This window comes from Amphibalanus amphitrite, unplaced genomic scaffold, assembly GCF_019059575.1.
Source record: "Amphibalanus amphitrite isolate SeventyFive unplaced genomic scaffold, NRLGWU_Aamphi_draft 000301F_arrow, whole genome shotgun sequence".
Taxonomy (NCBI): domain Eukaryota; kingdom Metazoa; phylum Arthropoda; class Thecostraca; order Balanomorpha; family Balanidae; genus Amphibalanus; species Amphibalanus amphitrite.
In genome coordinates, this window is record NW_024881796.1 from 257,623 (window position 1) to 371,107 (window position 113,485).

The window sequence follows — 113,485 nt, forward strand, 5'->3', positions numbered from 1 at the left end:
TGACCTTACAGCTGCCCAACAGCAAAACAGACCTCAAGGTAGTGAAGGTTGATCGTATATGAGGTCATGTATGGTTTATGGGGCCATTCCGACCCGTTTTAGTGGTAAAAACAGGGAGCTGATTTTTTCCCCGTTGACTTATAATGGGGAGGTCGAGAAATTGACCTGACCTTAGGTCACCGATATCAAAATTCCGAGATATCCATATTGTAGCTACTAATGACCTAATAACATCCTGCGACTTTCAAAGGCCTCCGACTTCTACTGTAGCTCTGGCACGGTGACAAAGTTGCAAAAAAGTGACTTGAGGTTGGGTCATTCAAAGTGACCTGGTGACCTGACCTTAAACGTTAGGAGGTTTAAACTTGCACAACATGTGTAAAATTGATGAGAGAATGGTCGTACCAAATTTCGCGGCGCTACGCGCTGCGGTTTTCCCGCTATTCGCGAAAAACCTCAGGGGGGATATTCGCCCCCCGCCCCCCGTCGCGGTCGGTGCGCGTGATAATGCGTGTAACTTGGCCATTTTTTTTTAAGATAACTTATAGAGTAGGTAATAAGCATGTATTCTATCACATATATTCCGTTTTTTCGGAAAGTCAAGAAGTTTTTGAAAAAAACATAAATATAAATTTTGAATTTTATTAGGTATAGGTGGGTATATAATTTTCAAAATTTTAAAACCCGAGATGGCAGTTTGATAGCGCAGTCTATTCTTAGTCCTCTGATGCAAAGAAATTGGATCTAGCTTAAAAACTGAGCTCTTGTGAGCGATTGCCGTGGTTCAATGTTTTGCGTCGAAATCGGCCGAACATGACGTCACTCTGACGTCATTTCCGGCCGACCTATGGTAGCTACGAAGTTCATATTTTGACACAAGGTGTCAAATTGATGCAGGCGAAGGTACTGAAAGTTTAGCGTCGATACGTCAAGCGGTTTGGAAGTTATTGCAGAAAAACGGGAGGGGGCTATGAATAGCCCCCCCCCCCCAGTGGGGCGCGGGTTAAGAGCATGACTTCAAGCCAAGAAAATGTCGACTCTGACTTCGGAGTCGAAGTTAGTACAAACGACTTCGGTGACTCCAACTCCGACTCTAGCCAGAGCTGTCAAGTAAAGCTGACGAGCTGTCAAGCTCCAGCTCCGACCCCGCAGTCCTGCAGTTGCACTACACAAAATTTCAAACTTCTAGGAAATAAGTTATACGGTTAAAGGACCACAATTTTTTAGAGGCAGAGTTACTTGACTTGGTGACCAGACCTAAGGTGTTCTGACATCAAACTTGTTACACGGGCTGCAAAATCAAGGTCTTTTGGATCTGTTTTGCCATTTGGTTATGGAAAATTTTGCCGCGCTTCGCGCCGCCGATTACATATACTCGAGTCAAAAAGTACGGTAACAATACCTAATATCGGGTTTTTAGTCGGCCGATCCGTCCCCCCCCCCCTGCACAGTAGGCCGGCCGGCCGCCAGGAGCGCTAGAAATGCCGAAAAATGAAACGTGCTCAGGGTGCAAAAAATTAATACCCACAGACTCGAAATTGATCATAGGATACGATGCCGTGCCGTGAATAAGTATGAGACCGATGTCACGGCCAATATTCAGCTCCGAACACAGTCTAACTGACGGTTAGGGAATGAAGCGGCTATCTGAACGATTTCGACTAGATTTTGAATTGCTCTTTTCTCATGAATGAACATCTTATTGGTGAAAATAAACGACTGCACATGATGCACACGGTTATTGTGATCATGTTCATAACCAATTTCATTGGGCTCACTCATCTGATTGCACTCTAAATAGTGAGTTTGCAACATGTTGCAGACATCTACATAAGCTTATATTCAATTAGACTTATATAAAAACGTTATTTTTGGCACCTAATTCTGACGGCATAATAAGATTGGGCAAGTGTTGTACTTTCGAACCGTTGTCGATTTTTTCTGCTTTTCGCTGCTAGTTTAGGAGCTATACTGGCATTTGCTGGGGTATTTTTATACCATCTGGTTGGGAGAGGGGTAGTGAACGTCCTTAGCCTATAACTTGCGAACAAATGGTCGCAGCGAGATGCGCATGGCAGCGATCGAAAGGTCTCAACAAGATGTGTTCGATTAGCATTTAAAACTTGTTTTAACCCGGCATTTGCTGGGGTATTTTCATAACACCACTTGCTGGGGGGGGGGGGGCGTCAGACGTCCCCAGCCCATAACTCGAGAACGGTTAGTCGCAGCGGGACAGGCGAGGCGGCAAACGAAAGCTCTAAACAAGACGCATCTGATGAATACTTAAATTTGGTTCTCAGGTCAAACTTGAGGTCAAGATCAGGTCAAAGGTAAAAAATAGGGGTTTTCATTTTGGGCCCCAGAGACCGAACTACCGACAGCAGCGAGCTCAAAATTTCTTGGCATGTGCCCAAAAGATGTAAGAAAAGTCTCATTGTGTCTAAAGCGAATTGGAGCACAGGTCAAGGTCAAGGTCAGGTCACCAAAGGTCACACAAAGTCGAATTTTCAAAATAACATTTAAATACCGTGTGACACATGTTTTTGGGGTAGTTTTGGACGTAGAACACGATGGTGGCAAGAATTTGGAGATTTGACCCCCGCAAAATGGTGAAAAAGTGAAAAAAGGGGTTAAAAATTCGAAATTTTCAAAATTCAAAATTTTGAATTCAAAACATGCTATCTGATGCAGTTTTATCTCAGGATTCCAAAAATGTCTTTTGTTTTGCTCTACGACCCCTATAAGTACCAAAAATTTGAGTTTGAAAAATGAAATTGGATATTTTGTTACTTTTTGCGCCCTCTATAGCAACCAAATATTGAGCTACGGACTTGAAATTTTGCATGCTGATTCTTCTTTTGATGCCCGAGGACAACTTGTCTCATTTTTTTGAAAAATTCAAATTTTTGAAAAAATCAAATTTTTCTCAAAATTTGGTTTGACATTTTGGACCCCTAAAACTCAATATTTTGAAAATCCGAGATAACCATCTTGTAGAAAATTCAATTAAATTCTATCGTTTGAGCCCTGAAAATTGCAAATTGCTTCATTTATATATCCTACAATAGGCAGGGGAGGGTCGATGCGAAGCCTTATATTCGCGATGGTGCAAAAACGGGGATGCGCATCGCGCTGAACTTTACAATAGCTTCTACAGGGGCATATTGTGATCGTATTCATAACCGAATTCATTGGGATCACTCACTTGATCCTATATATAGTAAGCTTGCAGCATGTTTCAAAAATATCAGAGGACATATTAAGGATACATTGAATTATATTTTTTTCAAACATGTGATTTCGTGCACCTAATTCTGACGGCATAATAAGATTGCGCTGGTGTTGTAGTTTCCAACCGTAGTCGATTTCTTCTGCTTTTCCCTGCTAGTTTAAGAAATATAGCCTTCAATATGAGGGGTTCTATATCCTACAACAGGCAGGGGAGGGTCGATGCGAAACATTATTTTCGCGACAGTGCAAAAACGGGGTTGCCCAGCGCGCTGAACTTTACAATAGCTTCTACAGGGGCATGTTGTGATCGTATTCATAAACGAATTCATTGGGATCACTCACTTGATCCTATAAAAAGTGAGCTTGCAGCATTTTTCAAAAATATTAGAGAAAATACTAAGGATACATTGAGTTACATTTCTTTCAAACATGTGATTTCGGGCACCTAATTATGACGGCATAGTAAGATTGGGCTAGTGTTGTACTTTCCAACCGTAGTCGATTTTTTCTGCTTTTCCCTGCTAGTTTAAGAAATATAGCCTTCAATATGAGGGTTTCTATATCCTACAACAGGCAGGGGAGGGTCGATGCGAAACCTTATTTTCGCGACAGTGCAAAAACGGGGATGCCCAGCGCTCTGAACTTTACAATACCTTCTACAGGGGCATATTGTGATCGTATTCATAACCGAATTCATTGGGATCACTCACTTGATCCTATATATAGTAAGCTTGCAGCAGGTTTCAAAAATATTAGAGGAAATATTAAAGATGTATTAAATTATACGTTTATAAAAATGTAACTTCGGGCACCTAATTTTGACGGTATAAAAAGATTGGGCTAGTGTTACACTTTCCAACCGTAGTCGATTTTGTATGCTTTTCCCTGCTAGTTTAAGAAATATATCCTTCAATATGAGGGGTTCTATATCCTACAACAGGCAGGGGAGGGTCGATGCGAAGCCTCGACCCTCCGATGCGAAGCCTCGACCCTCAGATAGAGAGAGAGAGAGAGAGAGAGAGAGAGAGAGAGAGAGAGAGAGAGAGAGAGAGAGAGAGAGAGAGAGAGAAAGAGAGAGAGAGAAAGAGAGAGAGAGAGAGAGAGAGAGAGAGAGAGAGAGAGAGAGAGAGAGAGAGAGAGAGAGAGAGAGAGAGAGACAGGGAGACAGGGAGACAGGGAGACAGGGAGACAGAGAGACAGAGAGACAGAGAGACAGAGAGACAGAGAGACAGAGAGACAGAGAGACAGAGAGAGAGAGAGAGAGAGAGAGAGAGAGAGAGAGAGAGAGAGAGAGAGAGAGAGAGAGAGAGAGAGAGAGAGAGAGAGAGAGAGAGAGAGAAGATTGTATCCTTGACCAATTCATGTGTCGGTCATTAATGGAGAAACTGTGAGTGCCGGGAAGTGTGTTAAAATCTTACCAGGAATGACGCCTTTTGAACTCCTCAGTAAACTAAGTGCAGTGTATGCAAATTGCAACATGCATGCATGCATGGTATTAGAAGTCTTGAATTTACATCTTATTGGTGTGGTATCTCGCTAAACGTTGTAAATGAAATGTTTTCACAGTCAGTTGAACGATAACTCGAGCGCAAATAATTTCCAGCGCTCCTGGCGGCCGCCCGGCCCACTGTGCCCTGTCGAAAATCCGTAGCGACGCCCCTGATCACGATCATTTTTGCCTTCAAATTTAGCAACCCTCGGTAACTTCAGACTCAGTGGTTTGTGACACACGAATGGCTATGCTTCAGCAATGGTAAAACAATTTTGTTCGCCCTTGCCAACGCAGGGGCGGCGGATTCGGGGGGGGGCAGGGGGGGCAGCTGCCCCCCTGGCAAACTCGTGGGGGGGGGCAAAAGTATCTTTTTGCCCCCCCCATAATTTGTGACAAAGCTTAGACAAAAAACCATATACCTGATTATGCTGTTCGATCATCTGAAGATGTAACCAGATGCCCATATACTTTATCATACGTTGCCTTTCTTAAATGGCAAGCGTTCGCGTTCAATTGAAGTTTTCCTCTCTTCAACCTAGTTTTAGAGGCATTATAAGCGTCAACGTGACACAGCGGCAACCCAGGCCTTCAGTGATCGCTTACAGGGGCGACGGATACGGGGTGGCAGAGGAGGCATCGTCCCCTAAGAAACTTTTGGAGGAGGGGCAAACGTATATTCTTGCCCCTCCATAATTTGTGCCCTAAACATGAGGAAAATTTCCATAACCTGATATTGCAGCTATGCGCTCCTACAGTTTGTCCAACGGTGCCTTTTGAATATGTGTAAATGCTAACCATTTCCGCTTTATATCATTTTTTTTTTTGTCTTTTCAGATTCGATTTAGAGATATTTTAAGTGTGCAAGAGACGCAACTCATACCTTCAGTGGCTGTTTGCCGCTATTTTGTACCTACATAAATGCCAAATCGCAAGCGAGCGGAGACGGAAGGGCTAGCCATTCGCTTGCGGGTAGTTAGGACTAATGAGCGCTCATAATAAGCCACTCCCCGGATTTTTTTTCGAGCGCAACAGTTTCCAGCGCATAAAATGGTAAACGCCGAGGTCGTACACATTTACCACATTGACCAATGCACGGTATGGTATGACACCCAAAGGCCAGTCATCAGAGATCTGCTTTGGGCATTCGGAGGCTGGTGTGGGGCCAGTGTAAACACTGGATGTTCACAGTTCAGTATCCGCTTTATTTCAATTTCACTATTAAAAAAGTAAAAATTAATGTTGGAAACTTTTGAGGGTTAGGGCACTGCTCATCAGTGGGCCCCATCTGTCTAAAAGCTGGCTATAGAATAAAGAGCATCAAACACGAACAGTAGCGGCGGAACACCTTCAATTAAGGGGGGGGCACTGCCGACTTTTGGTCCCATTCTTTCCATGCAACACTCATAGCGCTAACGTTAAAATGCCAAAATCAAAGGGGGCACGGTGCCCCGGTGCCCTGCCCGTCCCGCCGCCTAGGAGCACGAAAGCAAAATCTAAGGCATTTGGGAAAAAATGAGTATGCCCTGCAGCGTCTGATAACTACCACCTTCCAGTGGGTCAAGCCAACGGGGCCCAAGTCTATAATGGCACTTAACGATAGCACTAACCTTGTCTCACTTTTCGTTGAAGTCTGTTCCGAATGGTTTCGGCCACAGACTGGCTGCACTGAGGTCGCTTGGTATGTGCAACTGTAATTAAAGCCACCTGAGACGCCCTGACACCAGGCTGCTGAAGCTGGGTTGGAAATGCTTCGTCTTTGCAGATATCACTGGCCGCTGATTCTCGAGTGCCTGAACCGGTAGATGTCGTGGCAAAATTTGATGTAATAATTTGAACCTTACCGCAGTCAGCGCACCCTAAAGCCCTAATAAAGAAACGCCCCACCCAGAGCTGGATTCTCGTTCCAGGCTACCGTTCCTTCCAAGGCCATCGGCCATCTATAGAGTTCCTATAGAGTTCCTTCACTCCAGCCCGCCGCCGCGCTCCCTCATCTGTCTCAGAAATATAGAGGAAGGTTAAACGGAAATCGAACGTAAAATGAACAGAGGAAATGGTAACGAGTTACCTCATTGAAGAATAGCGCTCGCCTACTTCAAAAGGGTTGGCGCCGTTCTTCAGCATCTGATATGCGATCGGGTTATGGCACAATTTTTCCCATGGGAGCTTTTTTCTAATAGGTACAGCAATACGAAAAACGTTACATCGTCCACTGGCGGATCCAGGGAGCGGGCATTTAAAGCAAATATTTACTCCCCCTCCCCCTGGCCCCTGCATCGCCCGAAATAGACAAAACGTACCTTATGTTTCCTAATAATAACACTTTTATCAGGATTTTTTTTTTTTTTGCTTCTTACTGTTCAGCAGTAAAAAGCAAAAAAAGGAGCATGCAAAAGGCTCCTCCCCAATAAGGAATCGAAATCCGAGGAGTTTTTGGATTTGGGACACTTTTTTTTTGGGGGGGGTATGTCCACTACAATGTCGAAAACGCCTTTCTGGATCCGCCTATGACATCATCTCGACTGGGACCTTGCCCCCCCACGCCGAAATCGAATCCGCCGCCACTGTGCCAACGACGTGGCTTTTCAGATATCCTACGGGAAGTAGACGTATAGGTGAGCTACAATTTAAGTACGTTTAATTTTGATCCTTGCGATGCATCTATTTCAACGATGTGGATATTTTTGCAAATGAAATGAAACCATCAAAATGAGCAGTCTTAACTTACATATAATCCCCCTTACTCTAATGGGACATCTGTTCCAGGATGGATCCCAGCCCGAAGTGACCTGCTCCGCGGCGCGTGACAGTACCATAGCACGTGGCCTCCATCTGCCGATTCGCTTCATGAGTTGACCTCTCAACCGACCATTCTCCGGCGCCAATATTCTTTTATACAAGTCATGTGAGTGTCCTGCGTTGTATTCCGATGACATATGCACCCGATGGTCCCGCAACGCATAAATAACGGTTAAATCAACAGAGTAATGCCGTCATATGAAACGAACAGTGGTATCGCCACAAAACGTAGGTACTCGAATATCCCTGCGTGGTACAATTCAACCGTAATACTTGTACACACTGTTCGCACGATTGAAATAAATTATAATGCCGGATATTTGATTGATGCAAGTCGGGCCGTATCCCTACGCACCCTTTGGTACGAACAAAATGCACTCTCCTCCGCTGTGCCCGTTGCCGATTTGAAAGAAATGCCTGTGCTACGAACACGACATATCAGGCGAGTGGGCCTCTGAGCGTCCGTGCTCCCACATTCATCGACACGCACATCCTAGCACCTGCTCAAGGTTACTACAATATACATACGGAGATGCAATATTTTCCTACAAATACCCATACCATCACCGTGCCACGCGACTGGATAACCAAATGCACCAACAATGTACCGCCGCTGTCAACGCACGCACATGCCGCAAAAATACTGCAAATATTTAAAAATGACCTGCGTTGCGCGATAAAACGGTATAGAAATATTGCACCTCTCACTACAAAGACAAGATGCCGTGAACCAGATTCGTGTTCAGGGCATATCGTCGCAAATTACAGATCAGAGCAACCACGGAAGTCACACACGAGAAATGAGCAAATAGCCTCACGGCATTAACGGATACTCCCCGGTGCGTCGCGATCGATTATATCCGATATTGGTGCCCATCACCACCACTGATTGCCGACAAAACACCGTCAGGCCTCGGCGCAATCGGGCAAGGAAGGTAACTAATGGTGCTGTCACTTTCTCACAAAGCAAGGTCGCCATAGTGTCGCTGTTACAGCCAATGGCTTCCATTGTACAAATATATGTATATGTAATATGTATGCAAGACTGCCTTATGAAAACCGGTCCACTGACACTGTACCACAGTTTAACTTATATAGCTGAAATTATTCATTATAATTACGCAACACTGATGGGATTGGTTGACACGTTTCTGGAGTAATAGGATGCTGGGCTTGTAGCGTAGCGTATGCGGCTTCATTTGTCGAAATGTCACAGCAAATTAACACGTTTACACAAGCGATGTGCCGCTCTTTTCTGAAATTGACATAAAGGCCGGTGCCGCCAACTGCCAAGGTCTGTTTGCCGCTGACTTGGCAGTCATTCGTCTCATTCACCGTGGTAAAAACTCTCAATCTGACTGGATTCCTGAGTCAGCAGTGGACAGAGCCCTGTTTTTCACGAAGCACTGCGTAGCAGACCCGACCTCGTCCGACGCCGAGTAAATGGTCACATCACCGCCCTGATATGCAGGCACGAGATAGCCCGGGCGGAGGCCGGTCCCTCCCGCCTCCGCCGCCGCGGGGCGGACCGGCGGGTCGGTAGATCGGTCCCCGCTCCGGCTCCGACGCCGCCCGAACCCCCATCTCACCCGCCCGGTCACTCCTGGCGCGTCTTCATGAGCTCCAGCAGGCAGCCCACCGCCCCGAAGTACCCCTCGTGTTCCAGGAAGAGCGCCTTCATCTGGCCCGACGACCAGAAGTTCATGGCGAACGAGAGCAGCTTCATGGATATCTCGTTGACACGCAGGAAATTACCCATGAAGATGACCCTCTCGATCTGCTCGTTGACCGCGCACAGACGCGCGATGGAGCCGATGTTGTTGGTGATTGTGGCCAGCGTGGCGCGTGCCAGGTCACAACGGTTGACCGCCTTCCGGCGCTGCAGCACGTGCATGTGCCCGAAGCTGGAGGCGACCGTGTCGCCGCTGAGACCGAACCGGCCGTAGTCGCCGCCGTAGATGTCTCGCACGAGTTTGTCGACGCGGGTGTGGTCGCCACGCGCCGCCAGCTCGATGGCCTCCTCGAACGTGGAGCAGCCGGTGAGCAGGCAGCAGAGGCCGAGGAAGGTGCCGCCGCCCAGACTGGTGCCCGAGACGCGCTTGTACTCGTCCGGTCCGTACACGGCCAGGATGCTCACCCCGGAGCCGATGTTCACCACAAGGTACGGGTACGGCTGGCTGAAGTCGAACGGCACCTTCCTGCAGAGCCGGTCGTCACAAGGCTCCTCCCAGTAGTAGAGCTCGTGGCTGTTGTTGTTCTCGATGTAGTGCAGGCCGTTCAACAGGGAGTCAAGCTCATCAAACTTATGCAGCTGCATGTTGACTTCGCGCTGGAACTCTTCCTCAAACTTGTAGGCGCCTCCACCGGTCGCACAGATGGTGGAAGCGAGCGTGGCCATGCCCTTCGACTTGGCCAGCTCGAGGAAGTTGCCCATCTCGCAGGTGGGGAAGCGGATGTAGTGCAGCGTGCCCTGACGGCCGCAGATCTGCACATTGTTCATCTGCAGGTGCGAGTCGCGGTGGCCGGTCGAGCCGTAGGCCGAGTTGCTGGTCAGATAGCGGCGGATGTTTTTCAGCGTCTCCACTTCCTCGGCCTCCTCGTCTGGTGACGTGTCGGTCGGCTCAAAGTAGACGATCTTGGTGAGCGTGCCGCCGATGTCCATGCCGAACCAGGGCATCGACGGCAGGTGCTCGGTCGGCCAGTGCGGGTGCTTGCCGTTTCCGTTGAGCACACCGTTCACGCGCGGCTCGACGGCCCCGTTCTCACCACCACCAGCGGCGCCCACAGTCGCGCAGAGCGTGGCCGCCGGCTCGCCGGCCGCGCCGCAGATGAGCTGATCGCCATCGACACCATGCAGCGTCCGATCGCCATCGGCGCCCACAGCCAGCCGCTCACCGTCCCCACTGTGCAAAATCTCACCGACCGTGTCGTGCATGGTGTCCGCAGCGCAGCCGTTCTCCCGTCGTACCGCCGCCGTCTCAGTCGTGCGACTACAGTCCTCGGCAGAGCTGGAGCGACTGGCCGGACGGTCGGCGCTGTGACGCAGCCGCTTTCTGGGGCTGGCCGGCTCCGAGGAGCCCAGCCGCCGCGGAAGCATGGCGCCCGCCGCACCGCCTGCGCCGGAGCACCACCTGTCGGAGGACGCGCGCATCTGTCGTAACACAGGCCGGAGATCACAGCGCCGATTAGTGCTCGCTGTCAGCACAGGTGAACAGATTGCGCCGCTTCGTCGGCGGTCAAACTTTAAAAAAGAGCACAGGTTTGGCGAATGGATGTGGATGTGGGCTGTAATTGTCGCTCCGAAGAACGGATCGTCATCGTTTGAACATGAGGATGCTGGATGAAAAACGCTGTAACAATCAGAGAAAAGCTAGGCAAACTATTTCAGTATCTACGTTATCGTTGAAATTCGCTAACCTTAGTTACTCTAGATGCTACTTTCTTATTTCATCTATGTTTGACCGCAACGCAGCTCGACTATTCGACAAGTCACATACAGAACCTAAAAGGGCCTCTGGAGTCTCTCTTCCATAGACCATAACCCGGCAGTTGCTGGGGTATTTCGCCACCCACCGTTTGCTGGGGGGGGGGGGGGGCGTTAAACGCCCCCAGCCGATAACTCGAGAACCAATAGGCGCAGCGAAACGCACGCGGCGGCAAACGAAAGAGCGCGACGAGACGCTTCAGATGAGTACTTTAAAGTTGAACTTTGAGGTCACAGGTCGGGTCAAGGTCAGGTCAAACACCTGAAATCGGGCTTTCAGTAGCATGGACTTCAGGACTTCGCAATGGGCACCTCTCGTCATAAACTCTGTCAAAACGGTGCACAATACATCATATAAGGCCTACAAGAGTGTCAGCTCCATGTAGGGGTCAGTCAATCATAGGTCAGGGTCAAGGTCAGGTCAACCGGGTAGGCACATATCCCCGAAAATCAAAACTGATATTCGCAGCCTGTGACACATGTTTTATAGGTAATTTGGGGCGTAGAACACGATGGTGACATTCATTTTATCATATGTGTACGTGTTTGGCTCAAAAAGTTCAATTTAAGAAATGCATGAATCATGGTCGTGAAGTAGTCACGAAAAATTGCCAAGATTCAGTTCAAGATTATGGAAAATGCGGAACGATAATCAATAATCGAAGATAGCTATTTGATTGATCATGGTATTGGCAGTCTAATGGCGTTTACGGCATGTCTGTATGTCTATTCTGTGATTTTATATGATTTTTTGAACATATGCCGTTTTTGGTCGAAAACTCAGAAATCATGACGTCACTAAAATCTCGATATCTCAAAAATTTTCCAACTGATTTTTTTGAAACTTTGTCACGATAAACTTCAATCAATTCCCTACAGGTACCCAAAATTTGGCGCGCCTGCGGCGCGCCGTTTTTATGCTATGGCCCGGCGAAAAAAGTGGGGGCGTTTAACGCCCCCCCCCCCCAGCAACTCGCGGGATAACAAACGTATTTATCAACAAGCACTTCGAACGCACAGTTCATCCGTTTCGGGAGAAAGAATCTGCATCTATGTCAGAAAACCAAAGATTCATCCCGATACCTACCAAACACAAATTGCCATGCCATCCCCTCAGGTCCCAAGAAAACGCCAGAGCCCAGATAGCGCTTATGGTTGGCCCTAAGTCCAAACTTCCTACCGAAGTCGGCAGCATCGTTCGGTGACAGATCCTTGCTCATTTGGTGCCAGACTGCCCAACAGGTAGACAACCCAGCATGACAGCAACATGATCGCGCATTTCGGGTACCCGGTAATGCCTCCGCGCTGATTTGCCGTGTAAGCGTTACTTCCGTGCTAATTTGCCGTGTCACCGTTACGTTACCTTTGTGCTAATTTGTCGCTAGAAACCGCGGCATCGTTTGGCCACATTTTCGAGCTTATAACGGAATTATGCTTACTCAAGGGAAGAAACTGAACTGTTAACACTTACCTTTAGGGCCGGTCCTGTCTAAAATGCATTGTGTCATAATCACGTAATGTGCTTAAATGGATCGTCCTTTAGTGTTTTAAATTCCTACATTCACTATCGTATAATCCATCGCCAAAACAACACAAAATGTGAAGCTAAGACGGCCGCGCTAAATTGGGTCAAAACAGCTAGACATCACATCGCCGAGATTTGGCATGAGATGGCGGTTCTAGACCAGGCATTTGGCACGATTCACGCGATGCCATAACTATCTGGCAGACGGACAGCCAGACTGTCTGACAGGTAGGCAAACCCGCATGGCCCCGTTTGGCAGCGAGGTGACGGATGACGCACACCAAGATACCTATAAGACGCACACGTCAGCCAGTGGTCACGGTCCGGTCCGGTTGGCGCACATGCCCCGCCCCGGTCCAATTTCTGGACTGGACTGCGCCGTAGACCGATGGCTGGAACGGTCGGATCACGGATGATAACATAGCAATTTGAACCTCTACATCTATGCGAAGATATAATACCTAGTAATCGTAGCTATTTATACAAGGACAAGGTCCGAAATAAGGTGGATATTTAGGTCAAGGGCGTTAAATATCTCGGGAAACCCGTACAAAATCCCAAAGATACGCGACAGTTTTTTAACATTATGAAAAAAAAAATGTCATGACCAAACCTTTATATCTTGCCTCGATATGGTTACATATGGAAGCGATACACCTCAACCAATATGACGCGTTAGTTACACAATTCACAATTCCCAGGCGTCTTCACGGGTATAAACCATATTTAAAAAGAATAAAACATCCAGGCAGTTGATAAGGAGCAAAACGAAAAAGCAACAAAAAGCAAATAAAAATGAAAAACTCTATCTCAATAACCATATCACAAACCTCAATAAGAATAACTGCAGGGGCCAGGGCATTTGACGTTCAAACCCGCCTGCATAACACTTGGGGTTGACCGGATCGGGCAAAATGTGTATAAAAGCAAAGGCCACTGTTCAAAGGTTCTTATATACAAGACTTACCGGTCTAGAACCTTCCAATTTCCATGACTCGCATCGACTCATCTGTAGCAGGCTTGCGGGCTGAGGAAGTAGAGCATAAAGTTCTTCTGCCAGTTTTGTCTCTTTAGCGCAATTATTGTATTTGTGTCCAGCTGAGAAAAAAAGTATTACTCTTACGTTACGTTTAAATCATTTTATATCAGTAACAAAGCATAACTTGTAAATTTTAAACAAATGTCTACATTTTTCTGCCGAAAGTACGTAGAACAAACATTTCTTGAAAAGAAAAAAGGAGGAATAACAAAAAATAAATAGGCTGTGACGTCATTTTCTCCAACAAAATAGTTTAGTCAAAACAAACATTTCTTCAAAGCCTGACCCATGCAAGTTTATTTCATTTTGATTGGGGTGTATGGTGTTAGGTGTATTTTCATTTCAATACAAGCTTTATACATATTATACAATTTCCCTTATATAAAGGTGCATTTTAATGTGCATGCATACATTATCTCTATTACATACTGCTGATCTTTGATAATGTTAAATTGAAATGGATTAAACTAGGGTTACCCGCGTGCTCCGCAACGCGAAGAAGGGTTATTTTTGACCCGTGGGTATTGGGTTGGTCTGTGTCGATTTGGTTGGTGTCCATTTCGTTCGATTGCTTTTTGACGGCCAAACATTTTGTAGTGAAACAAAAAGATCCATCGCATTGAGGTGCCTGTGTCGTATTATCATGCGTTCTACTTAAGAATGATTCGAAAACTGGCGTGAAGTCTTTTGAGGGCCATCGATGAATTTCGCTAAAAATGGCGATGTAATGGTTTGGAACATTTACATTTTTAAGAATACTGTTGCCCGTCATGCAAAAATGTAGAGTGAATATTGGACAGAATTGAATGCTCTTTCCAACGGTGCCAATTTTTAATTGCCAGAGATATCAGATCATGGAGCAAAACCCGTGTGATATATAAAGTGGCACAAAATTGACAAACACCATTTTCTCCCGTGACTTGTACCACCTTGATTTGGATCAATCAGCTTTTCACAATTTTTCCATGAGAGGCGGTACATTTCTCTTGCCAATAGGCGTTGTTTCAACTCGCTCCGTCTGACGGTCACCTGAAAATAATATAAATTCCGAAATCCGTCCAAAATGTCAATTTTCCAAATAAAAGTGCCCTCCCCACGTGCACGTGGCGCGTGCCATCCCCTGCACCGCACACCATTCGATAGCCCGTTCAATTATCTACACGATGCTGTTTTCCCCGTGCCGATCGGGCCCACGGTTACCGAGATATTGCACGGGGATCGGACCCGTGTCAGGCAAATTTGGCCATTTTCGACTGATTTTGCAAGCCGATTTATACATGTAAAGTCTATGACGCGAATTTGCACTTTTTGGGCACGTGCCACGCGCTCCCTATCGACCCGATCGAGGTCAGATCCCTCAAAGGCACGTCGCGCATCCTTGATCTATGATTTGTGCAAATTTCACCGGGCTAGGTGCAACGGTCTGGCCTGTAGTCCACACAAAGCACCACCAAGTCGGGACCTCGGTAACGGACAGACGCACCCTCCTCAAATAGTAATATAGATGCAATTCAGTTTTATGTAAATCTTGTTGATCGTTTTCAGATAATGTTTAAATGTTCAATTTGATTTCATGCTTAAGTTGCTGTGTAATGTAAAATAGTACTGTTGACTTAATATTACAGCTGCTTATGAATCCTTTTCAGTGCTTTCACACACTTTGAAATGGCTGCTCCTTACATACAAATTGGACTATGTGGCCGAAGCATAGTGAAGCTCTGCAATGCAAGCTCAACAGTTTTTGTGGGTAAGTGCTCTGTTGTACTAGTTGAATTTGTTTATTAAAGATTTTTGCTGAGCAGTCAGTATGTTCTGGCAATCATAATGCTGATTGACTTGGTCTAATGATTTAAATTTGTACTGAATTTGCATCGGCTTGAAGTAAACCTTCCTATAATTATTTTGGTCATGCTTGCAGCCCCCAGCTCAGATTTGTGAGATTTAATTTGTAACAGAGATGATACATGCAGAAGGAAGCCCAGCCCAAGACAATATGGCCGTGGCAGTTTCAGATGGAGGAAGTCATTAAAAAGTAACATTCATCTTGTTTAGTTCAAGTCAAAGGTCAGTTCTCCAAAGATTATCAATACAAAGTTTCACCTATTAAAGTAATTTTGACCGATTGGTATAAAACTCAACAGCCAATAGTGCTACAGTGTGACAGAAAAGTGTGTTGGAACTTGGGTAGCTCTCTAAATTCTTCCCCTATGATGTTCTCGACTCAACCTTTGTAATCACCAAAAATTGTAGCAAGTGGCATAATCCATGGGTATTCAACTTACTGTACTGATTTCATCAATACTTTGGCTTCAAATTTGTGCTACTGTTAATTGACCTTTATCAGCCAGATCTATATAATATAAAGTCATAGGTACTAAATATTTGGATGACTTGTAAGGGTGACTTGGGTTGGGATGGATTACATTACTTAAGGTTAGTAGGTAAGGTCAGATAAGGTCAGGTCAGATTAGGTGAGCTTGAGTATAAATTGAAACAATTGGTTTTATCGTAATAGCAAAGTAGTCTTGGGTTGTCTGCTAGCATTTTAGAAGAGCTGCAATTGGCTTGCATGGATATAGACTAAGGGCATCATCTTATGCATAAGCACTCTTGAAAATATTTCATGATAATCATTCTTTGTCCACTGCTTATTTATTAGCAGTCCGTCGATTTTGTATCTTGCCATATGTGGAAGCCAAATGCCAGCACATCTTGGCATGTCACTGATGACAGGCATAGACCATGCTTGTTCCACCAATGAGAAGCTGAGAAAATAAAATTGGGAGTGAACAGCGCTCGGAAAATTATTCACAGCACGGCAATTCACCGGTGATCACCGGGGGACAGGTGGCTGATTTCCATCGGTATTTTCTGCATATATCGCTTCTTTTTGTGGTGCTTGAGATTCTTTAATCAGTATACAGCGTTTTTGCCGTTATTTGGTCGTATCAGGCGTAGTTTTCAGCCGTTTTGAGTCCCATAAGGAGCCGTAATAACGGGCTGTCTAAAAAGCAGACAAGATTAGCAGACAAGCCCTTGTCAAATGCATTACAATCCTGCTCGCATCAATCGAATGCGGGAGGTGCGTACGATTGATGCGAGCGGTGTTTGAATAGGCTCTCGCTTGCGATTTCCTGACTGTGGAAAGAGTCTGTTTCAGCCTTAAGTGATCCAAACCCCTGAAAACCTTAGCACACGAGCCCACGCTCCGATACTACTAGGCTGATTTCGTCGAAACCTGAAGAAATCGACGCGCCGTGTTCTGAAACGTTGCCGTTTTGAGCATTTTTCAATTGGTCCAAACCGGTCCAAACCCCCTGAAAACTGTTGCAGATGAGTCCATGCTGCGAAACTACGGAACCGATTTCGATGAAACGTTCATCATTCGACGTGCTGTGTTCTGAAACGGTGCCGTTTTCACCTCCCCCCGCAGCAGGGCGCATTGCGTCTGGATCTCCAGCTCTACTTTTACAAATGTTTGTTATAATTGTTTGTGGGAATGCATTAATTTGGGTTTTAAGGGCTCATTTCTATTTTCAGCGAGGAGAACATTCCTTCCGAAGCATGTGAGGCCCACGCTTAGTGCTATTGCTGCAAGAAAGAAGAAGCAGAAGCCGGCTCCTCCAGAGCCGAGGTCTTCTTATATTGAATGGTAGGTAACTGCGCTCTGTCGCCTAGTGGCGTCCATTGCACCGTTACCTATGTCTCGCGCCGCGACTCTGTTTTTTTTTTGGGGGGGGGGTCAAATTATGCGATGCCTTTTCTTTTCACACTTAAGTGTGCTCGTCAATTCTTAGTCTGCCATTTTTGCGATTGATGACGAACGATGACAATGGACAATGGACATTAGCAACTGTCAGGATTTTAGAAGTTCATGACTAGACATGGAAAATGTCATTGCGACTGGCAGATGTAGTGAAAAACCGAAGAAATTACTAGGTAGGAAGTGATGTTGTGTTAGAGCTCGCAGAACACACTACATTAATGTATAAAAAAACGGGGGACGGTTGTTTCAGCTTTCTTTCGACAATGCGTTGTTTTATGTAAGTATCATTATCGATCAATTTACAAAATTTTGTCCCTTTGACGTTTGATAGTCATCGTTTTAGACGCCGTTAAAACCTTCACCGTTTCATGTTTTATGAGGGAGGTTCGTCCGATCGACCTCCGCTGCCCATCTCCCGTACGGTGCTGTGACAGCGTCCCTGACGGCCGTTTCAGGAACTACCCGGCCGAGCTGTTTGCCTTCTCGGCGCGTCTGGGAGAGTCGGTGGACGAACCGCTGCTGCGGCGGGCGCTGACGGAGCGGTCCCACATGCTGCAGAGCCAGGCCGAGCGGCAGCGTCTCGGCCTGGCCGAGAACGAGGTGGGCGGGTGGGTCGCCGTGCCGGCAGCCCCATGGGACTTTTTCAACAAGCACCCGCGTGTCAGTGACGTGATATTCCGGATGTTCAAGGCATAAGACTTTGTTTATCAATAGTGTATGAGATGAATATTGAATGGTTTCCGTTTATGGTATACTGAGGTATAACTTCCAGTTTTCGCTAGTTTCAGGATAGGTAATGCACCGGTAATAATGTTTCAACTGACCTCGCCCGGCGGCTTCTCAGGCGGATTCGGCCTGTAACACTGAGCTGGCCGAGCGCGGCTCGGACATAATGACGTCTTACATCAGCGGCTGGCTGCGCTCCGCCCTGCCCCTACTCCCGGAGGAGGGCGTGCAGTCCGTGACGTCATATCTGACGTCACAACAGGAACTGAACCAACTGGCTTCGGGCATCGGCCTCAAAGACATCATCCTCTCTGAGGTAAATCTGTGATGATTCAGGATGTTCATTCTCCAATGACACTGTCGTTTTTTATAACTCCTTTTCTATCTTCTAGCAGCGGCCCTCCTACTCCCGTTTGCCAACCATGTTCTGACACTGCACTGAGAGTGCCCACTGCCCTCCCTCCCTCCCACCACTGACGCCTCCCACTCCTTCCATCAGGAGTACCCTCCCTCCGAGGAGACGATGGCCCGGTGCCTGCGCGCATTCGTGGCCGCTCTGGCCGAGTCCTCGGGCGAGGAGCGTGCGCAGCTGTTTGTCCGGGACTTTGTGCTGGCCCGGCTGGCCACGGTCGATCTCACTGCCGTCTGGCAGATCGAGGTGGGTTTCTTGGTGATGGAGGGGATGGTATAAAATCGAACAGTCACAGGAATCCAGTCGTTTGAGCTGTACAACATTCTGCTGTGATCGTTCATGATTTATTCCGTATTGTTTCGCCTTTTAAGTTGTTGCGACTTGCGATTCTTGTCTCTATTCTGTCTGACGTAATTCTACTCAATCTGTCATAAGGGAGTCGCTTTCAGTGATTGTTGTCCACTGTGCTGTCTGTTTTATCACTAGAATCTGCTTAGGGTGCTGTCCGACGTTCTATTTGGTCTGTCTGACGTGATGTCTGTGCTCTCTGTGCTGTCTGACGTGCTTTCTGTTCTGCGCACAGGCCGCTGTCTGTGCTGTCTGCCGTGCTGTCTGTTCTGCGCACATGAGCCGTTGTCTGCGCTGTCTGATGTGCTGGATCCGCTGTCTGTTCTGTCTGACGTGCTGTTTGTTCTGTTTGACGTACTGTCTGTTCTGTCTGATATGCTGTCTGCACTGCGCACAGGATCCGCTGTCTGTGCTGTCTGACGTACTATCTGTTCTATTTGACATGCTGTCTGTTCTGCGCACAGTCTGGTATTGCCTGACATCTGTCTGTGCTGTCTGACATGCTTTCTGTTCTGTCTGACGTACCGTCTGTTCTGTCTGACATGCTGTCTGTGCCGTCTGACGTGCTGTATTTGCTGTCTGTGCAGTCTGAGTTGTCTGACGTGCTGTCTGTTCTGTCTGCAGGAGCCGCTTTCTGTGCTGTCTGACGTGCTCCGGCGCTGCGGCCGGGAGCCGCCGGAACCGCGGCTCCTGCGCTCCGCCGGACCCGGCTCCCTGCTGGCCGCATATGTTGTCGGCGTCTACTCGGACCGCAAACTGATGGGCTATGGTGGGTGATTGGGGGATGAATTGGTGGGATATTTAACTTCTGAAAGGTGGTGAGTTGCATTGGGTGGTGACTTACGTGCAATTTTCTGGTGTAACCTAGTTTCTATTTCAGTCGCATTCGACACTATTTTGACGGTGTCGCTTATCTCTTCATTGACTTCTATAGTCATCGTTCCCCCTCCCCCTCCCTCCCCCGCTTTCCCGCCAGCCCCGGGAGACTCGGTCTCGGAGGCCACCGACCTGGCGGCGCGCGCCGCGCTCAACCAGCTGATGGGCGTCTCAGAGCGGAGCGCTCCGCTCGACATCCGCGCCGAGCGTACGCTGCGGCACGCGCCGGCGGCCGCCCTGGACGAGTGGAGGCCGCTCTGAGGCGGCGCGTGGAGCCGCTCTCTCTTTGCGCCTCGCAGGGAGTGTGGGTGTGGGTGTGATGTTGTGTGGAGGCAGTGCCAGAGAATGTTGGGTGATCGAGGGTAGGTAAAAAGTTTGGTATGATGCGAGTGAGTGATCGCCGTTGGTAGGATGGCTGTTACCTGGCGAGACAAGGGACATTGAGAGTATGGTCGAAGGTTGTAGTTGTTCTGGAAGTAAGAACGCGAGGCGAATGCAAGCTGTACGATGGGACTACAACCGCCTTTTTTTTGCCGATAGTTATCTTGTCAGATAATAATACCGGAACACCACAATACGGCATTATGCATCATCTTGACTTATGCAGTTTAAATGAAACACGAAATCATGGCATATTTGATATTATACACTCACAATTTGAAAATTGACGTGACGCGTCTACTGATTGGCTGACTGCCTGGGAGATTCGTGCACATCGCAGTCTGTTGAGCCGCTATTATTTATGGGTGATATGTTAACAGACGGCTAAGCCTTTTCATCCTCACATTTAAAGCTTGCAAATAATAGGGCGGATGACAAGCATCTGGTTTGGAAACAGAAGACCATGCTTTCGGGGTTAATTTCTATACACACTTGTGGATCATTGCAAGGTCAATAATTCTCCCCTTGATTAAAGGGACCCTCCCACCTTCAAAAAAGTTAATGAATTGGCACGAAAGTGATGTCGCTCGGTTCAGAAAGAGCGAAAACGAATATCTACCAAATTTCATCGAAAAATATTCACCGGTTTTCAAGATATTCGACTTTTACTTTTGTTTACTTTTTTGGATCTGCGCTGTTCCTAGCGACTTTATTTGAAAGTGCGGCATTTGTTGCGCGCAAAGCAGCATATACCACCGCGTGCTACCAAACGTTTTAGTAAAAGATTTAAAAATCGTTAGATCTCCGCTGACGTCACAAATTCTAAGGGGGCATACCAATGCACTAGCCCCTTAGAATCCGAAAACTGCAAGTTTGAAATTCCATATCTCCGAATTAAAGCATTTGTCGATGTTGTGAGTGCCCAAACCGGTATTTGCAGGCCATGGCCACCAATTTGGCTATCTCAACTCAAAACTAATGTTAAGGTGGGAGTGTCCCTTTAAGATGAAGAAGCTTGATATCGGAAATACATAATACCGGCAATTACTGATGACGAAAGTAAGCAGCGCGAGATTTCAGGTCCGGTGAATCGTAATCCGGTTTTGGCAGTGAAGAGCGGATGACATCGTGCGACGTACGTACGTGCGCTTTTTGGTGTGCCAACGAGTCGCCTATTGTTCGAGGTTTCGAGGTGTAGGCATTTGGGTTAGTTGAGTGGATGCCCGATATAGTTTGGAACATCGCCGTTAGACGCTCGTAAGTCGCTGTAAGTCGTAATTCCTTTTCTGTAAGGAGGGTCGGTTTATAGTTCAGGGCTTTCGGTGGTCAAAAACTTGTGATCCCTTGGGTTACTGAAATCCAGAATCATTACCCAGCTAACAGGAAACGTTACTACAACGTTGTCACAACGTCGTGTTTCGGTAAGTTGCGAAATTACGTTTTAATTACGTTGTAGCAACGTTCTGAACGTTGTGAAGCCATGGTTTGGTCCGAAAGTCGTGGTAAAACGTCGTGAAAACGTTTTATTGGTACGTTGCAGCAACCGCGCACTTGCAGCATTATATTTTGATAATGCATGGTGACATATATGGCCATATAATGCATTTCCTTTGACTTTCAATGCGCATATTCAGTTTTCATCGTTAAATTTGACATATTTTAACACTTGGACTGTTCACGTTGTCAGCTGGTGATCGCCAACACGTTAAAACGGTTTTTCACAACCTTGACATTATAGGTACTGAATAATTAGCAGTGTTTTTACAAGTAAATTCTGATACCTTTCTCTCTCTATCTCTCTCTCTAATATATATATATATATATATATATATATATATATATATATATATATATATATATATATAACATGTGTAAATTGCAAAGCATCATTGGCATGTTTTGCAACATCACAGGCGGAGCTAGAGGCTTGCAACTATCCCTATGTAAACGCGGCTGTTATCCGCGGCTGCCAGCAAGCCACGCGGGCCGCCACTCAGGCGAACGGTGGCTCGCGCCCTGACCTCGCCTGAGGGGCCGTGACGTCAGTGTCACCGGCCGGCGTTCAGAGCCAGCCGGCCGAGCCGCAGTCTACGCGGCGCGAGCGAGCAGTGAGGGCCGGCGGCGGGCGCGGCTGAGATAGCTGGAAGATGAAAGATAGCGCCAGTTGTCTGCGTTTGATGCGATTGTTGCTTTGACTGGTAAGTCAAAGTACCATTTACGAGTAGCATTTGCAAGATTGTGCCTTGTAATATCGTGCGGTCTAGGCTATAGTTCATTGTAGCTCTAGCCTCTAAGGTGTTGACATGTTTGATCTAGCCTGTCGCACTGTTACGGAAAGTGGTGCAGGTATTTTTGTAATTTTTTCATTAATTGAATGTCTGATTTTCCCTCATGTCTTCCCGCAGACGTCCTGCAACTCGTCAGCGCGCCTTGTGGCAGGCCTACTGTCGGCAATGCGGTAGCGAAGTGGCTGTCCGGAAGCTGCGACCGGAACGGGGGGTGCGCAGACCGTCTAGTCAGGCACTGCCAGCTGCCTAGGGACATCGAGGCCGCAAATGAGCCGGTGCCTAACGGTCCGCCGAGTGATCCTCCCAGCGAGGGTTAGTGAAGAAGTGAACTTCCACCAGTTCTGGCGTGCTAGCGGCTAGCGCCAGAGCCGGTAGAACCCAATTCCGTCCCACGCCCCCATGGGGGCGCCCCTGGGCCCCATGCCCCATCACTGATGCCGCCGCCGTCGTTTTTTTTTTGTAAATTGACCTGTATGATGTATTGAAATATACACTTCTTACATGCCTTTTTTACAAGTCTAGAAAACGGGAAGAGAGCGTCGGAAACACATTCTGAGTATGTTGCGAACACGTTGAGAGGGCGTTGCGAAAATGTTTAGGACGTTTACTCAGGGTCGCAGGGACGGCAATACGAAGTAGCGACAACGTGGTGCGCACGTGATAAAAACGTCGCAGAGACGTTGCCAAAGCGTTCTATACTCCTTGTAGTCACGCTGCGGAAACGTGGTGACAACGTTCCAGAAACACTATTGGTACGTTACAGAAAACATTTCATAACGTTGGCGGGACGTTGTAAGAACAGTTTTGGGACGTCACGGCCACGTTACAGAAACGTTGTGATGACATTCAAATGCATGGTCGGATGACGTTGTCACGCCGTTGCCTGGAGTCTACAAAATTACGTTGTCACAACGATAAATCGGGACGTTGTGGTAACCATTTGACAACGTTTAAACGACGTTGTAACAACGGCAAATTGTTAGCTGGGTAGGAGCAAAATCGGTGTTAGGTCCAATGATTTTTCCTCGCATAAAAAGGACGGTCAACGATATTTATCAGATTAAGTTTGCGATGATATGCAAACTGATGCATATGATAAAAGTGTGAGAAATATTTGAAATTTGAGGAAACAATGTGCGAAGCGTTTGCCCCGCAGAGCTCAATGCCAGGAGCGGATCCATAAATTTTTGGTAAGTGTTGCTTCTGCTAGGGCACATCGAAATGGGGGCGACCTAGCAACCCGGGGGTGGGTGGGGGGCAGGCTTATATAATAGCATTCGAAGGGGCTCCACAACGCACCAAGCACCAGGTGAGGACCAGTGGTGTTTGTTTTGTTATGTTTGTTTCCTTGACATTGCAATGGGGAATGGTGAGGAAGGAGCATAGGAATACTTGGTAATCCAGCGACGTGGAATTGAGCCATAAGTGTTTCTTTTTCGTGTCCCTTGACCCTTGTTTCCATTCATATTTCATTCATTCCATTCACCTATGCGTGTTTCCATCCGGACTCCGGTCTCGTATGGTGGAAATCAGCTACTCTAACCCAGAATATGTAGAACGATCGCCTTGGAACACACCAGTTACTTGTTTATTCATTTGACGTTTTGTAAAATATAGAAAAACTGAGTTTTTAAATTTGAAAAAGAAATTCAAATTAAGTTATATAACATATAGAACTTGTCAGACCCTCGAAAAATATAGTAATTCTTGATAACACAAAGAATGAGGAAGCTTGTACGGAGATGCGGCGTTGCCAAAGCTACGATCTAAGGAAGCGTTTGATGGACTAATGAAATTATGAACAATGAGTGGAGCTGACTTGGTACATTTAAAATGTTATATTTTACATATTTTATTCTTTATATAGTTAAAAACTTTGGCCATTTGTTTCTTTTGTGTGCTGATGTTGAATGCCTTCAAAATGCAAGGGCCGTGCAGTTCATAGCCGACAATTCCTTTAAAATTGGACACTAATTTGTAAAAGGGAGTTTTTGTAGCTTTCATGCAATATCCAGTGTTTGGAGTGTGTTGGGTAAGAAAAATAATATTTATATACAAGGGAGCTACGGAATTGTAGAAGTGACATTTCCGGATACCCTAGACGGTGCTGCCATCTTGGAGGGAGCGGCGTCGGGCGGCCATGTCTGTTGCCGTCGGGACGCCTCGGCGTCGGCGGTGAGTACAATGTTGGAGGTGTAAATCACGCAGTGTGTTGTATTTTGTCATAACAAATGTCTGAAGGTGCTGTTTTGTGCGTGGACTCGGCCAACAGCGCGTTACTGCTTGAAGTCCAATGGTTTCCGTAATGGCGGATGTGAATTATTGGCGCCGGTTGAACAGCTGGCAAGTTTTGTGGATGAGTCACCGTTTGGGTGTGGTAGATCACTAGGTGTTTGCTAGAATGCCAAGTAATGCATGCCTTTGTTTGATGTCCTAATAATCAGTCATTATTGTGGCATTGGTTTTGTGGAATTCATTTTCTATTAATTAATAATTTTGATTTTATTTACATTTATTTGTGAGTTACATCCTTACTTTTTTAATTTTCATTGAAATTGGATTTAATATCATCTATTCCATCTCAGTTCATTATTTTTTTTATGCATTATTTTGATTTTACATATTTTTACAGATTGTTTTCTATTATTTCTTTTAAGATATGGTAATTAGGGCAATATGCAGGAGTAGTTTGAAGCTCTGGACTGTATTGGATTTATGCTTCTGATGAGTTAGGGCGCTGTATCAGTTGGGCAAACTAGACTTTTGGAATCAAAATATGGAGGCATCAATAATTTGATTCTGGTGGGAGGAGCCATGACCAAATATGGGCATGGAATCAATTTTTTGATTCATTTGGGTACACTTTTGACTTCAAATGTATCGTTACGGCTGAAAAAAGGCCCATGACGGTGAGATTTTTCTTTAAAAAGGTAGAAAAATGTGGTAGGTTTCCAAAAAGTGTTACCTCAAAACTAAGAAATTGTCCCTTTGGCCTTGTGAATGGGAAAAAGACAGAGCCACTGTCCATCACGTAAAAGCTGTTTTGTGGAAATCACACTGTATGTTATTTTTTTATCATGAATCGCATACTAAAGAATCAGTATTTGTGTAAAATGGCAAAATGAAATTTTCAAACCCCTAATTATCATTGTCGTAGTGCTTTTATATTTATTATATGGTTTTACCTGTTGCTTCAGTTTTTGTATTCTTGACATTTAAAAATTGTGAATTGTTATCAAATGTAAAGAAGGTTAAGTACAACAATGCTATAGGTATCTGTTGCGGTGCTGAAGATACCACTAAATGAGAATAATTGCAAGATAAATGATGTATTGCTGCAAGTCATTGTTGCCTATCTCTTAACATTACCTGTGAATCAAAATAATGATTAGCCAGCTGATGGGGAATCAATATTATGATTATCTGTTAAAGTGAATCAATTCCTTGATTGCCTTTCACTACCTATAGAATTCAAATTGTTTTGATAGGAGCAATATTATTTTGCTTAGGAGATAGTTCCAGCATTTCTGTTCAAGATCAGGCATGCTCCTTCTTGAAACACTCTCTTATTTTTATGTGATTGGTATGTTAGAAATGGTCTGCATTTATGCCCAAATATGGTCATAAGGAATCAATCTTTTGATGCCTCCATATTTTGATTCCAAAGGTCTAGTTCGCCCAACTGGTATTAAATGTTGAAATAGCAGTCAAAGGCTAATTAAAAAATCAATTTGATCTAATAATAATATTGTTAAATCACTGACTGACTGATTGATACTGGACCATTTGAAAATTGAAAGGTATTTAAGGTGCTTTGAAGTTGAAGCTCATTCCATTCTTTGGCCAAATTTACACAAAATTGTTAGATTTCTGTCATGTTTTTATCAATTCTTATCTATGAATAGTATTCTGAACACTGCTTTATCATTCAGAATGACATTGGTGTTGATCATCAGTTTGGGCACTTACCTTATGGTGAATAGGACTTGACCAAACCTGACCATACATCTCCATTAATGTATGTTTTTAAATGGCTACCTGTGTAACCACCAGCTTTGTTCTCAGGTACATTGTCTCAGTGATGACTGGGTGAAGCTGCCATGAATGATCCACCTGATATACTCTCAAGGCGGGGGCTGCCCCCAACCTCAGCAGCCACTTCGTCAGGAGGACAACACTTTGTAATTAGCAGTCCAATGCAGCAAGGTACACTCTCACAAGTAAGTCTTTTGGGGTCTATTGAGTGTTATGGGATATTTGGGAACAATGTTGTTTGGCAATGGTATGCAAGATGGAATGGTTTCATAATCCATTCACATTGATTGCATACTGCATTCTGGCTAAAATGTTCTGTGTGTAACAGAATGCAGGTTAACCAGAATTTTATCCTTTACCATGAACTTTCAGCACAAGAGTATCCAAATTGCCTGCCAAGCAGACTGGCTTTTTTTTTGCCTAGTCTGATTGTTTTCTGCCTGAGTAGATCATAGTTAAGTTTGTTTGGTGTCATGATTACAGGGTGTCTCAAAAAATAATGTCACACCTTTCCAGCATCCATTGCATGAAAATAACAAACATGAGGGCTGCACTTTTCTTACATATGTATTATGTATCCCCACTTTTCACTGGTACAAAAAAGAATATGGTCCAGCACGCCAGACATCAACTTGTCCAGCTTCTGTTGACTGATCTTGGACCAGGCAGGCCGAGTGTTGCTGGTCAGCGTGCCGTCGGATGTTCCCCTGCCATTTTGTTCACCTCTTACCGGACGATCGCCCAGAGATTTTCTATCGGCGACGGGTTGGGGCTATTCCCCGGCATTTTGTCCTCCCAGGATGCTGGGAAGTACAATCGACATTGATCCTGCGTCGTTCTAGCTCAATAAGCCGGGGCGCCGTCCTGTTGAAAGATGGCTCTGGACATGTTCAATAGAAGTTTTCGGCTGGAGACGTGGTTTGGTGGGCTTCAGGTTTAGAGACAACCTCAGGTATCGATAAATTGTTGACTTGGATATTGGGTGACCGTTGGCAGTCAACCTTCTGGCCAGTTTTCTTGTGGATTGGTCCGACTTAACCCGCGCCCCACTGGGGTCTGTGTATAACACGCCCTACTGGGGGGGGGGGGGGGGGGGCTTTTCATAGCCCCCCCTCCTAACTCCGAAACTACTGGGCCGATCGTCAAAATTCGAACGGCGTCTGATAGCCCCGGAAAAACTGTCGAGCGAAACCTAATATCATTGACCTCGAGGTCACCGATGACGTCACAGGTCAGGTCAAAGTAAAAATTATTAGCACTTTGGCTTGTTCACATTTTGGGCTCTGGCCGCCGTCTTACAAGTCAGATCAGGCTCATTTTTGGTTTCCACACTCGTGAACAGATGCTCTAGATACCTTGAGGGTACCAAACTTGTACTTTGATTTTCAGGTCAGGGTCAGGTCATCACAGGTCACGAAAATATTGTATCATGCGTCGGTCACGTGACACATGTTTTATGGTCCATTTAGGCCATAGATTTCGAATTTGATGTCGTCTGTGTCATTCAAGGTCATTTTGAGTCGAAATTAGCTTAGGTCAGGTCACTTTCAGGTCAAAAAAGGTCAAATTTTGAAGTTGAAATTTTTCAACAAAAAAGGTGTCTATTGGATGCAGTTTGAGCTCAGGAACACGATGGTGCCATTTATATTGGTGTACGATGCCAAATACGTACTGAAAAATTGATTTGAAAAATTAATAATTGTGAATTTTTTGCAATAATGCGTATAACTTGGCCATTTTTGAAGATATTTAGCTAAAACTTGCTAGAGTTAGTCATAATCATGCGTTCTGTCATATATATTCCGGTTTTTTCGAAAAGTCAAAAACTTTTTGAAAAAAATATAAAAATATAAATTTTGAATATTATTATATAAAATTTTCGCAATTTTCAAAATTTTGAAAATCCGAGATAGCAGTTTGATAGCGCGGTCAATTCTAAGTCCTTTCATGCAAAGAAATTGGATCTAGCTTAAAAACTGAGCTCTTGGGAGCGATTGCCGTGGTTCAATGTTTTGCGTCGAAATCGGACGAACATGACGTCACTCTGACGTCATTTCCGGCCGACCTATGGTAGCTACGAAGTTCAAATTTTGACACAAAGTGTCAAATTGATGCAGCCGAAGGTACTGAAAGTTTGGCGTTGATTCGTCAAGCGGTTTGGAAGTTATTGCAGAAAAACGGGAGGGGGGGCTATAAATAGCCCCCCCCCCAGTGGGGCGCGGGTTAAGCACCGCGCTTCGCGATGACGATTTGCGCTACCCGGCTGACGAATTTCTTCCTGTCGCGACCCAGCTTGCTCTCAAGCGTCTATCCGCCTCCGTCGCGTGGCAACCAGCGCCGAATCATGCGGCAGCTCATGCCCATTGCCTCTGCGACCTGGCCGTGGGTCATCCCGCCGGCAACCATGCCTACTGCACTGCTGCGGGTCGATTTGCTCTGCTGCTTTGCCGTCCTGGGCCCTGTTTCACCGGTGATAGCAGCACGCTGCTATCACACGTGTCAAATTGGGTTTCCATGGAGACATCGACAAACCATGGCGTTGTCAAACTGTGTGATGTCATCAAATATTGCTGCTAACATCTTCACGGCCGTGCGAACAAATCAAACGCATTCAACGACACTGCAACTCTGTTCCAAACTTAGTTGAAAAAGCTCACGGATTACACGAAACGTCACTACTGTGGCGTCACCACATTACGTCAGCTCGCACAATTTGATAGTAGCGTGCTGCTATCACCGGTGAAACAGGGCCCTGGACACCTGGTACGCGCGCGCCGGGCACTGCCCGGGAAAAGACCTCCTTTCACCCCCTGCTCGGTCAGGATCACATAAATTCGAAGGTCACGTGACTAGAATGTAACCAATATGGTCAGGGAAGCGGTACCGGCGAAATGATATTGACATTGCGCCGTAGGAGGCAAAAAAAAAAAAAAAAAACGGCCCCGCTGGGGTCCTGGATTTGTATGCCTTGCTGGGGGGAGGATGATTGAACACCCCCTCCTAACGCTGCTCCTGGACCACATAGCGATACGCAGTAAGCGGCGTTCATAAGAGCGTCTAAAATAATGAAGAAATAGTTTGTTACTTTTTAGATCTGACCAGGTGACCAGAGGTCACCAAAGGTAAAGTTACACCATTTTCCAGGACAAACTTTGATAACTTTCAACAAACCGGGACATAGTTCAGGAAGCAGTGGCGCAGCCAGGATTTTGTTTCGGGGGGGGGGGGGTCATCGCCTCCAAAGCGGGCCCCCTAGTGTGCGGGCCCCCACCCATTTTTCAGAATCTCTCCATATTTCATACACATTCTGCTGAGCGGGCCCCCTTTACCTGCACGATAACCCTGAGCGAGTTTGAATAAGAAAATGTGGATAGAACAATAGCTCGGCAATCACCCGGTGTTCAATCTTTACGCAAATTGACCACGACAGAAATATGTTACTATGACGTAAGAATTCGTATCTTTCGAGGCCGAAATGTGCCCCTTCCGCAATATGCATAGCATACCTATATGCAATCGGAACTGTTGCCTGCTTCTGTCGGACAAGATACTAGTTCCATGTGCCTGTCTTAAGTCACCTATTGGTTGCTGTAGTAGATTGTGCCCTTATTCTTCTTCATTACGTGAATTCGCTCACAAGAAGTTTTAACCCTCGCCGGCACAGGGGGGATGGGGTTGATGCAACCCCCTAAAGTTTTTTTCGCGAATTACTCGCGTAAAAAGCGGCTGATCGCAACATAACTTCTAGTACCCTCGCGTTGATCAATTTTACACCTATCCTAGAATTTTCATGACCCTGGCCCAAATGAACTTTGACCTTCTTTCCGAGACCATGTTTGGCCAGAATCGCGGTTCGGCGTATGCCGGCTCGCATTAGCGGCGCGTTTGCAGTCCTTTCGTGGTTTCAAGCGTTCAAACATGTGATTTGATGTTGCTCCCATGCATAAGGGTGGATGTCTATGTCACCTGAAGGTCAGATCAGGTCATTGACCTATGAGGACCCCAGTACACTTTTCAAGCTATGCATGTTTCTAGGCTAGTTTTTGTTAGCTGAATTCGAATTTAGCAGCCATTTGAACATTCAAGAGGTAGTTTTGGTGCCTTCGTAACATGTTACGAAGCTGTCAGAGGCGGTTGACACGTATGCACTACGAATACCCGTCACGATCCCTACTGGTTGACCTGACCTTACCTGACCTGACCCGACCTCGCCTAAATGTATAAAGACATCATCTGTGATCAAAGCTAACATAATTTGTTCATGACTTACTTAATTACACGGGTTTTGCTGCATAACCTGGTACGTTTGACTATTGAAAATGGCATAGTTGAAAAGAGCATACAATTTTGTCCAAGATCCAATCATCGCTTTTGCATGACGAGCAACAATATTCTTAAAAATATAAATGTTTCAAACCTCTACATAGTAATTCATCGATGGCCTTCATTTTTCAATAGGTAACTTTACGACTACGTCCTTAATAAATTACGTCCTTAACCTATGTTATAAAATACACTTGGCATGTTCTATAGAAGAACGCATGGTTATCAGACACGAGCACCTCGATGCGATGGATATTTTTCCCAAACCAAAATACTTAGCCGTCAAAAGGCAATCGACCGAAACGGATACATAACCCACGGAGTACGGACACAATAGCAGCCAAACGCCCACCGATCGAAAATACCCCTTATTCGCGTTGCGGAGCAAGCGGGTCACCCTAGCGGGCCCCATTTACCCGAGGGCCCGGGCCCTATCCACACGGGGGCCCGGACCACGTCCACCCGAGGCTCCGGGGCCCGTCCACCCGGGGCTCCGGGGTCCGTTCACCAGGGGGCCCGAGCCCGATCCACCCGGGGTCCGGGCCCAGTCCACCCAGGGCTCGGGGTCCGTTCTGCCGGGGCCCGGACCCCATCCACCCGGGGGCTCGGGCGTGGGCCCGTTCTCCTGGGGGCCCGGGCCCGTTCTCCCGGGGGCCCGGGCCCGTTCTCTCGGGGGCCCGGGCCCGTTCTCCCGGGGGCCGGGCCCGTTCTCCCGGGGGCCGGGCCCGTTCTCCCGGGGGCCGGGCCCGTTCTCCCGGGGGCCCGGGCCCATCCACCGGGGGTCCCGAGCCCCATCCACCTGGGGGCCCGGACCCGTTCTCCCGGGGGTCCGGGCCCCGTCCACCCGGGGCTCGGGGCCCGTTCTCCCGGGGACCCGGACCCATCCACCGGGGGGCCCGGACACCATCCATCGGGGGCCCGGGTCCCATCCACCCAGGGGGCCCGGGCCCGTTCTCCCGGGGGCCCGTGGTGTCCCAGTAGGTATTTCTCGAAGTGGGCTCGTCCGATTAGATTAGGACATCCTCTCTCTCTCTCTCTCTCTCTCTCTCTCTCTCTCTCTCTCTCTCTCTCTCTCTCTCTCTCTCTCTCTCTCTCTCTCTCTCTCTCTCTCTCTCTCTCTCTCTCTCTCTCTCTCTCTCTCTCTCTCTCTCTCTCTCTCTCTCTCTCTCTCTCTCTCTCTCTCTCTCTCTCTCTCTCTCTCTCTCTCTCTCTCTCTCTCTCTCTCTCTCTCTCTCTCTCTCTCTCTCTCTCTCTCTCTCTCTCTCTCTCTCTCTCTCTCTCTCTCTCTCTCTCTCTCTCTCTCTCTCTCTCTCTCTCTCTCTCTCTCTCTCTCTCTCTCTCTCTCTCTCTCTCTCTCTCTCTCTCTCTCTCTCTCTCTCGAGCGGGCCCCTGACAGAAATTTCGGGGGGGTCAGCTGACCCTCTGACCCCCCCTGGCTGCGCCACTGTCAGGAAGGGATAGAGCTACAGCGCCGCGGAAAAGCGCATTCGATAGCTCTTTTAACGTTCTTTCTTAGTAATTTTTCATATTTGCCCCAAGTTCAACGGTTCAGTCTGCAGGCAAAAACCACTGAAATAGACGTTTGTTCGCGTGAGCAGAGTTTACATCAGGCCAAGGTCATAACCTGACCGGAAATTGTCGTGTTGCATAGCAGTTGATCTGTATCGTCGAGCCGAACACTGGAACACAGATGAGGCGTTTTCATCACGTTAGCATGCCTCTGTCAAAAGTTATTAATGAAAAACTGTTTGATACTATTTATAACCTGAAATGACCTCAGGGACATAACAATGGGTCCGTGGGTGCCATTTTTCCAGTTAAATGTGTCTTATTTGGTGTTTGAAAGTGCTTAGAATGATGTCCAAAAGAGGTGCCTTTTAATTTGCTTCCGTTGACTTCAAATGGAGAGGTCGCAAGATTGACCTGACCTTAGGTCACCGATATCAAAATCCGAGATAGACATTTTGTACATACTGTCGCTCTTTTCAATTGCTGAAGGCGCTCGGCGCCGATAACTCATCCACCGACACTGGGGTACGCGCAGTGGAAAATCTGTTTTTCATCCCGTGTTAGAACTGCGACACCGAATCACACGTTGACCTGAGGCCAACTTTTAAAGTTTACTTTTCTAGGTCAGAATATGAATTCAAATATTTTCTTTGCGATGTAGCAGTACAAGTTCTTGAGCCAATTTTGTCATGAAAGTCACATAAGGGGAAAATTAGATTTATGGTCATTTCTAATTTTTACAACTTGTGGTCTTTTGACTAACTTTGCGTTAAAATGCCCGCAGTGTGTTTCCTCGGGTTTCTGACGAAAGAAACCGTTCCCCTCCGCCTCCATGTGTTATGATAGGACCACTGCCCTGAGCGGGTAAGTTGTCCTGCCTCTAAAAAGAGATGATCGTTATCAACACAACTGGATTGCCAAGGGCAATGTTGTGCTTTTGCTGGACTCTTAATTTGCTTAAATGTTGAATATCTGGGTAGATATGACTATCTAATGACCTCTCCATGGCCCACCAAACTCTGAGTTTGACTGCTGTTGGCAGTTATTGTGAAATCACCTGGCCTTGGACGACGACGGTGAAAGTCGAGATGTCTGGGGTGTCGCACTGTTTCCATAATCCCCCCCCCCCCCTCCTTCCTGGTCAAGAGGCTTTTTACTAAGCTGTAAGTCCTTTCCAGTCAAGTGATGAAAAAATTGAAATATTCTCTTTGCCACTACTTCTCTCTTAACCCGCGCCCTGCTGGGGGGGGGGGGGGGTGTTTGAACACCCCCCTTGTGGTTTTTCGCGAATATCTCAAAAACGGCGGCGCGGAGCGCCGCCGTTTTTGGTACACCTTATCATACATCAATTCTACACATGTGAAAATTTCAGACCAAGGTCATTCAAGGTCAGGTCACCAGGTCACTTGGACCTCACCTCATAAAAAGTTTCAATGTCTGTCATAGCTACACCGAGTGACCGATCGCTTTGAAACTTTCAGCGATTGATAAGGGTAACAGTATCTATAAAATGTATATCTCGGAATTTTGATATCGGTGACCTAAGGTCAGGTCAATTTTGCGACCTCCCCATTATAAGTCAATGGGAGAAAATTGAAATGCGCCTCTTTTGGACGAAAGACATTATAAACACTTCCAAACACTGAATTACAAGTAGTTTAGACACACTGAACATGAAAATGGTGTCCGTGACCCTTGTTTATGCCCTGAGGTCATCTTAGGTCACGAATGGTATCTAACAGTTTTTCGCAAATAACTTTTGATAGAGGCATGCTAGAGCGATGAAAACGCCTTAGATGTGTTCAGCTCGACGATACGGATCGACTGATATGCAACATGACCCTTTCCGGTCAGGTCATGACCTTGACCTGAGGTCAAATTTTCAAGTTGACCTTTCAAGGTCAAGTTATAGTTCATTCGATGCGTCTTGACGAGAGGAACACGATGACGGTAAAAGTAAGCTCGTACAAGGCTTGGGTCAAAAGTTATTGCCGAAAAACGGTTTCCGAAAAATCGGCTATTTTTGCAGTTTTTGCCCCCTGCAGGCAAAACCGTTGACGTTAGGTCAAATCTGAGAGAATTACTCAGAAAGGGCGTTAATAGGGCTATCGAATGCGCTTTTCCGCGGCGCTGTAGCTCTATTGGTTCCCGAGTTATGCGTTGGCTTCTTGGAAATTTTCGACATTCGACCTGGAAATCGGCGAAATTTTGCCTTCAATGACCTCTGGTGACCTGGCCGTTGACCTGACCAAAAAATTGACCGAAGTGATTTCGTCATTATTTTTGACGCTCTTTCGAACGCCGCCTTCCGCGTATCGCTACGTGGCCCAGGAGCCGAGTTACAAGGGGGGGTGTTCAAACACCCCCCCCCCCCCCCAGCAGGGCGTGGAAATCCAGGACCCCCAGCCGGGCGCGGGTTAATGTGCTCGGGAAGCATGAAGGACGTGAACACTAAACATGGTGGTGCTGTAGCGTTCAGTTAGCTTATTGTCAACTTTTGACATAAAGTTAACCTGACAGTGGTACAGTTAGCACTGCCGATGCTTGTGAACATCGAACATCATTGGAGGATTGTTTGAGGCTAGAGGATAGAGGCAGAAACTTAATGTACAAGACATAGCGAAAATGCGTCGTTCATCGCAATAAAACACCGTCTATTGGCTCGAACAGTGAACGGAGGATAAAAAATCGAAGGTCTCTGACCTCACGCCACCTGGTGTTAGGCATCGCCCGCAGCCGCGCTCCACCGCTGGAGACTGCAACGCCTGACACCTTCGATATGGACAAATTCTGACAAATTCTGATGCTCTGCGCGACGTGAAGATGCCATAATGAGGCTAAAATTTTATTGGTAACATTTTCTCACCAATATTCATAATATGCGGGGTTCTGCGTTATAATCTGAAAACATTTTTTTTTACTCACCCTTCTCACTATAACTGCACGTCTTTTAGCTTGTGAAAATGTCAGACAGTCTCTCAAGGTTGGGTCACCAGGTCACGTCAGCGTCCACCTCAGAAAAAGTTTTGATGCTTGGCGTATCTACACCGAGTGACTGATTGCTTTGAACTTTCAACAGTTGATATGGGCAACAGTATGTATAAAATGTATATCTCATTTTTGATATCAGTGACACAAGGTCAGGTCAATTTTGCACTCTGCATTTTAAGTAAATGGGAAAAATTGAAAGGCGCTTCTGTGAGACGAAGATCATTTTAAACACTCTTAACACCGAGTTACAAGTAAACATAACACAGTGAACTGGAAAATAGCACCCATCACATGATCCCTCCTTATGTCCTTGAGGTCATCTCGGGCCACGAAAGGTATCCAACAATTTTTCGCTAATAACTTTTGATAGAGGCATGCTAGAACAATGAAACACCCTAGGGCGATACGGGTCGACTGATATGTAACATAGCCTTTTCCGGTCATGTCATGAGTCTATGACCCTGACCTGAGGTAAAATTGTCAGGTCGAACTGTTAAGGTAAAAGTACAGTTTATTCGACGCGTCTCGACGAGAGGAAAACGATGCCGTTGCCGGTAAAAGCACAAAACTTTATTATAATTTTGCAATATTTGCAAAATTCTTAATTCTTGTGCAAAATTCTTGTACAAGTTTTGAGTCAAAAGTTATTGTGGAAAAATGGTTTCCAAAAACCGCCTATTTTGGCAGTTTTTGCCCCATGCAGGCTAAGCTGTTGGTCTTAGCTCAAATCTAAGAGAGTAGCCCAGAAAGAGCGATGAAAGGGCTAAGAATCGCGCTTTTCTGCGGTGTTGTACTTCTTACTTTCTGAGTTATGCGCCGGTCAGTCGAAAATTGTGGAAATAGACGACATTTGAGCTTCGATGATATCTAGTGACCTAACCTGTGACCTGACCTCAAAAATGGTGAGAGCAATTTCGTCAATATTTTTTACGCTCTTTCGGACGCCGCCTACCGCGCGTCACTACCCAGCCAAGGAGCCGAGTTGGAATAGGGCGTTCAAACATCCCCCAGCAGGGGATGGCAAAATTCTAATAAATGTTGTCGTTGCTCATGTGTCTAGTTCGCGATGTCCTGTCGCCATGCGGCGCCAGCGCCACTGACCCGTGTCGGTGTTGTTCCGCAGTCGTCTGCCGGCGGTGTGCTACACCGCGGCGCGCCGACCGCCGGCGGCTCCGGCCGGCTGGTGGCGCGCTCGCCGGCGAGTCTGGCGCGGCCGGCAGCCGTCACCGGCGTGCCCGCCACGCTCTACGGCACGCCCAGCAAGCTGGCGGCGCGCACCAGCCCACAGCAGCCGCGCAAAAAGATCAAACTGGAGGAGCGGCTCTCCAGCACGGACGAGGTGACGCTGAAGCGGCAGAACGTGCTGGACTACAAGCTGGACCGGGCGGCCAAGCTCCGCGAGCAGTACGACGATCTGACGGCGGAGCTGTACTACCTGGAGGACGGTGGCAGCCTGATGGACTTCCCCGGCTGGCTGAAGCGGCCGCCGCTGCAGTTCCTCAACTACAAGAAGCGCATGCTGCTCGACTCTGAGGACGAGGAGGACGCTGCCGAGGTGAAGGTGCCGGCCAGCGGCGGCACGCCCGTGGCCGTGTCCAGCACCCTGCCCAGCTCCATCTCCAAACTGGCCCACATCAAAGGTAAACGGTCCGACCCGGACCGGGCCTCGCTCCCTCACCTGCATGCATGGCTGCTTACCGTCACTGCATTGGTTACGGTACTCGTTCGGTGTGGCTGACATCAGGCTGCTGTACATAGCGGTGACATACCGTGTGATCGACGATAATTATTTATGGTCATTCAAGGACTAAACATTGCCTTAGCAGTTTGAAGTGTTTTGACTATTGGGTGTACACGTTTTCCCTTAAAATATGTCAGTTTTTCCCCACCCTTATGGCTGAATACTGAACATTTAGGTTATGTGCTGCTTTTGCTTTATCTTTCATAGGAAAGCAGCTTGGTGGAAGGCATGGGATGGTGTTTGGAAATCACCAGTCTCCTGTCTCTAAAGACAAGACCAATACCAATGCTTTAGCTGCAGGTATGCCCTACATAATCCCTGCAGTAGTGTGCATGCTTGAATGCAAATACAGCCTCAAATGCTTTGCTTTTAGGTAAGTTTGGCAAACTATTTTTCCACATTTCGCACATATTTTGCCAGCTTGTTTTCGTTCGCTACAGCTTGAATGAATGCATGCTACGCTCAATGGTGTTTTGAAGTGCAGTATTTAGTGTTTTGTTTTTGTTTTAGATGGTTAAACTTCAATTGGTGTTATTTTGAATTAGCAAGATCCCAATGAACAAGCCATGGTATCGTAATGTTATTGCTGTGGTTCAATAACTGGGGTAAATGAACGGCCTTTGTAAAAACCCATCTTTCCCGTCATCGTTGGGGACTGGTGGATCCTGACACTGGCCATATGCCGTGCCGTGTCCGGGCGGGAGCGCCGCTCAGTGCGTGCCCGCGCACCTCTAGTGACCCGCTAGTGACGTGGCCGCCCGGTCGTGTGTGTGCGTGTGCGCGTGCTACGCAGGCGGCGCGGCGACACCGGTGGCGCCCCGCGGCCCCGGCCGGCCGGCTGGCTCCGGACTGGGCTCGTCGCACGATGCCGCCGGCACTGAGCACATGGTGGAGAAGGCCAAACAGGTGCGGTCACAGCCGGCGCGCGCGCGGATGACACCACTTTCGGCGCTCTCTGCCGCGCCACGGCGGCAGGCGGCGGTTCAGTATTCCGATGGGTCGAGTTAGTAATGCGGGCCTTTTTGCTTTCGGTGCAACGAGTTGACTTGATTGATAGTCTATAATTGCTTGTTAGCGTTGCAAGTTGATGGGTTTGGCCGATTTCATTAACTGTATTTGGTCACTCATATTCTCATCTTTTCACCGATGACTTTGTTTCAATCGTATGATGTGGATGCGCCTGTTGTCTGCAGGAGGCGCAAGTGATGCAGCGCATCAGCGACCTGAGGAAGCAGGGCCTGTGGTCCGAGAAGCGACTGCCCAAGGTGGCCGAGCCGAAACGCATCAAGGCACACTGGGACTACTTGCTCGAGGAGATGCAGTGGCTGGCGGCTGACTTCGCGCAGGAGCGCAAGTGGAAGAAGGCGGCTGCCAGAAAGTGCGCGCGGATGGTACAAAAGTACCACCAAGACAAGGCGGCGGCGGCGGAGAAGGCCGTCAAGGACCAGGAGCGCGACCTGCGGCGCGTGGCCGCGTTCGTGGCGCGTGAGATCAGGACGTTCTGGGCGAACGCGGAGAAACTGGTCGAGTTCAAGATAACGGCTCGTCTGGACGAGAAGCGGAAGAAGGCGCTCGACCAGCACCTGAACTTCATCGTGGACCAGACGGAGAAGTACAGCGAGAAGCTGCAGGAGGCGCTGCAGCAGAACAGCAGCCAGCCGAGCCGGGCGTCCTCGTCGTGCGGCCAGCCCAGCTCGCGGCTCCACTCCGATGGTGAGTGCCGGGGTGGCTCCGGGTCACAGCGAGCAGCCTGTTGCGCTAAGATATGTCGCTAAGCCTCGTACATCATTCTGTTATATTCATGGTCTGTTTCATTACTGCAACTGGATGTTTCCATGAGCTTAGGTCAGACTTCAGATTTTGTCCCAAAGAACAAGCCATGGCATCGGTCAATCTGTGCTGTGGTTACACAACTTGGGTAAATGAACGGCCTTTGTAAAAACCCACCTTTTCCCGCTGTTAGTCGGGACTGGTGGATCCTGACACTGGCAACAAAACATAGTTTTTGTCCTTCAAATGGTGATGTGAATTCGCATGATAGCCTTCATCAAGTGACGACCATCTTAAATATGTCACCGCAAACTTCTCCGTGTCTCCGTGCCTTCTCTCTGTCGAATACGCCTTGTGCATCCCTTTGGGTTTGAGGTCGGCATGGAGTTTGTACCCTGAAGCGTTAATCTGACTGCTCATTTGTCATTCAGGCGAGTTTGAGCCGGACTCCGGGTCTGAGGACGACGAGGAGACGATCGCGCGAGCCGAGCGAGACGTGCAGCAGCACGACACGACGGCCGAGGTCAGCGCGCTGCAGAAGGAGTCCGAGATGTCGCTGGACGACGTGCTGGACCAGCTGCCGCCCGGCTACCTGGAGAACCGACATCGAGACGTCCCGGACGCCGACAAGGTGGGATATTAGTGGGACGAGTGTCCTCACTTCCCAATGAACAAGCCATGGTGGCGTCCCCTGGTCGCCGTGGTCACAATGTTGGGAACAGAAAAGACCATTGGTTAAAACCCACTTTGCTGACTATTGGCTCAGTCTAGTGGATCCTGACTCTGGTGACAGCAGCTTCTGGAAGACTTGATTCTGGAAGGCTTGATTGCATTATATTTCTCTCGGGTACATTGGCTGAGACCGTTCGAGTTTGATGTCTGTTTTCGTAATGTAAAGTATCGGGTTTTCTGGTTAGTAGCTAGATAAGGCCGAATGCAATTAATCGGCCTACCGCGCGGCCGACCGGTCTTCAAGAACGAGAAGGAAGGTTTTATTTTCATAGACCATTTAAATGTGTTATCCAGACGTTGTTCCTCATTACAAGGTTTAAGTGTCATCTGACTGTCCGCCGGCTCGTTTCAGGACGCGTCTGCGGCGGGCTCCGATGACGACTTTGAGGCGGCCTCTGACGCGGACAGTGACGACGAGGAGACGATCGCCGAGCAGGAGGGCGCCGAGAAGCAGCAGGATCACGCCATGGAGATCAGCCAGCTGGAGGTCAGTCATAGACGCCAGCATTGTCCCGCTCTCTCACCGAGCGGCACGTGATCGAATCTGCGGCGGCTGTACCGTGACGCTGCAGAGTTGCAAACCGTGCCAGATTATATCGCCCCCTCACCAGCTGGCTCCTGTGACTTATATCGGGCGGCCTTCTAGAAGATCGGGCACATTGATGGTATCATTTTTACACCACTTAAAATCAGGCATAAAATGTCTTCAAGCCATCGCCGATTCTTATTTTTATTGCTTGTGTATCATAATCATGTCTTTTGACGCTAACTAGCGCACGCTTTTTATCCCTCAGGACGAAGGTCAAATGCCGCTGGACGAGCTTATGAAGAAGTACGGCGGTGGCGGCGCTGACGGCCCGGGCCCGTCCTCCGCCGCTGCTGCCGACTCTCGGCCCGAGTCCGAGGACGAGGAGGGCACCGCGGACGAGGACGATGACGAGCCGGAGGACGAGGACGGCGATGGTGAGGACGAGGAGGAGGAGGAGGAAGGTGACGGGGACGAGGAGACGGAGATGGAGATCGGCCTCAAGTCGCTGCTCGACGTCAATGCCAGCGACGACGGAGACGCCACCAAGGTACGGTGGAAGAGGTCGACCTCACCCGCCTCGGAACTATTGAGGTGCCCTAAAACCGCCACAGCGCTCCCAGCTGTGACGGTATCTACACCTCATAGAAAAACGGCTTGTCTCGTTTCCCGGCAACCAGCTCCTAGGTTTACGGGCAGAAAGGCTTGCTACATTTAGCTCATGTTTTACCGTTAACGCGCTTATATTTAGTAAAGCGGCTCGGCGACGGTAAAACCTGCTTGTGTGCGTCAATGCTGGTCACTTCGTAGAATGAGTCTATGTGTTTCGCTATTTCCTGAGAAGTGGTCTCGACATCTAAAATGGTCGCTGGCAATGTAAGCGGCAGGACTGTCGCCGGTTGGTATACTTCTGTACGTACCGTAATTGTGACCGTCTGTAATTCTGTTCGCAGGCGGGTCTGTCGGGCCCGGCGGAGATCACGGACGTGGCGGCTCTGGCCGAGACGTTCCAGCCCAAGGGCTACACGCTCTCGTCGACCACCGTGAAGACTCCGGTGCCTTTCCTCCTCAAACACTCGCTGCGAGAGTACCAGCACGTCGGCCTCGAGTGGCTGGTCACCATGTACGACAAGAAGCTGAACGGCATCCTGGCCGACGAGATGGGTCTCGGCAAGACGATCCAGACGATCGCGCTGCTGGCGCACCTGGCGTGCCAGCAGGGCATCTGGGGCCCGCACCTGATCGTCGTGCCCACCTCGGTCATGCTCAACTGGGAGATCGAGCTGAAGAAGTGGTGTCCCGCCTTCAAGGTGCTCACCTACTACGGCTCGCAGAAGGAGCGGCGCCAGAAGCGCACCGGCTGGACCAAGCAGAACTCGTTCCACGTCTGCATTACCTCGTACAAGCTGGTGCTGCAGGACCACGCCTCGTTCAGGAGGAAAAAGTGGAAGTACCTGATCCTCGACGAGGCGCAAAACATCAAGAACTTCAAGTCCCAGAGGTGGCAGCTGCTTCTGAACTTCCAGTCACAGAGGTGGGTGTCACTGTCAGTTATGATCGGAACGTTGATTTAGCCGTGGATTTGTAGCACGTGATCGAATCTGTGGCGACTTTTTGTCTTCGCAGAGTTGCAAACTGGCTAGATTATGTCGCCCCCTCACCAGCTGGTTCCCGTGATTTATATCGGGCGGCCTTCTAGAAGATCGGGTACATTTTTCTCCATAAATACCGCATGACTCGCTTCACACGGAGCTCATCTGTTTCGTTCAGTCTGTGTAGCAGACCGTGTACCGTGACCGTCCGCTGACCGCACGCTCCGTCCGCTGTTGCAGGCGACTGCTGCTGACCGGCACGCCGCTGCAGAACAACCTGATGGAGCTGTGGTCGCTGATGCACTTCTTGATGCCGCACGTCTTCGCCTCCCATCGCGAGTTCAAGGAGTGGTTCTCCAACCCCGTCTCCGGCATGATCGAGGGCAACACCGAGTACAACGAGAGCATCATCAAGCGACTCCACAAGGTCAGTCAATGGACTGGTGTGGGCGTCTTCCACTGGGTCATGGCATATGGATCGGAGTGAACCGGTCTGGTCATCCGAACATCGATTGGTTTTGATGGTTTTGCGCTGCAATGTTGAGGTGCCCTAAAACCGTCACAGCGCTCCCAGCTGTGATGGTATCTACACCTCATAGAAAAACGGCTTGTCTCGTTTCCCGGCAACCAGCTCCTAGGTTTACGGGCAGAAAGGCTTGCAACAGATATTTGCTATTGTCATTTTACCGATGCTCACATGGTTCCGTTTATTGGCAATTGTGAAAATTTCGCGACGATCGGCGAAAGTCACTGCAGTCCTTGCGAACGAACGTTCCTACTGGTATTTCGCCTCACCGGCTGGCTGACTGCTGACTCACGCCTCTGCAGGTGCTGCGTCCGTTCCTGCTGCGTCGGCTGAAGACCGAGGTGGAGAAGCAGCTGCCCAAGAAGTACGAGCACGCCATCATGTGCCGGCTCTCCAAGCGGCAGCGCTACCTCTACGACGAGTTCATGAGCCGAACCAAGTACGTGCTGCCTTCCTTTTTGGTGGAATATTAGGGCGCGTAGCCGGCAGGCCCAAGCGTCCAACGTGCTGCCGCAATTCCTACTTGTCATGCAGCCCCGCGGCCGCAGCCGCCTGTTGCGACGTGAATGTTCTCGACGTTTCTCTTAATCCAGACAAAATTGCCCGCAATTTATCACTCGTCTGTATCATGCTTTGCATCTTGTCTGTTTCGGATACGTAAGAACGTCATGCTATTCAGTCATGCTGACGTTTTGATCCGTCCCTTCTCAGGACGAAGGAGACGCTGGCGACGGGTAACTTTCTGAGCGTGATCAACATCCTGATGCAGCTGCGGAAGGTGTGCAACCACCCGGACATGTTCGAGCCGCGTCCCACCGTCTCTCCGTACCGGATGGAGCGGCTCGAGTTCGTCACCGCCTCGTGCGCCTGGACCGCGCTCCAGCACGACCCCTTCAAGGTTAGTCCGGCGCTGGTGGGACCTTGTCAGGAGTTGTTTGGGATTGTAGTGGTAGTCTACTTGTCTGGATTCCACCCGAAACCGGCACGTGATCGAATCTGCGTCGGTTGTACTGTGACGCCGCAGAGTTGCAAACCGTGCCATATTATATCGCCCCCTCACCAGCTGGCTCCTGTGACTTATATCGGGTGGCCTTCTAGAAGATCGGGCACACGCCTCATAGGGACTAGAATCTGGAATGTTAAATTAACCCGCGCCCGGCTGGGGGTCCTGGATTTCCACGCCCTGCTGGGGGGGGGGGGGTGTTTGAACACCCCCCCTTGTAACTCGGCTCCTGGGCCACGTAGCGATACGCGGAAGGCGGCGTTCGAAAGAGCGTCAAAAATAATGACGAAATCACTTTGGTCAATTTTTTGGTCAGGTCAAAGGTCAGGTCACCAGAGGTCATTGAAGGCAAAATTTCGCCGATTTCCAGGTCGAATGTCGAAAATTTCCAAGAAGCCAACGCATAACTCGGGAACCAATAGAGCTACAGCGCCGCGGAAAAGCGCATTCGATAGCCCTATTAACGCCCTTTCTGAGTAATTCTCTCAGATTTGACCTAACGCCAACGGTTTTGCCTGCAGGGGGCAAAAACTGCAAAAATAGCCGATTTTTTCGGAAACAGTTTTTCTGCAATAACTTTTGACCCAAGCCCTGTACGAGCTTACTTTTACCGGCATCGTGTTCCTCTCGTCAAGACGCATCGAATGAACTATAACTTGACCTTGAAAGGTCAACTTGAAAATTTGACCTCAGGTCAAGGTCATGACCTGACCGGAAAGGGTCATGTTGCATATCAGTCGATCCGTATCGTCGAGCTGAACACATCTAAGGCGTTTTCATCGCTCTAGCATGCCTCTATCAAAAGTTATTTGCGAAAAACTGTTAGATACCATTCGTGACCTAAGATGACCTCAGGGCATAAACAAGGGTCACCGACACCATTTTCATGTTCAGTGTGTCTAAACCACTTGTAATTCGGTGTTTGGGAGTGTTTATAATGTCTTTCGACCAAAAGAGGCGCATTTCAATTTTCTCCCATTGACTTATAATGGGGAGGTCGCAAAATTGACCTGACCTTAGGTCATCGATATCAAAATTCTGAGATATACATTTTGTACATGCTATTGCTCTTAGCAATCGCTGAAAGTTTCAAAGCGATCGGTCACTCGGTGTAGCTATGACAGACATTGAAACTTTTTATGAGGTGAGGTCACTTCAAGTGACCTGGTGACCTGACCTTGAATGACCTTGGTCTGAAATTTTCACAACTTGTGTAGAATTGATGTATGATAAGGTGTACCAAAAACGGCGGCGCTCCGCGCCGCCGTTTTTGAGATATTCGCGAAAAACCACAAGGGGGGGGGGGTGTTCAAACACCCCCCCCCCCCAGCAGGGCGCGGGTTAAATGGCCATTTCACTGTCCATGCCTTAGTTTCGGTTTTTGTGGTATCTGTCAGAGTGGAGGCCTTGTTATAAGTCTTTGTTGGTCTGTTGTTGCGATAGAAGTGTCTACTGCTAGCGCCTCCCCGAACGTCGTCCTACGGTTTTTTTCGGTTCGGTGCTATTTTTATTTTTCGATTACGTCACTTGTCATGATATTGTTTATTGATGAATATTCTTTTTATTTCTTATTTCTGCGATTTCCTTAGCCTGACTGCAATCATTCCCTCCGGTAGCACGTGGATCTCAAGTTCCTGAACCTGCTGTTGGCCGACCTGGAGCTGACGCTGACGGCGTTCGCGGCGCACCGGACGCGCCGGTTCCAGGCGCCGCGGCGCCTCATCGAGGAGGTGGACCAGCGGCCGCCGCCGCCGCCCCGCTGTCCGGCCGGCCGCATCAAGCTGCACGTGCGCGCCACACCGCCCACCAGCTCGGCGGCCTCGGGTCCTCCGGCGCCGCCGCCACCGCCGCGGCTACCCGCCCCGGCGCCGGCGACTCCGGCTGTGCCCCGACCGGTGGTGCCGGGCGCCGCGCCGCTGCGGGGGTACGCGCTGCAGGTGGTGCAGGGCGGCGTGGTTAAGACGATCCCGCTGTCGTCACTGTCTGGCGTGGGTGGCGGTCCCCTGGCGCTGCAGATTCAGCAGACGCCGCAGGGGCCACGGCTGGTGCCGGCCGCCTCCCAGCCGTCGGCCACGGCCTCCACCGCGGCCGGCAGTACCGTCTCCACCCCGGTCAGCGCCGGAATCGTGCTGCAGACGGGCAAACCGCTGCTGGGATCGCCGGGACCGCGGCCGCTCGGCAACGGCGCCAGGCTGACGACGCCGGCCACAGGTAAGTCGCAGGCCCGGCCAAACAAATGGTCACATCTTGTCTGGTTATTTTGTTATTGATATTAAGTTCGGTGGTAAAACGACCAGACTGATTCGTTTTGCTTTTTTTTCTATGATGTTTTCTTCGGCCTTAGCGGCATCTTTCGCCTTGACCCTTTCGAGATTCCGTTGACATCACGCTGCCGTCCGGTGGGCCGTGATGTCTCATTGATCTCGTACACCAACCGGCCTGTCTCGTTATCTCGGGCGTCCCGCATGGCGTTCGGGCGGAAAGACTACGCTACATTCTGCGTGGTTGTCGCCGTGTGACTGATCACTGCCTGTCTCAGTCTCCTGACAGTCATTTCTCTCCTTCCGCAGTGGACCCGCAGTCGCTGGCGGCGATGCTGGCGGCGCGCGGCCTGCCGGCCAACACCAACGTGACGTTCGCCCGTCTGACGCCGGCGGCCGTCGCGGCGGCGCCTCGGCCGGCCGCGTCCAACGCGCTGGTCGGCTCCGTGCCCGCCCAGCCGGCGGTGAGTGCCGCCACCGGCCCTGAGCGACGGGTGCGTGAGCGACCGCGGGCAGGGACGGGCGCACGCACCGACGATCAGCGGCGCCGGCCGGCCTGGCGGCGCCGCTTTTGCAAAGGTGCTAGATCGAATCACACGGCCAGCAGGTCTGCACGGTCGCCAGTGCAGCACCCTCTAGAACTGAGTGGACAACTGCTATGTTCTTCTATTAAAATGTTTCCGTATGTTGCTTGCCCCAGCTTTGATTTGTTCGCAAATAGTTCGATGTACGAGATGCGTGTCGCTGTTTTCGATCGTTTGAATTTGGACTTTCAACCGAGGGAGGTTGTTTTCTGGAGTGATATAACACGGGCTGATATTTTTCCATCAGGTGAACGCTGCGTCTCCCCAGTCTGTGCCGCTGCGAGCGCAGGCTCCGGCGCCGCCGCCGCCCCAACCCCCGCCGTCGGCGCCCCAGGCGAATAGCTTGCCTGCGCCGCGGCCCACCCCTCCGGCGTCACCGTCCACCGCCACACGGTCCGCCTCGGCGGCGCAGAACGCCAAGCACCACTCCGTCTTCAGGATTGTGAGTAGCCGAACTGTGCGGGCGTTTGTTGCGTCCTAGCCGTTGTGAGCTGTATCGTAATGAGTGCGCTATGTGTACTTTATGCCGTCCGGGCCGCCGGGCGTTGCCGCCTCTGGCTCGCCCGGCGCGCCCTCAGAGGCGGCAGATTATCCGGGAGGATTCGCTAACGCCACAAGCTGCCCGCCGGGCGGCCGGGAGTGGAGTTTGATAGTAGCCTCGCCAACAGATCGCAAATTCTCAATGATCATCGTGCCGCTTTGATTTGACATTGATGTTAGTGGCTAGTGTGTCTAATTGGGTGTCATGTGTCGACAGCCGGCGCTGGAGGAGCAGCGGCGGATAGCGCGGAAGGAGAAACTGCTGACGTTGTACCGGATCAACAAGCGGCGCTGCGAGGCGTGCCCCATCTACGGCGCCGACCTGGTGCAGTCGGTGCGTGTGGTGGACGGCGCCGGTGGCCGCGTGCCCGCCTGGAACGGCCTGGCGCACTGCGTGCCGGCCGACCCGTGCCAGAGCGGCGCGGCCGCCACGCGCCGCTACTGGCGCCAGACGGAGCACCTCGACCGGCTGCTGCCCACTATTCCCCAGCTGCTGGAAAGGATGCATGACATCCTCAGCAGGTGAGTCTGATTCAGTAACCAACGGATGTGACGTTATATTAATATTCTGCAGCTCTGTATGAGCGTGATGATCTTTACTTTACCTACATTCTCTGAGATGTTTTGATTACACCTCTGCTAGCCTGACGTGTCGCCACGATGGCTCCGCTCCCGTGTACCGCTGAGTGTAGTCGCTGACCGTCTACCGTATTCACAGGTACGTGGTGTACACGCCGGGCGTGGTCGCACCCGAGATCCGGCTGCACGTCAGTCACCCGCCGCCGTGGCGGCTACAGGAGGAGCGGTGGCGGCGGCTGCGGCTCACGGCCGAGCTGTCGCCGCGCACCGCCGACCTACACCCCATCGCCAGCGCCATGGCCACCCAGTTCCCCGAGCGGCGGCTCATACAGTACGACTGCGGTAAGTGACGCAGTGGGATCACACTGGACGGGGAGGACTGGGACGCGGCCGCCGGGCCGGGCTCACGGACCGCCCGCGTCGGCGCGCCGCCCGTCCCAGACAGCAACATGGCATGTCTTAGTTTCTGGGTGGCTGTCAGTACGCCATCCAAGTAGGCGACTCGCTACAAAGCCTAAAAAAAAGTTCCGGTCAATTATAATTGCTCTGTTGCCACGTTAATTAAGTTATTTGATGTTTTTGTGGAGTAGTCTTGTTCTTCAGAACGAAGCTCTGAAATAGAAATAAATATGTCGCTCCGGTTAAGTATTCGTTCTCTGTCATGTTTCATGGAGCACATCGTTTTATTGACATTGCATTTTTCGTTTTCAGGTAAACTGCAAGTGATGGACAGGCTGTTGCATAAGTTGAAGTCGGAGGGCCATCGGGTTCTCATCTTCACCCAGATGACGCGCATGCTGGATATTTTGGAACAGTTCCTCAATTTCCATGGTCACATCTACCTTCGCCTGGACGGCACCACGCGAGTGGACCAGAGACAGGTCAGTAACTCCCCTGAGAATGGTGGCGATCCGCCGGAAATTACCGGTCCGGTCTGCTCGTTGGCCGTGTCCGGTGACGACCGGCGGTACAGCAGGCGGCCCCGTGTCGTCCGGTGTGCTCTGTGGGACGCGCTGCCGACGGGACCGCGGTGCCGGTCTTCGGTACTGGCTGGTCCCGTCGGTTCCCCATACACCGACATTCTTCTAACAACGAAATACGAGCTTCGAAAATCGCTATATTGGCTCTAGGGTGTTACCGTTGTGATTAAAAATTAAAATGGCACCGATGACGTGTTGAATGGAATGGCACTCGCGGCTGATGTGAAGGGTTATTGTGGACTTTGGCGTTTCGTCTTGTGTCTCTCCACTATATGCTAATATGGCAACCTGGCTCGGGACTGACGGTGACTATCCATTTCAGGCGTTGATGGAGCGGTTTAACGCCGACAAGCGTATCTTCTGCTTCATCCTGTCGACGCGCTCGGGCGGCGTGGGCGTGAACCTCACCGGCGCCGACACGGTGGTGTTCTACGACTCGGACTGGAATCCGACGATGGACGCGCAGGCGCAGGACCGCTGCCACCGGATCGGACAGACGCGGGACGTGCACATCTACCGGCTGGTCAGCGACAAAACCATCGAGGAGAACATCGTCAAAAAGGCCAACCAGAAGCGGCTGCTCGGCGACCTGGCCATCGAGGGCGGTAACTTCACCACGGCCTTCTTCAAGAAGAACACGCTGCAGGATCTCTTCAATGTGGATATGCGTGAGGATGACGCCAGCCGAAGGATGTCGGACGCGGCGCGGCGGCGGCCAGAAAAGGTCGAGGTGAGTTTAGCCTAGACAGACTGTCGCTGTCGGAAAACCGAAAAACAGTCGATATTTTAAAGCTCGCTTAGGAGCGATCGTTTTTTAATTATTTTATTTCTTTTTTGTGTCGCTTGAAGTACACCGTCACGCAGTAGTGTTAACCGTTGCCCTTTCGAGATTCCGTTGACATTACGCTGCCGTCCGGTGGGCCGTGATGTCTTATTGATCTCGTACACTAACCGGCCTGTCTCGTTATCTCGGGCGTCCCGCATGGCGTTCGGGCGGAAAGAATACGCTACACTCAATCCATTCTATCGCCGTGCTGAGCTGTAAAAAGTCACGGTGTACTCCACCACAGCTGAATGCTCCTCGTGTCTAACCGCGTCTCCGCTCCCCCAGCCGTCGGCGCCGCCGGCCGTCACGGACCGGTCAGCAGAGGTGGCGTTCGAGACGGCGCTGGCCGCCGCCGAGGACGAGACGGACGTGCGGGCGGCGTGCACGGCGCGCGCAGAGGCCGACGCCGACATGGCCGAGTTCGACGAGAACATCCCGCTCGACGACGGCGGCGACGAGGAGATCTCCAAGGCCGAGCTCGAGGTGCAGCAGCTCGTCAAACAGGTAGGTGCTCCGATAGGGAGAGAGACAGGGGTATTACAACAGTATTCGATTAACTTTCTGTTGGTTGTATTGTAAAATACTTGCATTTCATTTGTGATAAGAACGATCATGCAGTGCATGCATGAATATAACGTTCCGGTTAGTAATTTGCGTATATACTTCTGTCATCATACTGCCGCGGCGTGTGCGGCTGCACCGCGGGCTGCCGCGGTCCGGTCTGTCGGCCCGCCGCCCTGACCGGCCGCCGGCGCCGTGTGCCCGCAGCTGACGCCGATCGAGCGCTGGGCGATGGCGTTCGTCGAGGAGACGGATGACGGCTGGCAGCGCGAGGCCGACCGCGCCGCCGCCGAGATCGACGCCCGCAAGCGCGAGTGGGAGGCGGATCACCAGCAGGCGATGCGCCAGCACGACGGCGAGTCAGACGGTGCCGCCGGTTCGGACACGGAGCTAACCTACGACGCCGCCGAGACGAGCCAGGTGCGCACGCCGCGCGCCAACACACCGTCCACGCCCTCGTGCCGCGTGACACTGCGCCGCTGTGACGAGCTGACAGACAGTCCAAAGACGCGATCGCGCAGCACGGTAGACATCAATTTGTGGACGCTAGATACGAACCCGCTGCTGCCGGGCGAGAAACCGGTGCGGAACGGGACTGGTCCGCCGCCGGCGCGCGCCACCGCCCGCCGCGGCCGGCTGGGCCGACAGCGGCGGCGGCCGAGCGGTGACTGAGCCGACTGGCCGCCGCCGCCGCACCGCAGCTCATGCGACCCGCCGTACCGCGCGTCATCAACTCACCGACTGGCCGAGGGGCGCCTCCTGACCGGCGCCCGTTCGCCAGTTCTCAGGCATTACTCGCGTATTCCCCTCCGCTCAGCGAGGCCCATCGTTTTTGTGTGATACCGATCGCTTCCATTTTGAGGCGGCGATTTTATGTACTGTGAATCTGCGCGCTGTTGGTGCGAAATAAAGCTGTGACTGGTGCCGAGCCGGCTGGCTGTGTGTGTTGGTGTGTGAGTGTGAGCGAGTCTGTCCGGGCAGGCGGCGGCGGGCGGCGCTGGTGGCGGCCGGCCGGCGCGGTGTGTCAGGGTCGGGGGGAGGCGCCGCCCGAGCCGCCGGCATGCTGACGCCCCCGGACAGACCCCTGCACACACCAGCCAGCCAGCCAGCCGGCCGGCGGATCGCGCCAGCGCAGCCGCCCGCCGCCGCCGCCGTCCCCAACACGCCACCGCCTCACTGGCGGCGTGGGTGCACCTAATATCAATATTCACAGTCGACACTAACCGTCTGCCACCTGCGCTCAGCTTCCTCGTCACATCAAATTTTTATCTGAAACAAAAATTCTAAATTTTTCGACATCAAAAGCAGGAGCAGATTTCAGGAAAACGGGTTCCCTGCCGCCCGTCTGAGCTACCGGTACAGCGCAGGGCGCATTTCACATATGCCGGATGGTTTCTCCTCGTGATCCGAGGGGTGTCAACAATAGCGAGGTAAAAGTTTCATCGTCGATCTTACTTGTATTATAGTCTTTCTTTTTTATTAAAATATTTTAACATAATTCTTCTCACGTTTTTTAGCTTCTGGCTGATTGTTTATTAATGCTGTTTTTTTACAGCAGCCGCAGGTACTCTTGAATGGAAGACATATAGATTAATATTTCATTACCTCTTCATTCGCCTCATTAGTAATTATTTAGTTTCCTGTGTATTAACTTCCTGTATTTCGCTGTGAGCTTTTGGTGCTGGATGTTTTTAAATTATTTCGAATATCCTCACAGGTATGGATTTCGGAAAACGGCGGAGACGAAATGATGCCGGTAAGTGCGCTATCATCCAACTGCTGCGGTGAGCCGTGTGTCGTGTTTATCGGCTTCGGTATTCGCGTGCAGGATGTTGTTCATTTATGTTTGTTGTACTTTAGTTTGCATATGATTGTCTGCAATTGCCAGCTAGCATGTCCACGATCCACACTGACGTTTACAATTCCGTTTTGGCTCAGATCTGGGCGCCGCCGACGCCGCCGCGGGACGACAGCGACGTCTACCTGGACTCTGTGGACGACCTGCTGTACGAGGACACGCCCATGACGGAGGCCCAGCTGCCGCCCGTGTTCGTCAGAAAGGAGCCCAGACGGATCAAGACCGAGCCCGGCGTCTCAATGCGTGAGTTTTCTACTATCGCTACGGCAGACCGTCACTGCACGTCAGCTCTCGAGTTGGTATAATTATACAACGCTGTATAATTTGTTGGCTTCCGCTGAGCTTTTAAGCCCCGCAGGGGGCTGACCGTGGTCAGAGCTGCTGCTTAGCCGGGGTCATCTGGCTCCGGCTGTGCGGTGGCTGTGACTTCGGCCAGTAAGGGGAGTAGCGCCCCCTCGGCCCCAGCTTGACGCGCGTTTGACCTGGACTTGCCTTGCTTACCGGATGGATTGTCTGCAGGATTGGCCCCGCAGGGGGTTGGCAGTGGCCTGGGTCGCTGTTGGACTGGGCTCCTTGGGCCCTCGCCCCGCGGCGGCCCTGGCCTCGGCCAGCAAGGGGAGTAGCGCCCCCTCGGCCCCAGCTTGACCCATTCTTGCTTACGATTTGCTTTTGATCACTGGATGGACAGATGGTACGGCCCGACTTTTCTTGGTTTCCGTGGTTTTGTTTCTCTTGAGCGGTCTTTGTTTGCTTTTGCTTTGCTTCTCACCGGATGTCTGCGTTTCGTTCGATCACAGCTTTCTGATTCCTTTCCCCCTTTTTTCGTTGTTTTTTGCACCCGCAGGAACACAGCCGAGTTGGGCTAGTGTAAGGGGAGTGGCGTCCCCTCGGGTACCAGCCGGTTTTACTAGGCTAGGCGAGCCGACCCGTACCCCAGGACAACGGGATCCTGGAGGTTGAGCCCCCCACCGTGCGGAGCCAGTCGCGGTGGCTGGGCAACACGCCTCTTTGGCCCTGAGTTCTGTAAGGGCGGGACACTCAGTGGGGCGCCGCACTTGAGGAGCCATTCCCAGTCGTGATGCCGCCGGGGGTGGTGTTGGAGAGGTGTCGCCGGCGGGGTTCGGGCACTTGTGCTCGTCCTCCGTCGGTGGGACTGATCTGTCGCTGCCCCTGGCGGTGACTCGGCGAGGCGTCAAGGGAGGAGGCGGTATCCGACCGTGGGGGGTGGTGAGTCTCTCTCTCCCCCTCGGAAGGTGCCGCCAAGTCCCGTACAGTCAGCTCGGCCGTCCTAGGCCTTGTAGCGGCGCCGTTGCGGAGCGTCGGCGGCCGAGCTGGCGGAGACCAAGCACACTTACATGGATGACCGGACCAACCCCCCTTCCCCTCAATCCAACCCCTCGGCTTCGGCCGATTCTCGCCCGTTGGCCTCGGCCGGCGGGCGAACGTCACACGAGAAGGTTCCTCGAAACCCAAAGATCCTTATCCTAAGGAGCAGTGACAAACAGCTGGGTGCGCTGTCCCCCTTCCAACGGAAGGACGGCTGCGACCGCCTCGGCAAGATCCTCCGCTGCGATCGGATGCGCGATGGGGCTTTGGAAGTCGAATTCGAGAAAAGTGAGGAGGCTGCAAAAGCCTTAAGCGCCACCCGATTTGTGTATACCGAGGGACGGGCCTCCGGCAGGAAGCTGGTCTCTGTCTCTCTCTCAGTTGAGCCGCACAGGTCAAAGAACTCGAGCAGAGGGGTCATCAACTGCTTTGACCTCAGAGACGTGAGCAATGACGACATTGCAGACGGCCTCGCCGACTTTGGCGTCACAGCAGCACACCGCATCTTGGCGAGGAGAGGCACGGTCCCCACGAATAACATTATCTTAACCTTTGACTCCACCGACATGCCGAGCGAGGTTCGCGTGGGGTACGTGAGGGTTCGTGTGCGACCTTACGTCCCGGCACCCATGCGTTGTTTCCGCTGTCAACGTTTTGGTCATACGAAGGACAACTGCCGAGGCAAACCCGTGTGCTCCAAGTGTGCTTCCCAGGACCACACTGACGACACGTGCAGCTCGGAAACCCCTCGATGCGTCAACTGCGGAGAGGGGCAGACACCGCACTCCGCGTATGACAGGTCCTGCCCTACATACGTCAAAGAGAAGGAGATAAACACCATCAAGGCTACCAGAAATCTGTCGTTTAAAGAGGCCCGGGAGGTGTATAACCAAACTCACCCGAAGACCTCGTATGCCCAAAAGGTGAGAGTGACAAACTCAACCGATGCCTCCCAGATGAGTGTTGCACAGCTTGTGCAGCTCCTCAAGCGATTCGGCCTCACTGTCGTAGCCACTGATGGCTCAGCGGACCCCCCGGCGCCTCGTGTGCCGCCGAGCGACACGGAGCAGGCTGCTCAGGAGTCAGTGTGGGGTCCACCCAGTCCGGCTCCAGCCGCGAGTGGAGACGAGTGGACCGTCGTCCAGCGCCGACAGGGTGGTCGGCGCCCCCCGGCGCAGGGTAAGGCGCCACCCACCCCGCCCCGCCCCCGACCGTCTACGGCGGTGCAGGAGGCTCTGCGGCGGGGGGAGGAGGAGAGGAGGGCACGTGAGGCGAGGAGGGCTCGCCTCGTCCAGAAGGCCCTCGAGGCTAAAGAAGCCTCGTCTGCCGACTCCGCCTCCGGGAGTGCCAACGCGGCCGCCGCCGCTGACACCCCGGAGACACCTGAGGCGGGGACTCGGCCCATCATGGGTCCCCCGCCGCCTCCTCCACCTCCGCAGCGGCGGCCACCACCGCCGCTGCCAGAGACGCCTGTGTCGAGGACACAGGCCGCCGCCTCGACATCCCCGTCGGGGCGGCAACAGTCCTCCGCGGCTCCAGGGCGCCTCGCCAAGCGGCAGACGCCCCCGAGCTGGTCGCCCTCGGAGGGTGACGCCCCTCGGGCGAAAAAGCCCCAGCAGGGATCGAGCCACGCCCGATCTGCCTCCGCTGAAGGGAGGCTTCACCGAGAGGGCTCGGGGCACCCCCGCATCCGTTACGGGGGGAGCGCCTCCTCGGAGTTAGAGGACCTAGTCTAGTCTTTCAGTCTAGTTATTTCCTCTTTTATCCTTTTATCTTTTTCGCGCTATTGCGCTTTTTTACCAGGTGCATTTCTCTCGGTGTTTTTTACCTTTTTTGTGGTCAGTCAGGTATCTGCGTGCGCCTTTGCCTCATGTTATACGCGCCCTTTTTGCGCCTTTTTAACCACGCCTTTTATTCTACAGTGGAACTGTAGAGGCCTCCGGGCCAACTACCAGGACCTACAGTCTCTTATCCGTTGGCGCACACCCCTTGTTTTAGGTCTCCAGGAGACCAAGCTTGCGCCAAATGTCACCCTTGCCATCAAGGGCTACTCTGTTTTTAGGAGAGACCTGGACACCCCTACCATTGCCCATGGAGGTGTGCTTCTGGCGGTTCACCACAGCGTACCTGCTCGCCAGGTGCCGCTGCAGACTCCCCTGCAGGCGGTGGCCGCCAGAGTTGATTTCAACCACCGGGAACTGACTGTGTGCTCCTTATACCTTCCACCAGGTATAGCGCTCCCGGTGGTTGAGCTTCATCGACTTGTCGATGAGCTTCCACCTCCGGTCCTGGTAGTCGGCGATTTTAACGCCCATAGCCTGGCGTGGGGATGCGACACGACTGGCACTCGTGGTCGACTTTTAGAATCTTTTATCCGCGATGAGGCGCTGTGTATTTTAAATACAGGACAGCGCACCCATTTTACAACACCCTCCGGTCAAACATCGGCTCTGGACCTGAGCTTAGTCAGTCCGCGGCTAGCTCAGCTTTTTACCTGGTCCGTCCATGACGACCCACTCGGGAGCGACCACTTCCCAGTGTGGCTGGAGCACCAGGAGTCCCCAGTGTCGGGCAACCGTCCACCTAGGTGGAATGTTCGGAAAGCCGACTGGGGCGAATTCCAGGCCGCTGTAGAGGCCTCTGTTTTAGCCAGAGCCGACGCCTCTGTGATGTCTACAGAGGATTTTACATGTTTACTCAATGACTCCGCAAACGGGTGCATACCCAAGACGTCGAGTCAGCCTCGTCGTCCTCCGGTCCCGTGGTGGACCAAGGAATGCGGAGATGCGATTCGTGCCAGGAAACGCGCTTTTAGAAAGTTTGACCGGAGTAGTACTACTGAGAACCTCATCGCTTTTAAGAGAGCGCGGGCTTTTGCCCGACGCGTTTTAAAGGAGGCAAAGGCTGTTTCATGGCGCACTTATGTAAGTTCCTTAAACCGTTTTACTCCTACGACCCAAATATGGGCACGCATGAAGCGCATTGAAGGCCGGTTCAGCTCTGTTCCGCTTCCGGTTTTAAGAGTGAACAACACGGACATATCACCCTTCAGACGTCGCAGAGACGATAGGTCGTGCACTCTATCAGCGCTGCCGAGGAGAGCCGTCCTCACGACCTGCACCAGCCGCCGTGGACTTCAGCACAGCTGAAAATTTGGTGTACAACGAGCTTTTCTCTATGGCTGAGCTCACGTCTGCCATCAGCTCGTTGCGCAGCGTCTCAGAAGGTCCGGATGCTGTCCACAACGACATGCTCCGTCATCTCCCAGCAGTTGCCCTCGAGGCGCTGCTAGCAACCTTCAATTCGCTTTGGGAGACTTGCACTTTCCCTGAGACCTGGCGGGAAGCCACTATCATTCCTATCTTGAAGGCTGGCAAGTCGGGACATGACCCTCTCCATTATCGGCCCATCTCTCTCACATCATCGCTATCAAAGCTGATGGAGAAGATGGTCAATGTGCGTTTTAGCTGGTTTCTGGAACATCATGGTGTTTTTACAAACGCCCAGTGCGGTTTTAGAAAGCACCGCAGCCCTGTTGACCACATTTTAGCCCTTGACACCGAGATACGCACCTGTTTTACTGAAAGGAAGCATCTTGGAGCACTGTTCTTTGATATTGAGGCGGCCTATGATACAGTGTTACGACACAGAATACTTTCCAAAGTACACAAGTACGGCATACGCGGCCGGATGGGCCTCTTTATCGAGAACTTTTTATCGGGTCGTCGGTTTAAAGTCCGAGTCGGTAACCAGTTGTCTAGCAGTTTTATCCAAGAGAATGGAGTCCCTCAGGGAGGGGTGCTTAGTGTGGCGTTATTCGCAGTGGCGATTAACGATATCGCCGATGATCTTCCGGTCTCTATCGGCAGATCGCTTTTTGTTGACGATTTTGCCATCTGGTTCGCCGCTTCCAGCGCTCGGCACATGGCCAGACAACTGCAGCTTGCAGTCAGACGGCTTGAGAGATGGAGCCGCGACAATGGTCTCCGTTTTTCAACGAGGAAGACTGTTGCCATGCATTTCTGTCGCCGCCGCTGCGCCGACCCTACATTGGGTATCCGTCTGTACGGACAGACGATCCCCACGCAGCCGGTGGCGAAGTTTCTTGGTATGACGTTTGACGGACGTTTGACGTATAAAGAACATTTTAGAACGCTTCGGGAACGATGTTTTAAATCCCTGAACGTTTTAAAGTGTGTTGCCCGCACATCATACGGTGCGGATCGCAAAACTCTGCTCCTCTTGTACCGGTCGATCATCCGATCGAAGCTGGACTACGCGTGTTTTGTTTATGATTCTGCAAGTGAGTCCAGCAAGAAGTCCCTGGACGCAGTACATCACGCTGCGCTCCGCGTTGCCACCGGGGCTTTCCGCACTTCTCCAAAGAGTAGTCTTCTGGCTGAAACGAATGAGCCACCTCTAGCTCTTCGTCGCCAGATGCTGGGGATGCGTTACACTTTGAAACTTCGCCAATACCCAACGCATCCGACGTACCCGTACGTCTTTTCACGTCACGCTACTCGATCTGACGGGAGGGTACGACCGTCGTTTGGAGAACGCATGGGAGGTCTTTTTTCAGCTGCTAACATATCCTTGCGTGGCGTTCGGCGTACCTGGGACACGCCCCCTCCACCCTGGAAAAACGCCAATCCGCAAGTGGACCTCTCACTATCGACTGTTAAGAAGGACAACTTGTTGCCTGCTGAGGCGCGAGCCAGAGCCTTAGAGCACATTGCCGTTTATGATGGTTTTATCACGGTTTATACAGACGGCTCGAAGACAACCGAGGGAGCGGGCTGCTCTTTTGTCGCTGGTCGTGACACCCGCTCGTTTTCTCTGCCACCTTCCGCCTCGGTGTTTTCTTCAGAGCTAGTCGCTATAGAGAAGGCTTTGTGTTTCATCGAGGTTTCTGGCAGTCCCTTTTACTTGATTTTATCTGATTCTCTTAGCAGCTTATTGGCCTTACGTACTTTTAACTCAGTTGACCCCATCGTGCGGGACATTTTAACTCGGCTTACGTCGGTGGAGCAATCTGGAAAATCAGTCCGTTTCTGCTGGATTCCCAGTCACGTCGGCATTGAAGGCAATGAGCTTGCTGATGCTGCTGCCAGACGCGCCGCCGCAGCACCCTGCACTCGGCGCTTGCCTCTGCCTGCCCGGGATTTTTATCCGCTGGTGCGACCCTTCATGCTTTCAAAGTGGCAGGCAGAGTGGGATTTGTGTGTAAGGAACAAGCTGAGAGAGTTGAAACCAACTCTAGAGCCTTGGCAGTCTTGCCTGCAAGGCAATCGTTTCCAGGAAGTGGTCCTCTGCAGACTCCGTATTGGTCACACATACGCGACGCACAGCTATCTCCTTTCAGGAGGTGAGCAGCCTTTGTGCAACAGGTGTTCCGTGCCTCTAACCGTCGCTCACGTTCTTTTATCTTGCCCACTCTTTGAACGGAACCGGACACGCTACCTGGGCTGTATTGCTCCTGGTACCACTATCCGCCACCTACTGGGTGACGAGTCACCCTGGGTTTTATCCGGCAATATTTTTTCCTTTATCCGTTCGGTCAACTTCCAGGTGATTTACTCAACCTGACCCAATTCCTCTCTAGTCTACTTGTCTAGTCAGTTGATTGTTACGACGCTCTTGCGTTGTTCTATCTTACCTTGCCGTTTTTATCAAGTCTTTTACTTTCTTAGCCTTGGTATATAGAAGGTCTCTTGTTTTGAAACACTTGTTTTATTAGAGTGACGTTATGGGCGCAAAATGACCTTCGCAGTCGGCGCGCCCTAAAGCCCCAATAAACAACAACAACAACAACAACAACGCTGAGCTTTTAAGATTGGGTTATTGTCAATTGTCTGTTCACCTTGCAGTAAGAGAAATTAGAGTAATGATTTTTTCCCGGCCGCGATCATTACTGATGAGGGGTTTTATCTTGTGACGACAGCGTCCCAGCCGGGCGGCAGCGGCCCGCCGCCCGCCGCGCCGCTCATCAAGAAGCCCATCAAGGTGAAGCGCGAGGAGACCAGCGGCTTTGCGCCGCGCTCGCTGTTCAACCGGCTGTCTCCGGCGGCGCTCAAGATGCGGCGTGACCTCCGTCTGCAGCAGCGGCGCACCATCTTCAGTCCTGGCAGCCTGAGCCTGCCCAGCGCCAAGCCGGCCCTGCTGGCCAACAAGGCCGGCCTGGACGAGCACGCTCCCGAGTGGCTGGTGCACGAGGATTGGGCGCTGCTACAGGTGAGCACGCTCTCTCCTTTCCCTCATTCGCGTGTGTCCCTTGGATTCCAGCAGTTACAGGATGACATAAAAGGCCGAAATTAGAGAACCTCTGACCTCACAGTCAATGCTGGACTCGATGCTTTGAACCACCCGAAGCGATCTAAATTTCCTGATACTGTTTGTTGACCAGCAAGTACCGTTTCCTACATGCTCCCTCTGACACATTGTTTTGTCCCTTCGGTAGGCCATCAAGACGGTGCTGGAGATGCCGCTGAACCTGGTGGTGGTCTCCCCGGCGCACACACCCAACTGGGACCTGGTGTCGGACCTGGTGAACCACGTCGGACGCACCTACCGCTCGGCCAAACAGTGCCGGCTCCGCTTCGAAATGGTAGTGCAGCCGCGCGAGGAGGGCAAGCTCGTCTACGACCCCAGTCCCAAGAAAATGAAGAAACACAAAATGGGTCCGGGCAAGCTGAACCTGCCGACGGCCAAGGCGGGCCGGCCGCTGCGCACCTCTCAGCTGGCCATGCAGGACAAGAACCAAGCTTTCAGCCAGCTGCTGATCTCCCGCTTTGAGAGCATGAAGTCGATCGCCAACAAGCGGGCGCCGACGACGCGTCCGGCTCTGCTGTCTCCGGCCAACCGGAACCCCAAGCACGCGGCGGTGCTTGCCGAGTCGGGCATCAACTACGACTCTCCGCTCACACCCGTCGAGGTGGCCGCCAACCGGGCGTCGCGCATCGCCAAGGAGAAAAAGACGGTGAGTGCCAGTCGTCGACCTCATATCTATTGTCCATCTTCCTATTCCATTATTGATTATGATGTGCTCTATGTGACGCATTTTTCCAACTTCAGGCTGCGTTATTCATTTTTCGTTAATTACTGTCTTGTAAGCTGCCTCTCGTCACCGGCGTGTAAAACAATCCCCTTATTCGCCCACAGGCGACCGCCGAGCAGCTGCAGCGGCTGCAGAAGGCGCAGCAGCAGGCGGCGGCCGCGGCGGCTGCTGCTGCGGCCGCTGCCGCCGCGGCCTCCAGCAGCGGCCTGGTGGCGACTCGGCAGCCGCTGGTGCCGGCCCGGGTCAGCGCCGTGGCCGTTACCTCTGCGGCGGCCGGCACCATCGTCTCCGTGTCGAGCCTGACGCCGGCCCAGGTGCAGGTGGCGCAGCGGTTCGTCTCTGGCGGCCTGGTGGCCTCCTCGGCCGCCACCAAGGCCGGCATCGCCACCTCCATCCCCATCCAGACGCTGACGCAAAAGTCGCTGACGCCCAGCCAGCTGCAGGCGCTCAAGCAGCAGACGATGCTGCGCCAGAAGCTGACCACCCTGGAGCCGCTGAAGCGACTGCAGGTGGCCACCACGGCGTCGGCGGCCGGCGGCGTCTCTGCAGGGGCCAGCGGCAGCGTCGCCGGCACGTCGACCGGTCTGACGACGAGCGGTGTGGCCGGCGCGGCGGGCACCTCGCAGAAGGTTCAGGTGGCCGTCACCTCCCTGGGTACCTCGCTCGGCACCGTCACTGGCATGGCGGCCGTGCCCGTCACCCAGGCGCAGGCCCGCACCCAGGTGCGCATCCTCAAACAGGCGGCCGGCAAACAGATGGTGGCGGCGCGCACCATGACCGAGTCCGAGATGGCCGCCATTCTGAAGCAGAAGCCGCAGCTGTCGCACCAGATGCAGCCGGCCCAGCTGAACATGCCGCAGTTCCTGGCGCAGGTGCAGAGTGCGGCGGCGGCGCGCGGCGCCAGCGGCTCGTCGTCGCCGGCCACCAGCGGCGCCACGCAAACGGTCACCATCCCGGTGACGGCCATCAGCATGGCCGGCGTCACGCTGCCGCACATGCGCGCCGGCACGCCCGCCAAGGTGAGAACCTGGCTGCGAACCCTACTGTCTTAATTGATGTTTAAGTAATTAAGCGTCATGTAAGTGTTTCTTGTCGACATATTCACATGATGAGCGATGACGAGTCGTAGCGCGCTGCTTTACGTAACGCCGCTGCCGATGAGGCATTTGTCTGATAACATCCGCTCCCGTATAACCGCTCCGACCAACCGCGGTACAGCTGCTGACCGTCCTCTCCGCCCTCCCCACCAGGTCACCACGTCCACACACCAGCAGATCCGCCAGCTGGCGCTGTCTAAACAGCAGCTGATCACGCCACAGCGCAAGCTGACCGCTCAGGCCACCCAGCTGGCGCAGGTGACTGGGAAGCGGGTGCCGACGCAGCTGTCGGCCGTGCAGATCGTCCAGGGTCAGAAGCAGCTGCCGACCACGGTCACCGTGCAGCAGATCCAGCAGGTGATGGGCCGCGACGTGATCAAGGTGCCGGCGTCGGGCGCGGCCGGCACGAGCGGCGCGCGCGCCTCGCCGCAGCAGCTGCAGGCGCGCGTGCTGCCCAGCTCGCACCACCCCATCAAGCAGACGATCCAGGTGGTGTCGGCCGGCAGTCCGTTCACGGGCAGCGCGGCCGGCGGCCTGGCGCGTCCCATCGCCACGCTGCAGCAGGGCCGGCCGGCGGCCGTGCAGCTGGTGCAGCCGGCCTCGCAGGCGGGCGGCGGGCAGACGGCGGCGGCGGCGACCACCTCTCAGCAGCAGCAGCAGCAGCAGCAGCAGCAGCAGAACAACCCCCAGCTGCAGCAGGTGAGAGCCCGATCGAGTCGAACACGGGCCTCCCTCTGAACAAGCCATGGTCGTCCAACCGCTGGCGGCTGTGGTTCCAATAGTGGGACATAGAAACGACCTTTGTTAAAACCCATCTTTCTGTACTACCGTCAGACTGGTGGATCCTGACACTGGTAACAATCAGCTCTGTTGATCATTTTTCAGCATATTTCGGGTCGTGGTATTAATTCCCACCGTACGGCAGATTTAAGTAAACTTTGATTGGCGTTTATTTAAATGTCATCAATGGATATTTAATTCAATACCATGAAGGGGTTGTAATGGTTAATCAAATGGTAGGCATTTAATTAAAAGCGTTTTCCGTCGGACTCTTCGCATATTATTGCCTGATGTTGTAGATTCAACAACTATTACACTGGCTTGTCCAATTGACTGACTTGTGTCCGTTTGCGTGTTCCCCAGACGGCCACTGTGGCGCTCAGCCAGCTGAAGCCGCTGGTGTCTGCGGCGGCGGCGGTGGTGAGCGCCAGCGGCAGCGGCGCCGGCGCCGGCTCTCCGTCTGCGCTGCGCGGCTCTCCGTACACGATGCGGCTGCGTACCGTGTCGAGCACGGCCTCGACTCCGGACCGGCCGAGCCCGGCGTCCACGCCACCGGCGCAGCCGCCGCCCGCCGACCCGGCCGCCTAGCGCGCCGCGCCTGTACACACACTGACGTACCCAGCTTTATATGTATGGCCGCTAGAGGCGGCCGGCCCGCCGCGAGGATCGCGTCATATTCATTGCTATTAGGTAGCGTGAGGTGTGCTCTGTCCTGCCGTCGCGCCCGCCGGCACGTCTCCGGCCGGCCCGCGCGGCGTCCCGTCTGGTGTTTCGGTGTTGGTTCAGTGTCCGCCGCCGTTGAGCGGTGCAGCATTCGCGGCCGTCCTCTTCGCGTCTTCAGGTGAGTTGTCGTTCTTGTGATTTTTTGCATGCAACATGGCGCAGTGTTTAGCATGTGATGATCTTCATTTTACCTACATTCTCTGAGTGTTTTGATGTTATTAACTTCTGACGAACTATGCTTTCTGACTGCGATGTTTGTTCGCTGGTCGCTCTTCTGACGGACTCTCTGCGGCCCCTAGGTCCACTTCCCCCTATGAATGGAGGACCGTCGTCTCCGTCGTTTTCCGCGCGCCTGCGTCTACAACTATCAGCAGCTGGCGGACGGGTGAGTGATGAGCCTTCAGTGGAGTTTTAGCCATTCGGTAGACTGCACTTTCGATCAGCGGCGCCGGCCGGCTTGGCGGCGCCGCTTTTGCAAAGGTGCTAGATCGAAACACACGGCCAGCAGGTCTGCACGATATCCAGTGCAGCACCCTCTAGAACTGAGTGGACAAAGCGGTCTAACTAGAGGTATTCTTTGAAGCCAAGGTCATGCGTCAGTTGTATGTGTAAATCATCGTTTTTTTCTTGCGTTTCAAGTTTTAGCGATCATCAAACTTTTCAGTTGGTACGCTGAGACCCCGATTGTTTGTGCGGCGACTCTGGTGTCTGTTGTACGACTCGTGTTTGTTACTAACGGCAGTCTGTTCTGCCCTCGCAGGCACGTGCCAGCAGTGAGGACCGCGGCGGGAGACTGCCCGGTCCGAGTGCGCCGACCCGTCCCGCCTTGGTGAGTTTCAAAGGGGTGAGTGCTCTGCCCGGGTGGTCACTAGGCACACTGACGCTCGGCTATTATGACACGTTATTGCTATGATGAGTAACCACTTACCTACATTCTCTGAGAGTATTTGATTACATAATTTCGGACTGATATCGCTTCTTCCTGTATGTTTGATGCAGTCTTGCAATGCAATCCAGCCATCCAAGAAACTTTGCACGAGACGTTTTCTTGGATGGTTTTCTTGGATAGCTTGATTTCATCGAGGGCTTCTGTTTTAAAGAAAATTTGTAAGCTTTGCTGTACTGTTAAGTAATTAGAACTGCCTGTATTTCAGTACCCAACGTGTAGTTAACGTTACTGTATTTTATTTATGCAAACTTCGGCCTTTTTAAGCAGATAACGAACGATATTAGGAAACATACAGGAAATAATATCTAGGACTCTACCGCGACGAAATATTTCTATCTCGAGTTTTCAAAGAATTTCATGCACTCGGCCAAGGCCTCGTGCATGAAATCCTTTGAAAACTCTCTATAGAAATATTTCGTTTTCGCGGTATCGTCCAAGAATGTATAATCCGATGGTTATGAAAATCGTGGAAGTGGCCTTGCTCATATATTGCTCGTTTGTTTGCAGCTGCCTGGCAACAACATCCGCCCGAACAGCTTTGTCCGAGCTTGTCTCTACTGGCGGTATTAACTGCCTTACAGTTAAGAGCAGGTGAGAATTGTAACGTCGTTTTATTTAAATTGCTTTGTGGGGTTTGGATACCGTTAGTCTTCGTTAAGACGTGATGAACTATCATTTTACCTACATTCTCTGAGCGTGTTTGATTACACTCTTTATCTGACGTTACTATGTACACGATAGCATGATTGTCTGTGTACCAACTATTTTGCTCATGAATGTCATATGTTCCAGGCAGGCGGCATTGGGAGCGGAGCGTCACCGTGTCCGTTGGAGTACAATGCTCCCTGTTTTTCTTCATATTGCCCTGCTAAATCAGGTGCGTGACCGTGTGATATTGTGTTGCTCTCATTTTTAGTTATGTCTATGATGATCTTCATTTTACCTACATTCTCTGAGTAGTTCTGATGTTAACTATGTCTGATGTTTGTCAGCTGATGCTGGGGAAAGACTTGACGGGATCCGTAGTTTAAAGTCTTTCTTCTGGTGTTTGCAGACTGGATAGCAGGAAGTGCGCCTCCGCTAATGGATGTTAGCATCTGCCGTTTCCTGATCAGCTCGTGTCAACGGTGTCCAGCTGCGGACAGACTGGTGAGTAAAGGACCGATGTGGCACTAACATTTGTTGTGACGGAAAATATCATGGTGTCATGCACTTTCGATCAGCGGCGCCGGCCGGCCTGGCGGCGCCGCTTTTGCAAAGGTGCTAGATCGAAACACACGGCCAGCAGGTTTGCACGGTCGCCAGTGCAGCACCCTCTAGAACTGAGTGGACATTTGTGTTTATGACTCATTTAATATCCAAAACAAGTCCGGGATAACATACATGTCCTGATGTGTACTCGATGGAAGCTGAGAGCACTTGTAAGCGCTGGTATTGGTCCACCAAACATGGCCGGGTTGTGGCCGGACACTGCATTAGCCACATTGTTCGTTTTCTAAAGACGGCCTCTGTTTACAGGGGCAGATATCGGCGCCATGGCCACCCAGTTCCCCGAGCGGCGGCTCATACAGTACGACTGCGGTAAGTAGCGCAGTGGGATCACACTGGACGGGGAGGATTGGGACGCGGCCGCCGGGCCGGGCTCACGGACCGCCCGCGCCGGCGCGCCGCCCGTCCCAGACAGCAGCCATGGCATGTCTTAGTTTCTTGGGTGGTTGACCGTACGCCATCCAAGTAGGCGACTCGCTACATTCTTGTTATTCCACTGTTTCTCTTGTTCAACAAGTGTGATTGGATGCATTTCTAATGTGTTTGTCCATCGGCATGAGAAATTTGGACCGGACCGTATCTTTATGATGGATCAATCGCATAGTTTGCGCGATTCGTCTTACAGGGCACGGCGTAATTCTGATGGACCGGCTGCTGCATTAGCTAAAACAAGAGTTCCTCGCTGCAACATCTTTAAACAGCGGACACGATTGCTGTGCCCGCTCGAAGGCAACTTCATGATTGTCATAACTGTCTTCACTGGACGCCCAGGCGACAGTCCACGCGAGTGGACCAGACCAGGTTAGTAACGCAGCAGAGTCCCCCAGAACGGCGGCAATCCGCCGGAAATTACCGGTCCGGTCTGCTCATTGACCGTGTTCGGTGACGACCGGCGGTACAGCAGGCGGCCCCGTGTCGTCCGGTGTGCTCCGTGGGACGCGCTGCCGACGAGACCGCGGCGTCGGTCTTCGGCACCGACTGGTCCCGTCGGCTCCCCAAACACCAACAAAGTTTGCGGCGAAACACAATTGTAACGATCTTTGTGGGGACGTTTTCAGTAACGCCGGATTGATTAATGTTCATAATTTATATTTGGTTACGTGCAATGTGAATAACTTTGATACTGTTAGCGGTCCCGCCAGTGTTATTGGTCGTGCATGCTGTGTTGTTTCGCCGGCTGACCTGTCTCCACCCGTCCGGCAGACACCGAAACCGCCGACGGACGACGGCTGCGGACCGCGCCGCGGGCCGGCGGGCCGCGGCAGACAGACAAGTGGACCGCTCAGGTTGTACTGAGACGGGGCCCAGCCCTGCGACCCGTCCTCATCACTCACTCACTCATCGCTGACACCGTGCGCTCGCAGTCACCTCATCAGCCCCGGCCGGGCCGCGGGCTCGCATCCCCTCAGCATCTCATCATCACCTCTCGCCCCATGTGATCGATCCACTATTGTCACGTATTCGCATATTGCCGATCATTGTCACTGACGGTGCTCTACTATGAATAAACTCGTGTGTTATTGTAACTGGTTTCTGACTGTTGAATGAGAGAGGTTTATGTCGTTGGAGGGTGGTTCTGGACAATCGTACCAGCTACGGAAACATTTACGGCGGAAAAATGACTGCAGGTACGCTGAAACCAAGCTGAAGCACACATTTCAATACTGAACTCGATGCATAACACATGATGATCAAACAAAACATCTCTGAATATATATTCCCAAACCGCTCCATGATATGGGCGATGACCACTACCTGGGAATAGTTTTTTGGATTGATCCCGTCACTTACCCTCCATTAAATTATATCACAGTCGGTTTAAGTTTCCACGCATATCTGTGAGGAGGCATCCCATCACTGGCTGGTGTGAGCATCCGGCGGCCGGAGCAGTTCCTCCAGCAGTCTGCGCTCGTCTGCCGTCAGCAACGGGTGCCACATATCGACCATGAGCACCACGCGTGGCTCGCCGGCCTGCCCGCAGTGCTCGGCGTGGTGCAGGTGCGAATCGTCAAACAGGAGGCAACGGTCGCGGGTCCAGGGGCGCTCCTCACCAGCCACTACCAGCCGACATCCGTCCGGTACCTCCAGACCTGACGACGCCACGGGGAGGACGTCAGACGTCGAGAAACCAGACGAAAAGAATGTATCTTGTCATCGGGGGGATAAAACACGTCGCAAGGCTATATGCGTAGTCTCTTGAAAGTACCGATACACAGTGTGGCGGTTTTATTTACTGGGGCTTTAAACGCGCGCCGACTGCTAAGAGCATTTTACACCGGTGCATCAAGCCTGATCGAGAGAGGACTTGAGTCACTGAACCACTTGACCTGGGCGGGAAATGGAGATGTTGGAGAGAAAGTGGTGAGCGAGCGTCGAACCGATTTTAGCCGTTGGTCCACCGGTACCATAGTTCCCCTATATCGGTGCTTTCAAGAGATACTATACGAATAACAGAGTCAGACATCACGATTGCTTTAGACCTTTCATCAAGAAATCAACGCCCGTGTCTCTCAGTTCCGCTTACCGAGATGACACCGCACTCGCACGTTGGTGGGTCCCAGATGAGGCTCAATGCTGGTGCCCGGTTCCAGCACGGAGAAGCACACGTTTGAGAACACCGTGTGCCGCATCGCTCCGGCCAGGGAGTCGACGGCAGCGAGGGTCGCAGCACACTCCCCGGGGCCCAGTCGACTGCAGCCCTGGTTCACCAGCCAGAACAGCCGCCACCGGCCGGCCGGACTCGAGTTGACGCTCCAGCGGTGCGGCTGGTCGCGCGCCCACCGGTAGTCTGCGGCGATGGCGGCGGCAGCGAGCCGCAGCCGGCGCTGGTCGGCCTCGTGCGCGGTGTCCCACCAGACACGCTCGGAGAGCTCGGCGACCATCAGACGGCCGGCCGGCTCGCCTGCGCCGCCGGTCCGGCGCCACTCCGCCACAGCGCAGCGCACCCTGTATGACACGGGCTGACCGGCAGAGGCGGCCTGCTCCAGCCGCGCTGCCGCCCGGTCCGCCGCGTCCGCGGCACCGTGGCAGCGGGTGCAGTCGAGCGAGCGGCACTGGTCAGGTGGCGGCGGCGGCGGCGCCGGCCTCAGCCGCCGCAGCAGCAGCACACAGACCAGGCCGGCGGCGACCGTGACGCCGAGGGCCGCCCAGCCGGCCTCCAGCGAGTCCGGCAGGCGCCACTGCAGGTGGTCACCGCAGCACGACTGCAGGTAGCTGTCCATCGGCTCTGGCAGATCGCGGTGGCTAAAAACAAAACCCAGACTCGATGAAACTACAAAGGGCCTTGCATTATAATGATGGTATTTTTTATATGACTGAACAGGTGGCTGAGGAGTTCTGTAATTCAATAAAAGATTATGCATTGTTCTTATCACAGATAAGCTCAGTTGGGTTGTTGTTGTTGTTGTTGTTGGATTAGGGCGCGTAGCTGCCAGGGCTCAAGCGTCCATCTTCTTTCTTCTCTCACTCGGTGTCTCGTCTTGTATCGCTGATAGGCGATTTTGCTTTTGGGAAACTAAGCAGGGTCACTAAGCAAGGCTCTGAAGGATGCGGTATAGCTGGGAAAGGGTATGCAAGGACTTTTCGTGGAGAAGGGCAAGGTAAAGTTAATGTTAAGTTATTTCCTCTTCTACTTTATATTAATCTTGTTAGTTCACACAACTTTGATCTGATGTAATCTACTAGTTAAGATTGCTAAAAGCGGGAGAGAGCAAAGTTCGGTCAGATAGGCACTAACTAAACGACACTACTTAGGTCATACATGGGTCAGTTACACAACGATCGGAGGAAGTCAAGTAACATCTCGTAACAATCGTCACAGACACAGCTGTGGTGCAGCGTGCTGGTAACGAGCAATCACATCGGTGTCAGATAGAGCACTCGCAAGTCACAATCAATCACATCTTGTCCACGCCACCGTGCACACATAGTTGGTAGGTACCCTGAAGGAAGTCATGTACAGGGCATCCAGTCGTGGGTGTCGAATGTCGATCAACGTATGGATGGGGAGCATACGAACAGCATATTTTGAGCACAGTGAGGTAAGCATATAAAAGAGAGAATCATCGCGCAGAGAGAAACAAAACAATGCGCCGCTTAATCCGTTTATCCAAGAGCAGGTGTGACAGAGGATGTACATGCCAAAGGCTGCATGTACAAATGATCAACACAGACAAATGAATGTGAAAAAAACGAGTTGAGCAATCACAAATAAACAATCCGTGCAGAAGTCGATGCATAGAGGAAAGTAAGATTGGACTGGAGATTGGAGAACGCTCTACAATTTGTTGATGAGATTGCACTGTTGGAGAAAAAGAAACAGCGCGTCTATGATGGTGATGTCCTTATCACCTAGCAATGTGTTTAGACTCATAGGAACACGAGCCATTCGACAGATCGTTCTCAGACTCTGTCTCTTAGTGGAAAAACGTCGACAATCAAGAAGAAGATGTGAAACATCCAAGTCATCATCACATGTGTCGCATATCGGTGGAAGAGTGTGATCCATAATATAAGAGTGAGTAAGAACGGTGTGTCCCAACCTCAGTCGGCACAGTATCACCTCCTCTGTACGATTTTTGCGGTGACAGGACTTCCAATGTCCGGTGAGTGGCTTAATTTGTTTGAGTTGGGTTGATCTATACTCTTCCCACTCTTTGGCGAATCTCTTTGAGATGCATTCCGTCACACGAGGAATGTGTTCTCTGTAACTCATTTTGACCGGAGTGGTTCGGTCTTTTTGGTGTGCCTTCTTTGCCCAGTAATCAGCACGAACATTGCCAGAAATCCCTCTATGTCCTGGGATCCAGACCACCGTGCAAAGAAGTCCGTCTCGCCAGTTCATGTGGTACAGCTCTAATATATCTACCAGTAGAGGATGCTCCCGACTTTGTGAGGTCAGCGCTATGACCGCAGACTGAGAGTCGGTGCAAACGACGGCTCGTTGTACTCGGTTGTCTCGGATATATTCCATTGCTGCGAGGATTGCGAACAGTTCGGCAGTATATATGGAGGCTTCACCAGGAAGCTTAAAAGAAAAAAAGGCATTGTTCAATGTGAAGGCACAACCGACTGACGTGTCCGTTTTAGAGCCATCGGTAAAGAATATCCTGTAACCAGGGTAAGTGGCGATAAGTTCATGGAAAGCCGTCTGGACATCAGCGTCTGTCATTGCTCGTTTATTCTCCGTCAACATGACAGCATCAATCTCAGTAAGCAACCATGGTGGAATATTCCCTTCAGGTTTGGTGATATTACCAGGTGGGAGAAACTGCATGGAGGAGAATAACCGCTTCAGCCGGAATTTAAGGGGCATCCCAGCGATTCTTTGCATGTATGTCTCGGAAACATCCTCGTATGTTTGATCAGTGGAGACTGTGGACATCAGTGAGTAGTTCTGATGTCGGTTGTCGCTCACCATCTTTAAATAATACCTGAGGAGTAGGCCTTGTCGTCTCAGTTCGAGTGGAAACACATGGGTATCAACCTGCATGGCTTTTACCGGAGAAGTGCGTAACGCTCCTGTTGCTATGCGGAGACACATGTTTTGTACAGTTTCTAACGCCTTGCTTTTACTGTGGCCAGCCCCATCAAGGATGTGTGATCCATATTCGAGGATAGGTCGGACAAGCGTCGAGTACAGTCTGAGTAGAGTCGCTCGGTCTGCGCCAAATCTTTTTCCAGCGATGCTTTTCATGATAGCAATTCTCTTAATCGCTTTGCCTTTCGTATATTCCATGTGTGTGGATAGATTCAGACGAGAATCGAGTATCATCCCTAAATATTTCACTTGCTGTACCAGGGGAATACAGTCATTGTTCAGCATCAGCGGTGGTAAATTGGCATCCACACGTCGAAGCCCTCGGCGGAATAGTATAGCCTTGGACTTATGTGCTGAAAACGTAAACCCATTCTCGTTGGCCCATTCCCCTATACAGTTCAAGGCCTGCTGTATCAGTATGGAGATGTTCTCAATTGAGCGTCCCTGAGACCAGATAGTACAGTCGTCAGCGTATATAGCTAGCGAGACGTGTCGTGGAATTCGGTCAGACAGAGAGTCAATCGCAATATTAAACAGTAGAGGTGAAATGACTCCTCCTTGAACCACACCATAGTCCTGTTGATACACATCTGATAAAACTCCACACCGTACCTGGAAGGTTCTGTTCGTAAGGTAATTATTCACAAAATGCATCAGGTGACCTCGGAAACCAATTTGGTACATTCTGTGAAGTACCACGGTCGGTGAAACCATATTGTAGGCCGACTTTATATCCAGGAAAACTCCTAGGGTGCTGCAGTGATGCAAAAAACCGTCACGAACATGCGAGTCGATTCGTACCAGGTGATCAACCGTTGATTTCCCTGGACGAAAGGCACATTGGTAGGTCGACAACAAATCATGTCGTTCCAAACACCAGCTCAGTCGTTTGGCAATCATTCGCTCAAGCAGCTTGCACATGCAAGAAGTCAACTGTATTGGCCTGTAGGATTCCACTTTGTTGCAATCTTTCCCCGGTTTAAGTATCGGGACTATGAACGAATGTTTCCATGAGTTCGGGAAAACATCATTCGTCCATATAAAGTTAAACAATGTCAGTAGTTCTCCAATCTGGGATTCGTGCATATGTCTGAAAAAGTCATAGTGGATCTGGTCCGGCCCAACAGCCGTCGACCCAGAGTGTTTAATGGCACTCATGAGTTCTCGCATCGAGAAGGGTTGGTTGTACTCTTCGTGGTTATCGTCGTCAAAATCCGGTAAGTTTTCACGGAGCTCGTACTCGTGAGCTAAAAAGCTGTCAGAATAGTTCGTTCTAGCACTCATATTCGAAAAGAACTCTCCGAACATGTTGGCAACAGCAAGAGGTTCATCGACAAGACCTCCCCCTTGAACACTAAGTACAGGGAAAGGTCGCATTGTTCTGGTTTTATGTGTAAACCGGCGCAATATTTCCCATAACCTGTTCATTGGGGTGCGGTGGTTAAAAATCGATAAAAGTTCGTGCCATGAGGCCTTCTGTGCGTCCTTAAGCACACGTCTCGTTTTCGCCTTTTGTTTCCTATACTCGATTCGAAGGAAAACAGAGTGAGGATCCCTCCTCATCCTGTTTTGAGCTCTTCGTCGATCCCGAATCGCCTCTTTGCATCCATCATTCCACCATGGACAATGGTATTTTCCATTTCCGTTTCTAGACGGTATAAACTTTTGGGCATTTTCAATAATAGCGTTGGTGATAGCGTCATAATTGTCGATACCCATGTCATCGTCAAAATGAAAGGCACATTGGGTCTGGAATTCAGTCCAGTTTGCTTTTTTCATGTTCCAGCCTGAAAACAAGGTTGGGAGATCAATGAAACCTTGCATAGCATCAATAAGGCTCAGGTAAATTGGAAAATGATCACTGCCACGGAGGTCTTTGTCAGTGTTCCAATCTATAATGTGCGCTATATCGCTTGATGCAAGTGTAAGATCAATGTGGGAAACCTCCCCCGAAGCTTCGTCTAATCGTGTTGGCTGTCCATCATTGAGAATACGAAGACCAAAGTGATTGATAACATCTAACCATAAAATCCCTCTTCTGTCACAATGAGGGGCACCCCACATCAGGTGCTTGCTGTTAGCATCAGTGCATAAGATGAACGGTCTAGGTAGTTCATCAATGAGATCTGTGAGCTCTTGCAATGTGAAGTTGTATGTTGGGGGAAGGTACAAGGAACAAAAAGTGATTCTTCTATTGTTCAATCTTGCTGCACAGGCCACTGCCTGAAGGGAGCTCTGTAAATTCAGCTGAAAATGTGGTACATCATTGGTAACATAAATTGTCACTCCACCTCGTCGATCTCCATTGGGAGAAAAGCTGCTATATTTCGTAAATCGTGGTAAATTGAAATCATATATATCGTCTGCCAGGAAATGGGTCTCCTGCAGACACATAACCTTAAATTGCCCTTGCGTGAATAGTGGCTTTGCTTCGGCCCACTTTCCGATAAGTCCACGTGCATTCCATTGAAGGATTTGAGGAGTCATATTAATAGAGTGTCTAAAGCCGTAAATAAACATTGAGTCGCAAACACATATGTGGCCCTCTCTAGAGAGAGTCCGGTGCCTGGCTTTTGAAATCGCCTAGGCATGAAACAAAAACAAAACAAAAATAAATAGTTGCTGACTTCAGCTCTGATATGATGCATTGTGTCAAGTTTGGTATACATAGTATACCTTGTCATACACATGACACAAAAATAACAATAGTACAATATGTTCAATATGAACAAAAGGTATAACACCCTGATTATACCTATGAGTAGGTCTGGTGGTTTCCTGACTACAATTGGGGTGGTCCTGCAGGAGGACCTGGAGTGAATGCCATCCTGGTGAGGCTTGGCATTCTGGATGTGTTTTTCTTATCTGTGACTTTCCCAGATCTTTTCCCTATATGTGGGGAAGAGTCTTCCCTTTTTTCCTGTGGGCACCCATGCTGTACCCTCTTTTGTGATCTACCTGTACTCCGCTTGTCCAGCTGGTGAGTTTCCCGAGGGGAGGGTGGGCTAACAGTTTCCCGTTGTGATCTGTTTTGAGGCGTAGTCTCTGTTTCCTCAGTGTCAGACATTGAGGTGTCACTGCTGCCTTCGTTCTCACTGTCTGATACGGTTTGTCGCTGGGAGAGGTTCGTTGAGGGCGTGTTGGCAAGTGCCTGTGCCACTGAAGGCTCTGCCTGAGTTGGTGTTGGGTTCAGAGATGTCTCTGTGGTGTTGCCCATTTCTTTGGTGAGTGTGGCACTGTGGAGCTGTAATAGTCTTTCCAGTAGCGTGAGCATTTTGTCAAGCTTATGCTCGACATTCTCCACTCTGACTCTCAGGGAATCGTCACAGCGCACACTTTCACTCGAGTTCCGTACCACTGCTGCAAAGGAGCGTGGTTCAGGAGGCAAGTTCCCCCTCTCTGTGCGATGGATACGACGAGCATGGGCATAGGAGACATCTCTGTCCACTTTAATTTCACATATGTCCCTCTCGGTTTTCCAAACACTGCAGGTTTTGGAGAGGCAGCCGTGTCCAGCCTCACCACAGTTGATGCACTTTGGAGAGCAAGTCCCTTCATGTTTTTTGGAGGCACAGTTCAGACATATACACTCAGCCTTACACCTTTCCTGTGCATGTCCGTATTTCCCACAGTTGTGGCAAAGAAGTGGGTTTGGTATGTACTTCTTGACTGGGTACCTGACATAGTCAAATTGGAGCTGTGAGGGACATGTTGGGGTGTTGAAGGTAAGAAGAAGAGTGGGCGTGCGCTGAACTTCCTCCCCTACCTTCCTCGTGAATCTTTTTACGCCAACCACACCAAACTCCTCAAACCAACCACAGATCTCCAACTCTGACAAGTCAATCAGGTCAGGCGCATGTATGATACCCTTGCTCTGATTCAGTCTCGCGTCCCTCTGTACGACACACTCCTCACCACCAAAAAGTTGGGCCTTTAAGAGTTTGTCTGTCTGTACCTCGTTTTTGGTCTTGACTAGCAAAGACCCGTCTGCCATGAAGTTAGCTTTGGCTACTTTTTCCCGTCCGCCAAGAATGCCTCGGACACAGGTTTGAACCCATGGCCACCCTCTTTCCTTCACACTTTTCCCAGATGTAAGTTTGAGTTGCAGATAAACCCCCTGGGTTCCTTCATCTGCATCTCCCCAGAAACTCATTTCATCCACTCTTGTCCGTTTTAAGGCCCTTGGCCCCTCCATCACGTCCAATCCATACGCCTACTTACCGACCTCCGAATGCAACTACAAGTACAAATGAAATGGCCTTGAATGAACTCAACAGCGAAAACCAGTCGGTGGAATATTCACCACCCTCCAGTTAATAGTCCTCTCTCAAAGACAATTAAATTAAAGAAAAGCAATAACCAAATAGCAACTTCTCGATCTTGACGCTTATGTCTCTCCTCTCCGGAAACGTCCTCACACGTGGCCTCCAGAAAACCGTACAATTCCTCCTTGAAATCTGAAGCTCAGTTGGGGGAAACTACGAGGAGCCAAACAAAAAATGGATTAGCCAATCAACGGCTGGAGTGGGCGGGGCGATGACCATATATGGTCATAAAATCAGACAACTTCATCTTTTCAATGCATCCTAGCATTCAAATGAAAAATAAGGCATAAGAATGTTTTTTAACCACATAAGGCCCACACTCACTCGGTGCAGAATTAACTGGCGGCTCTAAATCGCAGAGTTACAACACAAGTCCAATCAGTGATGGGCAAATATTGATATGGCGGATTGAAACAGACGCGCCAAAAAATATAAGCAGTACCGTGTTTTAAAAATGTCATTTTTTATTATTTTGTTTTTGGTTTTTCTAATTGTGGTTTAGTTATTATTTTACAATTAAATATCTTTGTTTATTGTAATTAAATTAAATCTATTAACAATTTTCTTTCAAAAAACCAATCCATTTATTGAATGGCCAGCTGATTGTGACGCCCAGAACCTGCAGAAAAGCCGTTTTCCTATCGCCATTTTCGAGTCAATTCGCCGAATTTAATCAAATCACGCTAATTCCTAGTGGAGAATGGAAGCCTTTTCTCTCTGATAAGTGGACGTGATACTGCAAGTACCGGCTTGTTATACCGTTTTTCACCCTTAGTAGCGGGGGCTGCATTTATGCCCATATATGGTCATCAAAAGTCAATTTATTGACCAATCAAATTTTTTACTTTCGCCTCGTAGTTTCCCCAACTGAGCTACCTACCTACCTACTTAAGTACAGAAATTAAATAAAGGCATTGTGAATTTAACAGTGCAACTTGCAAGCCACTTGACTAGTCTTGGGAATGGTGAAAAATGAAGTGATTTAATTTGCTTGATTATTCACCAAAACATCCCCTTGAATTTCAGTCTTTCTTCAAAGTTATTTAATGGTATAATACATTTGCTGGATTCAGCCCTCAGTCTCTACATGGACCTAAAAAGAGTTCACGTGCATAAGTGATAAGTACCTACCTATGCAGGCATTGAATATGATTGCAATGACTAAAGCACAAGAAACTCGGAAAAACTCAACTTTTGAGCATGGTTCAAAATATTACATAATGGACAGTGACAGTAGTGGACAGAAGTTTGATAAAAATCAATGCACATCAATGAAATCAATATTTTTCAATGCAATTTTTATCATTCCACGATTGCTCGACCCTTACCTAGTCTACATACCTACACTTTTGCTCAGAAATTGTGAGTCATGCACTGGCCTGGCCCACTCATAAGTTATGGCACTGTTCAGCGTTCTGTATGTGTTTCTGTCCATCCAGCAGCCCGTTACCACTGCATTATATGACTAAGACACAAAAATTGAAAAACAGACACTATTTTTCTCCGGACTACAAACAATTAAAAGTATTTAAATACAATACACTACACACCTCCCACCCGTTCTCTGCGCCATAGTTTGTCTTAAACGCCGCAAGCTGCCAACCGTGACGTTGAAAAATCATATATCAATAAAGAGATAAATGACGTCATTGATTTTGCATAAAACTTTTACAATTTGCCAAATTTTGAATGAATCACAACACTATTTTCAGAAAAAGTATACCTTATGTATCATTGATTCATCTTATGGACATTATAATAGCAAACAAGAATTACTTTTGCCCAAAAAAATCAAATTTATAAAGAAGTAGACTCGGTTTTGTATGACATTCGGGGTCACCATTGGTCAAAGTATTTCCTCAGTCTGTGTAAGGTCATATGCTAAATGCTTACTTTTATCTAGCCTTGCTTGCATTTTGTAAACAACATCACGTGTGTGTGTGTGTACTTTGTGTGTGTGCTACACAGGCATCGGTAAAATCTTTTTTGAAAGGATTGCATTCCCAATCCACATTCCTAGTGCCGAAGTGGATTGCATTCCTACCCGCAATCCCCTTTTTTCACTTGGATTGTGATCAAATCCGCAATCCTTTTTTGCAATCCTGTTGTATTATTATGTGCACTAGTGGATCTGGGGGGAGGGAGGGGGCCTAGGGCCGTGCCTCCATCCCCAAATCACCCATTTCTAGTACCTAGTCTTGCGAGTAATTCCTATCTAAAACACAGCTATTTTATGGGAAATATTTTTTGCCTCAAACACCCCCACATTTAAACCTCTACCCAACCAGTGTTTTATGTTTTTAAAACTCGCCCTCAAATACGTAATTTTGCCCTTTTCTTATAAATTTAGTTCGAATCTTTTGATGGGAAGGATTCACAAGGACAGAGCCACCGCTAAGCGAAGCTTGTTGCGGTGACCCTGACCTTCCGATCGCGCAATTCCAGTTCTATGGCAGAATTTAGAATCCAAAGTTTAACACGTGCGCACATAGTCGCGCACGGCCGGTCCCCTCACTGACTTCACCTGGCTGTGGCTACGGCCTGCCACCAACCGCAGCCATACCTGTCAGGAGGCCCATAAATGTCAAGCGCCCGTCGCGCTTCGAACCCGGACTGTTGTAACCGGGAATGCGTGCTCTCCCCACGCGGAGTCCAACGCTCTACCAACTGAGCTACGGGACCGGCCCTTCCTATGTAGTTCATCAGCGTATATTATTTTGAGCGTTTAAATTAAAAGCGTTTAAATTATTTCAAGTTTCGATGTAAAGCCCTTGAGAGCAAAGTACATTAAGCCGATGAAGCCGATCTCATAATTTTCAATCGCTACAAACCATTTCAAAGCACTAATCAAACACAATCCGGATTGGATTGCAAACATTGGAAGTATGATGCAATCCAATCCGCAATCAAATCCTGTTTTTTGGAATGGATTTCAAATCCAGGTGCAATCCACCAAAAAGGAATGCAATCAGGATTTTGCAATCCTGCAATCACAATCCTACCTATGCCTGGTGCTACACACAAGTCACACGGGAAAGAAAGGGCAAGGAAAGGGTTGTGTGGGTCGTACTCACGTGTGTATATCAATATAAATGCATATCTCACCAGTGCAGTACAATTGCAAACGGAGAGGCTGAGCGAGGATTTATCATTATGTGGGTTTGGGTGCATAACGCCCAACTTACGTATCATGCAGTTCAAGTTGCACGTAGCGCGCAAGTAGCGCGATATACCTATGCGCGATTATTGCGAGCGCAAATCAAAATCGAAACGTCAAATGTGGCAATTGTGCTCACAAACCCCGATCCTTGCCCCGATCGCACGGTGACGGGCCCAAGGCGGTCGCCCAACGCCCGGGAGCGGTGCTTTTACCTGCCGATGACACGAGGTTGACACGAGCTTGAGGTGAGTTATGTCTTTGAACTTGAAGCCTGAACTTTTTGTAAGTTACAGACTGATGTGTTCTTATCTTATGTCTTCAAACTGAAGCCTTATGCTTGTGGTATAGCTTTGAGATAAAGCACATCTTGTGACTTGTGAGTCGATTGTGTGAACTGTGAGCTAAATCAGTAACCGTGCCATGCCATTGTCGATAGTTGCCGGCCGTGGTGACTCAGGCAACTCCGCAATTGCATGCGACAAATCAGGCATATGTATCAAGCTCATCAGTGACGTGTTGCAACCGGCAACCCGCTTACGCTTACCTGCTCTTACTGTCGTGCATGCTCGCGATCCGACACCAACAATTTGAGTTTCCCGCCTGAGACTGAAGGTTAGTGCTCGGCAGTCAGCGGAGTCACTAATAGGTACTGTCTGTCTCCTTAGCCGACTGGCGACTGGTGTATGTTGTTGTTGACGGCCTAGTCGGAGCTGCCACAGCGCATTTTATCGGCAGGCGTGTCCTCTGGACGTTTCCTCTCCAGTCCCGGGGGCCGGGATGTGTTGTCGCTCCCGTCAGTCCGCAATATTGATATGCTGACTGACTGCTGTGCTATTGGTCGGCAGCCGACTCTGACTCCAGGCAGGAATGTCAACTTCGACCGACCCCAACTCCGACTTCAACTCCGCAGCCCTGGCAGGTCTGCGGAGTCGATGGATTTCCCGTAACTCCTGCTCTGGCTCTGACTCTGGCTTACAAAATTGATTCCGACTTCGACTCCGGTCAAATCTATCGACTCCGACTGATTCCGACTCCGACTCCGCAGTCCTGACTGGTCATCATGGCTCATCATGGCTTATATCTATAAACACATGCATTTATTTCGCTCGTATCGCCTCACACATATTCACTCAGATACATAAATGCATTCATAGATTCGCATGTGCAGCTCGGCATGTGCGCCGTCTTGCACGCAAGCATGAGTTGAGATATTATTTGAGGTCAGTAACCACGAAACACTTAACACCCCCTCCCCTCCCCCAAGACGGAAAGCAAGGTATCGACCATCTGATTCTATGATCATTTTGCCGTCCCATTAAACCCCTGGCGTGACGGAGCGAGGCACCGTTTCCTGTACTTATCCACCTTCTACCTACATACAGCGCTTAGTGCTGTAGTGTAGTGTCGAGCAGCGGTGCCGCTGATGCCCATCCCCCTGCCTCAGCAGGTGTTGTCGCCCGGCGCCCGCTCCACCGCCCTAGACGGCGTCGTCTCGCGCTCCGCCGCCTCAGGCAGCATCTTCTAAGGTCCTAAGTATCTTCGCTCCGCCCCGCCACTTGCCGTCTCCTATTTGGTCCGTTTCGCTGCCTCAGACGGCGGTGTCAGCGGCCTGTCGTCGCTCGGTTTCGTCCGTCCCGCCGCCTTAGACGGCGTCGTCTCCGGCGGCGGCGGTCCTCTCCGGCGGCAGCGGTAGCCCTTTGAGTCGGTCGATGCACTCTTCCAGCGACAGGGCCTGCCCGTCGGCGGGACACACCCAGGCGCAGATCCGCTGCAGCTCGGCATCCGCTGTCGGCACCGGGGACATACGGCACACATCGGTCATAGCACAGCTAGCAACAACTGTATGCTACGGTGAATAGTTTACAGCACTAATCGGCTTTACCATTTACTTTTTCCGCATCTGAACATGAAGCAAGAGCCAAGAACTAGAATTACACTAGCAAGAAGCATGTCGGCAAGCTGAGTATAAGCTGAGCGAGCGCCGTACCGATGTCCGGCGTCAGGGTGGTGACTGCCTGCGTGAGGATGCTCTTCTGAATGACATCGCCGTCGTTCAGCAGCTCCGTCAGCTGGTCGATGTACACGGCGCTGGCTCGGTCCATCTGCTGGTAGAACTCCTGCAGGAACGCGCTGTCCGTCTCGCGGCACATCTGACGGAGGAGGGAACGTGGTGTCACGAGAGAGTCGTCATGTGTATGTATGCTATCAGATGGATCTGGAGATAATGCAGTTATCTGCAACGTTATTTGCTCGGAATATTGAAAGGCTGCGTTTTTCGGCATCAACACTTGCTATTTTTTCATTTATTTCAACACTGTTCTTCGAGGAATTAAATCAAATATCTGGCAATACGCCAAACGTAAATCATTCCTATTCATCCGTACCTTCATCGCCTGTTTTGGAAACGTCTCCGTATTATTTATCACGTCTATCGTTCTTGTCCCACAACACAAACACCCAGTCGCCCAGCCGGCTGTGGCGACGCGCGGACGGTTAATCGTATTTGGCGGCCTGCGGCGTGACTCACATCCAGAAAGCGGGCGTAGTTGACGTTGGTGACGGGCGGCACGTGACCGGGCTCGAGCTCCGTGCGCCCGAACGCCGCCGCCAACACCAGCCGCTGGATCTCCTCGTCTGTCTTGATACTGAAGTACGCCTCCGAGATGATACGGCCGAGTGAGTCGTACAGAACGGTCCCCTGCGGCGGGCAGACGTGTCAGTGGTGCAGATTGTGGTGCGTTTAGGAGGCAGTAGCTGAAGATGAAAGTTTTCGGATGAACATGAAAACGATAAAATACCCTTCCGCTGCACTGCTGGACAGGCATTGCTCGAATGTCTACAGCATTGGCTAGAAAGAAGCGTCCGTCAAGTCATCAGACACGGCAGCATCACAAACCTGTTTGTCGGCGTCGGCCACGGAGAACTCTTTTCGCAACTGCAGGAGGGCGTTCCGGTTCCGCGTGTACACGGACTCGTGCTGCTTCCCGTACAGAATGTTCCAGAACAGCTGAATTCGTCTGTTCTGCTGCTCGGGAGGCACCGGCGGCTGGGCGGCCGGCGCCGAGGCACCGCGCGTGTCGGCACCAGAACTATCCACCTGTTCGACCAGCACCGTGTCATGTTTCTAAAAACAAACAACCTGACGCTCAGTTTTGGCATATGCTCCATGGTATCGTGTGACGTTATTCCAATTTTGGTGAGAACAAAAAAAAAAAATACACAATTGATCGCATCTAATAAAAAGCATGAAGATAAACATTGAACAATGAACATGATGCCCCTTCTGGATTACACGGACTGTCGTCGCGAGCTGACCTGGGTCTGGCCGCTGGGCGGCGCCGTGGCCGGGGTACCTGCCGACCTCTCCGAGGGACCGGACGATACCGACAGCCGCGCCTGACGCTGCTCCAGCATCTGCTGTAACTTGTCGGCCAAGGAGCCGGCGCCGCCGGCTGGGATGGACGGTCGGCCCTGAGCCACTGCCACGCTCGGCCGCGGAGCGCCGGAGCCCGGCTGGGGCCGCGGCGGCGGCGGCGGCGGCGGAGGCTGTGCCGGCTGCGGCGGTGGCGGGGCCCCGACAGGCTCCTCTGCCGGGGTACCTGTGTCCGTGTGTGGCCCGGTACCGGCACCGTCCACCAGGCCCAGCAGAAGGTGCTGCGGGTCGTCGGCAGTCAGACGCTCCAGCGCGTAGTGGAAGCTGTAGATCCACTCAGTCCACGAGAACGGGAACCTGTCGGATGTGGTAAAACGTAAGAGCAATTAGCGGCTCATTGTCCGGCTATTTCTACCTGAAACTCCGCTAAAACAAAGAAACATAAGTTTTGTGACAGCAAGGAGGTCGCTTACCTTTCTTTGAAGTAGAGAATGAAGAAACTCTGAAATGGATCTTCGTTGTTCTCCTTGCATTCCATGATGTCGCATATGATATGCACTACTTGTCGCCGGGTTATTCTCAGGTTTCGTACTTCACCCTGCCACTTCAGGAACGGCGGGATGAGCTCCGATTCGGTTCCCTGTGGCACGCAGAAATAGGTCAGCAACACAGGGCCTTTGAAGCGGATGAATCCTACACTCTGCAGACTGCAGTGGCACCGTCACAGTTTACGAGCTTTATCCATCAAATTAAATTATAATTGGCGTTCGTTTTGTGATAATTGGACTTAGCAGAGGTTTATTAGTCATATGTACGGTGTATTAACGATTGGAACGGACTTCCAGCAGAAATTGTACATTCGCCCTCAGTCAACGTCTTTAAGAACAGGCTGGATGCGCACTGGGAGTCGATCTGGTACTCCACTCCTGTAACAGACTGAGTACTAAGTGGAGTTATGGAAATCGGCGAGAACGGGCCCTACAGGACATCGTGCCTCTTGACCCGATCACACGAAGATGAAGATGAGATGAAGATGAGATGTCATTCGGGGTAAAACAATGCAGCACCAGTCTGTAAGTAAATAGCGCTCTCGATAGGCGATTGCACGCTAATCGGAGCCCCGGAAATTACACGATTTTCAATATATCTACTATTTGTTGGATACCTGTTTGATCCTCGTTACGGGATACCATCAGATGGCTTTCGTAAAAGCTCAAATCCCGGACGTTGGAACGCATTGAAGTTTGCATGAAAATACTTCAAAGTACCGACCTAATTAATTGTTCGCCGTATTGCTAAAGCTTCCCTGTGACGGAAGTCATACCAGTGCTAATTTGCATACGACCGTGCCAGCTGAGAGCACGGCACGTTCCACCACTCGTTTACAACGAACTCCCTTGGCAACTTTCCTGCTTTGTGAACGCTCGTCCGACTCTGAATTTGCCTCCATGCTCCCGGCAATAGAGTTGGTTTTCACTATCCAGCTACCATACTGTTTGTTCGCGGATATGAATTACCTTTACTTCGCGGCAGCTTCATTCGGCACAACTGGCCTACACAGCCTTTGAAGTGTGTTATGAGTACCTCGAGCACTCAATATCACCGTTCTCGCTCATTGCCTTTCGAGTATCCAGTATCCACCGGAACGTATGTACCAGTTCAGGGCCAGGACCGAACTCGTGTTCGGTCCAGACGTCGACAGCGGTATCCATGCTTCGGAACTCACCAGCCATCAGTCCAGCGAACTTGTCCGGTCCGGGCGCAGACAGCTGGCCATATGTCTCTGGTATCGAGACTTACCTAAGGACTTACCAGTCCAGCGAGCGTGTCCGATTCGTCCACAGACAGCTGGTCAATGGTCCTCTGGTACTCACCAGTCCAGTGAAAGTGTCCGGTCCGGGTGCCGACAGCTGGTCCAGCAGCACCTGCATGACGTCACAGCTGGGCAGGCTGGCCCTCAGCGGGCCCCACTCTGTCTCCCCTCCGGGCACGTACGCCGCCGCTCTGTCCACGGAGAGGGTCAGTGTCAGAGAGGAGCCATGGTTGCTGACATAAGCGAGAGGCAATGTTGGAACTTTTTTAGCGTCCGCTGTATCTTTCAAGCTACCTTCTCATCCCGAAACAACTTCAAGATTTCAAGCCGAACGAAGACAATTAATCGACGGAATTGTATCAAATGGACACCAATGTAAAGTCTGTTCTGGGGCCCGAAGCTGACCTGTTCCAGTCGGGTCGCGGCGTCCGGAACACCTCTGTCTCCCGCTCCTGCTGAAGCACCTGCTGTAGCGCCGCCAGCCGCTCCTCGCCCTCTGCTCGAACCTGCTCCGTCTCGGCGCGTGCCAGCTTCAGCTCACGCAGCGGCACCACCTCCGTGTAGCTGGTTTCCATGACGACCAGTCGAGCCGACACAGCAGATAGCTCCTCACTGCGGCACGGGCCGGTACAATGTCACGTAAAGCTATTGTCGTCGGGCTCGGGTTAAATATCGCCAGGCGGAGGGTCTGGGTGGCTACTCAACAAGTTCCAACTGGAGGGTGTTCGGAAATCATCCTTCCAACCAATCAAACTACATTGACGAAGAAAGGCTTACAGACCGCCGGTGCAGAGCAACATGACGACTGTCGGAGAACTGGAAAGCGCTAGCGAGTTAACTGTGCCGGATATCCACACGGTGTGTGAGTAGGTATCATCTCAAACGTTTATACTGCCCGCATCTGTCGATCTCAGCCGTCTCTGGCAAATCCAGGCAGCCTACTCTCTCCCAACCCTCGCCTCCCCCCCCCCCCCACGCCCCGTCCGTACCGACACTTGTTGAGTGCCACGCGCAGCACGATGGGGTCGTCGGCGTTGGAGGTGGCCTTCGTGTCGCTGGGCGGCGGACGGCTGTTGAGCCGCTTCAGCAGGTTGTCGTACCGCTGTGTCAGCTCGGTGAGGTCGCTCTGGGCCATCTGGTGGGCCTCGTGCTCCTCCCGGTACCGGCGCCGCTCGACGAACAGCGCCTCGCGCACCTGCGGCACACAGGGCGTGTGATTGTGGTGGACAACCGATCCTGCAACATCGTCCTTCAGGGTTTAATTTCTACACATTGATCAGTTCCGTGAAGAAATCGTGTTTAACTGACTGAGCGAGCATCATACGTTGTTGCTCTAACTTGAAAGGTTCCAAAATAAGGCCCTGAACTTGTCGCTCCTGCTACTTCAGCCCTATATCACGCCACTATGTAGATAGCTCATCCTCTGCTGATGCCCCGATGCACCGACCTCCTCCAGTTCTTTGGCTATCTTCTGTTTCTGGTCGGTGAGCAGTGCCATCTGGTGCCGCATCTGCGCCTGGGTCAACTTCAGCGTCTCCACCTCCTTCTGAGCGGTGACCTGGGCCGACTTCAGCCGGCGCGCGTGCAGCTCCGCCTCGGTGACCAGGTGGCGCTGAAACACCGACGCGGGGTGTGAATGTCTATCGAATGCTGAGGGTTTGGTCGGGACACTGATCTCGCAAGGCTGCGAGAATGGGATGTCATTCTTGGGCAACGACCAGCAGGAATACCGAATCTATTCCTCTGTTTTGTCGCATTTCAGCCGCCTTTTATTGAACAATTTCCTGTGATTACGGAGCGAGCGAAGCGAGCGTAGTCTTTCCTTAGATTAACGGAAATTTCTGAGTATGAGCGGCCGGCCGGCCGGCCGGCCGTGGTCACGGTTTTGCAAGGCTTATATCTCAGCAACCACTTGACCGATTTACATGCAGTAATTTTGTAGGATAGCTTCATTCCTTCTGCCAAGCATTGGACTATTCCCGATGCATATGGGTGACCCCTTATGCACGTGCCACGTGCAAAACGAAGAGGTGTCACTTTTGTAATTGTTGCAATATCTTGGTAACTACCGGCCGATTGCGCTGAAAGTTGGCATGTAGGTAGGCACTCACTAAGCAATGCATATCCATGTGCCAGAGTTGGGGTGCTGCTGCACGTGCGCACGTGCAGGGGTCGTTTCCAGGTCTCGAGAATGGCTGGACCGATAGCGCTCAAATTTGGTACACGGTTAGGGACCAGTTAGTAGGGTGCCGTGCAAAAGTCAGGTGGGACCCATTTTGCACGTGCGCACGTGCAGGGTGCCGCTTCCAGATCTCGAGAACGGCTGGGCCGATTGTGCTCAAATTTGGCACATCGCTGGAGACCAGCTAGTAGGGTGCCGTGCACAAGTCAGTTGGAGGTACCCCCTCGCAATTTCGCACGTGCAAGGCCAACCCTCTCGCTCGCTCCGTTAGTCGCCCCAAAAGGAGTTATACTGGTATACCAATGGTCTTACGTTGGTTTCCTGCAGCTGGTGGATGGTTTCGTCCCGGCGCTTCACGGCGTTGTCGTACTGCATCTTGATGTCGCAGAGCACCTGACGATGCTCCCCGAACTGCTCGATGGTGTACTGAAACACCTCCCGGTGAATCTGCAATACGGGTGACCGATAGGGCACTAGATAGGCACGATCAGCTCGATGGTATCAGGGACGGATGTGCAAGATTGCATGGTAGTAGAGTGGATTGAAAAGATTTTGTTAAAACATTCGAAGGGATTGTTGATGTATTCCAAGCCAATGCCAACTAGCTCGTATTGATAAGACGTCTTAAAAGTAAGAGCTCAATGGATAAGACAATGACAATTGCCAGCTAGGTTTCTGACATCTGCATCCCAGTTGGGAATATGAACTGACCTGTAGGTGGCCTTGGACTGACCTGGAATTTCTCCTCGCTGGTAGCATTGGCGCATCGTTCTGTTTCTCTCGCCACGTAAGCCTCGAACTGTTCGCTGAACACCCGCGGTGGTCTCTTCAGCAGTCTCTGTTTAGCCAGTCGGACAACGAGGATGTGAGGCAAGTTAGGGGAAGTTGGGGCAATGCCGGAGTTGGGGCAAAGCCGAAATTCGAGATATTTCGAAAACCGTAAGACATGGATGCCACCTGTCAGTGATGCTCTGAAGCTTAAGTGACTACAATTATCGCATGTTTGTTACGAGTCGTCATTCGGAATACTTCGACTGGGGCGTTCCACGACAAATCGACAAGTGCCCTGCACCCTCATATTTTATTTTTTGCTTAAAGTTGGTCTAATGGGTTGTGATGGGCGGGGAAGCCAGCTGTGGCAAGGATTTTTTTCTTCGAACAACGGTTTCCGAGATATAGCCTCGGGCAATTCTTGGAGTTCGCGCTGCAGCCCTATGTTTGGCGGCCTATAACTCAGAAACTATTGGTTTTTTACGATAAAAACTTTATATGGTTCAACTTACAATCAACCAACAAACATTTTGGCTATCTCGGATTTTCAATTTTTGAAAATTTTGATCACGTGACCTTTTGTCCTATTTTTCGAAGAGTGACCTTGATATTTTCCCCACTGAAAGTTACAATTTTGTCTGATGACGATTAAAGTCTTATCAGTTTTCATTCATATGCGATAATAAAAAAAGTGGTTATCGCCCTGCGTTGACCTCAGTTCAGGTCATTTTTATGACCTGTCCATTATTACGAGCGGGAGTGACAGCGAGATCTCGAGAATAAAGCAAGATAGCGACAAGCGGTAAATGGCAAAGGGTACACACGGATAAGGTCTATAATTTTTACTGATGTCATTTTCAGGTCAGGTCAAAGATGACGTCACAGGAGCTAAAAGGAAGTCAAAATAGCGGCACTATACATATATATGAAGTTTTTCTCGAATAACTTTCAAGGTATCCCAGCTAGGAACAAACTAATAGCACCATCGTGATCCTCTCGTCGATCCGCATCGAAACATATGTATGTTGACCTCGAAAGAGCGAAAGGTCAAAAGTTGACCTTAGGTCATGTGATCTAAGGTCAACTTTTGACCTTTCGACCTTTCGAGGTCAACATACATATGTTTCGATGCGGATCGACGAGAGGATCTTGATGGTGCTATTAGTTTGTTCCTAGCTGGGATACCTTGAAAGTTGTTCGAGAAAAACTTCATATATATGTATAGTGCCGCTATTTTGACTTCCTTTTAGCTTCTGTGACGTCATCTTTGACCTGACCTGAAAATGACCTCATTAAAAATTATAGACCTTATCCGTGTGTACCCTTTACCGTTTACCGCTTGTCGCTATCTTGCTTTATTCTCGAGATCTCACTATCGCTCCCGCTCGTAATAATGGACAGGTCATAAATATGACCTGACCTGAGGTCAACGCAGGGCGATAACCACTTTTTTAGTATCGCATATGAATGACAATCGATAAGGCTTTAATCGTCATCAGACAAAATTGCAACTTTCAGTGGGGAAAATATCAAGGTCACTCTTCGAAAAATAGGACAAAAGGTCACGTGATCAAAATTTTCAAAAATTGAAAATCCGAGATAGCCAAAATGTTTGTTGGTTGATTCTGAGTTGAACCATATAAAGTTTTTATCGTAAAAAACCAATAGTTTCTGAGTTATAGGCCCCCAAACAAGGGGCTGCAGCGCGAACTCCAGGAATTGCCCGCGGCTATATCTCGGAAACCGTTGTTTGAAGAAAAAAATCCTTGCCACAGCTGGCTTCCCCGCCCATCACAACCCCTTACACCAGTTTTCAACGAAGAAAAAAATATGAGGGTGCAAATTTAATTTTTTATTTGTCGATTTGTCGTGGAACTGTGAGGGCGCCAAGAGCGTTTTCAAGGTACATTTCCCTTGTACTACATGCGCCTTTGAAGCTGCATTTCTTACTCATTATGCTACCGTTTGTCTGGCCAATTCGGTCAAGTAATCTTTAGCATGTCTTTGCATAAGTGTGCTGCCTATTTGAAATTTATACAGCACGTTGAAAAGTTATGGGCCTGCAAATGAAAGTATGGCTGGCTGGGGTAATGCCGAAAACGTGCGATTACGCACGTGTTAAAAGCACGCTACGTGGACTTTACTGCTGTAGAATAGCAACGCGTATTTTTAGTCACACAAATTACACTTTCAACCGACACAACGGCCTGTTACCTATAAGGAATGATTTACCTGACATTTTCTTATTATATCACACAATTATAACTTCCAGTGTGCACCGCGTCCTCAAGCTCTTAAAACGCGTGTCAGCTTTGATGAATTCTGGATAAAGTTTGAGATAAAATGGCAAAACATCAATGTCGGCATTGCCCGTAGATCATTTCTCCCATTTTCGGCTTTCCCCGCAGTCCGGGGCAACGCCGAAAAAGTCACTTCTTTGATATTTTTAGTTTGTGCGCTTAACGGTATGCGAATTCATCAAATGCGCCTGGTATGTTTGAAAGGCAAAAGACTGGCCTCTCGAATGACTTCAATAAGAATAGCTTATGTTGTCTACCTTGCGTGCTACGGGCGTCAGAAAAAAAGTCTTCGGCGTTCCCCCAACTTCCCCTATCGCCGATGAGCATTTCGCTATGTTTTGGAGTTAAATTTATTGCATTTATACACTTACACCTACATGCATAAGCGTACATATTTGGAGTAGCTGTTGATAAAACCGCATCCCAGATTCGGTAAGGACTAAACGCTCCTTTCGCGACACGCATTCCAACGCGTAAGCATAAGGCTTGCTATAAACTACATAAAATGAACTTTCTTACCATTTCCTTTGGAGTCATTTTGACAAGAGATCCGGTAAAGTCTTCCCGTTTGCATAGTTGCTTTTCATTACCTGTCTTCGGCGGCGACTTTTGCCCTTCAGCCATGTTGTTTTTCGAACTGTATTTGAGTTATGAAACTTGCCTTAAATCGTTTAATTTAGCTTAAAAACATAATATTGTGATCCGCTTTTGAGAAAATCGTCCACATTGCATGAACATTGCACCTTCCTCAATCTATCGAGACCGCTCGGCTCATCTTAAACGTGTGCATGGTCTTTCTGCATTGCAGCGGTTGCAGCCGTTGCAGCTTCTGTCGCTTCTGTCTGGCTTCTGTTATGTTCAAGGTTATGTCTCTGGTCGAGTTTGGGTGTGGTTTGGGCGGCCCCCGCCGAAGTTAGTTGGTAGCACTGCTGCTCCACGGCGTACATTTCCTACCAGCCCATAGGGTTTACATGTTAAATGGCCTGTTTTCAGCGAGCGATATCTCGGTCAACCTTTGAAGGAATCAATGGTTCTTAGTCTCAAATGATAGATCGATGAATTTTCTTTCGACAATTCCTCTACCATTTTTCACGAAACCCAGCCGATCTTCTACGGCGTACAGGGTAAAGATTTCTCTGCACGCCAGCACCCGCGATCCGCCTCTCCGATCGTCGGCGCGCGGTCCTCGGTAGCGCAGTCGGTAGCGTATCGGGCTACGGATCCGAGGGTCGTGAGTTCGAATCCTGGGAGCGCCGCGTGATTTCGGCTAGAATCGAATGATGTAGATTCTTGAATGCTTGCATTATCAATTATGAATAGCTAATAGAATGTATCTGCCCACTAATCGGCCCCTAAAACCTGTTATTTTAGAAATTTAAGAAATGAATGTCACGTGCGCGCCACAACTGCCGACCATAAGCGTTACCATATTCTAGTTTGAACTAACTTTTTGCTAGTCCCGACCACATATAGTAGGTTTTCTAGTAGATATACTAGAAATGCCTACCAAAGTTCGTCCTACCCGTCACTCAATATACCCTGGGTTTGGGTCGAGTGGTCGAGTGCGTCGAGTGTAGCTCTTGATATTGGGCATGTTCACGTGCATTTGGTGGATGAAGCTTCCAGATGGACGTTACTTTCGCATTGTTTGAATTGTGAAGAGATACCTATGCGAAATGGCTTTATAGGTTTATAGCTGGAGGACCTACAATAGCCATCAAGAGACACGCATTCCTTTACCGACATATTTCATCCTAAATTCTTCCAACTATAATCGAAATTCCATAGGGACTACCCTCATATTGCATATTTCATTTCTTGATATATAATTCGAGAAGGCAGATTTTGATTTTTTTTTTACATTTTAGCTCGTTTAGGACTTAAAAGTCAAAGTCGTTGCTAATCACAACCCGAGCCTTTCTTATTTTATTAAATTTTTGAATTATTTTGTTACACGAAACGCCTATTTTACGATGGTCAGACAGGAGTTATGCTTCTTCTTTCTGAGATGCAAAATAGGCATGCACTATGCAGTAGGTATGCGGTATGCATGTCCTTGGCGTATTTATATCTGCAACATTGTGTTTCAGCTAAAATTTTACAACACAGGACTCTTGAATGGCGCATGACTTTCAAGCCGTTTATAGTGGCTGTTAAAACAGCCCGGTTACTCTATTTCCCCTCTGGTATTCCGGTATCGTCGTATTGAAGTCTAAGCTGCAAGTGGAATGTGATCCTGTGACTTGAACACATAGAATTGCCCTCCCATTCAAGCCCTTATCATCATTGCCATCAAAACCAGGTCATATTTACAGATATATCACAAAGCCACACCATCACAAGCGGATTACAAATGACAGACATTTACAGAGTCAGTTGTTCACTCCACTCTCACAGGAATCCTCTTCCTGGAATGCATGGCTTACAGAGGTGCTAAGTTACATACGGCCTGACTTTTTAGAGTAACGGATGCTCGGACTAACATCGAAATCTGCACAGCAGTCACCTCAAAACTTTCGCCTTGGAAATAAAAAAGAGGACACGCACATACGCATCACGCAACATCTTATGCATACATCGATGTGAACTGTGAAGTCATTTCATTCCTCGTTACTCTGCATCCAGGGGATGTTAGACGTATCAAAATTTTCCTCTATCTTTCTTCTATTAATCGTATGCACCGGCCCTGATTAAAAGATGTCCCTTACTCCCACTGCATCCATGCAAGCAAAGAAAAAAATTGATCCATATTTTCCTTCATATACACGTTTTTGTCATGCAGATGTAACATACAAGTAACAATGAAAATCCCGACTGAGCACCCATTCGCCAGACGTCTATTCATCGCCCGTCCGTCAATCTTAGACATCTCGTTGGGCCCATTTTCACTGTGTCACGCCATTTACAAAGCGCAAAGCGTATTGACGGTCACGGGACAGTCGAAGCTCGAATAAGCATATAAATTTGGGTAAATGTAACATCTATACAACATAATCTTACGCAACACAGCTAACTCATTGCATGGACATTTTCACAGAGTGGCTATTATGTCCTGACATGACGAACAAAGCACAGGCATCGCTACAAAATAACACTCCTCGATATCCTGTTCCGTACATCTCAAAACGCATCAGATAAAAATGCAATGTTTTTGCAATGTAATGTTCTTTTCTTCCCCGGTGCTACAATGTTTTGTTGTTTATTTCTATGTAGGATGCTATGTTGACTGATATTTATTTTCAGTCATTCTTTTACGTTCGGTTTTTATCTTTTTACCCACCCACCATTCCCTTCACGTTCTGTCCACCCACACGGTGGACGGTAAACACGTACAATGCGTGTAACGGCTGTGTCAGCAGTGACCAATATGCTGACTGGTCCGATAGTAGGGCCAGCGGGCCAGCTCAGCACTCGATAAACGCTCCCCTCCCCCTCCCCTCCCCCTTCCCTCGGGGGTGGTAGGAACTCGGCGGGAGACAGCCGCGTCCCGGCAGATCAGCTGACGGCTGTCCGAACACTCACTGCACGCACTGTCACAGCTGCGATAGCTGCTGCTCTGTCAGCACTCTTAGCTGCGACAGCTGCTTTCTCCAGCACTCACAGCTGCGGCAGCCGCTCCCTCCAGCACTCACAGCTGCGGCAGTTGCTCTCCCCAGCACTCACAGCTACGGCAGCTGCTCTCTTCAGCACTCACAGCTGCGACAGTTGCACTCTCTAGCACTCACAGCTGCGGTATAACTCTCTCCAGCACAGTTCAGAACTGAGCTGCGGTAGCTTCTCTCCAGTCCAGCTCGCAACTCATCCGCAGCTGCTCTGTCCGCCTGAATTCGCAGCTCATTCGCAGCTACCATGTCCATCGTAGCTCGCAGCTCATTCGAAACTGCTCTGCCCGCCTTGACCCACAGCTCAGCGGCTTTGCCCACCGTAACTCGCAACCCAGCTGCACCGGTAACTGTCCCAGCTGCACCAACAATTGTCTCAGCTCAGAGCCTCTGCAGCTCGTCTCCTCAGCGCAGCTCCAACTGAGAGAGATGCTCGTGCATTCTGCGCAACTCCTGCAGCTCCTTACAGCTATGGCCGGGCATGGAGCTTGACCGCTTTCTCCTGAAAAGCAGGCGAGGGCAAAGCCGTAATTAATGACGTGCTCGGTGTAGATATTACCGCTGGAATAGCTTTTAACCCGCGCCCCGCTGGGGGGGCAGAATCTGCCCCCCCTCCCGTTTTTCGCCAATAACTTCTAAACGCGTTACGCCAGCGACGTCAAACTTTCAGTACCTTATCATACATCAATTTGACACGTTCCCTGAAAATTTGAGCGAAATCCGTCGGAAAATTTTTGAGAAATTGACGTTTTAGTGACGTCATGTTCGCCATTTTCGCCTAAAAAACGGCAAAATGTCAAACGCCGCTAACTTCTTCATTTTTAAGGGAATTAAGACGTAACAAAAAAGGTTTTACGTGATTCTACTTTGTCTATCAAATGGCTATCTCGGTTTTTTGAAAATTTTGGATTTTGGCCAAAAATTTTTCAAAAAAACTGACTTTTTTGGGAAAATATTTATAAAATCTAAAATGTTGAGTTTATCAAAAAAACCGGAATATATGTCAAAGAAGTGGTCTATGTGCACCTACATACCAATTTTTAGAAGAATCGGTTCAAAAATGTGGGAGTTATTCAAAATTTTATGACGTCACGACACACAAAAATTTTGAAAAATGATTTTTTTTGGAAGTTGTAGACCTCGTACGGAAATAAAAATAGCACCATTCGATTCGCCGTAAAAAACTGCATCGGATAGACACCTTTTTAGGCCTTAACAACCAACTTCAAAATTTGACCTCACTTGACCTGACCTTGACCTGACCTCGACCTGAAATTCATCCAGAGGTGGTCCATATCACTTATTGAGTGTGCCTATTGAATTCCATGAGTAAAATGACCCATAAAACATGTGTCGCACATGCCCTTTTCTATATTTTGTTTTTGGTGACCTGACCTGACCTGACCTGACCTTGACCTTGACCTTTGAATGACATTGTGTGCAACGAATATTGTCTTGGTAGTCTAAGAACACGTTTTGGGCAATCAGTCTCAGTCCATTCTTCGGCAACTACGGTGCAAGGCCAATACTGTAGAAACTTGCATTTTGTACCCTTGACCTGACCTTGACCTGACCTCTGACCTACTTAAATAAAAAAATTTGGGCTCTTAAGATCCGCCTTGTTGAGAGCTTTCGATTGCCGTTTTCCCCGTCTTTCTACGACCATCGGTTCGGAAGTTAGACAGGGGGGGGCAGAATCTGCCCCCCCCCCCCCAGCAGGGCGCGTATGGCTGAATAGCCCAGCGGGGCGCGGGTTAAGCTGCTTTACCAAATTTACTGGGAGCATTATTCCGCACTTGAGTGCATTTGCATGTCACATGGACAGCCCTAATACTTCACTCCTATCTATTCATTCTTAAGTACTGTCTTTTCATAGAAAGATTAAATGGTCAGCCATCGACCATATGATGGAAGATATGCTCTCTTTCGAGGGCTTTGGGACTCGCTACTCACCTGCGCTGGGGACTGCGGGCGACCGAGTGTTCCGATGCACCAAATTGGCCCGTCTCAGGTGTGCGAACCGGCGTGAGCACTTTGATCTCAGTCAGGCTCTGAAATGGGATGTCGTGCAGTCATAAGTTGGGTAGGTATACTCGTAATGTATTTCTTCTCACTTATTCATCCGTGAGTTATTGTTTTAATCAAACAACATTCTGAATATTATCACCGGAAATGCATCTGCTGGCTAAGCGCTAGTCAGTGACGCTGGACTTGAAATACTATCTTTGATGCTGTCAACTCAGAAGAGTGCCGAGAATGATTAATACGCTCCACTGGACCTCCATTCATTGTGCTTCTAATAGTTTCCCGGGGGTGCTAGCGAGCACTCTGCACTTGAGTACATTTATATGAATAAAGCCGCGGTCACCAGAGCTGCGATAATTCGGAAATATGACCCCTAACTTTGGTCCCTAGGTTCCCTCCAAGTTTCCATCTAATTGGCTCGTAAGGTTCCCGTTAGCATATATATGATGTCGTGCTGTCGCCTCTGCGGCGGTAGTTTGCCCTGACGTAGCTCTGGTTGATCAAAGTCTCCCAGTCGACCTTACTGATGAAACCCTACCGCCTACCGCGCCGCAGACGGCGGGGGTGAATGATCTAAACTCCTCTCCCAGAGCGGGGCGGGAGGGCCGACCGCGACACCGTTACCGTGTGGGAAGACTCACCGGTGGTCGGCGGGCCAGTTCCCGCAGATGAACGTCTCGGAAAAACTCCAGGTGCGGCAGCACGTCGAGGCCCGGCTCGTGGCCGCCGGGGTTGTCGAAAATGAACTCCAGCACAGGTCCCAGCTGGGGAAGGCAGCGGGGTTCCGTTAATTAAGTGCATCGTATGCGTTTTGGCAACCCATACCGACATCAAACGCATGTGATTTACAATTATTTGCATGCTGTATACATACATCAAATACATTGATTGCAATGAACCTACCGATCCAGTTCTATCACAACTCTTCATTCTCAACAGTCTTCGCATCCAAATTATGGATTCGTCCGAGGTGGTCATGGCCGCAGCTGCATCTAGGCCTCCTCACTCTCACCCTATCCACCACCCTTTGGTCGGCAGTCTCGGTCTGACCAGCTCTGACAGAGTTACAGCGAACCGGGAGACGATCCGACATCGATAAGGCGGTCTGGGGAACGTGTCGACGGGAATTGGAACAGGGAACCGCCTTGCAATGTTGACGGGCTCCCAACAGTGTTTCTGATTGTGCGAGACGATCCCGCTTTGATGTTAGCGCAACAGAAGCTAGTTGTTGACTGGTGCTAGAAAAGGGAGATGCTGGACTGGAAAATTGGAAGAGATTAATCATTTCCAGGAAAGCTTAAGTAAAAAAGCGCTTGGAAAGCTCTCCGAACAGCCAACAGCCACCAGTGGATTCAACCTGAGGGAAAAGAATAGCTTTTGTATTTGAGCAGTGAACGCAGAAAATGATTGTTTCTTTTCCAGCGCTGAGGTAAGCGCAAGCTTGAGTTTCATCGATCGGTAAGAAACTTTGTTTACATAAGGAGCTGTCATTCGCAGCAATTAACATCACAAGAAACGGTGCTAATATTTCGATATTTCTCACAACTTATCCACAAAATTTTTGTCTTCGAAGTTCGAATCGGATGGCGCGCGATATCCGATCCACCACTGGGCAACAGTCAAACGCAGCTGCGGCTCCGCTCCAAGTAATGCGGTACAGTCTACCTGTTCAGGTAAGACTACTTCTGCCATCTAGTGACAGAGGTTGAAGCTCGCGCGGCAACGCTGGCCTGTCGTTTCACGGCGGCAAGTTCTCTCACCTGTGAACGTGTCTCGTCGTCGAGCTGTGCCAGGTCGGCGGGGGTGGGCCCGCGCGGCCCCGGCAATCGCCCGGCCACCATCTCATACATGAGCGATCCGATGCAGAGAACGTCTGAGGCCGGCAAGTTCATACAGTCGGACGGGCTGTACTCCAGCAGCGACGCCTCCAGGTCGGACAACCTGTTTGGGAATGGATAAATCGGTCTGTCGTATTGGGAGATCATTGTGAATCGCAATGCATAGTCGCAGCTTGCAATGCATAGGTACAGTGCATTTTTATTGGTGGCTTTGTTTTGATTTGATCTTATGTTCCTGCAAGCCATTAAAGTTTTGTTTCTGACTATCTTACATTAATATTGTGCGCTGTACGCGGTTTCAAATCGAGTGCGTTGTCGCTCGTCCGTCTGATCAATGAACTATTTCTTTGAAAGGTTTTGGACTATTGGAGCGTGAGATGAATGTTCAAAGAAGATGAGCTCGGGAAAATGGAGCGTGGGGGCCAAAGAGGTGTTCCCGATCAAACTCAGCGTTGATTAATTAGCCAATATATAATAAGTGATGAGAAGCAATTCATCGCCAGTGGAGAAATGCCCTCAACTTAGAACAAAAAGCATCCCGCCGTATAATTTTAGCAGCATGGAGAAAATAATATGGTTGATCGCTAGAATTCAATTTCTTGAAGCCAATACACACGCAATTTCATACCTACAGATGATTGCTATCTAAATGAAGGCCAACTTCATCGTTAAGTTGATGTTTGGTGTCTTTTGATGAATCATGTGGAAGATAAGAATGGTGTTTGCTATTTAAATAGTGAAAATTTATGTCACATGTCATCCCATTGGGCTCACTAAGTCACTATCCGTCAATGCCTTGTACGGTAAATCCACTAACTATATGAGATACCTTAGGTTTGGCGGGTCCGCTAGGCGCTATGACTTACCTGGCCACGCCGTTCTGCACGATGACGTTGCCGGCGTGCAGGTGGCCGAAGGAGAGTGCGATGCCGCTCCGTCTGAGGTGCAGGATGGCCTCGACGAGCTGCAGAGCCAGCCGGCGCACCTGTGAGACGGGCAGACGGAGCCGCTCCGCCGGCGGCCGGTCGTACTTTTCGCTCCAGTCGCGATCCCAGGCGCACTGAAACACACGAGAAACCGTACTTATCACTCCAGTCCCGGTCCCAGGCGCACTGAAACATACCTACAGGAAATCGTACTTTCCAGTCAAGTCCCGGTCCCAGGCGCACTGAAACAGGTGGTAAATCGTTACTTTTCAGTCCAGTCCCGGTTCTCTCATTCCATTCCCAGTCTCAGGCGCGCTGAAACGTTAGACAGCTTTCCGCACTGGTCAATGCAGTCATGGTCCGACTACTGACTGCTGTCACGGGCGGGACGCACCTTATACAGGCTGCCGGAGTGGTCGCCGTTGCCCACCTTGTACAGCATGCCCCGCAGACTGCCGTTCCTCACCTTATACAGAATGTCCCTGAGGCTGCCGGAGTGGCTGCAGGGCGTGATGACCACCACGGCCGGGTAGCCCTGCGGCAGGTCCAGCAGGTCCACGTCCAGCACCGGCAGCAGGTACGGGTGCTTGGCGCGCGTCAGACGGTCCCGCAGCGTCTGGGAATTACCACATACACAGTAGTCATGTAATACAATCAGACAAGTCTGATCACACCTTCATCATGTGCATGTTTCACAAACACGTAACGTTTACATTGCACAATGAACAGATTTCTTAATTATGTGCTGCGCAACAAAACACTTTCTGAGCCGATGTCTCACCTTGGCTCGGTCACTCGGTGTCTCACCTTGGCTTGATCGATCTCCCGAAGTCTTAACTAGGATCAGTGGCTCTGCCAGGGTCTTTCCTAGGCTCATGCCCTCCTGGGGTCTCGCCTCGTCTTGGTCGCTCTACCAGGATGAGATGTCTCGCCTTGGCTCGTCCTATCACTGCGGTATTCTCACCTTGACTCGATCGCTCTGCGGGGGTCTCACTTTGACTCGATCGCTCTGCCGGGGTCTCACCTTGGGTCGATCGCTCTGCCGGGATCTTACCTTGACTCGTCCTATTACTGCCGGAGTCTCACCTTGGCTCGTCCGCACTGCCAGTCGCCAGAGTCTCACCCTGACTCAGTCGTTCTGCCGGGGTCTCACCCTGACTCGATCGCTCCATCGGGGTCTCACCCTGACTCGATCGCTCCATCGGGGTCTCACCCTGACTCGATCGCTCCATCGGGGTCTCACCCTTACTCGGTCGCTCCATCGGGGTCTCACCCTGACTCGATCGCTCCATCGGGGTCTCACCCTGACTCGATCGCTCCGCCGGAATCTCACCTTGACTCGATCGCTCTGCTGCAGCAGCGCGGGTCGGTGGGTGACCGATGTGATCGTCAATAGACGCTCCGTCTTCACGAGCTGATCGTGAACCAGAAACCAATGTTTGTTGCTCCTGCAGCCTGCAGTAAACAGCGCAGTCAATGAGGCGTCAGATAGGGTGAATGATGCATTTCATTGGGCTTGACGTATCTCAGTGAGCAGCTATAACAGCTGTGAACCCTCTGACGGAAGTGGCACTATATTGAATGTCCCTGGCCGTGAAGATAGCTGGAGTGAATTTCTGTAATGCACTCAGCCTGTGGCGGTTGGAAGTAATTATATTGAAGTGGCCGTGTGATTCCGCTGGGGCCGGTCTGAATGAGCGGCGCGGGGGGGGGGGGCGGCTTGGGAGTGTCGAGCGTCTGTAGAGAGTGGCAGTTGGCTGGAGAGTGCCTGAGAATGCTGGGATTGCCGAGCAACTGTAGAAGGTGGCTGGGGTGTGTTAGTCGGCTTTTGAGTGCTGGGAGTGCCGGGCGGTGGAAGAGTATCTGACGGGGCAGAGGAGTGTCGCCGGGTGTCTGTAGAGTTCCGGGTGCGGTGGCGCCGTCTTACCGAGGTCATTGAGTGGCTGGATGAGTCGGTAGCGCTCCGACCTGGCCAGGTACTGCTGGCAGAGACTGGCTGCCGCCTGGCTGGCCACTGCCGATCGCTGCTGCTCCGTTAGTGGTGCGGCGGGGGGCCGGCCGGCCGCGTCACTCGCGTCAGGCGGCCTGTAACGTCAGTGGCGTCATACAACGTCTCGTGGTTCGTAACGTCAGCCTGCTCAAGCGATCCACGCAAGCCTTTTCAAACGGCCTACATCAACCACGACAGACGACCTACGTCGGTTATGATGCTAGAACGCAAGCGGTTAATCGTGAATTTCATTTGTTTTAGACGGCAGCTTTTATTTGTCCTAGATTTCTATTTGCCCTAATTTAACAAATTAAGCAAGACCTATAACCCTGTGGTTTGTGATTACCAAATTACGTTTCCATGACACCAAGTGCGATATGAATCTTGGATAACTATCCGTTGTCAAAGATAAGCTAGCAACTCCTAACCACATTCGTTGTTAGTCTTTGGTTCATACTTTGGCTTTTGGAAGGTGAATCTCAATTTCCTCAGCAGTTCTATCGGCAGGATGAAGAAGCTCGTACATTATTCATTGATAATCCCTTGTAATCCCGACATCGAGCGAGCCTCTACCGTTCTACGTGAGATGCGATGTGCCGCTATCGGCCCGGCACAAAGGCTCGGCTTATTTTTCCATCTACCGTGGCGCGGCAGTGGCGCGCTCACTTTGGACGGTGATTGTCGGGCCTAGCAGTGATAACAGTGTAATTTCTGCACGGCCAGCCGGCCTTATCGGTTCCCTGAGGACCGTGTTCGAGATCAGCCCGCGCTGATTGCCGGCACACAGACAGAGAACGACTGAGGCGCGGCGCTGCCCACACTTAAGTACTTCATTGTGGCAGGGAAGTATGAGACCTTCGTGGCGGGAAAGAGTTGATGAAATTCATAGATGAAAATATAAATTGTTGTACACCAGGGTCCATAATGTCACTAGAAGACAGAGATCATCAAAGGTGAGAGGTATGTGAATTGTGATAGTATAGGGGAGAGTGGGGCACATTCGTGCATGGGGCACATTCGTTTTCAGCAGTTTATGGGAACACGAGTGACTGCACGAGCTCAAGGTAAATTATGGAAATATGTCTATCATTGCCGCCCTTCGTTCACCGTAGAAGACAACACTGTACCTGCTGTCATGCTTGATAAAAACGCAAATTTGTAATATTCGTGAGCTTTCCAAACTTTTCTCATATCATCCATTTTCGTGATCCTGACTCGGAAATGTGGTTCAGCTTTTCAAAATTGGGGGTGAAGAAGCCCACTCTATTCACGGAATTGCTGCAAACTTGTTTGTTGAAAAATTGTCATTTTTTCAAAAAGAAATTTTGAAATATATTACTAATAACGTTGTGGGGCAGGTTCGTGTACGCACTGCCTGGGGGCACATTCGTGCATATTTTTTTTAGTTTTTGCGATTTATGACTTTATCTGTAGTAGGTTTCTCTTATGACGCTCGCTGACTCAGTCTCGACTGCTTGCGACGTCGTGACGAGCAATTCACGCGAACTTGGCGAGGTCACGGAGGCCGGCAGTTGGCACATTCTTGTTGGCCAGCCCATTCTTTCTACATTTGTTGTGCAATGCATTCTTGTCGAAAGGAATCAAGTGAAATGACCCCCTGCCAATTTCCTTTGGTAAATTTCTGGTAATGCCCGGTAATTTCTCGAATTTTGCCGGGTGAACGGAAGTGCCCCATCTCTTGAACGAATGTGCCCCATAGGTGGGGCAGTTTCGTGCAAATGTTCAGAGTTAATAACAGTCGTTTTTTCTAATGGAAACAATAATTTTATAGGATAACTTTTAAAGAGGAAAACTATCTGCAATAGTTCCTTTCCATACTACAATCAACAATTTTGCCATTGCACTAACCAAAGAACAGATATATGGGCTTATCCATTTTTTGCACGAATGTGCCCCACTCTCCCCTATGATGTATAAAGGTTCATTATTAACCCGCGAGTTGCTGGGGGGGGGGCGTTAAACGCCCCCACTTTTTTCGCCGGGCCATAGCATAAAAACGGCGCGCCGCAGGCGCGCCAAATTTTGGGTACCTGTAGGGAATTGATTAACATTTATTGTGACAAAGTTTCAAAAAAATCGGTCGGAAAATTTTTGAGATATCGAGGTTTTAGTGACGTCATGATTTCCGAGTTTTCGACCAAAAACGGCATATGTTCAAAAAATCATATAAAATCACAGAATAGACATACAGACATGCCGTAAACGCCATTAGACTGCCAATACCATGAACAATCAAATGGCTATCTTCGATTATTGATTATCGTTCCGCATTTTCCAAAATCTTGAACTGAATCTTGGCAATTTCTCGTGACTACTTCACGACCATGATACATGAATTTCTTAAATTGAACTTTTTTAGCCAAACACGTACACATATGATAAAATGAATGCCACCATCGTGTTCTACGCCCCAAATTACCCATTAAACATGTGTCACAGGCTGCGAATATCAGTTTTGATTTTCGGGGATATGTGCCTGCCCGGTTGACCTGACCTTGACCCTGACCTATGCTTGACTGACCCCTACATGGAGCTGACACTCTTGTAGGCCTTATATGATGGATTGTGCACCGTTTTGACAGAGTTTATGACGAGAGGCGCCCATTGCGAAGTCCTGAAGTCCATGCTACTAAAAGCCCGATTTCAGGTGTTTGACCTGACCTTGACCCGACCTGTGACCTCAAAATTCAACTTTAAAGTACTCATCTGAAGCGTCTCGTCGCGTTCTTTCGTTTGCCGCCTCGTGCGTTTCGCTGCGCCTATTGGTTCTCGAGTTATCGGCTGGGGGCGTTTAACGCCCCCCCCCCCCAGCAAACGGTGGGTGGCGAAATACCCCAGCAACTGCCGGGTTAAAGCATTTTAGGGTCAGCCACCTACTTCAGAAAGGATATGGAAATAGGAATGCCCCGCTTCGCTGTTAGCTATCACTCGCAAATTGCAACTCTTACATTTTATTTGCCAGTCTTTTTTGAAACGTGACTTGAATCGTTGTTTACGTAGATTCACGGTCACCGTAGATACGCCTTGGATGCAGTTGACCCCCTATCTCCAATCCCCACCTAATCACTGCGTTCCTTGGACAAGATGCGGACCAACCTCTCACCGTAATGCTCCGCCGCCTGCGGCGATATGACCCCAGCTGGGTATCCGCGGCAGCGGAGAGCCCGGAGAGCTGGGCAGGCTCGGCTGCAGCTCCGCCAGCTCCTCGAGCGTCGGCAGCGGTGGCGGACGGATCTTCCGCGGCCACTTGTCGTAGTTGATTCGCGGGTCGCGCCGGTTGAAGTGGTCGTGGCCGAGGAGCTCTTTGGCGGCCTCCTCTCGACCATTCTGTTTGTACAGGTTGAACAGCGTGATCTGCCATTTGGTGCGCGCACTTGTGGTGCTCTCGTCTTCGTCTGGTGACTGGGACATGCTGGATGAGTCTGTGACTTCTCACACTGATAACAGTAGTCACTTACAGTATTCAAGTCGCCGCTAGTGTTCTTCAGACGATCTTCCGTCCAGTCACTGGATAGTTGGGACAGGTGAATGATGGAAAGTTAGACGAACTGACGGAAAACACCAATTTCAGGACGCATGTTCTGCTGTGGAACAGCTGAAGAAGACGCGAATGCTGGCCCGCTCGGTTTTGATCCTGAAAAAGCCTTTACTTCTGCCGCACTTCCGCCTTTGGTATCGCTACCTCCACTTCTGGTCACTATTTGTCGTCGCCTCACTCTCTCACCATCACTGATTTGTCTGTCACTATAATTCCACTCACACCTGACGGTAAGACCCCTCCGCGTACCACCTAGGACCGGTACTGGTGCCTGACAGCCGTACTCGCCTGCCGATCGCATCCCACGCAGATTCTGGTAATGTCATCGACGGAAAAACGGGCCAGGAAGCCCCGACGCGACCGGTAGTGTTCCTGTAGGGCTTCGGCGGCCGAAGGGGCCGTGTGCCACTTCGCTGAACGGACGTTGCCGAAGCCGGCAAACCGAGTCGCTCAGAACGGCACCGGGGCCGCCCACAACAGACGGGGTTTTTGCGTGTGCAATATTTGAGAATTGTTGAGTTCGCTTCGCTCTGACATCGGGACGTTAAGCAACAGACGTTTTGGCCGGTGCAAGATTTTCGAATTGTAGAGTCTGTTCTGGATCTTGTTCTCAGAGAAAAATACTTGGGAAATACATATACCGTAAAGTGGGGCTATTTGAGACAGTGGGGCTATTTGAGACAGTAAGGTAATGGTATAGTAAAATCGCTGTAAAATGAAAACCGTTTGATGTTTTTTCGTCATTTTTGCTTAGGCTAATGTGGAATTGAACAGTGAATGCTCAGAATAACCTTTTTGAAAATTTCGAAAAGTTCTGAAAGAAATTTGCAATAAAATACGAAATACAGAAAAACGCACAATTTAAGTTGCTCGAAAAGTACCCCTACCTGCAGCTTAAAAAAGTGGAAGTTTTAACAGCTTCGCCACTGTATCTATCGTTATTATCTTTTTGCTTATAGGCTAAGCACATTTTTCATGAAAATATTATATATTGCTACCGGTACTGCCGATTGCGCAACCCATTGTCTCAGAATCCCGATTATGCCCACCTGGTCAAACCTCAACGCCATGCCAAATAGCTGATGATAACGGTGATGCGATGCACCCGAGAAGATTTACCGCCATCTATCTGAAGTGCATCGAACGTTCGACATAAGCAACACCGGTGAATCGGTCGTGGTCATAAACGTGCAGTGGGTTCATGGTAGGTACTTTTAGCAGCAAGCAATATTTACATGTTCGTAGTGTAACATAATAACCCTTTAGCTGGTGACCAAACTAGTTATTCTGATGAATATGTGCTTAAAATGTGCTTAATCAGTCACTGACTCATTCGACAATCAACATATGTCTACCTTGGTTGACCAAAAAACACCATTGAATGTTACTTAACATATGAACGTACTGTTAAGTGAGCCTATCCAAGTACTTGTTGTGGTAGGGTAACCGGCCAATTGATACAGCATGCAGCGATCGAGGAAAATCGGCATAAAATCAAAACCGTTTAACATTTTTCGGTTATTTTTTTCGCATGGAGATGTACAAAGGAACAGACAATCATGCAGACCATTCACTCAAATGTTTTGGGAAACCCTTTGCCTTGTTTGATTCATTACAGTGTGCTTCATAAGGTAGCGAGACTGTCTCAAATAGCCCCACCGACTTTCGGTATATCTGTTTTCACGTCACCGGGGCTATATACAAAAACTTACTTTCAAAATTTTACTGTCGATGACTTCAAAATAGTCCTTGATGATCATCCTGTCAGTTTGAAAGCTATGGGTCACATCATATTATGATAGCCTTAGCATATAGTGATGCAATTTTATGCCCTACCGAAATGAAGTGTCCTACAAAAAAAGGAAAAGATTGAATATAAAGGTCATATAACAGTCTTTGAAAAAAACAATTTTTGCCGAAATGATCAAAATTCAATTTCCAAATGCATGGCGTTTAGAAAATTATCTCTAGCGTGACCGATTTTCTTTAATTTATTTGCAACTAAAACTGTCTCAAATAGCCCCACCCTATGGGGCTATTTGAGACAGGCTTTAACATAAAAAATAACCTTAATCATTATTACTAGCTGAACCAAAATGCACCTATATGAAAAAGCTCACAGAGAACTACATTTTTGCAATTTACATGCCATAAGAAATATGAACCGTCTTAAAGGGAGAGGCCAAAAACTGTAAAATCCGTTTCAAATAGCCCCAACAGACAGAAATAGCCCCAATAGCCCCAACAACAGAAAAGTTGTGTGCCGCAGCTTCAAAATGATGAAGCCGTCCTGTGACGTCATCACCCCGGAGCGATAATAATGTTGGATGGCCGCGAAGTTACCGAGGTGAATTTTACAATTCCGAGTCCCCGTCACACTGAGCGGAGGGGCTGGTAGCGGATGGAGACGGTGTCAGATGTAGATATGACCTCTGAGCTCTCTGCCGGCTCGCCGACGGGCAGAAACGGCGCGCCACGCGCGAAGAATGGATCGTATACGGTCCCCGGATTGGAGAGCCGGCTCGTCAGTTTGAAGGGCTCGCTGCGACATCGCCGCGGGCGTGGAACGCACCCGGGTCCCGGCGCAGCTGCGGCACGCCCCAGCTCTGCCCGAGATGATACCCCCGGGAGCGGCTGCGTGGCCGAGCCGCGTGGGTCGTCTGATCCGACCAAACGGCACAAGTTTGACACACTGCTGACAGTGCAGTGGCAGGTGGCTGAATCAGCATCGGAAGCGAGCGAAAATAGTATAGTTGAGGTGGCTTTGCCGATATATAACATTTTTGAGTGTGCGAATCCAACTGTATCAGTTGAGCTGTCATGGAGCTCGATAATTTGATGTAATTATTTTTAGATGCGTTGTGTCATGGCCAATCATTAGTCAGACTTTGGAGCTAAGCAAGTCGACCCGATATGTTTTCGTTGCTGAACTCATCTAAGTTATATTCTTTTAGCACATAAGCCATTGGTAATCGTAGCATGTATTTGTGGATGGAAATGTGGAATTACGAATACTAATATCGCGTGTACCCTCGACATCCACCAGCATACATTTGCATATGTGCATCGTAACTCCCGCGCTGGAATTTAATTTACCTCAATTCAACCATTAGCGCTCAGACCCACAATGCCAATTATGCATATTGTTTCTGAAAAGCTTAGGTATTTCAGCTTCATGCAACAAAATAAGTCTCCATTATGCTTATTGTGCCTGAATTGAATGCCGCCTTGCTTGGAGTGGGTACTCTGGTCGAATGGTCTACGGAGCTAGTTTATTCAATCAAAACCGGTAACTACACGATCCTGAACTAAGGTCTGACAACAGAACGATGGCTGCAATTTTATTCTCCGTTGTTGTCAACAGCTATAGATGCAGTAGGTACCTATGATTTAACAATGAAAGGAAATGAATATGAAACGATGAATAGCGGTATTGACGTAGGCCATTTTTTATGGTTCTAACTCTGTTTTATCCGTTGTCCATTGTCTTCCTGCTTTCAAAATCGCAAGCTTTCATAGGTGGCGGAACGGGGGGGGGGGGCACCGTGCCCACCTTTGATTTTGCTATTTTAACATTAGCCCTATGGGCGTTGCATGGAAAGAATGGGACCAAAAGTCGGCAGTGCCCCCCCCCCACCCCCACCCCCACCCATCCCTTAATTGAAGGTATTCCGCCGCGTTCTTTATGGCAGCATCAAGTGAAGTCACGGCTAGGCCGATATCCACCTCAACACAGCAGCTCCCTTCGTCCATATATTCCAGTTTAACGCTAAACATTTCATTATCATTTATCAAGCATTCCAAAGCATCCATTACTTAGCCGTGATATGCCGATGGCTCTTCCATTTAAATACAACGATCTAATGAAGAACGAAGTCTGCATTGATATCTAAAGCGATGAGTCACTTCTGGCCCGGAAATTTAATTCCATTACCGCGAGTCCGTCTTTGTCGACCGTCTTATGGATTTCGTCATATTCACACACGGCGTGATCCGATAAGGTGAAGGTCGGCGGGGAATCTATAGATTACAGTGCCGGTCGGGGCCCGAAGCCCGCCGCTGGGCCGCCGGGAACGGCAGAGGACGGCAGTCTCGGCAGCACGTGCTTCCGTTGGCGGCCGGCCAGCCCGGTAAGCCGGCCGGCCGGTCGGTCGGTCAGACCGAGAGACAGCGGTCGGACGATCGGTCAGCGGCCTACGCGTGTGACTGACGCATCCTCAGACTGGAGATGGACGCTAGTCGGATGGCCCCGATCACCGCGGCTGGCAGAGATATAGACCCGATCGAGTGCCCCGTCAGACCCACCCGGGGCCCTCGCTACGGGAGGCTGCCAGAGTTTTTAGATGTTTTTTTCTTCGGTGTGGTCTGGGCTGGATGTAAGAGAGCGTAATGAACCGTGTGGTGGACACCATTATGGTAATGAAGTACTTAGCAATCCGTAATTATCATAGTAAATGGACGCAGCTCGATTATCGATATCTACGCATCTGAAGTCCATATACGTAGCTTTGGTTCTCCAAAAAAAGTTCAATGTTGTGTGGATTTCTCTATTCACAAGCGCATCCATGAGTTCCGGGTTTACCTCGCCGGTTTATCCGGACGATTGCATCACCCCTGCAGTCTGGCCGTTGCTGGTCTGGGGAGGTCGTGGGGTCGGGCTCGGTGCGGTGCGGGTCTGCTCTCACCATGTGGTGACCAGCGGGCTGCTGCGGGGTCGTATCTGCGTCGGCCCGTCGCCGGTCAGGGAGAGACCGTCGATCTCGTTGGGCAGGGCGCTGGGCCGCCGGCCGCAGCGTGTCAGCTTCCGAGGTGTGCTCGCCTGGGGCTCCGGACTGCGGAACAGATCCCGGGCAGTGGTCCTGCGCAGACAGACACACAAACGGCAGGCTGTGATAAACTGGGAACAGGTTATCACAAAGTTTATATGACAGCCTGCGGGAGCGGCTTGCTATGCACGATGATATGCCGGTCAAGTGGCGTGCGTCTCTTATTCTGTGGTAAACACTTAACATGTCGGCAAGAGAAAATGTTCCTATCGAGTTACATTCAGCGCGTCTTTGATTGCGAGAAGACTTTAACAGCTGCTCATAAGTTTTCTGGCTTATTGCAATTTCTTGGCAGCTGTTGGATAGGTACGCGTCAAATTCATTTCTCCTGATGTTACTGACAGCTGATTTCATTACTCGTGGGCATTGATGCCATGTGACGGTAGGCTATTGACGCTTTTGACTTATTGAAATCGATAATCTCGGGAACTGAATACCTAGACAATGTAACAAGAATAGCTTTGCGATGGGAACTTAAATCGATGCAATATAGGCGCTTATTTAGGTTGCCCTATAGTACACACTTGAACAGTCTTCTCAATAATGCTTTGTCCATGCCCGCACTAATGATCCTCATTTCATAATGTGGTGTATTCAGCTGAATATTCAGTATACAACGAGTTACTGAGACCACTACTGAAGGCAAAGCCTTTGATGATAATTCCCGAAGTCAAACGAACCGAATAATCCTCGGGGACGATCGCGCAGCATGCTGTCATAACATGCTGCTATAATTGGATAAAATGATTGCAATGCTTTCGAATTTTAGTGCGGTATAGGAAGAACATATGTAGGTACATGTAGTCACCCAAGCGATTAGGTGCTGAACGGTGACAGTTTCGGTATAATAAAGGGGAACTCGTGACAAAGACAGCTCTCTGAGGCCATGGGTCATCGTGTGTGGGGACATCTGATGTCATTATAGTTTAGTGACGATCGGTGCACCGTGACATCGCCGCTGACCGTGGCACGGACAAAGCTGACTAGACACTGACACTGACACTGACACTGACAGGCGACAGACGCTGACCAGGTGACACAGCCAAACGCTCACCCCGCGATGACCCACCTGTTGGGGTCGCGTACTCCGTGGCGCCGCTGCTCCAGCTGCTGCTGCTCGCGGAGGGCGCGGTCCCGTGCCGCCCGACTCGAGTACAGGTCGTGACCGGTCAGCTGGGCCTCCTGTCGCTGCCGGGACTCCTTTACCGCTCGGTAGATGTTGAACATGTCTGCCGAATGATGGAGGGAGACATCTCGTCAGAGGGTCCCTCCCGGTAGATGTTGAACATGTCTGCCAATCGCGCTGGGAGGCGTCAGGCGGTCGGATGGATTGTGAAATGTGTAGGAGTAGCGTAGCTGCTGTTATAAGGATATTGACATTTAATTGAAGTGTTTTAAGCCCTCTCTTTAGAAACCCAGCTTACAAACACAGGGGATTACGTGTCCAGTGTTAAACTGGACCACTGGCCTTCATTGATCAGCCCCAAGTTTGGTCGTTTGAACTGAGGTTGTGTCGAGTTGTGCCGACATAACCGCGAGTATTTCTAGCCGTCATGTGTTATCGGCTGCTTTCGAGCGAGCGCTTGGTCAACACCTTTTATCTAAACTTTGTTTTTAAGCGTTACTTTTTATCCTGTGTTTTTATGAAATGGTTCACTGTGCCTGGGATACACGTTGCGTTGGAGTATAATGACTAAGAAGGCTAAAAACTTCTTTTATCGCTGACGTTTATACTCTTTCGATTTCGTAATAGGTTAACGGTTCATTTATTTTATGAATGCGAACTTTTAGAACTTATTATGGAAGGTTGAAATAACACCTTACCTAAACCGTATAAATGAACATTTTTACAAGCGTAACATAATCGCTCGGATCTAATGAATTATTAAATTACGAGAGGAACGTTTAAGTGCTGACGGTGCCTATATGCATTCTGGTAACAGCCAACAGGTAATGTTGCTAAATAGTCGTCGACATCACTTTAAACTCAATAAAAAACTTGTAACAACTCAATGCAATATGTTTTGACATTTACGTTCAAATGTGCAATTTTGTCTCAGTCGATGCACCTACAAAGAGGACAGGATCAAATGTAGATGCCTATATAGTGGAAGGTGTCCAATACCTAAGTATAGTCATGATGTTTTAAGTGGACAGCGCTCTCCATTCGTAACCTCTGAAGCGCCTTTCCAAAATCATCGTCCATAAATCATCACCCATTCTAATCTCACCTTTGGGCTACGTCCGTCTGGAGCTGATGATAATCCTCCTCAATATATGGCCCACTCCTCCGCCGCCGCAGCCCCCTGCACCGCCGACCGTCGGCCCACTAACGTCTCCCTCCCGGGCCGCAGGGCCCTGTTGCAGCCCGCGTCGGTCTCGACGGACTCCGGCGCCGTCGACGCGTCGGTCGTCGACAGCGATGAGCGCCGCCTGTCGACGCTGCAGGATGATCGCGCCGCGCGCCGCCGGGCCCAGCTGCTCCCGCGGCGCAGAGAGTGAGACACGAGGGTGCTTGTGGGGCGGGCGAGGTGTGGGACATGGCCTGGGTCAGAGAGCAAGGGCAAGGGAGGTCGCGGCAGGGGGTAGCATCGTTCAGCATCGTTCCTAGCGTCCATTTGGACTGCTGTTTTTATCTGCGGATTCAAATTATAGTAAATTCAATTATTCATGGCAGAACAAATATGGCACAATTTCATAGCTTGTCTGAGTCTGGCGACGTGAATGGTAGTTCATATAAGTTATTTTAATCAGTTTTCTCACATCTCGCGAGAAGGCTACCCAAAGTGCTCGCTTGGAAAATAAGATTCTCATTTGATTAGTCTATTATCGATAACGCTCCACCCGGGCGAAGAGGGTCTGTCATCGCCAAAATCTGGCCGTAATGACCGACGTTCAGAGCTCAGAGAGAACTGTTTTGGCAGCAGGGACTACGTTTGATTGGAATCTTAGCGAGAAGTTTGGAGTAATTTTAAATAAGAGTTGAACTATAAGAAAAGAGAACTTAAACTGATCAGCAAAGGTCAAATGAGGTGCTGGAAATTGTGTGCGCGTTCCGGAAAAGGAAAGTGATTGCTACAGTCCGCGACCAGGATGTCTCTAAGTAAGAAAGATATTCAAACGGCACTAAAAATACGGTTAGAGACTCTACCGTCTAACAGCATATCTGTAAGACGCGCTAAGCGCACCCTGTAACCCGAAGCCCGGTGATCGTCTGTGGGTGCCGGTCGATCATCAGCTCAGGGGCGCATCCATTCGCTCTTGGCGTCCGTCGGCGCGGTCTATCGGCCATGACTCGCACAATCGCACCGCTCGTTACAGCCATTTCCCGTGGCCACTGCGGAAATGAGGGCAGCGCCGGCCTCATTAGCCTCCCATCTGACCCTCCCTTGGTTGGGATTAAAGCCCCGGCGGAGAGGAGTTTGATAGTCGGCCCGTCGGGCCGCCACGGCCAGCTCGTCTGGAGCCCACATTTAGTGATACTCGGGCAGCTCAGCGCGCCCCGTATCGTGGGCTATCTCCGGGCGGCAATGTGACGCCGCATTGGCCGACGGGTACAGATCGTGCTACAACGCCCCCAACATACCAACAGCTGCTGAGTCTCGGAAGTCCGAATTGGTGGTGTGGGTCTCATCGGTGCAAATGGCTTATTGTAATAGCTTCGTTCGTGGTTGTTTTGTGTCCGATGGCTATATATATACAGGCCCGCCGTACGGTGGAGCGTCGCGGCACCAGTGACGTACCCAAGGGGGGGGGGCCACGGGGGCCAAGGCCCCCCCCCCTGAGCGCCGAAGGCGCTCAGGGGGCCCCTCAGGCCCCAGGACATTTTTTTTAAACACTGGATAAAACGTCTTTTACTCGGGAGAAAAATTGATATTGAAGTTTCATTTATGTGCCCTGGGTACCCGAGGGGCCCCTGCAGTCATCCAAGGGCCCCCATTTTCCTGGGCCCCTGGTCGCCTAGGGGGCCTCTGGTAGCCGGGGGCCTGGTCTCATGGGCGCCCCTGATAGCCTGTGGCCCCTAGTCGCCTAGGGGGCCCTGGTCGCATGAGTGGCTTCTGGTCGCATGAGGCCCCTGATCGACTGGGGGCCCCTAGTTGCCTAGGGGGCCCTGATAGCCCGGGGCCTGGTCGTATGGGCCCCTGATAGTCTGTGGCCCCTAGTCGCCTAGGGGGCCCTAGTCGCATGGGGGGGCCTCTGGTTGCATGATATTGAGGCCCCTGATCGCCTGGGGGTACCTACTCGCCCAGGGGGCCCCTGGTAGCCGGGGGGCCTGGTCGCATGGGGGCCCCTGGTTGCCTGGGGCCCCCGGTCGCCCCTAGTCGCCTGGTTGACCCTGGTCGCCTTGGGCCCCTGGTAGCATGGGATCCCCTGGTCGCCTGGGGGCCTCTGATCGCCTGAGGGCCGCTGGTCACCTAGAGGGCCCCTGTGGCCATTCTTATAAAGAAAAGAACGGAGGGACGCTCCGTCATTTCTGAGATTAGACGGAATTTGGTTATCATAAAAGGACGAAGACGAAAGACGGAACCCGTTAAATGAACGAAGCCAGATTGACGCTACCCCCACCCAAAAGGACGCGTTTCCGTATCATAAAGAGACAAAGACGCCTCTGGTGACGTAAGACTTTGCGTTGTTCGTGAAAAATAACGCATCAGAAATAGCGCTGCTCTTCAGCAGCGCTTTTTTACGGCATTGATACGATATTTAGCTAGTTGCGAGAGCAACTTGTGCGAAATGTGTTTCAGGATGCGTGCTAATCGATATGTGAACTGTATGACATTGGTCGGGAGTTATTTCACACGAAAATTAGTCAATTTCACATGCAGACCAAGTGCCTATAGACCGCCACCTTATCGTTCTGCAGCTATCGTTGTTTATCGGGCATACACATTAACAGGCAGGATTGGACACCTTGAGATGCAATATCCAGTAAGTGGTAGGTGTTTACTGTTTGCAACTGCCTCCCAGTAGCTCCACCCTCACCTGGCCTGTGTCCTGTGTCCTCTGGCGCCTCGACTGGTATCACGGTTGGAGGTCTGAGTCACGTGGCACTACAACTTCTCGTTAGCACTTAAAGTTCTTGTTTGCACGCAGAGAAATTCGTATACACTCCACCACGCTCAAGCGCTCTCGCTGGACTGTCCTCGCTGTCCCCACACAGAGAAGATCCACAGGCCATTTCTTCCCCCGCTCCCCCTCCCCCCCTCTTTAGCGTCAGTTCGTCAAAACAACACCTGCGCCCCCCGTCTCTCTATCTCTCTACCTACTCCTTCCCTCTCTCCCTCCCTTTCATCCCGAGCCGCCGCGCGCGTTCGCCGCGCGCCGCGTCGTCCCCTTGAGCGAAAGATGCCTTATCAGTATCCCCTCCTCTTTTATCTCTACCGCTTGTCCCGAGCCGCCACGCTAACTCAGGGTGTCTGCGTTGTTCCCTTACCGCTTATTAGACATCCTATCACTGAGTAAGACATAGGCATTACCACATTTATACGCAAAAACAATCTTTGGTGGGTTTCAGCCTAGCAGGAAAGACTACAACATATTACATACTTCGCCTATCTATATTATCCTTGATCGTAGCCAAGGCCTCTGGCCAAGGCTATGTATCGTAGCAGACAACAGTCCCCGGTCCCATAAAAATTCAAATGTGATCCCAAATAATTGCAGGTTCTCATTTTATAATACCCATATAGCGATCACACAGTATTTATTTTCTTAGTCTTTTTGCATTCTTTGTGACGAAATTTATAAGAAAATATTGCAGGAAATAATTCCTGTTTCATTTACTAAAGCTCTTGATCATTTAGACGAAAAACGCATCCTAGCAAAACAACGAAGGGGGAGGGGTAGAGGGACGGAACCTTTATGATAACCAAAAAGGACGGAATCGTTTAATTCATTGAGTTCTTTTTTTCCTTCCGTCCCTCCGTCCTTTTTCTTTATAAGAATGGCCTCTGGTCGCCTGGGGGCCCCTGGTAGCCGGGGGCCTGGTCGCATGGGGCCCCCTGGTCGCATGGGGCCCCCTGGTCGCCTGGGGGCCCCTGATCGCTTTGAGGACCTGATCGCATTGGCCCTTGGTCGCCTGGAGGGCCCTGGTCGCCTGGGGCAGTGGGGCCCCTAGTCATCTGGAGGACCTGGTCGCCTGGGAACCCCTGGTCGACTGGGGGCCCCTGGTCGTCTGAAAGTACGCTTATCACCTGATTGATCCCAAATCATCTGAGTGGCTACTGGCTACTGGATATAAGTAGTGACTGGAGTAGGCACTCATCTGAAGGAGCCAATATCTTTCACGGTGCCGGAGATATCACAGAAAAAACAAAAAGGCTAAACTAAATACCCCCAACCTTGGCCCCAAATGCGTCATTGGCTAACACAGGGATGTGGGTCGATTTGCAATCGCATTTCCTCCTAAGTCCTATTCCTCCAATTAATACAGAGTGTCCCAGAATTACCCAAACATTTATTTTCTGGCTAAAAGTACAATTGCGCTCGATTCCTAGTGAAACATATAATAGCCGCGTTTACATAGGGCTAGTTGCCAGATAGTGGAATTCCGATAACGAGACATTTATTCCCCACTATTATATTATATACCTACATATCCGGAATTGGAGGATGTTCAGTAATTGAGGCGCTCGCTCATAAAATGCCGTGCGTTTCATGCACACTCCCCAAGCAAAAATATTTTTACTTTCCAATTTTCCACATTTTCTCAAGGCTTAGACCGTTACAGAGACCGTTTTAATTGACTTTGATGAAG

The 113,485-nt window shown here is 50.2% G+C and overlaps 6 protein-coding genes across 15 annotated transcripts; 2 read left to right on the forward strand and 4 right to left on the reverse strand.

Moving 5' to 3' along the window:
• Window positions 1-7,624: 7,624 nt before the first annotated feature.
• On the reverse strand, window positions 7,625-13,598 carry LOC122387867 (pantothenate kinase 1-like). 2 transcript variants are annotated; one of them, XM_043378453.1, is made up of 2 exons: window positions 13,496-13,598; window positions 7,625-10,650 (listed from the first exon to the last, which is right to left on the reverse strand). In XM_043378453.1, the coding sequence occupies exon 2, from the start codon at window positions 10,614-10,616 to the stop codon at window positions 9,117-9,119; it is 1,500 nt and encodes a 499-aa protein (XP_043234388.1). In that variant the 5' UTR covers window positions 10,617-10,650; window positions 13,496-13,598; the 3' UTR covers window positions 7,625-9,116. The 2 variants fall into 2 exon arrangements, with proteins under 2 accessions (XP_043234388.1, XP_043234389.1); XM_043378454.1 differs by lacking the exon at window positions 13,496-13,598 and having other exon boundaries at window positions 7,625-10,333; window positions 10,413-10,429.
• A 240-nt stretch (window positions 13,599-13,838) lies between these two features.
• On the forward strand, window positions 13,839-20,363 carry LOC122387868 (39S ribosomal protein L44, mitochondrial-like). 4 transcript variants are annotated; one of them, XM_043378458.1, is made up of 8 exons: window positions 13,839-13,857; window positions 15,214-15,314; window positions 17,108-17,219; window positions 17,789-17,933; window positions 18,178-18,375; window positions 18,559-18,717; window positions 19,444-19,588; window positions 19,796-20,363. In XM_043378458.1, the coding sequence occupies exons 2-8, from the start codon at window positions 15,233-15,235 to the stop codon at window positions 19,954-19,956; spliced, it is 1,002 nt and encodes a 333-aa protein (XP_043234393.1). In that variant the 5' UTR covers window positions 13,839-13,857; window positions 15,214-15,232; the 3' UTR covers window positions 19,957-20,363. The 4 variants fall into 4 exon arrangements, with proteins under 4 accessions (XP_043234393.1, XP_043234390.1, XP_043234391.1 ...); XM_043378455.1 differs by having other exon boundaries at window positions 13,857-13,884; XM_043378456.1 differs by lacking the exon at window positions 13,839-13,857 and adding an exon at window positions 13,862-13,954.
• A 4,076-nt stretch (window positions 20,364-24,439) lies between these two features.
• LOC122387870 (helicase domino-like) lies at window positions 24,440-66,025 on the forward strand. 4 transcript variants are annotated; one of them, XM_043378461.1, is made up of 37 exons: window positions 24,440-24,539; window positions 26,430-26,584; window positions 36,346-36,862; window positions 37,171-37,263; window positions 37,757-37,869; window positions 38,157-38,676; window positions 39,165-39,364; window positions 39,818-39,952; window positions 40,260-40,541; window positions 40,945-41,525; window positions 41,824-42,010; window positions 42,412-42,548; window positions 42,821-43,007; window positions 44,729-45,323; window positions 45,683-45,867; window positions 46,205-46,399; window positions 46,715-47,019; window positions 47,216-47,418; window positions 47,788-47,957; window positions 48,379-48,786; window positions 49,168-49,386; window positions 49,651-49,863; window positions 51,161-51,199; window positions 51,382-51,544; window positions 58,569-58,858; window positions 59,085-59,603; window positions 59,786-60,700; window positions 60,932-61,477; window positions 61,922-62,399; window positions 62,581-62,666; window positions 63,042-63,110; window positions 63,738-63,821; window positions 64,023-64,107; window positions 64,285-64,379; window positions 64,749-64,811; window positions 65,125-65,300; window positions 65,703-66,025. In XM_043378461.1, the coding sequence occupies exons 2-29, from the start codon at window positions 26,465-26,467 to the stop codon at window positions 62,144-62,146; spliced, it is 8,262 nt and encodes a 2,753-aa protein (XP_043234396.1). In that variant the 5' UTR covers window positions 24,440-24,539; window positions 26,430-26,464; the 3' UTR covers window positions 62,147-62,399; window positions 62,581-62,666; window positions 63,042-63,110; window positions 63,738-63,821; window positions 64,023-64,107; window positions 64,285-64,379; window positions 64,749-64,811; window positions 65,125-65,300; window positions 65,703-66,025. The 4 variants fall into 4 exon arrangements, with proteins under 4 accessions (XP_043234396.1, XP_043234398.1, XP_043234397.1 ...); XM_043378463.1 differs by having other exon boundaries at window positions 45,683-45,837; XM_043378462.1 differs by having other exon boundaries at window positions 36,349-36,862.
• A 162-nt stretch (window positions 66,026-66,187) lies between these two features.
• LOC122387871 lies at window positions 66,188-75,946 on the reverse strand. Of its 2 annotated transcripts, none has more exons than XM_043378465.1 (3): window positions 75,709-75,946; window positions 67,024-67,742; window positions 66,188-66,589 (listed from the first exon to the last, which is right to left on the reverse strand). In XM_043378465.1, exons 2-3 carry the CDS (start codon window positions 67,718-67,720, stop codon window positions 66,354-66,356), a joined length of 933 nt encoding a protein of 310 aa, XP_043234400.1. In that variant the 5' UTR covers window positions 67,721-67,742; window positions 75,709-75,946; the 3' UTR covers window positions 66,188-66,353. The 2 variants fall into 2 exon arrangements, with proteins under 2 accessions (XP_043234400.1, XP_043234401.1); XM_043378466.1 differs by having other exon boundaries at window positions 75,692-75,922.
• A 2,652-nt stretch (window positions 75,947-78,598) lies between these two features.
• Window positions 78,599-88,903, reverse strand: LOC122387877. Its single transcript, XM_043378493.1, has 13 exons — window positions 88,482-88,903; window positions 85,625-85,729; window positions 85,204-85,338; window positions 84,157-84,321; window positions 83,699-83,904; window positions 83,115-83,321; window positions 82,771-82,900; window positions 81,370-81,536; window positions 80,839-81,253; window positions 80,420-80,620; window positions 80,051-80,221; window positions 79,511-79,673; window positions 78,599-79,308 (listed from the first exon to the last, which is right to left on the reverse strand). The coding sequence occupies exons 1-13, from the start codon at window positions 88,584-88,586 to the stop codon at window positions 79,166-79,168; spliced, it is 2,313 nt and encodes a 770-aa protein (XP_043234428.1). The 5' UTR covers window positions 88,587-88,903; the 3' UTR covers window positions 78,599-79,165.
• A 1,363-nt stretch (window positions 88,904-90,266) lies between these two features.
• Window positions 90,267-109,206, reverse strand: LOC122387878 (slowpoke-binding protein-like). Of its 2 annotated transcripts, XM_043378494.1 has the most exons (11): window positions 108,960-109,206; window positions 107,798-107,957; window positions 106,588-106,761; window positions 98,281-98,438; window positions 97,687-97,808; window positions 96,820-96,969; window positions 96,294-96,487; window positions 95,350-95,530; window positions 94,231-94,353; window positions 93,518-93,615; window positions 90,271-92,066 (listed from the first exon to the last, which is right to left on the reverse strand). In XM_043378494.1, exons 2-11 carry the CDS (start codon window positions 107,953-107,955, stop codon window positions 91,970-91,972), a joined length of 1,455 nt encoding a protein of 484 aa, XP_043234429.1. In that variant the 5' UTR covers window positions 107,956-107,957; window positions 108,960-109,206; the 3' UTR covers window positions 90,271-91,969. The 2 variants fall into 2 exon arrangements, with proteins under 2 accessions (XP_043234431.1, XP_043234429.1); XM_043378496.1 differs by lacking the exon at window positions 108,960-109,206 and having other exon boundaries at window positions 90,267-92,066; window positions 107,798-108,016.
• Between the last annotated feature and the right edge of the window lie 4,279 nt (window positions 109,207-113,485).

Coding starts and splice junctions, on each gene's coding strand:
- LOC122387878 (XM_043378496.1), bottom strand. CDS start 107,955: ATGTTCAACATCTACCGAGCGGTAAAGGAGTCCCGGCAGCGACAGGAG. Junction 97,809..98,280: donor CCAGCCACTCAATGACCTCG/GTAAGACGGCGC, acceptor TGTTTACTGCAG/GCTGCAGGAGCAACAAACAT. Junction 93,616..94,230: donor AACTGGCCCGCCGACCACCG/GTGAGTCTTCCC, acceptor ATCCCATTTCAG/AGCCTGACTGAGATCAAAGT.
- LOC122387870 (XM_043378461.1), top strand. CDS start 26,465: ATGAATGATCCACCTGATATACTCTCAAGGCGGGGGCTGCCCCCAACC. Junction 42,549..42,820: donor GAGTTCATGAGCCGAACCAA/GTACGTGCTGCC, acceptor GTCCCTTCTCAG/GACGAAGGAGACGCTGGCGA. Junction 43,008..44,728: donor TCCAGCACGACCCCTTCAAG/GTTAGTCCGGCG, acceptor TCCCTCCGGTAG/CACGTGGATCTCAAGTTCCT.
- LOC122387871 (XM_043378465.1), bottom strand. CDS start 67,720: ATGGACAGCTACCTGCAGTCGTGCTGCGGTGACCACCTGCAGTGGCGC. Junction 66,590..67,023: donor GCGAGTGCGGTGTCATCTCG/GTAAGCGGAACT, acceptor TGGCGTCGTCAG/GTCTGGAGGTACCGGACGGA.
- LOC122387867 (XM_043378453.1), bottom strand. CDS start 10,616: ATGCTTCCGCGGCGGCTGGGCTCCTCGGAGCCGGCCAGCCCCAGAAAG.
- LOC122387877 (XM_043378493.1), bottom strand. CDS start 88,586: ATGGCTGAAGGGCAAAAGTCGCCGCCGAAGACAGGTAATGAAAAGCAA. Junction 85,730..88,481: donor AAATGACTCCAAAGGAAATG/GTAAGAAAGTTC, acceptor CTGGCTAAACAG/AGACTGCTGAAGAGACCACC. Junction 80,222..80,419: donor TGGCCGACGCCGACAAACAG/GTTTGTGATGCT, acceptor TGCCCGCCGCAG/GGGACCGTTCTGTACGACTC.
- LOC122387868 (XM_043378458.1), top strand. CDS start 15,233: ATGGCTGCTCCTTACATACAAATTGGACTATGTGGCCGAAGCATAGTG. Junction 15,315..17,107: donor AAGCTCAACAGTTTTTGTGG/GTAAGTGCTCTG, acceptor TTCTATTTTCAG/CGAGGAGAACATTCCTTCCG. Junction 18,376..18,558: donor AAGACATCATCCTCTCTGAG/GTAAATCTGTGA, acceptor TCCTTCCATCAG/GAGTACCCTCCCTCCGAGGA.